General features: G+C 50.1%; 1 protein-coding gene and 1 long non-coding RNA gene across 4 annotated transcripts; one reads left to right on the forward strand and one right to left on the reverse strand.

The window, feature by feature from the left end:
• Positions 1 to 35,778: 35,778 nt before the first annotated feature.
• LGR5 (leucine rich repeat containing G protein-coupled receptor 5) lies at positions 35,779 to 103,012 on the forward strand. 3 transcript variants are annotated; one of them, XM_064165929.1, is made up of 18 exons: positions 35,779 to 36,115; positions 62,019 to 62,090; positions 64,686 to 64,757; positions 66,461 to 66,532; positions 75,520 to 75,735; positions 77,871 to 77,942; positions 81,714 to 81,782; positions 85,976 to 86,047; positions 87,064 to 87,135; positions 87,243 to 87,311; positions 87,470 to 87,541; positions 91,480 to 91,545; positions 92,124 to 92,195; positions 93,073 to 93,144; positions 94,397 to 94,522; positions 96,391 to 96,536; positions 97,225 to 97,308; positions 98,732 to 103,012. In XM_064165929.1, exons 1-18 carry the CDS (start codon positions 35,898 to 35,900, stop codon positions 99,820 to 99,822), a joined length of 2,733 nt encoding a protein of 910 aa, XP_064021999.1. In that variant the 5' UTR covers positions 35,779 to 35,897; the 3' UTR covers positions 99,823 to 103,012. The 3 variants fall into 3 exon arrangements, with proteins under 3 accessions (XP_064021999.1, XP_064022000.1, XP_064022001.1); XM_064165931.1 differs by lacking the exon at positions 35,779 to 36,115 and adding an exon at positions 58,244 to 58,269; XM_064165930.1 differs by lacking the exon at positions 77,871 to 77,942.
• LOC135187368 (uncharacterized) lies at positions 50,051 to 55,435 on the reverse strand. Its single transcript, XR_010307324.1, has 5 exons — positions 55,398 to 55,435; positions 55,137 to 55,283; positions 54,447 to 54,597; positions 52,932 to 53,227; positions 50,051 to 50,485 (listed from the first exon to the last, which is right to left on the reverse strand). It is a non-coding gene; the product is annotated as an uncharacterized LOC135187368 (long non-coding RNA).
• Positions 103,013 to 110,046: the final 7,034 nt, after the last annotated feature.

Consider the following 110,046-nt stretch of genomic DNA (forward strand, 5'->3'; position numbering starts at 1 on the left):
ACTGCTCCTTGTTAACCTCACTGGGGTTAGTTAAACTCCACAGTCCTTCAGCAGAGGGTTTAATATGGGGTTCCATCCCTACATGCAACCACATTCCCACTTTATTCCCACTCCCTGTGGTTTTGGAGTGCTTTTCTGAACAGCTCTTACAACAAGTAAAGGAAACACTGATCCACAAAGCTGCTGTAGCTGTGCTCAAGCCTAGAGGTGACACAAGTTGTACTGGCCAAGGTGGCACTAAATGTGGGGCCAAGGGCCATGAAGATGAGCAGAGGGCTGGAGCTGCTCTGCTGTGAGGAGAGCCTGAGGCAGTTGGGGCTGTGCAGTCTGGAAAGGAGAAAGCTCCCAGGGGACCTTCTTGTGGCCTTGCAGGATCTGCAGGGGGCTACAAGAAAGCTGGGGAGGGACTTGTGAGGCTGTCAGGGAGTGATAGGAGTGGGGGGAATGGAACAGAGCTGGAAATGGGGAGATTAAGATTGGATGTTAGGAAGAAGTTCTCCAGCATGAGGGTGGTGAGAGCCTGGCAGGGGTTGCCCAGGGAGGTGGTGGAAGCCTCCTGCCTGGAGGTGTTTAAGGCCAGGCTGGCTGAGGCTGTGGACAGCCTGCTCTAGTGTGAGGTGTCCCTGCCCATGGCAGGGGGTTGGAACTGGCTGATCCCTGTGGTTCACTGCTTGTGTCTCAAGAAGGCTTTGAACAGTTGCTGGCTGTCACAGGACAGTGGGGGACCACGTGGAAAGGTTCCAGGTGGCAATTCCTCTTTCTTCTCCACTCCCCTTTATGCTGGTAAAGCAAATGGCAAGGAAATCACTCCAAAATGAAGTTCTGCAACCAAAACAGAAGAAACACTTTGCAAGGAAGGAAATTTAGAGCCACAAAATTGCTCAGATTGTCCTACTGGGTTGTTTGGGTTTGCTCTGTAAAGTTGTTCATGATACAATAGCTGAAAGGTCTGAAATAATTAAGGGGTGGGGAGGGGGAACCCAACATAATAGAGCTGCAAGTCCAGATCTGCATCTTCTGTTTGCTCCAGCAGATGTGAGGATGCCAACTCCTTCTCTCTGCAGATGCCCACACTGCAATATGTAAAACATACCTCCTTTTCCTTTGAGATGCTTTTATGCCCTCTCTGTTTATTTTCCCACTTGGGCTGGAAAGGCATCCTAAAGGGCTGTGTGTTTGCCAGTTGCCTTGCTTTCTTCTCAGCACAGCTGTTAATTTTGTCCAGAATTGGATGATTCAGTTCTTTAGAGGCCTCATATACATCTCACAGGCAGACATAGAGACTCTGGAACAAAGAAAGAAGCAAAAAGGACCTATCCCAACCAGCAGCCTTCACTCTGCCAAGAGGTTAGTGAAACAGAAGGCACTTTGGACACTCATAAAGCAATCAGGATAATTCATTTTACTGAAGACATTGGCTGGCCTGAGCCAAGCAGCTTACTGGGATTAGCCTCAGTTGCATTTTGTTTCAGCTCCCAGATTTCAGCTGCACTGAATTACTCCTGGTTAGATGAGGGAATAAAGTTGGGGGAGGTGAGGGGGGGTGGTGGAAGGGGCAATGTTATTTCAGCAGTCTGCAGAGACATCCATCATTGAGGTTAGAAGTTATAGAGATACATCTCATTGATGTTGTCAAAGGCTTGAGTGTGTTTCCTAGTGCTGTGCTCCCCAGTTTGCAGCATCTCCTCTCTGTTGCTGACTGACCACTGAAGGGCAACGTGCAAGGAGACCTCTGCTGAGACCAGAAAGGCCAATGAGAAATCCTAACACACCTCAATCTGCCTCTTACTTTCCTCTGTTGACATGAAACTGTTCAAACTCTCCCAGGTAATTCCAAATTATGACACAGGGCTTGGCACAGAGCAGTCACTTTTCCCAGGAGGAGCATGGACAAGGTGGTCCTGGTCTGAAAAGGAAACATGTTTAGGAGCCCCAGGCTCTGCCACAGCACAGAATCACAGAATGGGTTAGGTTGGAAAGGACCTCAAAGCTCAGCCAGTTCCAACCCCCTGCCATAGGCAGGGATACCTCCCACTAGAACAGATCACTCAAGGCCTCATCCTACCTGGCCTTGAACACCTCCAGGGAGGTTGTGGAGCACAGCCTCCCTGGGCAACCTGTGCCAGTGTCTCACCACCCTCACTGCAAACAACTTCTTCCTAACAGCCACTTTCAAGCTCTCCTCTGCCACTTCAAACCCATTCCTCCTCCTCCTGTCATTACCAGACCTTGTCAGTAGTCCCTCCCCAGCCCTCCTGCAGCCCCCTTCAGATACTGCAAGGCCACTCCAAGCTCTCCTCCAAGCCTTCTCCTCTCCAGGCTGCACAGCCCCAACTCTCTCAGCCTGTGCTCAGAGCAGAGCTGCTGCAGCCCTCTCAGCATCTTGGTGGCCTCCTCTGCACTGGCTCCAACACTTCCATGTCCTGCTTGTGCTGGGAGCTCCACAACTGCCCCCAGGACTGCAGGTGGGGTGTGAGGAGAGCAGAGCCAAGGGGCAGAATCCCCTCCCTTGCTGTGCTAGCAAGTCATCCTCACAGGAAGAGAATCCATGGGAGCCCAGCACTTGTTCCCAGGTCAGATGCAAGCAGCCTTTCTGCCAGCAGGAAGGGTCCTGTCTTCTCTTGCCTGGAATCTCCTTTCCTTACTCCTCCTAGGAACCTGCACCACAAAGGTGAGAGAGAGCTCCCTGATCTAGTTGATTGGAGAGGGCTGGGGGATATGTTGGACTGGATGAGCTTGGAAGGTCTCTTCCAACCTGGTTGATTCTATGATCCTATGATCCTTGACAATCTATCCATCTGTTTAAACAGCAGTGAGATGGATCAGCTACCAATAACTCAGCTATCTTCAAACCATGTGCACAGGACAGGCACATGGGGTCATAGAAGAGAGGGTTGGAGCTGGAGAGGAAGGACAAGACAGCAGAGAGGACATCCTTGTCCCTGCACCTGCAGTACAAGCACGCATGGCAGCCTGGCTCTGACCCTGGGAACCATGCTGAATTGCATCAGACACACTGAAATCTCTGTGCAGGGAACAAAATGTAGGAGCTGGGCTAAGAAGCAGTTGCATATTTGGCTGGGCTGTGTCAGTGGTTAAGTTACCCAATGTGGTTAAGTAGATTTTACAGAGGTATGAACCTTGTGTGCCTCCAGGAGAGAAGACTCAAGTGAAATGGGATACAGTGTGGTAGGAAAGAATTCCAACTGGCTGCCTCCAGTGAAAACACACTTTGGCTCTGCTGCCCCAGCAGAAATGTAGAGTTTTCCAGTGTGTAAATAAGAGCTGCTGAAGTTCTGTGTCAACAACAGAGGGGGGGAAATGGTTTAAGGTAGGTTAATAGAGAGGCCACACTTCAGTGCTGATCACTTCAAATCAGCCTCTTCTAACTGCATATTGAATGTCCACAGACCACTCTGGCTGCAGGCTTCTTGCCTTGGGAATTTCTTGGCTCTGTGCTGCCATCTGAGACTGTGGAAGTGTCAAAGGACAGCAGTGGCAGCATCCCAGCAGCAAGGCTTTCCCCTTTGTGCAGGGTCCATTTGACTGAGCAGTTGTATCAGTGGCAGATTCATTGCAGAATAAAACCCCCACTCTTTGCACTTTGATGCCCTCCTCATGAAAGCTGTCAAGTTGCATGGCTGAGTAAAACTGCTGGGAAGGGATAACATTGACTTCTCCTGTGCTGGGGGCAGAGTGAGTGGTTCCCATGATGAATATTCTTGGGGGGGTTTGATTAGTATTGTCATTTGCAAGCACTTACTGAGCACAAGATCACAACTTCCCTGGGCAACCTGTGCCAGTCTCACCACCCTCACTGCAAACAACTTCTTCCTAACATCCACTTTCAAGCTCCCCTCTGCCACTTCAAACCCATTCCTCCTCCTCCTCTCATTACCAGAACTTGTCAATTGTCCCTCCCCAGCCCTCCTGGAGCCCCCTTCAGATCCTGCAAGGCCACTCCAAGCTCTCCTCCAAGCCTTCTCTTCTCCAGGCTGCACAGCCCCAACTCTCTCAGCCTGTGCTCAGAGCAGAGCTGCTGCAGCCCTCTCAGCATCTTGGTGGCCTCCTCTGCACTGGCTCCAACCCTTCCGTGTCCTGCTTGTGCTGGGGGCTGCAGAACTGCACCCAGGACTCCAGCCCACCTTTCCCCCTGCCCTAGGCATGGCTACCTCTCACCTTTCCCTCACTCAGGAGAAAACCCACATTTGTTACACAACCTTTTTCTGTATTCAGAGGGAAGCAGAATGTCCTCAAAGCAGCTCCCAAGAGAGTTCCTCTGCCTTCTTCACCTGCACCCTCACTTCAGAGCTGGGGCTGAGCTTTTTGTCTTCCAAAAGCCTACCTCTGCAAACATGTCTCTGGATGGACTCCAAGTACTCTTGTGCAAGAATACACACTGAGGATTCATAACAAGATGAAAGAGAAGTAGAAAAGCTTAGGGAAAGGCTGCAGAATGACTGTGCAGCAATTTTCCATTGGTCATTTCCCAGCCTTTTGGAATGGTGTGGGAACAAAACTGACCAAAGCCAATCGTGATAAAAAGGTAGCTGAATTTCACCGAGAGAGCTGCAGTGATAACATCCAAAGTCTGAGCAATATTTAGTGTAATTGTCCAAAATTAATAAATTCTTTATCCCCCCCCCAAAAAACCAAAATCCAATCCTCTCTTGGAGTCATCAGGAAATTGCATTGCAGGATTTGGGACTGGCTCCACCATGGAATATCATTTTACAGCATCAGTTAAAATGGACTTCTCTTAGTGATGTCAGCAATGTCCAGATTCTGACCTCCTCATTGAGCATCCACTTCAGCTGAATGCACCTGGGGGTTGGAATGGGCAAGCAGCTGAATGAGCCAGCAGTGTGCCCAGGTGGCCAAGAAAGCCACTGGCATCCTGGCTGGGATCAGAAATGCTGTGTCCAGCAGGAGCAGGGAGGGGATTGTCCCCTTGGACTCAGCTCTGGAGAGGTCACACCTTGAGTACTGTGCTCAATTTGGGCACCCCAATACAAGAGAGCTGTGGAGGTGCTGGAGGCAGTGCAGAGGAGGGCAACAGATCTGGGGGAGGGCCTGGAGAATAAATCTGATGAGGAGAGACTGAGGGAGCTGGGGATGGGTAGTGTGAAACAGAGGAGGCTGAGGGCAGAGCTCATGGCTGGCTGCAGCTACCTGAAGGGACACTGTGGAGAGGCTGCTGCTGGGCTCTGCTCACAGGTCATTAGGGATAGAAGAAGAGGGAATGGCCTCAAGCTACCACTGGGTAGGTTTAGACTGAGTGCTAGGAAAAAATTTCCTGGCAAGAGTGGTCAGGCACTGGAATGAGCTGCCCAGGGAGGTGGTGGAGTCCCCCAGCCTGGCTGTGTTTCAAGGTGGTTTGTCTGTGGTGCTTGGGGCTATGGTTTAGGGTGCAGCTTGCAAACAGGGATCCTGAGGGACTTTGCCAGCCTGAACCTCTCTGTGAGTCTGTAGTTCTGTAGTGTACCAACACAGCCTTTCTTCTGTGAGCATCTGAGTGCCTTTTAAAACACCAGATCTCCTCTGGTGATGAAACAAACAGGGGGAAAGACTCACACAAAATAAGGCTTCGGCTCTGTTTCTCCCAGGCTCTTCCCCTATTTATATCCCTGGATGCTCTATTGTCAGTCTTTGTGTTAGTCTTCTTCATGGTGAACTTCTGCTGCTGGAGAGAGCCCAATGGAGAGCTACCAGGATGAGTGGGGGAGTTGAGCATTTCCCCTATGGAGAGAGACTGAGAGCCCTGGGGCTGTTCAGTCTGCAGAAGAGAAGGCTGAGAGGGGATCTGAGCAATGTCTGTCAAAACCTGAGGGGTGGGGGTCAAGTGGAGGGGGCCAAGCTCTTTTGGGTGGTGCACAGCAATAAGCCAAGGAGCAATGGATGCAAACTGGAACAGAGAAGGTTTCAGCTCCACAGGAGGAGAAACCTCTTTAGAGTGAGGGTGCCAGAGCCCTGGAGCAGGCTGCCCAGAGAGGTTGTGGAGTCTCCTTCTCTGGAGCCTTTGCAACCCCAGCTGGATGCATTCCTGGGTGCTGCTGCTTTGGCAGGGGGGTTGGACTGGATGACCTCTGGAGGTGCCTTCCAACCTCTACCATTCTGTGCACATTCAAATGTCTACAGACACCTTCCTTACACTATTTCTGCTCTTCTCAACAGTGAGAACCATCAGTGAGAACTTCATTTGGATTGCAAAAGCATTGCTACCTTCTCTAAATCAAAGAGTAAGGTTATAAGTTGGACTTGGTGGTCATAGAATCATAGAATCAAGCAGGTTGGAAGAGAGCTCCAAGCTCAGCCAGCCCAACCTAGCACCCAGCCCTGGCCAATCAACCAGACCATGGCACTGAGTGTCCCAGCCAGGCTCCTCATGAACGCCTCCAGGGACGGTGACTCCACCACGTCCCTGGGCAGCCCATTCCAATGCCAATCACTCTGTGATCCTGAGGGTCTTTTCCAGCCTGGCTGTTCCTGTGGTTCTGTGTGACAGTATTCAATGCTTTATGCTCTTTTGGGGCCATTCTTTTACTAATGGCAACTTGTCCTGTGTCTGATTTTAAGGGGGGAGATCACGTCTGGAGGTTCAGGTGTGTTTTGCACGCTCCAAACACATCCTGAATCATGGAATATTCCTCCTCCCCCCCGCCCCCACTTGCCTGCAGCCTCCTCTTCTCATTCTCTTGCCTTCACACATTTTTTGTTAGTGCTGTAATTTAAATACAAAATGAGTTTACCATTCACCTGAGCTAATCAGATCTGACTCCATCCGAATGATATTTGGGACAATCACTGCCTCCCCCAGGACATGAATTTTACTGTTGAGGTTTACAGATCAGGCAGACAAATCAGTGTCTTGTGATGCACCCTTCAGGATTTCATTACTGTTTAGATTAATTTTCTTCCTTTCTTGTCTCTCTGAGTGTTGAAATGAAGTAGAAGTGCAGCTCACTGCTTCAGAGCCACGGGATGGATCACTGCAGTCCTTCTTCACTTCACTTTGGGGAGCAGCACTGTGCTCTGAGCTCAAAAAAAGGAAACAAATTAAAGAAAGATGAAAGAAATAAAGCACTGAAAGTTTTTCTGGAGTGTCTGAAGGGCTGCAGCTTTTGGAATTGCTTGTGTGGTGAATATGAGGCAAGAGCATAAGGGCCACAAAGTTTTGCAGGGGTAGCTTAGAAAGAGCTGCCAGAGGACATCAGGTGTGCCCAGCCTCTTGCCTGCCTGTGCTGCCAGCTGCCCTGCACTGCCAAACACATGAGAAACCAAATCCTTTTTAAGAGCAGGGCAGAGTCCTGCAGCTGGCAAGGAACAATAAACTGCCCCAGGAGAGGCTGGGAGGTGATCTGCTGGAGAGCAGCCCTGTGGATGGGTTCTGCACCAGATAGCAGTGTGCCCTGTGGGCAGGAGGGCCAAAGGGGTCCGGGGGGGCATTCAGAAGAGTGTGTCAGGGAGGTTCTCCTCCTCTGCTCTGTCCCAGAGAGGCCACACCTGGAATCCTGGGCTCCCCAGGGCAAGTGGGACAGGGATCTAGTGCAGAGAGTCCAAGGGAGGGCTACAAGGGTGATTAAAGAGATGGAGCATACCTGGTGAGGAGAGGCTGAGAGCCCTGGGGCTGCTTAGGCTGCAGAGGAGAAGGCTGAGAGGGGATCTGAGCAATGTCTGGCAAGAGCTGAGGGCTGGGGGTCAGGAAGGAAGGGACAGGGACAGCCTCTGCTCACCTGTGCCCTGCCACAGGACAAGGGGCAAGGGATGGAAACTGCAGCACAGGAAGCTCCAGCTCAGCAGGAGGAAGAAGTTCTTGAGTGTAAGGGTGAGAGAGCCCTGGCACAGGCTGCCCAGAGAGGCTGTGGAGTCTCCTCTGGAGCCTTTCCAGCCCTGTCTGGATGTGTTCCTATGTGACCTGTGCTGGATTTTCTGGCCTTGCTCTGGCAGTTGATTGGACTGGAAGCTCTGCAGAGGTCCCTTCAAACCTCTAACATCCTCTGATCCTGTGGTCCCTGATGTTGGGAGATTCCATGTGGGAAGAGGAAGCAGATTGTGTTTTTCCCATGCTCTTTAAGCTCTGGAAGCAGATGTGGCAGCTAGGTGGTGGTTGGTCTTATTTTATTTCCCTTACAAATGTATTTTCCTCTCTTATGGTGGCCACAAACATCAGTGTCCTCTTCCTCCTTCCTGCCCAGCAAAAATATACCCATTGCTTAGGGTTCTGTGGGTAAAGGGCCTGAACTGACAGCCTCTTGATGTGCCTTGAATCCCAGAATTACTGAGGCTGGAATAGAGCTCTGAGATCATCCAGCCCAGCCTAGGACCTAACACCCCCACAGCCACCAGACCATGGCACTGAGTGCCACAGCCAAGCTTGCCTGAAACACCTCCAGGCACAGTGACTCCACCACCTCCCTGGGCAGCCCATTCCAGTCTCTAATTCCCCTTCCCATCAGGAAGTGCTTCCTAACATCCAACCTAACCCTCCCTTGGCACAGCTTCAGGCCATGCCCCCTTGTTCTGTCACAAAGTGCCTGGCAGCAGAGCCTGACCCCCACCTGACTACCCCTTCCCTCAGGTAGCTGCAGAGTGTGCTGAGGTCCCCCCTGAGTCTCCTCCAGGCTAACCCAGCCCAGCTCCCTCAGCCTCTCCTCAGCAGCCTTCCCCTTCAGTCCCTTCCCCACTCTCCTCTGGACTCTCTTAACCTTCACACCCAAGGATTTTAGTGTCTGTTAAGTACAGAAAGACACCAAAGTGGTGAAGGTGCTGATGAACTGGAAGCAGTATCTGTTCTGGCTGCTTAGCACAGGGCATAGCTATGCACTGAGCTCTGCCACTGGACTGATTCCCAGCACTTACAGCCTGCATGCTCAACCCTGCTGATACACTTTGCTCAGGCTCATTTACTTATCTTTGGGGCAAGCAAAATTCTATTTCAGGACACCACCTCAAGCATCACTGGCAAAGAAAACCAAGCAGCAACTACACAAGGAATAGAATGTACAGACAAGCTGAAAGGTTCACTCACTTGCTTAGCAAGCAGCAGCCCTATCCATGGAATGAATGGGTTTAAAGGAATTGAATGTGCAAATATCTCTCACTTTAAAAATGATGTTGTATGAGATGAGGTGATTGAGGCACTTAGTGCCATGGTCTACTTGATTGGCTAGGGCTGGGTGCTAGGTTGCACTGGATGAGCTTGGAGGTCTCTTCCAACCTGATTGATTCTATGATTCTATGACAGGTCTCCTGTTGTGAAAGTTCAGGAAGGACCTCAGGGAACTGCTTGAGAGAGTCCAGCACAGAGCCACAGCAGTGCTGAAGGGAGTGGAAGATCTTCCTTAGGAGGAGAGCCTGAGGCAGCTGGGGCTGTGCTGCTGGGAGAGGAGAGCCTGAGGGGGAGCTCAGGAAAGGTTCTGAAGATGTGCAGGTGAGTGGCAGGAGGCTGGAGCCAGGCTCTGCTGGGTGGTGCCCAGTGCCAGCACAAGGGGCAATGGTGGCAGCTGAGGCATAGGAAGTGCCATGGAAACAGGAGGAGGATTTTTTTCCCTGTGAGGGTGGCAGAAGCCTGGCACAGGCTGCCCAGGGGGGCTGTGGAGTCTCCCTCTGTGGAGCTCTTCCAGAGCTGCCTGGATGTGCTCCTGTGTGATCTGCTGTAGGCGATGCTGCTGTGGCAGGGGGGTTGGAGTGGATGAGCTGTGGAGGTCCCTTCCAGCCTCTGACACTCTGTGATTCTGTGACTCTGTGAAGCAAAGCTGGTACATGGGGATACAAACAGATGCAAAGCTGTGGGGATGCAAACAGGTACAAAGCTGTGGGGATGCAAACAGGTACAAAGCTGTGGGGATACAAACAGGTACAAAGCTGTGGGGATGCAAACAGGTACAAAGCTGTGGGGATGCAAACAGGTACAAAGCTGTGGTGATCCAAACAGGTACAAAGCTGTGGGGATACAAACAGATGCAGAGCTGGTACATGGGGATACAAACAGATGCCTTCCATCGGTAGGCTGCTGCTGCTTCCCCGCTCAGCACAGTGACCCTGTGCACAGTCCTGCTGAACAGTACCCGGTGTAAAGTGCCAGGGGACTGTCACACAGCACACTTGCTCCCACTGGGTGCAGAACCTGTGCCAGCATTCCTTGGCCAAGCACCGTGCAGCAGCCACACAATGCTCGGTGAAAGAGAAAAGAGAACCTTTCGCTATCGACACTCACACTTAGTGCAAACATTAACCTCTTACTCACCTGATCTGCTTCCTCTCTGATTATTTGGTTGCTATCTACTGACTTTATTGACATAACAACCTCTCTGCTTAGCTTTGTTTCTGCAAGCCACATGGAAATGTTACTAGAAAATGTTGAGGACTAAATTCACTCCTATCCCTGCAAGACTCCAGAGCTGTTTGATAATCCTAATCAGACTTAACTTTTCCCAGCCCTGCTGAAGAAAACAGAAGTACATGGAAATCACCAAGGGACTAACTCAGCCATCCCCACCCTCTTATAACTGCTGCAAAAATGCAGGCAGGAAGGACCTGGAGTCCTCTGTACAGTTCTGGAGCCCCCAGCACAAGCAGGACATGGAAGGGTTGGAGCCAGTGCAGAGGAGGCCACCAAGATGCTGAGAGGGCTGCAGCAGCTCTGCTGTGAGCACAGGCTGAGAGAGTTGGGGCTGTGCAGCCTGGAGAAGAGAAGGCTTGGAGGAGAGCTTGGAGTGGCCTTGCAGGATGTGAAGGGGGCTGCAGGAGGGCTGAGAAGGGACTATTGACAAGGTCTGGTAATGACAGAAGGAGGAGGAATGGGTTGAAACTGGCAGAGGGGAGATTGAAAGTGGATGTTAGGAAGAAGTTGTTTGCAGTGAGGGTGGTGAGACACTGGCACAGGTTGAGGATGGTGAGACACTGGCACAGGTTGAGGGTGGTGAGACACTGGCACAGGTTGCCCAAGGAGGTGTTCAAGGCCAGCCTGGATGAGTCCTTGAGCAACCTGTTCTAGTGGGAGGTGTCCCTGCCTATGGCAGGGGGTTGGAACTGGCTGAGCTTTGAGCTCCCTTCCAACCTAACCCATTCCATCATTCTATGACTCTGGCTTTATTGTTTCCTCTCACAGGGCATTGGCAGCCCTGGCAGCCCTACACAACAATATTCCTGGGGTTGTTGGGTGGTTTGTTTGGTTTTTGCTCTAAACTGACTTCTTTGAGTCCTTTCTGCTGGCTTGCTGGGGCTCAGCAATCCCTGAGCACGCTGACAGCAGCTTTGTCCACTTCTCAGATGAAAAGCAAAGCCCTAACTGTGGTTGCAGCTCCATGGTTCATGAATCACAACCTGCCCCACCGTGTGAGCTGCACCTTGGTGTACACCTGACCTACTCCAGTTTCCTGGCCCTACCTTCACAGCTCAAAGGGAATTGCAGAAGATAAGTCCTGGCAGGGTCGAGTGGCTACAGGGCACTGAAAGCTACGTTTCAACAAATGACCTATTGTTGGCTATCAGTTGGGCTCTCTGCCAGCCAGCTGAATGAATCACTGCGAGGAGTGAAACAGGAGAGAGGTTTCATTTGACATGGCTGCTGTTTGACTTTCCCATTTTCTTCTTTTAGTAAGGTCCCAAGGCTGATGCTGTGCCAGGCCAGGCACAGAACAAGCACCATGAATCTGGCCACTGCCAGCCCATAACGAATGCATCAAAGCCTTTTCTGTTGCCTTTCTATCCTTTGCTGGTGCAGTGTGGAGCCATCATTCTAAAACAAAGCCCCTGGATATTTCACAATTAAGACTTCCCCACCCTCTGAATGTGTTTGGCTGTTCTCCTTTGATGGTTCCATAGCAAATCAGCCTGGAGGGAGGCTGGATACAGATAGCTAAACAATTTCAGTTCTTTTAGCAGTTTATTTGTACTCTTCCAGCTCTTGGAGAAGGCAAAAGGCAAGAGAGGCAGGGCTGTGGGAATAAAATACTGTAGATGGTGAATTTGGCTTGGTTGCATAGATTTGTGATGCTGGAGGAAATCATCAGTTTGGCAAGTGAAGGCAGCAAAAGGTCTCCTGCCTGCCCATTTGCAGCTCTGTGTTTCTTCTCTTCAATAGGCTTCTTTTCCTTAGCACAGAATCACAGAGCCTTAGAGGCTGAAAAGGACCTCCAGAGATCATCCAGTCCAACCCCCTGCCAAGGCAGCAGCACCCAGGGCAGTCCACACAGGAATGCATCCTGCTGGGGTTGCAAAGGCTCCAGAGAAGGAGACTCCACAGCCTCTCTGGGCAGCCTGCTCCAGGGCTCTGGCACCCTCACTCCAAAGAACTTTCTCCTCCTGAGGAGCTGAAACCTTCTCTGTTCCAGTTTGCATCCATTGCTCCTTGGCTTATTGCTGTGCACCACCCAAAAGAGCTTGGCCCCCTCCACTTGACCCTCACCCCTCAGCTATTGATAGACATTGCTCAGATCCCCTCTCAGCCTTCTCTCCTGCAGACTGAACAGCCCCAGGGCTCTCAGTCTCTCTCCATAGGGGAGATGCTCAACTCCCCCACTCATCCTCGTGACTCTCTGCTGGACTCTCTCCAGCAGGTCCCTGTCTCTCCTGAACTGGGGATCCCAGAACTGGACACAGTATTGCAGCTGTGATCTCAGCTAGGCAGAGCAGAGGAGGAGAAGAACCTCCCTAGGTCTGCTGGCCACACTTTTCCTGATGCACCCCAGGGTACTTTTGCTACTTACAATAACCACTCTGGACCAAAGCTTCCAGCCCATTGCTGGAAGCAATGTGAGCACACTGGCATTGGTGCAGTAGCACTGCTGTAACCAAGGAAGAAGAATTTGATCTTCCCATCCCTAGGCTTACTTTTCACAGGAGGACATCAAAAACAAGCCTGACCAAACCCAGATTTGAATGGAAGTATTAGAATCATAGAGTCAAGCAGGTTGGAAGAGACCTCCAAGCTCAGCCAGTCCAACCTAGCACCCAGCCCTGTTCAGTCAACCAGACCATGGCACTAAGTGCCCCAGCCAGGCTTTTCCTGAACACCTCCAGGTGCAGGTTCCAAGATCTGAACACTTCCAAACTCGGAGAGGAGAGGAGAGGAGAGGAGAGGAGAGGAGAGGAGAGGAGAGGAGAGGAGAGGAGAGGAGAGGAGAGGAGAGGAGAGGAGAGGAGAGGAGAGGAGAGGAGAGGAGAGGAGAGGAGAGGAGAGGAGAGGAGAGGAGAGGAGAGGGTCTGAGGAACCGAGCACTTTGTTCAAGTTAGCTACAGAAAGCAAGCAAAAGAAGTTGTTAGTGTGACACACACTACTGCACCTGTTCTAATCACAACAGCAGGAAACTCAATCAATTCAGTCAATCAGTTCAGTCAATGCAATGCACTTCCTTGTGGGATTCAGAAACTGGAAACTATTTCTGTCTATAGGAAGTCAATCAATTCAGCCCCTGCAATGTGTTTCCATGTGGCATTCAGAAACTGAAAGCTGACAACTATTTCTGTCTGCATAAAGCAAACCAGTGCATTTCCTTGTGGTATTCAGAAACTGAAAACTATTTCTAGCTCTAGAAAGCAAATCAATTCAGTCCATGCACTGTGCTTCCTTCTGGCACTCAGAAACTGAAAAGTACAAACCAAAGTAATTCATCACTTCAAAAGTGCCTGCAGCAGGGTTGTTTGTGTCCAAGAGAAGTGGCTTCCACTGCAAGAGTTTCGTTAAAGCTTGCTCTTGCCTGCTTATGGGCAGGTGGATAACTCACCTGGACAGATGCTTGAGCTGCTACAAAGGCACCACAGCCTTGTGGTGATAAAAATTATAAGCACAGCTCTTAGAATCACAACATTAACCAGGCTGGAAAAGAGCTTTGGGATCATTCAGCCCAATCTATTGCCTAACACCTTCTAGCCAACTAAAGCATGGCACTGAGTGCCTCATCCAGTAGAGAATCACAGCATTAACCAGGCTGGAAAAGAGCTTTGGGATCATCCAGCCCAACCTATTGCCTAACACCTTCTAACCAAGTAAAGCATGGCACTGAATGCCTCGTCCCTGCAGAGGAAGCGGAGGTCAGTGGAGCTTCCTATGACTTTTATGCCTCATGAAGAGGCATTAAAACCACAAATTTTCAAGCTCCTGGGAAGTATTACTAGGTGGGGGGTAGTTTGGGTTGGGGGTTGGAAGAAGTAGGAGGAGAAGAAGAAGAAGGAGAAGGAGGAGAAGAGTGAGGAGAAGGAGAAGAAGAAAGAGAAGGAGAAAGAGAAGGAGGAGGAGAAATAGGAGAAGGAGGAGAAGGAGAAGGAGGAGAAGGAGAAGGAGGAGAAGGAGGAGAAGGAGAAGGAGAAGGAGAAGGAGAAGGAGAAGAAGAAGAAGAAGAAGAAGAAGAAGAAGAAGAAGAAGAAGAAGAAGAAGAAGAAGAAGAAGAAGAAGAAGAAGAAGAAGAAGAAGAAGAAGAAGAAGAAGAAGAAGAAGAAGAAGAAGAAGAAGAAGAAGAAGAAGAAGAAGAAGAAGAAGAAGAGGAGGAGGAGGAGGAGGAGGAGGAGGAGGAGGAGGAGGAGGAGGAGGAGGAAGAGCAAGAGGAGGAGGAGGAGAAGGAAGAGGAAGAGGAGGAGAAGGAGGAGGAGAAGGAAGAGGAAGAGGAGGAGAAGGAGAAGGAGAAGGAGAAGGAGAAGGAGAAGGAGAAAGAAGAGAAGGAGGAGGAGGAGAAGAAGGAGGAGGAGGAGGAGGAGAAGAAGAACAAGAAGAATTTATGATTAATAATGATAATGTTAGTATATGATATTAATATCAATTACTACATTAACATGTTGCTCTGTTGATAGGTTTCTTGTTGCTGGTTTTGTTGTCACTGTTGCTATTGCTATTAGTTTTATAATTACATTTCTATTCAATTGTTATTATTTGTATATCTTTTATTACCTTTATAACTACCATTCTCATTCTGTTTCTTTCTTTCTCATTTAATTAACATTGTGAAGATGCTCACAGGCTTAAATAATGACTGGGCAGAAGGAAACCCTGAGCTGCATTAATTGCCTTTAATTTCTTCCCTCCATGGTTTCTAAAATCTGTTAGGTTGGGGAAGGGATGGGGAGAAAGAACAACCAAATAGAAGACAGACAGCTGGGAAATGGGAACAGCCCAGACTTGGCATGGGACAAGGCTCCCTTTCTACATGGAACTCAGCTGTGGGGCAGACTCAGATGAGAACAAAACATTTCTGATGGCTCTAAGTCTGTTTATGTTGCCTTAAAATATAAGCAGAATGCTAATGTGGTAGAGGCAGGCTCTGCTCCGTGGACCTCCCACCACGTTGACGCTTCGTGTGCTACACAATGAGAGGAGTTTTGCACGTTAGCCTAAAATTAACTCTTCCTTTCTGCCCTCGGAACGAAGCAGAGAAGCAGCACGGAGCTCGCAGCTCCTGGCAGCACCACTGAGCAGCCGGTGAAGGGCAGTGTGGCTGTCACAGAGTCACAGAACGGTAGAGGTTGGAAGAGACCTCCAGAGATCATCCACTCCAAGCCCCCTGCCAAAGCAGCATCACCCAGGGCACTCCACACAGCAATGCATCCAGGTGGGGTTGGGAAGGCTGCAGAGAAGGAGACTCCACAACCTCTCTGGGCAGCCTGCTCCAGGGCTCTGGCACCCTCACTCTAAAGAAGTTTCTCCTCCTGTGGAGCTGAAACCTTCTCTGTTCCAGTTTGCATCCATTGCTGCTTGGCTTATTGCTGTGCACCACCCAAAAGAGCTTGGCGATGCTCACAGTGTTGTACTTGCAGCAGAAAACAAGAGCTAAATCCTTCCCTGACACAGCTGTGTGGAGCAGAGCAGGAGAACACTTCAGCATGTTGGAGGAGGCATGAGGGGAAGGGGAGGCAGCAGACTTTGACTGCATTGTTCCGGACACGCAGGAAGCGAGACAAGATGCAAGGGATGTGGTTTAGTTAGGCTGCAGCTTTATTAACTCGACTCCTCTGGGAGCTGCCATCAATAATTCGTGCAGTGCAGGTCCTCATTCTTCCCATAATCATTCCCACCTGCTGGAGAGCTGCAGTTGGCCTCCTTTCTCCCATCGCTCCTCCCTCCCCCCAACACCTTCACAGCTGGTCACCAGCTCGCTACTGACCACCACATCCCCTGGAACAACGAGTTAAAGGGATGCAAGAGGCAACTGGCTCCTCCCTGGGAAACAGGCTGCAGCAATTCCTACTCCCCCTCAGCTTCTTCCCTTCCTCTAAGTCCTCCTCCAGCTCCAGTTTGCCAAGCACTGAGATCTTCCTGGAACAGATACCTGTATTGCACATCTGCCTTATGGAGGAGACAGCAATTAGCTTAGCCTGAGCTTTTCCACCCCTCTGCCCTGTGCCCCACAGGCTTAACAGCTCACGTTTGCTGCTAAGCACAAAGCTGTTACCAAACTCTGTGTACACAGAGTCAGCAAAGTGCCCCAAACAGCAATGAAAGTCTTCTCTCCATCACACAGCTCCTGGCACCTGAGACTGCTGCAGCAATGCCAACTTTAACAGCAAAGGAAGTGGATGTTTGCACTGGTCAGTCCCAGGCACAGATCCAGGCTGGGGGCAGAGTGGCTTCAGAGCAACTCTGAAGATATGTTGAAGCCAAGCCTGGCTGGGGCACTCAGTGCCATGGTCTGGTTGCTTGGCCAGGGCTGGGTGCTAGGTTGGGCTGGCTGAGCTTGGAGATCTCTCCCAATCTTGCTGATTCTGTGATTGTATGAAATGAGCCTGTTCCTGTTGTCTGCAGAGAAGATGGGTCACAGGGAGGTGTGATCCTGGCTCCAGGAATACAAAAGTTCCATGGAAACATGAGGGGGATTTTTTTCACTGTGAGAGTGACAGATGTTTGTCACCATGAGGGTGGTGAGACCCTGGAACAGTTTGCCCAGGGAGGTGTTGGAAGCCTCATGCCTGGAGGTGTTTCAGGCCAGGCTGGCTGAGGCTCTGAACAGCCTGATCTAGTATGAGGTGTCCCTGGGCATGGCAGGGGGGTTGGAACTGGCTGATCCTTGTGGTCCCTTCCAACCCTGACTGATTCTGTGATTCTAAACCTGGCACAGGCTGCCCAGGGGATTTGTGGAGTCTCCCTCTCTGGAGATATTCAGGAGCTGCCTGGCTGTGTTGCTGTGTGATCTGCTGTAGGTGATGCTGCTGTGGCAGGGGCCTTGGACTGGCTGAGCTTTGGAGGTCCCTTCCAGCACCTGACACTCTGTGATTGTGTGATTTGGAAGACTTCTGCATTTCAGGTTTTGGGTGGGTTTATTATGCTCTTTTTCCCCACACCCAATTAATAAGTAAATTCAACTGCACAAAGCAAAACTGCCTCTCTAAAAATGGGGCAGGTTTTCATCTGGCTTTCACATCTCCTAAAGGAATTCCTCTGCAAAACAAAGTACATAATTGAAGCAGAAATGATACATTTATTGCTCATAAAAAAAAAAAAAACCTCTTGTGCACAAGATGTTGACTGTTGAACTGCTCAGGGAAATTTACTTCTTTGCATCTTGCACAAGTCTCAAGCTGTGCCAGGGCAGGTCTAGGCTGGATGTTAGGAGGAAGTTGTTGTCAGAGAGAGTGATTGGCATTGGAATGGGCTGCCCAGGGAGGTGGTGGAGTGGCCATCCCTGGAGGTGTTGAAGCCAAGCCTGGCTGGGGCACTTAGTGCCATGGTCTGGTTGATTGGCCAGGGCTTTCCATCATGGAACCTGATGGAGCAGGGTATCAGGGACATTTGTCTCCACTCCCAAATGCAGGAGCATGGAATTATTGCTTATTCTTTCATTTTGCTGCTTTTTGTTCAGGTCCATTCCACTCATTTTCTTTCCCCCTGATGTTTTGGAACCATGCAAAGCAGCCTCTGCCTGGCCCAGCAGGAGGTAGTAAAACACTTCCCAAACACCAGATGGGACTTTAGCAGTGTTTGTAAAATATAAAAGCCTCAAAGAGTTCTCTGTAAACTTAAATCTGAAGAGTTTTCATCTCATTACAAGACTTCTTTTTGTTTCACCTAGTGAGTTCCTTGACATTTTGGTTTAGAAGGCTAACACTAACACCAGCAGAGCAAGGGAGGTTCTCCTCCCCCTCTGCTCTGCCCTGCTGAGACCTCACTTAGAATCACAGAATTAAGCAGGTTGGAAGAGAGCTCCAAGCTCAGACAGCCCAACCTAGCACCCAGCCCTGGCCAACCAACCAGACCATGGCACTAAGTGCCCCAGCCAGGCTTGGCTGCAACACCTCCAGGGATGGCAGCTCCTGAAGATCCCCATAGGTCCCTTGCAAGCCCTAACCTCCTGTGATCCAGTGATGAGCTCTGGCATTTAAAAGTAAGCCTAAAACTCAGGCTCTGTGGGTCCTGATTTTGATCCCCAAGACAAAACCCTTGTGGGATGTCAGCAGTGTAAACCCACCAGTGGAATCATGGCACTATGGGATGCCAGCAGTGTAAACCCACCAGTGGAATCATGGCACTATGAGATGTCAGCAGTGTAAACCCACCAGTGGAATCATGGCACTATGGGATGCCAGCAGTGTAAACCCACCAGTGGAATCATGGCACTATGGGATGCCAGCAGTGTAAACCCACCAGTGGAATCATGGCACTATGGGATGGCAGCAGTGTAAACCCACCAGTGGAATCATGGCACTATGGGATGTCAGCAGTGTAAACCCACCAGTGGAATCATGGCACTATGGGATGCCAGCAGTGTAAACCCACCAGTGGAATCATGGCACTATGGGATGTCAGCAGTGTAAACCCACCAGTGGAATCATGGCACTATGGGATGTCAGCAGTGTAAACCCACCAGTGGAATCATGGCACTATGGGATGGCAGCAGTGTAAACCCACCAGTGGAATCATGGCACTATGGGATGGCAGCAGTGTAAACCCACCAGTGGAATCATGGCACTATGGGATGTCAGCAGTGTAAACCCATCAGTGGAATCATGGCACTATGGCTGCATGGTCCCAGTGCAGGGGAGAAGAAAGAACCAACACACTGATCTTTTTGTGTTTCGTTCTCCTATTAAATAAAGCATCTGTGGCTTTGAAACTATTATATTGTGTTTGTGTTTCTAACCATCAGATAAGATTTGGAAGGTTAAAAAGCAGGCTGCCAATCCATCATCACACTGAAAAAAACATAATGAGTCCCTACTCCTCCAGGATTAGGAATGCTGCTGAATGGAAAATGCTAAGAAATCTCCTTCTGCCACAAGATCCAGAATGATTTGAGCTGCAACTGTTTGGGGCAGACAAGCCAGCAGCACTGGATTTCTTTTGTTCCTAACAAAGGGAAAGAGCACTGCTCAGGCCACAGCTGGAGTGCTGGGTCCAGTTCTGAGCCACTCAATTCAAGAGAGCTGTTGAGGTGCTGGAAGGTGTTTGGAGAAGGGCAGCAAGGCTGGAGAGGGGCCTGGAGCACAGCCCTGTGAGGAGAGGCTGAGGGAGCTGGGGGTGTGCAGCCTGCAGCAGAGGAGGCTCAGGGCAGAGCTCATTGCTGCCTGCAGCTACCTCATCCCTGGAGGTGTTTAAGGCCAGGCTGGATGAGGCTCTGGCCAGCCTGACCTAGTGTGAGGTGTGCCTGGCCACAGCAGGGGGGTTGGAACTGGCTGATCCTTGAGGTCCCTTCCAGCCCTGCCAGAGAAAACAGAAGGATATTTGGTGAGTGAGGGATGAGTGAGATCTTAGTGGGTTCAGTGTGAACCTTTCCACCAACTTCAGTGTGATTGCTTTTAGCAGTGGAATCCAATTTTTAATTAAGAAGTTAAAGTTTTCTGGAGGCACTGCATAAAATGAGCAGCCAAGGGATGGCTTCAGATCCATCATGACCTCTGAAGGTCAGCCAAGACAGAGGCTGCAGAGAGCCAAGTGCTGAGACTATGGCTTTGCTCTACTCTCTGTGCATTTGCTTGCTCTGTCCACTTAGCAGCAGCTCCTGAGCTGCCATCGATTAGGAATTGATGGCTTTTACTCTCTTCTCCTGCGGTGTATTGCTGCATTCCCTGAGGGGCTGATGTGAAGGGCAGCTTGTGCTTTTGGGTAAAAGGTTTTTAGGACAGCCAGCCTGTCAGGGGAAAGAAAAGCCAAAACAAATCCCACTCATGAAAGTTTTACTTTGGTTAAGTAATGTATATGGCATCGCCTACACCCTGGGCTGCAGCCACTCGCTGGCAAACTCTGCCTTGACAGCAACCTACGTGCAGGAACAAGGGAACCACTTTAAAAGCTGGAACACTCCAGCAGAGATCTTTTCACAAGGGTCCCACAGTCTGAGTTACTCAGTTCCACATGTGGCACCCTCTTGAAACCCACAGCAACTGGGAGTGGACCGGCACAGAAGGCTGAGGGTGTTGGGGCTGTATGGTCTGGACAGGAGAAGGCTCCCAGGAGACCACATTGTGGACTTTCAGTAGCTTAAGGGGAGGAGACCCCATTGCAGCCTTTCAGGATCTTATGAGGGCTGCAAGAAAGCTTAGGGAAGGGCTTCTTAGGATGCCAGGTAGTGACAGGGCTGGGGGAAATGGAGCAAAGCTAGAAATGGGTAGATTCAGCCTGGATGTTAGGAAGAAGTTCTTCAGCATGAGCATGGTGAGACCCTGGAAGGAGTTGCCCAGAGAGGTGCTGGAAGCCTCATCCCTGGAGCTGTTTAAGGCCAGTCTGGATCACAGGCTCACAGGATGTCAGGGGTTGGAAGGGACCCACAGAGATCATCCAGTCCAACTCCTCTGCCACAGCAGGGCCACACAATCTAGCTCAGGTCACAGGAACACATCCAGACAGAGCTGGAAAGGCTCCACAGAAGCAGACTCCACAGCCTCTCTGGGCAGCCTGTGCCAGGGCTCTGGGACCCTCCCAGTCAAGAAGTTCTCCCTTGTGTTGAGCTGAAACCTGCTGTGCTGCAGCTTCCATCCATTGCTGCTTGTCCTCTCACAGGGAGCAGTGAGCAGAGCCTGTCCCCACCTCTTGTCCCCCAGCCCTCAGATAGTTATAAACATTTATTAGATCCCCTCTCAGTCTTCTCTTCTCCAGCCCTGTCTGGATGTGTTCCTGTGTGACCTGCACTGGATTCTCTGCTCCTGCTGTGGCAGGGAGGTGGAACTGGAAGCTCTCCAGAGGTCTCTTCCAACCCCTGACATCCTGTGAGCCTGTGTGACCTCCCTTCACCTCCTCTGACAATAGCTACCTGTGCCTTTAGTTTCGATGCTGCAAGGAGAAAAAAACAAAAGAATGAAAGGGGCAAACTAAAGGAATTTTTTCCTGATTTCTTTTTTTGCCAGAGAACAAAAGTGCCAATTATTTCTGCTAGCCTGTGCGTGCCCAGATGCTGCTTTTCAACTAACACATAGGACCCAAGCTCCACATTTTGGCTCCTAGTGCCTTCAGCAGCACTGTGTCCTCATTCCTCTCTTCCTTTTCTCATCCAAGAGAGTCCACGAGGCCGAACGAGTCCTGCATTACACTGCTTTGGATCGAGGCAAATGCTAACTCCCCTTCCTGCAGGTCAGATTGTACAGCTGGAAGCAATAATAAAGCCACTTTGCCTGTTAGTAACTTCAGCCAGGCTACTTAGAGGCTGTTTTCTTTGTACTTCCAGTGGAGTGATTTGACAAAGGAATCTCTTAACCTGGCTGATTCTCCTCGCCTTGGCTGAAGGGTGCAGTGCAGCCTTGCAGCCTCCAAGTGTGACCCTTCTGTCCTTTCTGAAAACAAAACAAGTTCCCCTTGAAGGTACTGAGGCAAGGCAGTGGTGGTGGCAGTGGTGGTGGTGGTGGTTCAGCTGCCTGCCTCCTTAAAATGCATTACTGATGATGTTTAACAAGGCCAAGGGCAGGGTCCTACACAGGCATGGAAGGGCACACTGCTGGCCAGCAAGTGCATCTCTGCTGTGCAGGACTATCTAAGGCAGCCACTTTGCTATTTCACACAACTTGAGCTAGCTCAGCTTTGCATTTGTCCTTAAAGATACATCAGAGAATCCTAGAATTCTATGCCTAAAAGTCCCAGCAGAGCATGCAAAGTGGTTAACCTCCCAGGTGTCTGGAGAGGGGAGCAAGGCTGGGAAGGGGCCTGGAGCACAGCCCTGGGAGGAGAGGCTGAGGGAGCTGGGGGTGTGCAGCCTGCAGCAGAGGAGGCTCAGTGGTGACCTCATTGCTGTCTACTACTACCTGCAGGGAGGTTGTAGCCAGGTGGGGTTGAGCTCTTCTCTCAGGCAACCACCAACACAACAAGGGGACACAGCCTCAAGTTGTGCCAGGGCAGGTTCAGGCTGGATGTTGTTAGGAAGTTGTTGTCAGAGAGAGTGATTGGCATTGGAATGGGCTGCCCAGGGAGGTGGTGGAGTCACCATCCCTGGGGGTGTTCAAGAAAAGACTGCATGAGGCACTTAGTGCCATGGTCTGGTTGGTTGGGCAGGGCTGGGTGCTAGATTGGGCTGGATGAGCTTGGAGCTCTCTTCCAACCTGCCTGATTCTATGATTCTATGATTCCATAGGCATGCAGCAGTTTGGTGTAGGGACTGCATTTGCTCTAAGAGTTTGATTGTCACAGAATAGTGAAGTCACAGATGGGTTAGGGTGGAAGGGATCTCAAAGCTCAGCCAGTTCCAGTCCTCTACCATGGGCAGGGACACCTCCCACTAGAACAGGTTGCTCAATCTGCAGCCTTACACTCTTGCACCTGTAGCACTTCTCTTCTCTGGCAGAGACCTGCTGCTATGGGAATGGCTAAAGTGCAGAAGTGGACTCTTGCCATTGGCTGGAATATAAAGGGTCTTTCAGATTCAGGTGCAGCTGGATTACACCAACTCTTTCTCACAAGCTTAACACTTTCATACAACAGAAACACAGAACAATGCACACTGGAATTTACAGAGGTTATCTGGTTCAACCTCCAGCTCCAGGGCCAACCTCAGGTCAGGTTGTTCAAGGCCTCATCCATTTGAGATCTGAAAACAAATCAAAGGATCATGAAATAAATTATGCCCCAAACTCTGAAGAGAGCTAAAAAGCAGTGGGAACTTAAATATTCATTTTCTGTTGAGTATTACACAGGAGCTAGGGTTGTTTAGATTGGTTCCTCACTTCTCCACTGCCCACATCTCTTTTGCTACCTCAAATCACAGAAACTAAAAACTTATTCCTGCCTAGGATTTTCTTTTCTGAGTCTGATGCCCTTTCACCATAAATCTACTCTTATTTCAAAGTGTCTGGGCACAAAATAGAATCAGAGACTCATAGAATGGGTTAGGTTGGAAGGGACCTCAAAGCTCAGCCAGTTCCAAACCCCTGCCACAGGCAGGGACACCTCCCACTAGAACAGGTTGCTCAAGACCTCATCCAACCTGGCCTTGAACACCTCCAGGGAGGGAGCAGAGGCATTTCAGATGCAAGTTTGATATTGATGTCATGTTTTAAAGGCTAGAATAAATCCACATTGATAGCCACTTGGTTGCATTTTTACCTCAATGTGTAATTGTTTAAAATAAGTTACAACTCTCAGTGCCAGAGTCTGGAGTGCAGGTTGACTGCCCTGGAGAGGAGCAGCCTGAGGGGGGCCCTCAGGAATGGTTAGAAAGATGGAAAGGTGAGTACCAAGAGGCTGGAGCCAGGCTCTGCTGGGGGATGCCCAATGCCAGGCCAAGGGGCAATGGTTGGCAGCTGAGGCATAGGAAGTTCCATACAAATGAGAGGAAAATGTTTTCCTTGTGAGGGTGACAAAGCACTGAAACAGGCTGCCCAGGGAGGCTGTGGAGTCTCCCTCTCTGGACACATTCAACCCCCCCCTGGATGTGCCACTGTGTGATCTGCTGTAGGTGCTCCTGCTCTGGCAGGGGGTTGGAGTGGATGAGCTTTGGAGATCCCTTCCAGCCTCTGACAGTCTGTGGTTCTGTGATTTGGATGGGATGCTTTGCTCATGCTACAGAAGCACAGTTCACAGTGCACTGGGAGCATCTCTAAGCTGAGGAACACACTTATGATATGAGGTGCAATGGGAAGCCCACGGATGAGGCAGGACACACAGGAGCCTGGGTCTGTGCTCTCAGTGCCCCTGGCTTGCTCCACCACACAAAGATCTGTCTCTAATTACACTCTTAAGAATCACAGCATGTTTCGTGGCCTTATTTAGGGTAACTGACTCCTAAAATTACATCCACAATTTATGAAGCAAGTGAGGGTGACAGAAGCCTGGCAGAGGCTGCCCAGGGGGGCTGTGGAGCCTCCCTCTCTGGAGCTCTTCCAGAGCTGCCTGGATGTGTTGCTCTGTGATCTGCTGTAGGTGATGCTGCTGTGGCAGGGGGGGTGGAGTTGATGAGCTATGGAGGTCCCTTCCAACCCCTGACACTCTGTGGTTCTGTGACTCTGTGAAGCAAAGCTGGTACATGGGGATACATACAGGTACAAAGCTGTGGGGGTACAAACAGATGCAGAGCTGGTACATGGGGATACAAACAGGTACAAAGCTGTGGGGATACAAACAGGTACAAAGCTGTGGGGATACAAACAGATGCAGAGCTGGTACATGGGGATACAAACAGATGCCTTCCATCGGTAGGCTGCTGCTGCTTCCCCGCTCAGCACAGTGACCCTGTGCACAGTCCTGCTGAACAGTACCCGGTGTAAAGTGCCAGGGGACTGTCACACAGCACACTTGCTCCCACTGGGTGCAGAACCTGTGCCAGCATTCCTTGGATGAGCGCTGGGGGTCCCTTGCGGCCCCCAAGGCGCTGCGATGCTGCGAGGAGCCAGCGCACCGCCAGCCGCCAGCAGAGGGCGCCCTCGCGTTGGGCGTCCGCTCGGCTGAGCGCAGGGAGCGGTGCGGCAGGGCAGGGCAGGACAGGGCAGGGCAGGGCAGGGCAGGGCAGGGCAGCGCCGGGCAGGGCAGCGCCGGGCAGGGCAGGGCAGCGCCGGGCGCGCAGCTTCCGCGCACGGAAATTCCAGCGCCGGGAAGAGGATGGTAGCCAAGTCCGCACGCTTGAAGTCAGGTCTCTGTCCCACGGTTGAGCTTGGCAGCACTGTAACTAAACCCCACGGCTCCCGGTAATGAGCAGTAAAAAGAGTTCCTTGGTTCGAATGCTCATTGGCATGCATGGGAACCCGTTCAACTTCTGCACAGATGGGCTCCTAGATATGGCTGGAATCTGTTAATTAACCCTTGGCCTCATATGCCCTTTTAGCTGTCAATATTTTCTTTTGTGCAACATGGAAAAAGTATCTTGAATGTTTCTGTATCTGTAAATACTTCAAAGAAGCATTGAACCTGACCAAATTCTGCTTTCTGTGCCACTGATGCTTCTGCCTCACCTGTCACAGGGGCTTCTGTGTTGAGCCAAATGCAGACCCAAAAGATATACACCAGCAAATATCCTAAGCCTGAGCCTTTTGTATTAGTTCCTGTCTGCTAACATTGCCTCTTCCCTGCACACAGCTTCTCAGGGGTCTGCTCTGCTGTATCAGCAACTCATAATCAATGCAAGGACACTTTTGCACAGCAACAGATGAAAAAAAAATGATTAATATAGATGCTTTAAACCACCTTCTGGAGGAGTCTGTTCATCTGAATCAGCTTCAGAGAGATGTTTGCAAGATTAAACTTGGGTGGTAGAAACTCTCATTCCTCATCTCCTACTGCCTCCACTAATCCCTAAGGAAGAGTAGCCAAACCCTCAGAGGCCTGAGTAATTAACAGAAGTAAATATATTGGCTTCCATGCTACAGGACTACAAAGCATCATTCTGAACTTCTTACAGATGCCACTTTAAAAAGAAAGTCCTGAAGCAAGAATGGGTTTAGAAATGTCAGTGCTGATGACAGAAAGTTAGGGGCATATTTAAACCTACAGAGGCTCTACAGAGGGGCCTGGGCAGGCTGGATGGGTGGGCAGAGGCCAATGGGATGAGATTGAACAAGGCCAAGTGCAGGGTTCTACACTTTGGCCACAACAACCCCAAGCAGCATTACAGGCTGGGGACAGAGTGGCTGAGAGCAGCCAGGCAGAGAGGGAGCTGGGGGTGCTGGGAGAGAGGAGCTGAAGAGGAGGCAGCAGTGCCCAGGTGGGCAGCAGAGCCAATGGCATCCTGGGCTGGCTCAGGAGCAGTGTGGGCAGCAGGACCAGGGAGGTTCTTCTGCCCCTGTACTCAGCACTGCTCAGGCCACACCTTGAGTCCAGCTGTGTCCAGTTCTGGGCCCCTCAATTCAAGAGAGCTGCTGAGGTGCTGGAGGGTGTTCAGAGAAGGGCAACGAAGTTGGTAAGAGGCCTGGAGCACAGCCCTGTGAGGAGAGGCTGAGGGAGCTGGGGGTGTGCAGCCTGCAGCAGAGGAGGCTCAGGGCAGAGCTCATTGCTGCCTGCAGCTCACTGAAGGGAGGCTGTAGCCAGGTGGGGTTGGGCTCTGCTGCCAGGCAGCCAGGGACAGAAGAAGGGGACACATCCTCAAGCTGTGCCAGGGCAGGTTCAGGCTGGATGTTGTTAGGAATTTGTTGTCAGAGAGAGTGATTGGCATTGGAATGGGCTGCCCAGGGAGGTGGTGGAGTCTGTGTGGCTGGAGGTGTTGAAGCCAAGCCTGGCTGGGGCACTTAGTGCCATGGTCTGGTTGATTGGTCAGGGCTGGGTGCTAGGTTGGGCTGGATGAGCTTGGAGCTCTCTTCCAACCTGTCTGATTCTATGATAACCACCCAGCATGGGCAACTGTATTAGGCTAGTCAGAGGCTGTAAGCTTCCCTGTGTGATCTCAATGGACAGAGATAAGAGCTCTCTCAGCTTGAAGCCAAGGTGCCAGTAAGTGCCTCCCTCACATATCTCTTTGTCTTAGGTGATGACAGATGAAGCTAAACGATGCAACACCCTGGCTTTTGTAAAGATGTTCTGGATCTGTGCTGACACTCTGTTGAGGTGGGATTTATGAATATAAACCTCCTTCCAATAATTTGCTTGCCTCAAAGGCATCCCAAAATAAACCAATCTGCCCTAAAGTCAGCTAACTAACCTTGCCAAGGAACACAAGAGCAACCCAATGCATGTTAGGAACATGTTGATGTTATATAAGATCCTGATTCTGACATTCAGTCCAGAAATACATCTCTTTATCTTTCAAAAGCATTGAATGCAAACACAGAGCAATTGGCACAGTATTAACACTATCCTGGGGGGTCTTGGACTGGATGATCTTGGAGGTCTCTTCCAGGCTGGTTGATTCTGTGATTCTTTGCAGCAGAAAGGGCACAGAAATGTGGGGGTTGTGTGTTTCAGGGGGCTGTGTTGATTGCATGTAGCAAGACTTCTTTTCTCTTTGTCTCTTGCAAGATTTTTGTGGGCCAGCTCCCCTCCTCTGCTCTGGAAAGGCTTCCCTGTTGTTCCCAGGCTCTAAGCCTCCTATGAGTCCTGAGTGTCCCCAGTTTCTTAGTTCAAAGACAAGGGCTCCTCCAACTCACCCACTCAGCTTCCTATAAACATTTGCACTGCAATCATTTTGCCTCCCTTTGCTCCACACTCCCCTCCAAAGCTTCCTTCTATCTCCATCTATCTGAAGGGGGCTACAAGAAAGCTGGGGAGGGACTTTTGAGGCTGTCAGTCAGTGATAGGACTGGGGGGGAATGGAACAAAGCTGGAAATGGGGAGATTCAGCCTGCATGTTAGGAAGAAGTTGTTCAGCATGAGGGTCATGAGAGCCTGGAAGGGGTTGCCCAGGGAGGTGGTGGAAGCCTCACCCCTGGAGGTGTTTAAGGGCAGGCTGGATGAGGCTCTGGACAGCCTACTCTAGTGTGAGGTGTCCCTGCCCATAGCAGGGGAGTTGGGACTGGCTGATCCTTGAGGTCCCTTCCAACCCTGACTGATTCTATGATTGTGTGAGCTCAGGTAGTCAGGCATTGTGCTCATGGCATCTCCTGTTACATTAAACTCTTGTCTCTTTATCTCAACCCGGAGTTTTGTGTGTTGCTCTTCCCCTCACTTCTGTGTTGGGGCAGTAGGGTGCTTAGCCCTTGCACTGAACCATCACACACTGTGCTAGTTTGAAGCTAGCTGGAATATTTTGGTGAGAATTAGATGCTAGGCTGTGAAAATGAAGCAATGGTGATGTCTGCTGCACTCATAGGCTTGCTGAGATGGAGAAAAACAAGAACACAAACACAGATAACAGAGTTGCTCTCTGGCTCTGGCTGCCTCCCTTCTCTCCCTAACCTGCTGTCTGTGTAACTAATCCTTCTGCTTCCTAACCCCCCTGGCCAATCCTCCAAACTCACCTTGGATGTAAGGCAAAGTCTGGGCTAAGATAGAGGGGTGGGAAGGAGGTGGAAGGGTGTTTGGGAGCCCCTCCTGGGGGCTCTGGTTTCTGGCAGGGCTGTTGTGTTTCTGTATCACTTTGAACTTGCCTATTGCTGTCTGTAGCTGTATAGATTGTAAATACCTGCTTGGATCTTGTGCTAAGCTGTGAATATGAAGCTTCATTCCTAAACTTTCAGCTTGGGTGAGCCTAGTCTGGGTGATTTCATAAGACTGGGGGGGGGGGGGTGGGCAGGGAACACCCAAACCATCACACACATCAGGCCAGAAATCAAAACACAGACCTCTTCCCCCTTCTAGAGATGACTTTGCAGGGAAGCAAGCTACTACAGCACATCTAAAGCCCTCTAGCAATTTGTCTTCATTAGATACTTCTTTCTGAGATGCCTTTCTTCCCTTTGCATTGCAGCTGCCCCAAAGTGCCTAAAACTATCACCACCACCACAAGGGGAAAAAAAGAGAGAGAGAGAGAGAAAGAAAAAAGAAAATATTACTGTGACCTGCTTCAAACAAGTACAAAACATTGCAATCACTCCTTACACAGCATCATGCATATGCAATTAAAAACACCACAGGAACCCCAGGGTGTTTGCCACACAGGCACAGTAAGAAGAGGGATGAAAGAATTGGACAGGACTTCTGTTGTGAGCTGCTAACTTAAGAAGTTACTCCCAGCATGCACATGCTGTGTATCAGCTCTTGTCTTTCACCCGGGGAAGAATGCAGATCACCACAGCACGCAGAGGACTCAAGAAATGCATCATGCCTCTGCACACACACACACACATAGGCACAGCCACAGGATGTCAGGGCTTGGAAGGGACCCAAAGAGAGCATCCAATCCAACCCCCCTGCCACAGCAGGACCACACAATCTAGCTTAGGGCACACAGAAACACATCACAGAATCACAGAATTTCTTAGATAAGAGAAGCCCTTCAAGCTCCTCATTGCTGTCTACAACTACCTGAAGGGAGGATGTAGCCAGGTGGGGTTGGGCTCTTCTCTCAGGCAACCACCAACACAAGAAGGGGACACAGCCTCAAGTTGTGCCAGGGGAGGTGTAGGCTGGATATTAGGAGGATGTTGTTGGCAGAGAGAGTGATTGGCATTGGAATGGGCTGCCCAGGGAGGTGGTGGAGTCACCATCCCTGGAGGTGTTCAAGAGGAGACTGTATGGGGCACTTAGTGCCATGGTCTAGTTGATTGGTTAGGGCTGGGGATAGGTTGGCCTGGATGATCTTGGAGGTCTCTTCCAACCTGGGTGATTCTATGATTCTATGATTTTCTAGGGCTGTGAGACAAGCTCAGAATGGGCTGCTGGAGATGGAGGAAAAAGACTGGAAGCTCTTGTCCATTTTCACACTGTTGTGTTGATAGGAGAAATAATTTCTCACCTAATGCCTCACCATTCTTCATGTGACTTTACACACAGCCTACACAGTCTCCCCTTCCTTCTTGAGGCAGTAACAGATTGGTAAACGTTAACAGCAGGGTTTAAAGTACCCCTTAAAGCAGGTAATTCCTCTTGTGAAAGGTGAAATGCCCACTTAATGCTTTGGCAGCCTGGCTGTAATCCCCTCAGTGATACCACGCTCACCTCAAGTCAAAGCAATAGAAGCCTCTCAGAATCATGGAATTAGAGACTGGTAGGGCTTGGAAGGGACCTCTGGAGAGCATCTAGTCCAAGTCTTCTACTAATGCAGGTGCACCAAGATCAAGTTGCACAGGAACACATCCAGGTGAGTTTTGAAAGCCTCCAGAGACAGAGACTCCACAACCTCCCTGGGCAGCCTGTTCCAGTGCTCCATCACCCTCAAAATAAAGGGTTTCTCCTCCAGTTCAAGTGAAATCTCCTGTGTTCCACTTTGTATCCCTTGCTCCTTGTCCTATCCCTGGGCACCACTGAGAAGGGCCCAACCCCCTCCTCATGACCTCCACCTGTAGATATTTATATGCATTCATAAGATGCACCCTTGGTCTTCTCTTTTTCAGGCTAATGAGCCCCAGGTCTCTCAGCCTCCCCTTGTAAGAGCAATGCCCCAGTCCCCCTAATCATCCTCATGATCCTCTGTTGGACTCTCTCCAGTAGTTCCCTGTCTCTCTTGAACTGGGGAGCCCAGAACTGGATGTAATACTCCAGGTGTAGCCTCACCAGGACAGAGTAGAGGGAGAAGAGAACCTCCCTCAACCTGCTGGACACATTCTTCTTAATCCACCCAGAACACCATTGGCCTCTTGGCCACGAGGGCACATTGCCAGCTTATGGTGAACTTGTTCACTAGCATTCCCAAGTCCTTCTCCACAGAGCTGCTTTCCAGCAGGCAAAGCCCTAACCTGTCCCTCCCCAGCTGTTGAACTTGCTGAGGCTCAGCTCTGCCCAGATCTCCAGCCTGCCCAGCAGCACAGCCTTCTGCTGTCTCAGCCGCTCCTCCCATCAGCAGACCTCCTCAGGGTGCCCTCTGCTTCCTCAGCCAGGGCCTTGAGGAACATGTGAGGAGGAAGTTCTTCACCATGAGAGTGGTGAGAGCCTGGGATGGGTTGTCCAGGGAGGTGGTTGAGGCCAGGCTGGATGAGGCTCTGGCCAACCTGCTCTAAGGTAGGGTGTCCCTGCCCATGGCAGGGGGATTGGAACTGGCTGATCCTTGTGATCCCTTCCAACCCTGGCTGATTCTGTGACTCTGTGTTGAACAAGACTGGACCCAGTAGTGACCCCTGGAGAACACCATTAGCTACAGGCTCCAACAGACCCTGCACCCCTGCTCACAACCTCTGCACTCTGTTGTTCAGCCAGTTCTCAACCCACCTCACTCTCCACTCATCCAACCCACACTTCCTAAGTTTACCTGCAAGGATGTTAGTGGAGACAGTGTCAAAAGCCTTGCTGAAGGCAAGGTAGACAACATCCACTGCTCTCCCCTCATCTACTCAACTGCTCACCCCATCAGAGAAGGCTACCAGATTGCTCACACATGATTTCCCCTCTGTGAATTCATGCTGGCTACTCCTGATAATCCTTTTCCTCCACATGCTTAGAGCTCTAGAACGAGCTGTCCCCTCACCTCTGCAGGGATGGGGATGAGGCTGACAGGCCTGTAGTTTCCTGGGTCCTTCTTGCTCTCTTTGCAGACTGAACCAACACTGCCTTTGCTCCAGGCCTCAGGCACTTCCCTTGTTCAAAAACGATGGAGTGGCTTAGCAACAACCTTAGCTGCATCTAGCTTATTTCCACACCTTCACTCTAACACATGGGTATCACTTCCTAAACCTAGACTTAATGATCAGCTTTCATTCCCTCTGAACAAACATTTCCCCCCCTCGTTTCTTTTCCCAGGAGCCTAGCTATTAAAATCTGCCTGGCTAATCCTGTCTTTTCCTCTGTTGCACTGTTCCACTGTTGTTGTTATCAGATATTTTCAGACAAAAGATACCTGTCAGCATTTGTTTCAGAATTATATGGCTAAGTGAAGTGTCACTGAGTGAGTTACAACAGCAATAACACCGCTGCTTTTCTGCCTTTGTCCCTTCCTTTCATCAGCAACGTGACTACTGAAGCACATTTTGAGTGAACCCAAGTAAATCCTCCCTGCCAAATGTTTCATCTTGGTCCTGCCACTGTGCCAGCTGCAGAACTGTTGAGTGCAGCTAGGTGGAAGTGTGCCAGTCAAAAGAATGGGTGTAAGAAGATGATCTGTCAAGATGCATGGCACATCAATAGCATGAAAACCTGAACAAAAGCAGGCTGGTGTCACAGGACCCATAACACTACTGTGACTGATGAGCTGTAGCAGTCTGCTAAACTGAGCCAGGGTAATTGAAGCTCTTGTATTTGGCTTTGCTACCAGGAGTGACTCCATCCTAAGCATCCTGCACTGCAGGCACCAGCGTTTATCGCTCTGCAGAGGAGAAATGGTGGTGTTAGCCTTGGTCTGAAGAACATGGCATGCGTTAATGAAGTGATGGAAATCACAGAATCAGAGAGTCAGCCAGGTTGGAAGAGAGCTCCAAGCTCATCCAGCCCAACCTAACACCCAGCCCTGGCCAATCAACCAGACCATGGCACTAAGTGCCCCAGCCAGGCTTGGCTTCAACACCTCCAGGCACAGCCACTCCACTACCTCCCTGGGCAGTCCATTCCAATGCCAATCACTCTCTCTGACAACAACTTTCTCCTAACATCCAACCTAGACCTCCCCTGGCACAACTTGAGGCCGTGCTCCCTTCTTCTGTTGCTGGCTGCCTGGCAGAAGAGCCCAACCTCAGATGGCTACAGCCTCCCTGCAGGCAGCTGCAGACAGCAATGAGCTCTGCCCTGAGCCTCCTCTGCTGCAGGCTGCACCCCCCCAGCTCCCTCAGCCTCTCCTCACAGGGCTGTGCTCCAGGCCCCTCCCCAGCCTTGCTGCCCTTCTCCAAACACCTTCCAGCACCTCAAGGTCTCTCCTGAATGGAGGAGCCCAGAACTGGACACAGCACTCCAGGTGTGGCCTGAGCAGTGCTGAGCACAGGGGCAGAAGAACCTCCCTTGTCCTGCTGCCCACACTGCTCCTGAGCCAGCCCAGGATGGCATTGGCTCTGCTGCCCACCTGGGCACTGCTGCCTCCTCTTCAGCTCCTCTCTCCCAGCACCCCCAGCTCCCTCTCTGCCTGGCTGCTCTCAGCCACTCTGTCTCCAGCCTGTAGTGCTGCTTAGGGTTGTTGTGGCCAAAGTGTAGAACCCTGCACTTGGCTTTGTTTGACCTCATCCTACTGGCCTGGCAGATTCCAGACAAAGCTCTGCCATGCTGTAAGCAATGCTCCAAAGGATGCCTGTCAAACACGTGTCTGCTGGGCCTTTTTGACAGGTGAATTGGTGTGCTCTTTGTGTGCTAACAATATTCAACACAGCACAGCCTTTTGTTTGTTTGCATGCAGCATTCCATGAAGATGTCTTTCACACTGATAAACCTCAAGCTGGAGGCTTGCCACATTATCCATCTCGTTGGGGAGACAGGGCTGGGCTTTTTTTAGCCTGAGCATCAGGAAGACAGGAAGAGCTTGGAGAGAGCATTCTGCTGAGGCCCCGGAGGGCTTTGCTTCCTACCCTGATGAAAGTGGAAGACCAAAGAGCACTGATGGCTGCACCATCGATGTCACCAGGAGGACATTGTGCTGAGATGTCAGGATTTGCAGGAAGTCTTGCAGTCCCAATGGCCCTTAGAGCACTGACGGCACCGCTTGGAGCAGTAACTGCACCTCCCAGACACATTACCAAGCTGACAGATGTTTTTCCTTTTCTCTTTATGGAAAACCAGAGACCTATGAGAGACATGAAAAGGAAGGAACTGTACAGTTTTATTTAACTGTACAAAGGTAGGGATTATCCATATCCATTCCTATCAAATCCTTTTATTCTTCAAGCTGTTTCTGGTTCAAAACCAAAACAACTCTGAGTAAAATGGAATACATTACAGCACATGAAATGTTTCAAAGCAAGTCCCCTAGCTGAACAAATGCATTCCTGCAAAATCAACAAGGCTTTTACAGCACAAGCTGATAAATCCTCAACAGAAAGTGAACAAAGAGTATACACTTTGCTTTCTAGAGCAAACAAAGTATGTGTGCAATAGCCTCAGGTTATATAAATACTATTTCACTACAGTTATTTCTTACTTGTTAACCTCAACAATCAGAGAGATTCTGATTCCTTTTGGCAGCCCAGGTTAAGGACTCTAATATTACACTGTGCAGATGTCACCCTAGAGCAAAGTGTTCACAGCTTCTCAAACCATTAGCATGCACCTAGACAGCACAGCACGAAACTTCTGACCAAACATCAAAGTCAATTGCAAAAGTATTGCTGCTGTGTGGTGATGAGGGTGACAGGGCACTGGAACAGGCTGTCCAGCTTCTCTAGAGATGCTCACATCTGCTTCCTAGAGATACTGAACCTGCTGCTCTAGAGGTACATCTGCTTCTCTGGAGATGCTCAGATATGCTTCTCTAGAGATGCTCACATCTGCTTCCTAGAGATACTGAACCTGCTGCTCTAGAGGTACATCTACTTCTCTGGAGATGCTCAGATCTGCTTCTCTAGAGATGCTCGGATCTGCTTCTCTAGAGATGCTCACATCTGCTTCTCTAGAGATACATCTGCTTCCTAGAGATACTGAGTCTGCTTCTCTAGAGATACTCACATCTGCTTCTCTAGAGATGCTCAGATCTGCTTCTCTAGAGATGCTCACATCTGCTTCCTAGACATGCTCAGATTTGCTTCTCTAGAGATGCTCACATCTGCTTCACTAGAGATACTCACAACCCACCTGGACATGGTCCTGGGCAACCAGCCCTAGATGGACCTGCTTTAGTAGAGAGGTTGGACTAGATGATTTCCAGAGGCCCTTCCAACCCCTACCATTCTGTGATTCTGTGATACAAGACATAGGTAGAATCATAGAGTCATAGAAACATAGAATCAACCAGGTTGGAAGAGACCTCCAAGATCACTCAGTCCAACCTATCACCCAGGTAAGAGTGTCAGAGGTGTTAGGACAAGAAGTCTCCTGGACAGATATCATAGAATGGTTTGGGTTGGAAGGGACCTCCAAAGGTCATCTAGTCCAAGCCCCACTGCAGTCAGCAGGGACATCCTCCACTAGATCAGGTTGCTCGTAGCCCTGGTGAGCCTTACCTTGAATATCTCCAGGGATGGGGCCTCAACTACCTGCCTGGGCAACCTGTTGCACTGTTCCAGCACCTTCGTGCTCAGGTCTAGAGCTTGTGGTCACTTTTGTCTGCACTGAAAACTTCACTGGGGTAGGGGGGAAATAAATATTAAACCAGGCTGACATCCTGACCCTTCCCTCACCAACGGCTTGAGCGTACTCAGTGACAGAAGAGCAGCATGCAGGCCACTTTCTGCACAGCCTGAGGAAGGGAAATCTCTGACAAGAAGCTGGGTGAGGGACAGCTCCACAGCTTTCATCGGCACCGTTCGCATCCCTTGGCAGCCGCAGGCCCCCTTCAGAAAACCTGCTGCCTGCTGTCGAGGCTGGGGTTTAACCGGACGGTTACAGGGCATGAGAGCGCGTCCCTGCCTCCGGGCATTGCTCCACCCGCAGTTGAGGCCGTTCGGCGACAAGAGGGCTCCATGAGTGCGACAAAGGGGCCTGGGCGAGACCTCCCTTCCAGCCCAAAGCAGCAACCAAGCCTTGGCCCCACCACCCAAGAGCCCCCCTCCCTAGCCCACAGCGCGCCCCTGCCCTGGTGCAGATCCGCGTCCTGGAGAGCAGACCCCCGCCGTGCGGCGAGCCCCGGGGCGCGGCGGGCGCGGCGAAGCGGAGCAGAAGGAGGGGGGAAGAAAGGGGTTCCCCCCGCCTCCCGCCGGGCCCGCGGCCGCCCCCGCCCGCTGGTACGGCGGCGCGGGCAGGGCTGAGCCCTGCGCCACGGCGGGCAAGGCTGGGGCGGCGTCAGCGGGCGCGCAGTGCCGGCTCCAGGGCTTTAAAGCAGCCTGTAAGCTGAGATGCTACCGCAGACAGCGGCGCGGCGGCGGCGGCCGGAGCAGCAGCTCCCCGAGTCCGCACGGGCGCCTGTCTTTCGAACCCGCCGCGCCGCAGGGCATGAGAGAGGCTGCCACACAGCTCTAAGTCCCCCCCGGTCCCCATGGCGACGTTTCGCGCTGCCCGCGCTTTCCTCTTCCTCGTCCTCCTCTTCCTCTGCCTGCCGGGGCTGCGGCGAGGGGCGCGGGGCGGCGGGCAGCGCCCGCGGGGCTGCCCAGCGCCGTGCCGCTGCGAGCAGGAGGGCATGCTCGTCCGCGCTGACTGCTCCGACCTGGGGCTCACGGCCGTGCCCGCCAACCTCAGCGTCTTCACCTCCTACCTGTAAGTGTGGGCAGCCCGCGCCGGCGGGCCGGGGAGCGGGGGGATATCGGCGGGCGCCTCGGTGCCGGCATCGGCGGGGCGGCCCCCGGCCGTGTGACAGGAGCCCATGAGTTGCCCTTTTGAAAACAGCCGCCTTCAAATAAGTTTCTAATCGCTTTTTAATCAGCGGGCGAGTCGCAAAGCGTTTGTAGGTATCTGGCTATCTGCGTGCCAGGTCCGGCGCCTGGAGGATGGCTGTGTGATGTGCCCCGTAGAGGGTAATTAAAAGCGATTGCAACGGCAGAAACTCGATTCCATCTGCAGGGACGTTATCTTCCACCTTTGCTTCCCGGGATAGAGCTTTGAACTGCGGTTGCTGCTGATTTAATCTTTTAACAGCTCCCGCCTCGGCTTGAGGAGAGGCGAATAATAAAGCAGCCTCCCAGGAGGCAGGCAGCGCTCGGGGACCAGCGGCGTGCCCGGCGCTGCCGCCGCGGCGGGCAGGTGCTTGTGCCCGGGACCGGGTTGGCGCACTCGATCCTGCTGGAGCCCTGCCTCTGCCGCAAGGAACCCTCCTTATCGAGCATCCCCGCCGGCCCGGGCCGTGGTGCTGGCGATCTCCTGCATCTCTGGCTCGCTGAATTACAGCCTATAGGGACCGGGACGGGGAGAACGGATAAATTACTAACACACACACAGAAAAAAAACCCTAACGCTCAAAACTGCGGGGAAGCTTTTTCTTTGTTGCCTTCTTCTTGACGGGATCGTTGCCCTTCAGTCTTTCTTGGCTTTGTGCGTTGAAAGCGTTGATGCACAGAAAGTGCTCATCGAGTGCCCTCCTGAATGATTTCATCTTGTGCTTGCATGTCCGGTAGCATTTTTAATTGAGTGCTTATCCAGTGTGTTCATGTCTTGAATGTGTTTGTCCATCAGTGTATTTTTGACGTGCTGTTGACATGCTTGCTGCCATGGTTACTGTAAAGATGCTTGTGTAGTACTGTGTGTTTGGGGCTGCGAGGTGATCATTCTGAACTCACTTTTGTTATACTGGACTTCAAAGGACATAAAACACACATTGCATCCCAGAAAGTAGATGGAACCGGACCAGGAATGGCCTTTCAAAGAGAATTATGAGCACGATAACATCAGCAAGGTAGAAATTAATTGCAAGCAATAAAATCTAATTAATGTGTTAGGAGAAAGCTTAGTTTAGTGAAAATAGCATCGGTTTAGAAAGAGGAGGTACAGCTGAAAGTCTTCTCTAAAATACTGTGCGTGTAAATGCTGTTCTGAATGTCATCTCAATAAAATCAGTTTTATTTTACCATAAACATTTCAAAGTCAAAGCTAGAAGTGATGCTGAGAGGTAGGACACAGTGGCAAACTGCGCCGGGGCAGGTTCAGGCTGGATGTTAAGAAGTTCTTCATGGGAAGAGTGATTGGCATTGGAATGGGCTGCCCGGGAAGGTGGTGGAGTCCTCATCAGTCGAGGTGTTTAAGAAGAGGCTGAATGAGGCTCTTAGTGCCACGGGTTAGTTATTTAGAAAGGTTAGGTGACAACTTGGACTCGATGATCTCAGAGGTCTTTTCCAACCTGCTTAATTCTGCGATTCTGTGAATGACCACTAAAAGTAGAGTAAGATTTTGGCTATGTGAAAAAAGATACAGTCTTTAAGGCACATGCAAAGTGCTGCTGGTTCAAAAGGTCCAGACTTGGGGCATACACAAGACAATGTTTTCTGTTTTCTGCTGCTTAAATAGTCTTAAGCAGGAGAGATAATGAAGGTATAAAGGCATACTTCAGCTTTCCAGAGCCAGTGTCAAGAAGGAAATGCCCTAAACTCTCGGTTACTTGGAGGAACGCTAAAGCCAGAAAACCAAAAGAACATAAATAAGCTTGATGCTGTAGAAATACACCACTGTGGTCTCCTGCTGTTGAAGAGATGTACACCTCCAGTACCCTGACTGCTCAGGGCGACTGTGGTCCGGCACAAACTTTCGCTTTTAGATCCTCTTGTCCTTCAGCAGGGGAATGTCTTTATCCGACCGAGAGTTCCGTGCTGCTCAGTAGCGCACACTCTGCAGTGAAAAATCACCACTGTGGGATAGGCAGACTTCTAAAATGTCCAAGGCTGCCTACAGGCAGTAAAACAGCATGAAAGATGGGCTCAGACACATAGGCAGCTACACTTAACCCTTTTCCAACTTTACCAGGCTGTTCTCCTTGCCTTGATGAATTGTTGCCTAATTATGCAGAGTTGAAGCTCCTGCCTGCCTTCCCTAAAGAAATGTCAAGCCGCATTGTCCGTAGATGGCTAAGCAATGGCAAATTGCTTGTTACAGAGATGCTTGCCTGCCTGAGCTTAGTGGTGGCAACCACATGCTTCTTGATCTCTTTTGCTGTTTCTTTGTGTCTTCTTTTTTTTTTTTCCTTTCCAGCAGAAAACCAGAGATGTCCTTTTGCACTGTGACAATTTATACTTCGCATCAAAGCGGGAGATAAAGCTCTATACTGACATCAACTCTCTTTAAAGCAGAAGAATACTCCCCCACATCTTCTCTAGTCAGTTCTGTTCTGGCAGACATACCTGACCAAAAATGGTCTGTTGGTACTACTTTATATTAAGTTTGGGCTTTAGAAAATTTGGGTTTGGTTTCCCCCTCCCCCCTCCCCCTTTTTTTCTGTCATTTTTATCTTACTTCTTTATTTCACATAGGCAGAGGGGAAAAATCCCCACCCAACCCCCTAAATGTTTTCTGATTTGCACTGGAAATTGTGAAAAGTTGAAATGCTGAGGGCATTAAAGTTTGCTTTATGTTGGGACAAATGCGTTCAGAGCATGATATATTATGTTGACTGAACTGCTCATGGCTTTTATGGCAGTGCTCTCACAGCAGAGCTAAATGTAATCTGCAGATGGACCTGCTACACATTTCCCCCTTCATATTTATCTTCCCAGGCAGCAATTCTTGCTTCCCATCAAAAAATAGAATATCTCTTTTTGTCTCTGATGAAGTGTCAGCTGCCTTGAACTGGTAGGCGTTTTAAGAGCAGATGAGGAGATTCCAGGAGTTTCTTTCCATTCCTTTATCTGCATTTGCTTTTTAGGCTAAGCGATGTACTTGGTGTATTTAATAGTAGATGTGGATTCCGTGTGCAGCACTCAGTCTCTGTTTCAAATTAAGAACGTGGCTCTTCCCTATCAGTGCACAGTGAAAAGAAGAAGCCAGGTTCTGCAGGTCTGCTGCGCTTGGGACCCCAATTAATTATCAAACCAAGCCTGTGCTTTAGTGAAATATTGCTACCACTTACTGTGGTGTGAAAACTGAGGCAAGGAAGAGCTTGCTCAGAGCTAAAGTTTATGACAAACACAGTCATTAGAATCATAGAATCAGTCAGGGTTGGAAGGGACCACAAGGATCAGCCACTTTGCTATGGCCAGGGACACCCTACCCTAGAGCAGGCTGCCCACAGCCTCATCCAGCCTGGCCTTAAACACCTCCAGCCATGGGGCCTCAGCCACCTCCGTGGGCAACCCATTCCAGCCTCTCACCACTCTCATGCTCAACAACTTCCTCCTCATGTCCAGTCTAAATCTCCCCACCTCCAGCTTTGCTCCATTCCCCCCAGTCCTGTCACTCCCTGATAGCCTAAAAACTCCCTCCCCAGCTTTTTTTTGTAGCCCCCCTTCAGATGCTGGAAGGCCACAATAAGGTCCCGTCGGAGCCTCTTTACCCTCGCTCCGTTGTTCAACCCCAGGCTTACCTTGCTTCTAAATATAATTACTCATTAAAAATCAGTGTGAAATCAAGGTGATTTAGAACAATGAGTATACTATAAAAAATAAATTAAAATCTCTGGTTTATGTCATAGAATCAACCAGGTTGGAAGAGACCCCCCAAGATTATCCAGTCCAACCTATCCCCCAGCCTTATCCAGTCAACCAGACCATGGCACCAAGTGCCTTATCCAGGCTTTGCTTCAACACCTCCAGGCACGGTGACTCCACCACCTCCCTGGGCAGCCCATTCCAATGGCAAATCACTCTCTCTGTGAAGACAATGTCCAAGAGAGCTCTTAAAAGACTTTGAGGGTCTCTGTTACGTGCCTGGATAGCACAGAAAAGTAAATCTGTAATAAATGCCAGGGCTGTCAGACATTTCACATGCTATATTCTTTATGATCAAAACCTCTCACTGATAGACTTAGTGGAATATGTGAAGTGAAATATGAAGCAGAATGTTTTCCTAATGTATACCATCCTAGATTGACACAGGCTTGTATAAATACCATAGCATCTGGTGTGTTGCCTTTTACATTATAGTTTACTTAATGAATTATGTGTCAGTGCTTAGGGAGATGCATGTTACTTGCATTAAGAAAAGAAAAAGAAAGCTTCATTTGGAGTACATGGCAGATATGAATAGAAACACTTGGGACAAATCTGATTCATAGCATTTTTTTTTTGCTCAAACTCTGTAGGGCATCTGAAAGTGTTTAATATTGCTGAGAAAAACAGCAGCAACAACAAAAAAAGAACATAGGAGAATAAAATTCTTTACTTTGTGGATATTAAAAAAGGGTTTTCCCAGAAATTCACTACACTTTTGAAATTAAAAGGGTAGTTGGGTTAGAATCACAGAATCAAGCAGGTTGGAAGAGACCTCCAAGCTCACCCAGCCCAACCTAGCACCCAGCTCTAGCCAATGAACCAGACCATGGCACTAAGTACCTCACCCAGGCTTGGCTTCAACACCTCCAGGGACAGAGACTCCACCACCTCCCTGGGCAGCCCATTCCAATGCCAATCACTCTCTCTGACAACAACTTCCTCCTAACATCCAGCCTAGACCTGCCCTGGCACAACTTCAGACTGTGTCCCCTTGTTCTGTTGCTGGCTGCCTGGCAGCAGAGCCCAACCCCACCTGGCTACAGCCTCCCTGCAGGCAGCTGCAGGCAGCAATGAGCTCTGCCCTGAGCCTCCTCTGCTGCAGGCTGCACACCCCCAGCTCCCTCAGCCTCTCCTCACAGGGCTGTGCTCCAGGCCCCTCAGCAGCTTCATCACCCTTCTCTGGACACCTTTGAATGTCTCAGCATCTCTCTTGAATGGAGGAGCCCAGAACTGGACACAGCACTCAACCTGAGTCCCCAGGAGGGGCTTCCAACCGCCCCTTCACCTTCCCCCTACCCCTCTCAACCGTACCCCAGTCCCAGGGAAGAGTGGAGGTTCGGCCAAGGGGGTTAAGAAACAAAGTGGATTAATTAAAGAAACGGAGGGTGGGGTTAGAAGGGAGATGCAGCTCCAAGCTCACCAGCAGCAGAAGCACCTTATCTATGTTTTGATTCTTGTTTTTATACCTCTCAGCAAGCCTATGAGCGAAGTAGACGTCAGCCTTGTTTTCCTTTCCCAGCCTATGATCTAGTTGTTGTCACAAAGCGTTCTAGCTGGGCTCAAAGCAGCGCAGGAGGCGCCTTGGGCTCGGTTTGGTATCTGAAGCGCGCAGGACAATCGGCTGGGCAGAGGCAGGCTGACTCCAGCTGCGAACGCGTGCACTGGGCTGACCCTCCCAGCCAGCATGCCAGCAGAGATTAGACTTTTCCTCAAGCAGCCCCTTGTTAAGGCAGGCTTTTCTCCTGTGCCCTTGGTCTTTCGAGCATTCCCAACTGCTGCCGGTTTTGCAGCGGTCCAGGTCGTTTGCTTTTGCTCTGCCTGTTGGCCGAGCCGATGCTTCGTCTGCCGCTGGCTTTGTCCTCTCCGGGTGATTTAAACGGCCCTGGTCGATGCAGTTTACGGTGGCTTCCCCTGCCTTACTTCCTCGAACCCGGCAGCAGACCTGATTCTTTTCCCTGCAAAAACCGTGGTCAATAAGGTGCGAGGAGACTGTCTGGGGGCAGAGCACGGTGTGGTGCTTTTGAGCACCGAAACAGCTTCAGGCTTGGGTCTGGAGCAAGCAGCCCCAGCGTCTTCAAACAGAACGAGGTGTGATCAAAGCGTGCTGGCTCCCCTGAGATTCAGCAGCTCGTGTGGCAAACCCTCCTGCTCTGTGCATGCCCTTTGCTGAGCAGACCTGAGAAACTTCTCTCCTATATTACTGACCAAATGTGGGAATTGTAATGCCTGCAAAAAAGAGAGAAGTGCAGCTAGGGAGGAGCAGAGCCTGGACTGATGTTAGTGTCGCTTGTCGAAGGAGTGCTACCCTCTTCTCTCTTTTGGAAGCAAGGCTGAAAGGAAAACTGAGCAAAATTATGACCCCAAGCATCTTTGGCTGTATATAGAATCATAGAATCAGTAAGGGCTGGAAGGGACCACAGGGATCAGCCAGTTCCAACCCCCCTGCCATGGCCAGGGACATCTCACTCTAGATCAAACTGCCTACAGCCTCATCCAGCCTGGCCTTAAACATCTCCTGGGATGAGGCTTCCACCATCTCCCTGGACAACCCATCCCAGGCTCTCAGCACCCTCATGCTGAGCCTTGAGGTTCACATGGAACCTGCTATGCCTCAACTTCCACCCATTGCCCCTCGTCCCATCACTGGGTGTCACCAAGAAGAGGCTGGCTCCATCCTCCTGGCACTCACCCCTCGCATATTTATAAACACAGATGAGGTCAGTGCATGGAGGTGGGTTTGGAAAGTCTCCAGGGGAGGAGACTCCACAACCTCTTTGGGCAGCCTGTTCTAGGGCTCCCTCACCCTCACTGTAAAGAAGTTTCTCCTCAGGCTGATGTTACCAAACAGAAGCATTAAGTATGCAACTAATGCAGAAGTGTTTGCTGGATTTGGACTTAAGTTGTATAGGGTTAATGTATAGCTTAAGTTGTATAGGGTTAATGTATAAACATAACCCCTTCAGTGTTAGATTTATGTGTGCTTGTGTCCCATAATTTCCCGTGAAAGGATCACAACAATTTGATGCTGGTATTTTTGAAAGGGAGGTGGGAGATGTAAAAGTAAAGCTGATGATCAGTACTGACTGCATCTCTGTTTTTCTCAGTTAGCTCCTTGGGTTTGGGGGTGTTTGTTTGGTTTTCTCTTAGCTCCTTTATCAAACACTCCAGACTGCCCTGCTTGAGGATGGAATAGTTGCAGCACTGGCATTACACAGGAATAAAGCTCTCCTATCCCTTGTTTCTGCAGCAGTAGGCACCTGACAGTGCCACTTACACCATGCCTTCTTCCTCCTGTGATAATGCAAATGCTAGTGCAAGTGAGGGAGAGAACAGATGTGAGGTGATGTCAGCATGAAGGGAAGTGCAACTACACTGATTTGGCATTCCCTGAGTTTGTGAATGAGTCTTGGCTTGCCCTGAGGGGAGAAGTAGGTCACAGCTGGCAAAAGAAGCAAGTGAGATAAGGCAAAGCTCTCTCTCACCCACCACTGGGAGTTCTGAACCACCTTAATGAGTAATTTGCCTTTGGGTTTTTTATCCCTGGATCAGTTTGGCATGGATGCTGCCTCAGAAATGGGATCTTTCTCCTGCTGATCTCACACACGAGATTGCAGTTGTGTTTGTGCAGACCAAGTTGTTTAGTGTCCAAAAGTGAGATTCATCCTTATGAAGCATAAAAGCCAACATTTCTTAACCTCTCTGGTTCACAGAGATTGCCATTTTGTAAGCATGAGGAAAGGGGCAGGAACTGCTTCTAGGCAGTACAGTCCCGATCCTGGGATTGGGATATATCTGTACCTGGCCTTCAGCTAAGAAGACCTTTGAGTTCTGCTGCTGGGTATAGCAATGAAGTAGTTCACAAGTTTAAGGAACCCATGCAGCTGTTTTGTGGCCTTGCTGTGTGTGTTGTGGCTGAAGCATCTGCCTACATCACAGTCTCCCTGATTTGGTAGTGCCTGGTAAATGCTGGAGTAAAAGTACTTAATGAGGTGCAAATTAGGAGCATGACGTGGCAAAACAAGGTGCAATCCCAAAGGATTCATGCGTGGCCTGTCTTGCAGTTTTGCCCTGGGCTGTCTACGTGGGCTGAATTCTATGACATAAAAGACTGTTTCTGGAACAAGTAAAGTCTCTGCAGGCATCTGAAAGCAATATTGGACCTGCTGACAAGAAAGCAGAGGATCCATGCACTTGGTGCAGCATGAAAGTATTGCCTGTGCTGATGCTGAAGTTGTACAAAGTTGGAAGAAGGCCAAAAGAAGTGCAGTTCCAACCCTGTGACCCAGCAAGGGTCTCAGGGAGTTAAATTCCAGTCCCATGTAAAGCCCTACTGCATACTGACGTCAGCCTGCAGCAGGCACATGCAGCTGCAGGAGGCTGAACAGAAAAGCAAAGTGCATTGTGAAGAAAGAGCTGGCAGGTACCTTGGGGACCCCTCTGTACCCATGCCATGGAGCAGTGAGATCACAGAGGCACAGAATGGAAGTGACCTCTGAAAGCTCATCCAGTCCAACTCCCTCTGCACTCAGCAGGGACATCCTCAGCTAGATCAGGTTGCTCACAGCCCTCTCCAGCCTCACCTTCAATATCTCCAGGAATGGGGCCTCAACCACCTCCCTGGACAACCTGTTGCAGTGTTCCTCCACCCTCATGCTGCAGAACCTGTTCCTAACATCCAATCTCAGTCTGCTCTGCTCTACTTTGAAGCCATTGCCCTCATCCTGTCCCTGCAGCCCTTTGCAAACAGTCTCTCTGCAGCCTTCTTGTAGCCCCTTCAGGTACTGACAGGCTGCTATGAGGTCTGCTTGGAGTCTCCTCTTCTCCAGGCTGAACACCCCCAGCTCCCTCAGCCTGACTTCGTAGCAGAGCTGCTCCAACCTCCTGATCATTTTCGTGGCCTCCTCTGGACCTGCTCCATCAGCTCCATGTCCTTCCTGTATTGAGGGCTCCAGAGCTGGATGCAGCACTGCAGGTGAGGTCTCAGGCTCAGTGTGGCTCTCTGAGAATCACAGAATCAAACAGGTTGGAAGAGAGCTCCAAGCTCATCCAGACCAACCTAGCACCCAGCCCTGGCCAACCAACCAGACCATGGCACTAAGTGCCCCAGCCAGGCTTGGCTTCCACACCTCCAGGGACTGTGACTCCACCACCTCCCTGGGCAGCCCATTCCAATGCCAATCACTCTCTCTGACAACAACTTCCTCCTAACATCCAGCATAGACCTGCCCTGGCACAACTTGAGGCTGTGCTCTCTTCTTCTGTTGCTGCTTGCCTGGAGAAGAGCCCAACCCCACCTGGCTACAGCCTCCCTGCAGGGAGCTGCAGACAGCAATGAGCTCTGCCCTGAGCCTCCTCTTCTGCAGACTGCACACGCCAGCTCCCTCAGCCTCTCCTCATAGGGTTTGTGTTCCAGACCCCTCAGCAGCTTTGTCACCCTTCTCTGCACACATTCCCCAGCCCTCAGATATTTAGATCCATATGAAGATGTGCAGGTGAGTGGCAGGAGGCTGGAGCCAGGCTCTGCTGGGTGGTGCCCAGTGCCAGCACAAGGGGCAATGGGTGGCAGCTGAGGCATAGAAAGTTTCATTTAAACATGAGCAGGATTTTTTTCCCTGTGAGGGTGACAGGAGCCTGGCACAGGCTGCCCAGGGGGGTTATGGAGACTCCTTCTCTGGAGCTATTGCAGAACTGCCTGGATGTGTTGCTGTGTGATCTGCTGTAGGTGATGCTGCTGTGGCAGGGGTTGGAGTGGATGAGCTGTGGAGGTCCCTTCCAGCCCCTGACGCTCTGTGATTCTGTGATTGCTCAGATCCCCTCTCAGCCTTCTCCTCTGCAGACTAAGCAGCCCCAGGGCTCTGTCTCTCCTCCCCAGGCAGTGCTCCAGTCAATTCAGCATCCTTGTAGCCCTGTGTTGGACTCTCAGTCCTTCCTGAACTGGGGATCCCAGAACTGGATGCAATATTCCAGGTGGGGCCTGACTAGGACAAAGTAGAGGGGGAGGAGAACCTCCCTTACTCTGCCTGGCTCGTGTCAGGATGTAGACCCTGGCAGGACAGGGAGCTGTGCTGAGCTGCAGAGGCTCCCCAGCAGTTTTCTTTCCTATTTCAGCCTTTTTGTTGTCATGCTCGATAGCAGTCAGTGAAAAGAGCAAGAGATTACTCTTTTTTTGGAGGATGCTCACAGAGCACTGTGAGCCCTTCACTCCATTTGTCTTGGAAAGAGCTGTCACAGCAAATAGAGCTATCAAAATCACATTTCTGGGCAGATTGGAGCCTCAGCTGTGCTGCCCTGCTCAGTCTGTGAAGAATCCTGTAAACCTGAAGCCAGATGTGGTCTGTTTTCTGCATTCATCATCAATCACGACTGCAGCATCTCACAGCTGTGCTCCTGCCTCTGTGACCATAGGGCAGGCAGTGCTGTAAGAGCATCAGATTTCACAGGCAGTTTGCAGTCGCCAGAGTCACTGCGAGGTGGTGTTCGCAGAGGCTCTCAGTGAGGAGTGCATCAGAGAATCACTCTGTGCCTGCTAGAGAATAAATGTGTGCATTAGAGAATAAATCTGATGAGGAGAGACTGAGGGAGCTGGGGATGGGCAGTGTGAAACAGAGGAGGCTGAGGGCAGAGCTCATGGCTGGCTGCAGCTACCTGAAGGGACACTGTGGAGAGGCTGCTGCTGGGCTCTGCTCACAGGGGATTGCAGACAGAACAAGGGGGAATGGCCTCAAGCTGAGGCTGGGCAGGTTCACATTGGACATTAGGACAAAGTTTTTTACAGAGAGAGTGGTGAGGGAGTGGAATGAGCTGCCCAGGGAGGTGGTGGAGTCCCCCAGCCTGGCTGTGTTTCAGGGGGGTTTGGCTGTGGTGCTTGGGGCTCTGGTTTAAGGTGAATCTTGCAGAGTAGGGTTCTAGGTTGGGCTTGGTGCTCCTGAGGGGCTTTGCCAGCCTGCATGGTGCTGTGACTCTCTCAACATGTTGCTAGTTTAAACTCTTCTGATAAGGGATTGTGAAAACCAATTATGACTCAATTTGGTTCTTAGTGAAGCTAGAACTGAATCACAGAATTAACCAGGCTGGAAAAGACCTTTGAGATCATTGAGTCCAACCTATCACCTAACCCTTCTAATTAACTAAACCATAGCCCTCTGAAACGCCTTTTAATGACATGGATTGAGCTCCTGCTGTGTTACAGTTAGGTTTATTGTAAAGAGCTCTGTCGGGTCAGGGAGAGTCTAATCTATGGGGAATTACTTTTTATCCAAACCTCACTGTATGTTGAGTACACAAACAGATTGGGTGTTCATATTTGGCAAATGAATAATTACCTGAGTACACAATAACAGTAATTAGTTGTAAATGACGTTCATTAGTGGTTTGGATTATCTCGGGCTGGAGAGCTTCTGTGGAGTGTTCACAGCCTTTACAAGGCAGCATTAAGGCAATGCTTCAATAAATGCCTGCTCGTCAAGATTAGACCCATGGAAATCAGTGCTCTGTGTAGCACCGTGTGGCAATATGAGCCGGGCTAGTGGGTGGATGTCTTCTTATCCACAGCAGAATTATGTCAGAAAGACATCAGCCCTGCCTGGTGAGGAAAGGCTGAGAGCCCTGGGGCTGCTTAGGCTGCAGAGGAGAAGGCTGAGAGGGGATCTGAGCTATGTCCATCAAGAGCTGAGGGCTGGAGGTCAAGTGGAGGGGGCCAAGCTCTTTTGGGTGGTGCACAGCAATAAGCCAAGGAGCAATGGATACAAAGTGGGACAGAGAAGGTTTCAGCTCTACAAGAGGAGAAAATTCTTTAAAGTAATAATTACTTTAAAGAGCAGAGCAGGCTGTCCAGAGAGGTTGTGGAGTCTCCTCTGGAGCCTTTCCAACCCCACCTGAATGCATTCCTGTGTGGACTGCCCTGGGTGATTCTGCTTTGGCAGGGGGGTTGGACTGGATGATCTCTGGAGGTGCCTTCCAACCCTTAAGGTTCTGTGATTCCTTTTACCTCAGCATCCATCCCAGTAGGTATTGTAGCTCCTGTAAAAGCCTTTTATTCCCTACAAATAGTTTTTGTTTATTTATGATCACCTTGTTGACAGGGCTGTGTCTGGCTGCCAGACCTAGTGAAAACAATGAAGTGTTCTGATAGGCAAGATAAGAGTGAGGTTTACTGCTGGCATAAGACCATAAACTAGCTTTAGTTTGTGTTAAGCACTGGGAGAACAAATGTAGCATTGAGTAATAATATAAGACACAACACTGATGGGTAAAAAATTCAAGCTAAAGAAGTGAAAGTACATACTGAACCCTGCAATGATGTCTTCAAATGCCAGGAGTTTGAACAAGGCCAAGTGCAGGGTTCTGCACTTTGGTCACAACAACCCCAAGCAGCACTACAGGCTGGGGACAGAGTGGCTGAGAGCAGCCAGGCAGAGAGGGACCCAGGGGTGCTGGGAGAGAGGAGCTGAAGAGGAGGCAGCAGTGCCCAGGTGGGCAGCAGAGCCAATGGCATCCTGGGCTGGCTCAGGAGCAGTGTGGGCAGCAGGACAAGGGAGGTTCTTCTGCCCCTGTCCTCAGCACTGCTCAGGCCACCCCTTGAGTGCTGTGCCCAGTTCTGGGCTCCTCCATTCCAGAGAGATGTTGAGGTGCCGAAAAGTGTCCAGAGCAGGGCAGCAAGGCTGGTGAGGGGCCTGGAGTACAGCCCTGTGAGGAGAGGCTGAGGGAACTGGGGGTGTGCAGCCTGAGGAAGAGGAGGCTCAGGGCAGAGCTCATTGCTGCCTGCAGCTCCCTGCAGGGAGGCTGTAGCCAGGTGGGGTTGGGCTCTGCTGCCAGGCAGCCAGGGACAGAACAAGGGGACACAGCCTCAAGCTGTGCCAGGGCAGGTTCAGGCTGGATGTTGTTAGGAAGTTGTTGTCAGAGAGAGTGATTGGCATTGGAATGGACTGCCCAGGGAGGTGGTGGAATCTCTGTGGCTGGAGGTGTTGAAGCCAAGCCTGGCTGGGGCACTTAGTGCCATGGTCTGGTTGGTTGGTCAGGGTTGGGTGCTAGGTTGGCCTGGCTGAGCTTGGAGCTCTCTTCCAGCCTGCTTGACTCCATGAATCTAACATTATGAGGATTCACATCAAACACAGAGTGAGATGATAACTGTATTTTAAAACCTTCCTTCTGCTAACATCCCACTGCAGGCAAACACAACTGTTACAGACACCTCTGTTAGAAGGTGGGGGTTTAATTGATTTTATTTGTTTGACAGTTCAGAAAGCTCTGCAGGTAGCCTTAAGAGCTTGTTCAGTGGGTTATTATTAAATCAACAGGCAGAGCTTCTTTCTGCCCTTCCCTGGCAGGATTAATGGGGGTTTGGCATGATTTGTGCATTTACCAGTGAAAGCTCTTGCTGGGTAAGCTTGACTAATTCTCACATGTGCTAACTCCATAAACCCATTTTAAGGTTTTAACTTTGGCTAGAGATTAAAGGCAATGACTTCACACTGCTACCTTTGAATATATGATACCCTGATACGATTAGGCTTAGGAAGTGTAAATAAAATGCTGAATACAAAATTGGAAGGTGCACACAATGAGTGCTCCATAAACATTCTGCAAGCTGCCATCTGTGTGGTTTGAAATGTTTTCCTGCAGGATCCTGCTCTTGGCGATCCTGCTCTGGCAGGGGGCATGATCTGTAGAGGTCACTCCTGTGATGGTTTGTGAGTTACCTGCTCCCCTACTCCTAGGAAATCAGCCAGACTACAGAACAGGGGACACAGCCTCAAGCTGTGCCAGGGCAGGTCTAGGCTGGATGTTAAGAGGAAGTTGTTGGCAGAGAGAGTGATTGGCATTGGAATGGGCTGCCCAGGGAGGTGGTGGAGTGGCCATGCCTGGAGGTGTTGAAGCCAAGCCTGGCTGGGGCACTTAGTGCCATGGTCTGGTTGATTGGCCAGGGCTGGGTGCTAGGTTGGTCTGGATGAGCTTGGAGGTCTCTTCCAGCCTGGTTGATATCCTTCCAGAAAAGGATAGCCAGAGTTAGTAAGCTCCCTGACAAGGACAGGTAGTTTGCATTTCAACACAACTTAAACTTGAATTAGAGATGTGAGCAGTTATAATTTTTATTTGATGTGGTTTCAAGCCATTCTAACCTGCAAAGCATTCCAGTGGCTATCAGGTTAGCAGGCAACCCTAGGATCAGTATACAGAAAAGCCCAAAGAAAGGGGGGGGAAAAACCTATATTCAGCCTGTCTGAGGAGGCTACATAAAAAGCTCCTGATCAAAGGGCCTTAAGTACACGTTACTGGTGTGACAAACAACATTTTTGTCCCTTTATTAGATTTATTTTCCTTCTGAAAAGTGCAGTGGCCGGTGTATAGCTTCTGAAAGCAAGCTGGCGGGGTTGTATTCTTTGATTCCTAATTAACACCTTCAGCCTTAAAAGAGGGCTAACAGAAATGCCATCCAATGTTGCAGCTGCATTGTTATTCCGCTCGGTTGGCTTGTTAAAAGTCGGCTGGGCATTGGCAGCTGCAAGAAAGGGGGGAGAAAGCTCAATGGATGTTTTGTATTGTGCCCACTGAAGTGAAAGAAGGCAACCATTGGATTTTTTTTTCCAACGGGCAGCTGCAGAGTGGTGCTTAAATGGAGCTAAATGTGAGATTTACTCTTAATTTGGAGTAATTGCTTCTAAATAAAATCGTGGCAGAGGCTTGGCTTTCATCCCTCGGAGCCACGGAACAAATTGAAGGGAAATGAGTTATGAAGGGTAAAAAAAAAAGTGAGGTGTAAGATGCTGGAGTGATAGAAAGTGCAGCTTGGAGCAGTCAGGAGGAGCGAGAGAGAGCGTTCGGTTCTGCAGCGCAATGCAGCAGCCGCCTTGGAGCTTTGCAAAGGGCAGAGCTGCTCTTCAGGTCGTGCTTTGAGAAGCAAAGCTGGCATTGCCTGGTCCCCACAGCAGCCCAAACCTCCACTTGTGTGCTGGCATCAGAACCAAAGGCAAGTCTGCCCTGCCCAGCCCAGCCCAGGTCTGTGGGTTTGGGTAGCAGAAGAAAGGAGGCATTTAACTCCCGGGCAGATAAATCTCGCTCGCCTCCAAGTAACGCAATTAAGGAGATATGTAAATGGAGATGTTCCATCAAATGCTAGCTGAGGGGTTCCCACTTCTTCCCCTGCACAATGACTGAACTAAAGAACTTCAGTGTCTGTGTTAAGAACCATTGTTGCAGCCCCAGAGCCTGTTGGAAACAGAGTCCAGGCTGGCCGTGGGAAATACCTACATGTTTGACACAGGCTCCGTTTCTGAGAGAAAAGGGGGGTGGGATAGAAAGTATGGAGGTTTTACTGTTGCATTCTAAGCAGCCATCATCTGCCTAATTTGCTTTGATCAGGGAGATAAACTAATTTTCCTATAGGCTGGGTAAAAAGTAATTAGCAACTCCAAGGCTTTCATGTTTTTGAAAAGGGTTAGAGAAAAGAAGAGCAGAAATTGTAATGGTGGGAGCAAAGTAACCCCTTTTGGGCTCAGCTGAGAGCATTGTGAGCTGGAAATAGGATGGTGCCCTGGAAGGGAGGCCCTGGCTAAGGTGGTTTTATTATGGGGTGGCCATCATCAGTAAGGCTGTGCAGCTAAATGCTTGTGAAGATTAATGACACACAGGTTCTAACTATATACAGGTTTTGCTCTCTTCTATAGGGGAAAAAAACTTATCCCAGTGTAAGCAGCAGCTCTGCTCTTCGGCTTTGCTATCTTTCTCCACAACCACACTAGAATAATTCAGTGGTTAATTAAAGCCTGAACCTGCTGCTAGCAGAAGGCCTTGGATAAGTGTTGCAAAGGCAACACAGTGAAATCAAACCCACTGCAAGCATGGCCAAAGCCAAATTATCTCTGCCTCCTGATTCTGGTGGGGAACAACTATGCAGTGCCATGGGCCTGAGCTGGGGCTCTTCGCCTCACACCTATGGTGGGAGGGTTGGAACTGGATCATCTTTGAGGTCCCTTCCAACCTAGACCATCCTGTGGTGGGGTGGTCAGAACTAGATGATCTTTGAGGTCTCTTCCAACCTAAACCATTCTATCATGGGGGGGCTGGAACTAGATGATCTTCAAGGTACCTTTCAACCTAGACCATTATGTGGTGGGGTGGTTGGAACTAGATGATCTTTGAGGTCTCTTCCAACCTAAACCATTCTATCATGGGGGGGCTGGAACTAGATGATCTTCAAGGTACCTTTCAACCTAGACCATTATGTGGTGGGGTGGTTGGAACTAGATGATCTTTGAGGTCTCTTCCAACCTAAACCATTCTATCATGGGGGGGCTGGAACTAGATGATCTTCAAGGTACCTTTCAACCTAAACCATTCTATGATGGGGGGGTTGGAACTAGATGATCTTTGAGGTCTCTTCCAACCTAAACTATTCTATGGTGGGGGGTTGGAACTAGATAATCTTTGAGGTCCTTTCCAACCTAGACCATTCTATGACTCTATGGTGAGGGGTTTGGAACTAAATGATCTTCAAGGCACCTTTCAACCTAGACCATTCTGTGGTGGGGAGGTTGGAACTAGATGATCTTTGACATGCCTTCCAACCTAGAGCATTCTATGATTCTGTTTTATGAGATAACATAAAGCAAAAACATAGAGTTGTGATTTTAGTGAAGTTCTTTTCCATGGGAATGGGCTGCCCAGGGAGGTGGTGGAGTCACCATCCCTGGGGGTGTTCAAGAAAAGCCTGGCTGAGGCACTTAGTGCCATGGTCTAGTTGATTGGACAGGGCTGGGTGCTAGGTTGGACTGGATGAGTTTGGAGCTCTCTTCCAACCTGCCTGATTCTATGATTGTTCTCTTTCAGTGTGCAACAACCAAACAAAGTCTTCTGACCTCTGCAGAGAGGACATCGTAGACTTCCATTAGATAAAGCAATCAGGTTGGGCTTTAATCAGTTTGGTTGTTGAATTAGAAGGAACTTACCTCCCCCCCTTAAAACAGTAATGCAATTGTGAAGTTGTCAGCCAGGGGGTTCCTGTTTGAGCTGATTCCACCTGATAACACTAACAAGCCAGGATAAAGAGCAGGGCCAGGTTTCAGCAGTGCACTGCAGAATGTCTCTCCCAAGTCTTTGTGGCGAAAGGTCTTGTTCGCAGCAGCGGAACGCCGAGCTGAAATAACAGCCCCGAATGCCGCTGCGGAGATGGCTGTGTACACAAGGTGAATGCTAAAAGTTTCCCCTCCTGAATGGACCTTTTAATCCAGGCATTGTCTAGGCTCTGAAAAAAAAGAAGTCTTCAGTGGCCTTAGGTAGAGATTAATGGGAAAAGCTGAGCCTGGGAGTTGGGCTGTTTGCAGAAACAGTTTTCCAGCTTCACCGATGGTTGCTGAATGCCATTTCAGCTTTCAAAGCCATCAGTATGCCATTGAAAGGGATTTAGAGGGAAATCCTCCCCCTATAGAAGAGGAGGAGGAGGAGGACTCTGAAGGATCTCGGGGGGAAGCCCTTGGTCTCCCCACCCCTCCAACCCTTTCAGTGCCTTCCTTCGGCATGTGGAGCCCTGAAACGCGTGGCTATGGGAAAGGGGAGGGAGGTCCCTTTCAGCGCCGTTTGTGTGCGGCTGAATGTGCCAGTCTGCTTTTGTCCAGCCATGAGAACCGAAGGGAAGTGTTTCCAGAGAAAGTCTCTTGTGCTCACTGCTCAGCTTTTCAAAGGGCTTTCTCCTAATAGGATTTTAATATGGCAGCTGGAAATGGCAAAATGCAACTTGGAGAATTCCCTTGAGCTGAAAAAAGAACTCGCCCAGGAAAGGCTCTCTGCCCTAGAGCAGTCCTTAGCAACGCTGCCAGTTCCTCCTGCCACAGAGGCTTCAAGCAAACACTATCCTCATACATCTCCTAACAGATGACACCAAGCCTGGAGCAGGGGTGGAACTGTTGGAGGGTAGGAGAGCCCTGCAGAGGGACCTGGACAGGCTGGATGGGTGGACAGAGGCCAATGGGATGAGATTGAGCCCTCCTAGAATACTGCATCCAGTTCTGGAGCCACTGTTACAAGAGGGATGTGGAGATGCTGGAGGATGCACAGAGAAGGGCAAGGAGGATGCTTAGAGGCTGCAGCAGCTCTGCTGTGAGCACAGACTGAAAGAGTTGGGGCTGTGCAGGCTGGAGCAGAGGAGGCTCCCAGGTGACCTTCTTGTGGCCTTTCAGGATCTGAAGGGGGCTACAAAAAGGCTGGGGGGGGGACTTTTGAGGCTGTCAGGGAGGAACAGGACTGGGGGGAATGGAGCAAAGCTGGAGGTGGGGAGAGTCAGCCCGGACATGTGGAGGAAGTTCTTCAGTGGTGAGAGCCTGGAATGGGTTACCCAGGGAGGTGTTTGAGGCCAGACTGATCTAGGGTAGGGTGTCCCTGCCCATGACAGGGGGGTTGGAACTGGCTGATCCTTGTGGTCCCTTCCAACCCTGACTGATTCTGTGGTTATCTCTAGGAAGACTCGCACCCAATATTTGGAATCTGAAACAGAGACAGCAGTGGATGAGAGTGAACAGCACTGGTCAACTGCTTGCCCTGAGGAGGTTCTTCTGCCAGTCATTTTAACAGCCACAAGAAGCAGTGGGTCACAGGACTCAAAATGAGGTAGCACAAATGCTGTGAATAAAAGGAAGCAAACAGAGATCATTTAGTCCAGATGAGAGTCCACTGCCTCTGCTTGTACTGACTACTAGCTTATCCTCTGAGCAGCCCAGCTGGTCTTAGCAGAAAGAGGCCTGAAGTATTTTACCTCTGCCTATTAATTGTACAGTTTTTAACCCATTAAGTCAGTGTCTGCCACCCTCCTAATGAATTTTCTTCCCCCTGTTTCCACAGAGCTTCCTATGCCCTAAGTCCCACCTCTTTATTCCATGTTCCTTGTTAGGGACTCTCAGACATCCCCTCCAGGCTAAGCCAAGCCTTCTCAAAACACCTCACAGCTCCATTCCTGCCACTTCTACAGCTCTACAAGTGAGCAGAGAGCAGCAGCTAAGCACAGAGCAGCTCAGCCTCAGGGAGCAGGTTCAGCCAGCACCCATGGGTGATGATGTGACAGCAATTAGCAGCAACCTAGCCTGTCTAACCGGGGGGCCAGCAGGCCCCCCGGCCTTTGTGGACCCACTCCCACTCACCCAGTGCACCCCAGGGGTACTCACCTGTGCTGGCAGGAGGAGGATCCTCTGCCCAGATGGGCAAGCTTGGAGCTGCTGCCTTCCTGGAGCCATGACAAAGGGAAGGGCTAAGCACCTGCTCAGGAACAGGGCTAAGCTCTGTCTCTTGCACAGCAGAAACAAACCAAACCCCTGTGAAATGTCAGGGAAGTATCAACTACCTACCCTAGCAAACCGGGGGGCCAGCAGGCCCCCCGGCCTTTGATCCCCTCCACCACTCACCCAGTGCACCCCAGGGGCACTCACCGGTGATGATCCGAGGAGGATCCTCTGCCCAAGTGGGCAAGCTTGGGGCTTGCCTCTCCTGGGGCCCTTATAAAGGGGAGTGGGCAGGGAGGGCAAAGTGGTGACACCTGGGCTGGGAGGAGACTCCAGCAGCACCCAGGTGCAACTTGTGCAGGATGAGAGGGCATGGCCTGAAGCTGCACCAGGAAAGGGTTAGGTTGGATGTTAGGAAGCACTTCCTGATGGAAAAGGGAATTAGAGCCTGGAATGGGCTGCCCAGGGAGGTGGTGGAGTCGCTGTGCCTGGGGTGTTTCAGGCCAGCTTGGCTGTGGCACTTAGTGCCATGATCTGGTCGCTGTGGTGGTGCTAGACCCTAGGCTGGACTTGGTGATCTCAGCTCTCTGCTGCAGCCAGTACATGGACAGTGCTCCCACCTGCCCCCTTGCACTGTCTTCCCCTTCTGAGGTACAGCAGTGGTGCTAGTTCCAGCAGTGCATTTTGCTCTGGGAAGATATGACCACTGCAGCTGTCAATAGATTATCCATAGGGAGGTTCAGGCACCTCCAGCTCAGGGAAGCCTCAGAGTTGATCCAGCCAGCCCAGAGGGCTCTCATCCACACCTTGCTGCTGCTGCTGTGCGTTGGCTCATAGCCCTTTGGGTAAATATTGAACAGCAGCTCCTGGCAAAGCAGGCTGATAGACCATGTCTGGATTCAACTCAAGCCAACAAAAACGCTTTGGCCAAAGTTGTGCACTGCCAGTACCTGTCACAGGCAGCAGATTTGGTTTGTTATTGCAGCAGCTCTCTCACAGGGACTTTAAACAGCATGCACCAGTCCTGCACATAGCAGGCAGCTCTGCCACGTAAGGAGCCATCAAAGGCTTGCTTAAGTCTGGGCTGCACCACACTTGCAAAGCAAACACCATGGGCATGATTAATCTTTTTAGGAAACACTGTGGCCGTTCCGTTTAGCCCAGACTCCAGCAGAGGGAGCAGGGCAGAGCAAACAATTAGGGTCAAAAAGAAAGCAGAGATCAGGAGATCAGAGGCAACACGCACAGAGAGCACTGAATTAATCTGACAAGTACCTGACATTTCATTTTAAGGCACAGAGGTTCTGGCTCCTCTGCTGCTTTTGTCTATCAGATTCACTGTGCTCTCCAGATGAAATTCAGTGCTGAGGACTCAGTTTGCAAAGTAGTTATCATAGAATCAGAGAATCAGTTCAGGGTTGAAAGAGACCAAGAGGATCATCTAGTTGCAACCCCCCTGCCATGGACCGGGACACCTCACACTGCATCAGGCCCTCTGGAGCCTCATCCAGTCTGGCCTTCAACACCTCCAGGCATGGGGCTTCCACCGCTTCCTTGGCCTCACCACCCTCATGGTGAAGAGTCTCTTCCTCATACCCAGTCTGAATCCCCCCATCTCCAGCTTTGCTCCATTCCCCCCAGTCCTATCACTACCTGACATCCTAAAAAGTCCCTCCTCAGCTTTCTTGTAGGCCTCCTTAAGATACCAAAAGGTCACAATGAGATCATCTTGAAGCCTTCTCCTCTCCAAACATAACAGCCTCTACTCCCTCAGTCTCTCCTCCAATCTAAACCTACCCAGGGCAAGCTACAAAAGTATTCCAACATTTACTGTACTTAACTCACTCATTTGAAAACTTAAATACCTAAAGGAATGTTTCCTAACACAGAACTCTGCAGGAGGAATTGCACGAGGACTCAATGGAATTTATCTTCCTTTCATGCCCATAGGTTGTGCAATATCTTTATTGATGATCTGGACCAGGGCATTGAGTCCAGCATCAGTAGGTTTGCAGATGACACCAAGCTAGGAGCCGCTGTGGAGCTGGTGGAGGGTAGGAGAGCCCTGCAGAGAGACCTGGCCAGGCTGGATGGGTGGGCAGAGGCCAAGGGGATGAGACTGAACAAGGCCAAGTGCAGGGTTCTGCACTTTGGTCACAACAACCCCAAGCAGCACTACAGGCTGGGGACAGAGTGGCTGAGAGCAGCCAGGCAGAGAGGGAGCTGGGGGTGCTGGGAGAGAGGAGCTGAAGAGGAGGCAGCAGTGCCCAGGTGGGCAGCAGAGCCAATGGCATCCTGGGCTGGCTCAGGAGCAGTGTGGGCAGCAGGACAAGGGAGGTTCTTATGTCCCTGTGCTCAGCACTGCTCAGGCCACCCCTTGAGTGCTGTGTCCAGTTCTGGGCTCCTCCATTGCAGAGAGATGCTGAGGTGCTGGAAGGTGTCCACAGGAGGGCGCCAAAGCTGGGGAGGGTCCTGGAGCAGAGCCCTGTGAGGAGAGGCTGAGGGAGCTGGGGGTGTGCAGCCTGCAGCAGAGGAGGCTCAGGGCAGAGCTCATTGCTGCCTGCAGCTGCCTGCAGGGAGGCTGTAGCCAGGTGGGGTTGGGCTCTTCTGCCAGACAGCCAGGGACAGAATAAGGGGACTCAGTCTCAAGCTGTGCCAGGGCAGATTCAGGCTGGATGTTGTTAGGAAGTTGTTGCCAGGGAGAGTGATTGGCATTGGAATGGGCTGCCCAGGGAGGTGGTGGAGTGGCTGTGCCTGGAGGTGTTGAAGCCAAGCCTGGGTTAGATAATTAGAAGGGTTAGGTGACAGGTTAGTGATTGGTTGGGTTTGTTTCATTCTCCTGACTGAATGGGCACATCAATCCATTTTTAAAACTCAGGCACCAATTTCCTTTTTTCTGCTCCTTTCCCAGCCCACATTTACCCCAAACCCACAGCACCTGGGTGCTGCTGGAGTCTCCTCCCACCCCAGGTGTCACCACTTTGCCTTCCCTGCCCACTCCCCTTTATAATGGGCCCCAGGAAGGCAGCAGCCCCAAGCTTGCCCATCTGGGCAGAGGATCCTCCTCCTGTCACCACTGGTGAGTACCCCTGGTGTGCACTGGGTGAGTGGGAGTGGGTCCACAAAGGCCGGGGGGCCTGCTGGCCCCCCGGTTAGACAGGCTAGGTTGCTGCTGATTGCTGTCACATCATCACCCACGGGTGCTGGCTGAACCTGCTCCCTGAGGCTGAGCTGCTCTGTGCTTAGCTGCTGCTCTCTGCTCACTTGTAGAGCTGTAGAAGTGGCAGGAATGGAGCTGTGAGGTGTTTTGAGAAGGCTTGGGTTAGCCTGGAGGGGATGTCTGGGAGTCCTGTGTGCCCCTGCAGTGTAAGTGGGCCAGGTTCCACACGGGCTGTGTGAGGTCTGTATTCCTTAACTGAAGTCAATGCCATCCAGCCTCCTCTCTCAGCAAACCAGGCTGTGGTTGTGTGTGGATCACAGGTGTCCTCCAAACCAAGAGAGAATCTTAGAATGGGCTGGGAGGGAAGAGATCTCTGAAGCTCATCCAGTCCAAACCCCTCTGCAGGCAGCAGGGACCTCCTCAACTAGATCAGGTTGTTCACAGCCCTGCCCAGTCTCCCTTTGAGTACCTCCAGTGATGGGGATCCAACCACCTTCCTGGGCAACCTGTTGCTGTGTTCCATCACCCTCACGGAGCAGAACCTGTTCCTAGAATCCAATCTCGCTCTGCTCTAGTTTGAAGCCATTGCCCTCGTCCTGTCCCTGCAGCCCTTTGCAAACAGTCTCTCTGCAGCCTTCTTGTAGCCTACTCAGGTACTGGCAGGCTGCTCTGAGGTCTCCCCAGAGCCTCCTCTGCTGCAGGCTGCACCCCCCCAGCTCCCTCAGCCTCTCCTCACAGGGCTGTGCTCCAGGCCCCTCCCCAGCCTTGCTGCCCTTCTCCAAACACCTTCCAGCACCTCAGCATCTCTCTGCAATTCAGTAGCCCAGAACTGGACACAGCACTGCAGGGGTGGCCTGAGCAGTGCTGAGTAGCTATTTAGGGCATTCTCTCTGCAGATGCTATGACACTCCCTTTCCCCCTGGGCTGTTTCTTTCAGTCTAAAGAATGTATCAAAACCCCACTAAGAGCTGTTGAACATCTCACAGTTAAAATTGTATTGTTCAAACATTGGCTTTAATTCAATGTCCAGCAGTAAATGGTTCACTAACTGCATGAGTAGTGAACTAAATAAATCTTTTGCCAAAGAAATCCATAGGGTTTGTTCCTCTACCAGAGGGGAAAAAAAACCTTGGAGCCTTTATCAGAGTGAAAGGATAATAACCTGCTAAATGGGATGAAGGAATTAGGTGACAAAGCATTACAGGAAAAGAATGAATGTCTTAAGTACACAGCTGAAAACCAAGGTATAATTTGAGAGGTGAAGGCAGAGACCTGCACTCTGCCACTGTCAAAGCCGTTTGCTAACTGTTCGAAGTGTGAACACACTTCCTCCATTTCAAAATCTCTGGGTGCAGTATGTGTTTGAGTTGCACTTTTGGAGATTCAGCAGCAGATCAAACATGGGAATTAACTCTGCTGACTTCAAGCACACACTCTGTGAGGTGAAACAGGCTGGGAGCAAGGAGAGCTAGCTGGAGCAGGGCTGCCCACCGAAACACAGATTGCTGCTTTGCCTTGCCTGGTGCCTTACAGCTGGAGATGTAAAGGTCATAGAACAATTTAGAACCATAGAATAGTTTTGAATCATAGAATCAGCCAGGTTGGAAGAGAGGTCCAAGCTCAGCCAGCCCAACCTAGCACCCAGCCCTATCTAATCAACCAGACCATGGCACTAAGTGCCCCAGCCAGGATTGGCTTTAACACTTCCAGCCACACAGACTCCACCACCTCCCTGGGCAGCCCATTCCAATGCCAATCACTCTCTCTGACAACAGTTTCCTCCTAACGTCCAACCTAGACCTCCCCTGGCACAGCTTGAGGCTGTGTCCCCTTGTTCTGTTGCTGGCTGCCTGGCAGCAGAGCCCAACCCCACCTGGCTACAACCTCCCTTCAGGTAGCTACAGACAGCAATGAGCTCTGCCCTGAGCCTCCTGTTTCACACTACCCATCCCCAGCTCCCTCAGTCTCTCCTCATCAGACTTATTCCCCAGGCCCTTCCCCAGCTTCCTTGCCCTCCTCTGCTTTGGCTCTAGCACCTCCACATCTCTCTAGTATTGAGGTGGCCAAAACTGAACACAACACTCGAGGTTTGGCCTCCCCAGAGCTGGGTCCAAGGACACAATCCCCTCCCTGCTCCTGCTGGCCACAGCATTTCTGATACTTAACTGTCCTGGGGAGGTGTGGGGAAGGCAAAGGAAAACAATGCAGAAGCTTGTTAAGAATCACAAAACATGAGATGAAATGTAGTGTAAAGCTAGCTAGCATGAGCTGTGTCAGAGCTGCTGTGGCTGCCTGTTTCCTGTGCCAGGAACCAGGCTGGAACCCCAGCAGGAAGCGTGCTGCAGAGCAGGATCACATTGCACCCTTGTGGTTCATTTAATTTGCTTAATGCAATTGGAGAACCTGCTCAAAAGAGGATGTTTATGGGATGAGAAGATGTCGTTCCTTTGACTCGGGTAAGTTGGGGATTCAGGGACATCCGAGGTGGCTGATGGAAAGCAATTCAGAGCACTGTGGCCATGCAGCAAAGTGCTGCCACCGTTCCTGAAATGTAGAGGATGATGCAGAGAGCTCGTATGTGGACTCTGATTCCTGGCTGCTTTGTACTCCAAGTGTGCTCCAGTGCTGCAACACAGCACAAGTCACAGTAGTTTTCAGTACAGTAGAGTGGTTTATTACAGTTCTCTCATGGGATCCCACCTGGAGTACTGTGTCCAGTTCTGGAGCCACTATTGCAGGAAAGATCTGGAGGTGCTGGAAGCTATCCAGGGAAGAGCCATGAGGATAATCAGAGGGCTGGAGCATGTCTCCTGAGAGGAAAGACTGAGAGAGTTGGGGCTGTTCAGTCTGGAGAAGAGAAGGATCCCAGGTGACCTTGCCATTGGAATGGGCTGCCCAGGGAGGTGGTGGAGTCTCTGTGCCTGGAGGTGTTGAAGCCAAGCCTGGCTGGGGCACTTAGTGCCATGGTCTGGTTGATTGGCCAGGGCTGGGTGCTAGGTTGGGCTGGATGAGCTTGGAGCTCTCTGCCAACCTGCTTGATTCTATGATTCTACTACTCAGTGTCTGAAGGGGGCTACAAGAAAACTGGGGAGAGACTTTCTACGATGTCAGGGAGTGACAGGACTGGGAGGAATGGAACAAAGCTGGAAAAGGGTAGGTTCAGCCTGGATGTGAGGAAGAAGTTGTTCAGCATGAGGGTGGTGAGAGCCTGGAAGGGATTGCCCAGGGAGGTGGCGGAAGCCTCATCCCTGGAGGTGTTTAGGGCTAGGCTGGATGAAGCTGTGGACAGTGTGTGATGTCTCTGCCCATGGCAGGGGGGGTTAGCTGATCCTTGAGGTCCCTTCCAACTCTGGGTGATTCCATGATTCAGTTAAAAGGACATCAGCTAAAAAAAGGGTTCTTTAGTGCTCCATCTGATTTATGGAGCGTGGTAAAGCATTCCAGAATCTTTGGAAACAAGGAGCAGGCTGCAGCCTGCATCAGGTTTGACAGAGCTTTGTTCATACAAAGGAAGGAGCTTTAATGTGCTCAGCAGATAACGATTCACCAGCTCTGGCCCAGGGACTGACTTCTGCTAAAGCAGCACTTAGAAACGTGTGGAAGGAGCAGCTTGGCTGGCAGAGCTGTGGGCATGCCATACTAACCCCCTGTCTGCTTCCCCCCTACAGTGATCTCAGTATGAACAACATCACCAAGCTGCCCTCAAACCCCGTGCACAATCTGCGCTTCCTGGAAGAGCTGTGAGTGTCACTGTGGCCTTGGTGGGCACATTCCTGTGTTTGTCTCTCATGCTTGCTGTGGGAACCAGAGAAAACAGTGCAGGAAAGCTGTCAGCCTGACACTTGTGGCACATGAGGAACCACTTAGCTGAGGGGGGGGGAAAACCACCAACCCAATTGCTTGTGATTCTGGAAATGAACTTATAAAGGAGTTACCATGAGGCTACAACCTCTCTGAGCAGAGGCAGAGCCAAAGGAATTACAGTTTTTAAGCAAGGGCTGGTTGAAAGAGCTGGATTGCTTATTTTGGAAGTGGTTAAGCAGCAGGATATTAAAGGTTTGACTGCTGGCTCATGTTTATTAAAATGGCAAGTCAGGCTGTAATCAAAACCAAAACCTGCTGCCTGGTTCTGCCTGTGTCAAGGACAACTGAGTCCACGTTTTGTTGTATCAAGACTTCTGGCCTAATCACTTCTGCTTACTGTTTCCTTACTCTCACATTTAGCATCCCTGAAGGCTGACTGTGAAGTGCAGCATCCTGCGAAAAGCTTGGTTAGGCTCCCTGAGGGCTGAAAAAGTACACTGCAAGAAGTAGCTAAGCACAACATGACAAGAAGAATGTCACATAGAAATGGTGGTGATTAACCACAAGTGTCTTGCTGAGCTTGGGCTCCCCAGTACAGGAGAGACAGGGACCTGCTGGAGAGAGTTCAGCAGAGAGCCACCAGGATGAGTGGGGGACTTGAGCATTTCCTCTGTGGAGAGAGCCTGAGAGCCCTGGGGCTGTTTAGTCTGCAGAAGAGAAGGCTGAGAGGGGATCTGAGCAATGTCCATCGAGGGCTGGGGGTCAAGTGGAGGGGGGAAAACTTTTTGGGTGGTGCACAGCAATAAGCCAAGGAGCAATGGGTGAAAACTGGAACAGAGAAGGTTTCAGCTCCACAGGAGGAGAAACTTCTTTGGAGTGAGGGTGCCAGAGCCCTGGAGCAGGCTGCCCAGAGAGGCTGTGGAGTCTCCTTCTCTGGAGCCTTTCCAACCCCACCTGGATGCATTCCTGTGTGGACTGCCCTGGGTGATGCTGCTTTGGCAGGGGGATTGGACTGGATGATCTCTGGAGGTCCCTTCCAACCTCTATGGTTCTGTGATTCTGGCTCATAAAAGGTTTTGTTTTCAGCAAGTCCTTTTGTTTGTGAAAATATTGAAGAGCTTCCTCCTAACATCCAGCCTGAACCTGCCCTGGCACAGCTTGAGGCTGTGTCCCCTTGTTCTGTCCCTGGCTGCCTGGCAGCAGAGCCCAACCCCACCTGGCTACAGCCTCCCTGCAGGGAGCTGCAGACAGCAATGAGCTCTGCCCTGAGCCTCCTCTGCTGCAGGCTGCACACCCCCAGCTCCCTCAGCCTCTCCTCACAGGGCTGTGCTCCAGGCCCCTCCCCAGCCTTGCTGCCCTGCTCCAAACACCTTCCAGCACCTCAACATCTCTCTTGAATAGAGCAGCCCAGAACTGGACACAGCACTCAAGGTGTGGCCTGAGCAGTGCTGAGCACAGGGGCACAAGAACCTCCCTTGTCCTGCTGCCCACACTGCTCCTGAGCCAGCCCAGGATGCCATTGGCTCTGCTGCCCACCTGGGCACACTGCTGCCTCCTCTTCAGCTCCTCTCTCCCAGCACCCCCAGTTCCCTCTCTGCCTGGCTGCTCTCAGTTGCTTGGGGCTGTTGTGGCCAAAGTCTAGAATCCTGCACTTGGCCTTGTTTGATCTCATCCTATTGGCCTGAAAGTTTTCTTTTCTAAATTGATGTCTCTATAAAAGAAGGAAGAAAGCTAATAATAATAATTTAAATCTATTTGAGTCAGGTCTGCCTAAAAATATCTCCAACGACAGCAGCCAAGCAGAGAGGGACCTAAAATACCTCCAACTAGAGCAGCCAAGCAGAGAGGGACCTGCATGCATGTGTAGTTGTGTGCTTATCTTTGATTCAAGTTTGGCAGGAAAGAAAGACAACTGAAGCAAAAGGTTCAAGATCAGTAATTCTTCCTTGAACAGAGGCAGTTTTTGCTATCCAGAAGCAGCTGGTCTAGAATCATAGAATGGTTTAGGCTGGAAGGGAGCTCAAGGATCATCCAGTTCTAATGCCTCGCTATAGGCAGGGACACTTCTCACTAGAACAGGTTGTTCAGGACCTCATGCAACCTGGCACTGAATGCTTCTAGGGAGGCTGTGGAGCACAGAAGCACAGAATGTGATTAAAGATCCCATTCTGTGCTCCCCAACCTCCCTGGGCAACCTGTGCCAGTGTCTCACCACCCTCACTGCAAAGAATTTCTCCCTCACATTCAGTTCCAGTCTCCCCTCTGCCAGTTTAAACCCATTCCTCCTCCTCCTGTCATTGCAAGACCTTGTCAATAGTCTTCCTGTAGGTTCCCTTCAGATCCTGGAAGGCCACTATAAGGTCTCCTATTCATAGACACAGGTTTAAATCTGTCCTTAAGGCTCTTAAACTGCTGCCTTGGCACGGCTGGCTCAGCCTGCAGCCGTGTTGCACTTTGTTAAGGGCCAAATGAGTTCCACATGAAGAGAGAAAGCAAAGTGTTCACTCCTTTCCCTTCTCCCCACTTTGCAGGCGTCTTGCAGGAAACGGCTTGACATACATTCCCAAGGGAGCCTTTGCTGGCCTTTTCAGCCTTAAAGTGCTGTAAGTAAACCCTGTGCTGTTTGATACTTCTCTGATGTCCTGAATGCTCCAGGGAGCTCATTAGCCCCTGAAGTTTTGATCGAGTCAACCACATCTTTTGTTCAGCTGCTTCTGAACTATCCGGTTTAAGCCAAGATCCAGCTGAACATCATTAAACCTTTGGGTTTGGGGTTTTTTCCATGTAGAAAATATCCTAAACACAAAGATTGGAAAACATTAATGGCACTCTAACAAAATCAGCTTGCTCATCAAGTAGCTGTGCAACAGCAGAGGTAAAGGATTGTTTTGGTTGAGAGTTTCTTTGATTGTCTCAGGAGTCCTGATTTCAAGCCTGAAAATCTTAGTGAACTTCTGCAGCTCCCACCAGGCTGGGGGCAAATCTGCATCTTCCTTTTGGTGGGGAGGAAGGGGAGTGTGGAAACGATCCCTGTACAACACCATGGAATTTTAAATGCAGTTTGCTTCTCATACCTCCTCCTTTGTAATGTAGTTGATGTGTGATAAATGGTTATAACTACCTCCAAACTCTCTGTCATTTGAAACAGCAAGACAGTGCACCTGGCCTGCTAATGATTTTAGTGGCTACACCTCGCAGGGTTTGTACCAGAGAGGGTATTTGCCGCTGTGAAGTCAACAGAAGCTGCTGCCTAGGTACCAGGTAGTACATAGGATCCCTCAAACTGCCACACTGTGCTATTGGCCAGGATGCCAACCTCCTAGGCAGCATCCAGCCAGATGCTACTGTAAGAGTAGACAAAGCTCTGCTGGGAAACACAGGGAAGTGAGAAAGAATTCCAAAGAGTTTCCCCCTCCACCTACCCTTAGCTGTAGCTCCTTTTGGCCTAAGGAGATTGAGGTATGCCAAAAATGATTTAATTTACCATGTCCCATCGAGTATGGCTCACTTTGAAGGCAGCCTGTACTGCTTCACGGAGAATTCTGTCATATATGCAGAGAGATGCACAGGATTTGATCCAAACAAGGCTGTGTGAATGTAGCTGCGTTCAAAAAGGGAGGAAAAAGATTCCTTTGGGGAGGAAAAGTGATTTTTTTTTTCTTTTCAATCTTTGCAAGCTGAAGGTTGTGATCTTTCAGGAAATAGATGTGCCAGATCCTTGTTAGCTACCTTCTGTTTGAGGGAGTTGATTTCCCTGGGAAACACTCAGCAGGTTTTTGCTGAAATAAAACGTTATTCAGATCATAAACCCCTCCTAGAGTTGAGCATTCTGCTTGCCATAGCATCCTTTTCCTGAGCAAGGATCTCCAGACCTTCACAGCTTTTGTCAGCCCAAGAAATTCAAAACACTTCAGAAGGAAAACAAAATCAAATCAAACACTTCAGAGGGAAAACAAAATCGAGGCAGCAGGATGACAGTTTTGGAATCCCTGGAGGCAATGAGGAGCTCAGTGAGGAGCTTAAGGGCTACTGAATGCAAAGTGGATTTGCTCTTTTGACTTCCCTCGGGAGAAAATCCTGCTCAAAGCTGCTGTATAGCTGTTAGCAAAGCTAATATTCTCGCAGGTATTTGCTTGGCTTGTAGAGAGCTAGCAATTGGCAGGGGCCAGGGCACAAAGTATTTGTTTGGTTTTCTTTATAGTCTTGGTAGAAGCAGGACAAAGGAGGTAAGCCTGGAAGAAAATGCACAACAGAAAAAATTTGCTTTGCTGTGTTGATTCTGGTTTCTGTGCTGCTCCAAATGCAGGATGCTTCAGAATAACCAACTGAGACAAGTTCCTACTGAAGCCCTCCAGAACCTGCGCAGCCTGCAGTCTCTGTGAGTACACTTGGTGAACCAACTTACCACTTTGCATGAGCAGGGGTATCTGATTGCCTGTTGATTGCCTGTTAATATCACTTCCTAATGTGATGAATCAACTTTTAACTCTCTTTGAGCTCCTCTGCAAGAGAATTGCTCTCGATTAAACATCAGCAGTGACTGGTTTAGCATCTGAGAAGGCACTCCCTAAGCCAGCAATGCTTTCTGGCTGTCCCTTGAGCACTGCTCTCTCCCATGCTTTCTCGTTAAGATTCTTCACTGGGGGTGCGGGTGGGTGGAACCACTGCCCGTGGAACCACTGCCTTGTTTGGTTTTTTCATTTGGTGTAGCTTTTGTATTTTTTAAGCTGTATAGAAGTCACTAATGACTCATGAAGCAAAGTGCTAGAGGATGCTTCGTTAGACACTCTGCTTCCAGTAGGGCTCTCTATTGACAGTTCTTGCCTGTGCTAGACAGATTCAGTCCACAAGCTTCAGTTTTAACAGAACTCCAGTAATTTGTTTGCTAGTGTGAAAGTAGATCACAGGGTCAGACCTCTGGAGAGATTCCAGTCCCCAACCTCACTGCCACAGCAGGAGCAGAGAATCCAGCACAGGTCACACAGGAGCACATCCAGACAGGGTGGGAAAACACCCAGAGAAGGAGACTCCACAGCCTCTCTAGGCAGCCTGTGCCAGGGCTCTCTCACCCTTACACTCAAGAAATTCTTCCTCATGCTGAGCTGGAGCTTCCTGTGCTGCAGTTTCCATCCCTTGCCCCTTGTCCTGTGGCAGGGCACAAGTGAGCAGAGGCTGTCCCTGTCCCTGCCATCCTGACCCCCTTGGACTCTCTCCAGCAGATCCCTGTCCCTCCTGAACTGGGGAGCCCAGCACTGGATGCATTGATTCCCAGGTTGATCGTTATTGATGCTCATAGTGACTTTTCCAGTGCAGTGAAAAGGTTCATTTGTTCAAGCAGTTCTCTATATATTTGGATAGGAGGAAATTTTGCAGCCTAAGCAGCCCCGGGGCTCTCAGCCCTTCCTCACCAGGCAGTGCTCCAGTCCCTTCAGCATCCTTGTAGCCTTCCATTCACACCTTCAATTCAAAGTCTGAAGAACAGAATTAATGAAACCAAACGATTTTCAGCACAACCAAGTCAGCTGTGTGTGACCTAGCACCACACAGGCACACATTATTCTGCACTGGCTCCCAGGCTCCTCTGTCAGCCTTTCAACATTTCCCTTCCTGACATACAAAGCATTGGCTAAAGTTTCTAGAAGAGAAGCAGCCTTAAGAATTAATTCTCCTACAATTGCTCTTTGGCCAGTGCCTTTTTTGCTTTATTGACCAGACACAGACCGAAATATCTCAGCCACGGGCTTTTGAGGCTGCAGCTTTTGCCTTTGATCTTTGACGAAGCCCTGAGAAAACGCCGCTGCTGGAGCGGCCGCATTAGGTTTTCTTTCTGCTGAGCAAACAGCCGAATCTCGCTCGGCTCACAGCGCTCCCTGCACACGCTGGACCCAGAGACGATAAGCCAAGCAAACAAGAGTCCCTTTGTCGCCCCGAGAGAGGCTGCTGCCTTTTCAGCGCGGTTTCTAAACAAAACGACAGCATCACTCCGGCTTCGCCGCAAGCATTTTCCTTCCTCCGCTGAAGAAGTGAACCAAACAGAGTTCCTGCGGTCTGCGACGGAGTTAAGGCAGGGAGAGGAGCTGGAGTGGTCAGAGGAAACCTTCCGACAGCTGCTGTGGCAGCCCCAGGATGGGGTGATAGGGGTTGGTGCAGAAAAGCCATCACCTGAAACACGATCGCCAGCCAGAGAGATCCCTTTGAGGCACGGAAAACTGTTCTCCTTTTGTTTGCTTAAGCGAGGTGGTGCCTGTCAGATAAAGGTCTGCACAGATTCGGTTTCTCCTTTCATATAGCCTAGGAATTCTCCCTTCACAAGGTGCTTCTTGGCAGCGGTTTCTGCTTTACAATACGAATTATTCCTTGAAGCTTTTGAAACAGCAGGAGGCTTTTCAGGAGTGCAATTAAGAGGTTAAAAAGCCTTCAGAAAGGCAATTCCTCTAAGATAGCAACTTCTTGTATTGATTATCTTTTCCCCGCGCAGGTGGCACGGTTGCTGAAAGCCTCCTTTTAACCCTTTGCTTCAGGTTAGGAGAGATGGGGGAACTGCACACTGCTCGGATGTCTGCCTTCTGAGGCTTTGCTCAGAGCACTCCTGCAGGGGGGCAAGCCATGAACGCTGCCTTTTGCCTCCGGAGAAAGAGGATTAGCTCAAAACGCAGGGTCCTGCGGAGACAGGCTGAGGCACTTGGGGCTGTTCAGTCTGGAGAGGGAAAGGCTCCCAGGAGACCTTATTGTGGCCTTTCCAGTGTCTGAAGGGGGGGGTACAAGAAAGCTGGGGAGGGACTTTTGAGGGTGTCAGGTAGTGATAGGCTGGGGGAGAATGGATCCAAGCTGTATTCTCATTCCTCAGCATCTCAGGTTGTCTTCAGTCCCTGAAGCTTTGTTTTAGAGCTCTGCTCACTCTGGTGAGACTCCACCTGCAGCACTGTGTCCAGTTCTGGAACTCCTGTTACAGGAATGATATAGACATGCTGGAGGGTGTCCACAGAAGGGCCACAAGGATGAGCAGGGAGCTGGAGCTGCTCTGCTGTGAGGAGAGACTGAGGGAGTGGGGGTTGTTCAGTCTGGGGAAGAGAAGGCACCAAAGTGACTTTATTGTGGCCTTTCAGTGTCTGAAGTGGGCTACAAGAAAGCTGGGGAGGGACTTTTGAGGCTGTCAGGTAGTGAGAGGACTGGGGGTGTGGAACAAAGCTGGAGGAGGGAAGATTGAGATTAGAGGTTAAGAAGAAGCTATTTGGCATGAGGGTGGTGAGACCCTGGAGCAGGTTGCTCAGGGAGGTGGTGGAAGCCTCATCCCCGGAGGTGTTGAAGGCCAGGCTGGATCACAGGCTCACAGGATGTTAGGGATTGGAAGAGATCAAGGAGATCATCGAGTCCAACCCCCCTGTAAGGGCAGGACCACACAATCTAGGGCAGATCACAGAGCAATGCTTCCAGACAGGCCTTGAAAGGCTCCACAGAAGGAGACTCCACAGCCTCTCTGGGCAGCCTGTGCCAGGGCTCTGGCACCCTTACAGTACCAAAGTTTCCCCTTGTGTTGAGCTGGAACCTCCTGTGCTGCAACTTAGACCCATTGCTGCTTGTCCTATCCCAGGGAGCAATTGAGAAGAGCCTGGATGAGACTCTCAGGCTGAGAAGTGGTAGGCAAAACTCATACTGCATGGCAGAATCCTACCAGGACACAGCTCCCGTGGGAAGAGGGCAGAAAAACACAGCTGGAGTGGTTAGCAGTACAGGGGCTGACACTAGATTTCTGAGAAGACCCTCCTGGGTGCCAGACACCCTGTCTGCAGCCAGCCCTGCAAAGTACAAAGTGCTGTGGAGTGCTCCCAGGCACTGGCCATGACTCTGTCCTGCTGCACTACTGGCAGGGTCCTTGGCACACTTTGGCTCAGTGCCAAGTAACGCTTGCCTGAGCTGTTCCTGGGGGCCATCTGGCTGTTCACACAGCCCTGGGACCATCCCCAGGAGGTGCTCTGCGTACAGCCACCTCATCTGGGAGGCTAGGAGAGGTCACAAGCCTAACGTGGGCCACTCTGAGCCAGCTGGCTGCAGGACCTGGGAGTGTTTCCAACACCACATGTGCCAGTCTAGCTGTGGGCTCCTGATCTGAGTCTGCAGCCAGATTCCTAAGGGAACCAAACAAATGCCAGGCCCCACTTTTTCCCCCCTGTGGGGATTGAGTACCAGGGCCAATCTTTGCATGAGCATAGCATTACAGCTGGCTCTGTGCCTTCTGTAGTGTGCTGGCATCCAGGCCCACTGCCTTAAAGGGAAGTTTGCCAGAACACCTGAGCAGTGTGTTTGGAAATCACAAAAGTGTCAGGGTTGGAAGGGACCTCGAGGATCATCCACATCCAAACCCCCTGCCATGGGCAGGGACACCTCACACTAGAGCAGGTTGCTCAGAGCCACATCCAGCCTGGCCTTAAACACCTCCACCTCCCTGAGCAACTCCTTCCAGGCTCTCACCACCCTCATGCTGAACAGCTTCTTCCTAACATCCAGGCTGAATCTCCCTATTTCCAGCTTTGCTCCATTCCCCCCAGTCCTGTCACTCCCTGACAGCCTAAAAAGTCCCTCTCCAGCTTTCTTGTAGCCCCCTGAAGATACTGAAAGGCCACAGTGAAGTCACCTGGGAGCCTTCTCCTCTCCAGACTGAACAGGACTCCACTATTGGTATTCCAAAACAAGTGTAGGTAGATGTTTGAAAAAAATTGGAGTTCCCTCTTTACAATCAATTCAGTTTGACTGGATACAGAGTTTTAGTCCACTGGTAGCTTGAGGGGTTGGAACTGGATGATCCTTGTGGTCCCAGTCTGGACATGAGGAGGAAGTTCATCACCATGAGCATGATGAGAGCCTAGAATGTGTTGCCTAGGAGGGTGGTTGAGACCCCATGCCTGGAGGTGTTTAAGGCCAGGCTGGATGATGCTTTGGACAACCTGATCTAGGGTAGGGTGTCTCTGCCCATGCAGGGGCATTGGAACTGGATGATTCTTGTGGTCCCTTCCAACCCTGACTGATTCTCTGCTTCTATATACAGCCAAAGATGTTCATTGTCTTATTTTTGCTCACTTGTCCTTTCAACCTTGCTTCCAAAAGAGAGGAGAGGGTCTCAGGCATCCTCTGACTCCTGCAGAGTGAGGAGGGACATCAGAACTGCACAGGCTCCCTTCTGAACAAGATGTTAACTCCTTGACCATGTAACACGAACATCAGCTCAAGCTCTGTGATTCCACCTTTGCAGTCCTGTGTGAATAACATCTGTCCATAGTTTCTGTGCTTGGTGGTAGCATTCACAGCAGGTCCCAGGAAACACCACTGGGGTACAGCCCACATAGCCCAGGTGTTTGCTTTGAAGGGTTTGGACCTTCCAAGTGAGCTCATGGTGAATTTCTGCACTGGCTGCTCTATTTCCATGCTGCCTATCAGAAGAGATCAAGCATTTCTGGCTTTTTTTCCCCCCTAAATTGGCTCTCTCTGGAATATAAAAGCAGCTTTCAAACTCTCCCACCTGTTATCTATATAGATTTCAAATTCTAAGGAGGGTCATGTTTGTCAGTTAATGGCTTTAGTCCTGGAAGTGCCAAAACTTTGATCAGCAGGTGTAAAACAACTGGCTGAAAACAGGGATTTTGACCAATGCTTTATACATCAGTCTGCATTACCTACAGGAAGCACAACCACAGCTGAAACCTTTTAATATCTCCAAGAGGGAAAAATGGGGCTTGGAAATGTAGCATAAAGATTAGATAACAAAAGAGTACTCGAGGCAGTACTTCTGACAAGCACTTGCAGGGTACTTAATCCAGTTCTAGGACCTGCAGCACAAATCATTGTAGCTGCTTGATCTCTTGCAAGCTTTATTTGAACAATGATCACAGAGTTGTCAGGGCTGGAAGGGGACCTCAAGGGTTAGCCAGTTCCGACTCCCCTGCTATGGGCAGGGACACCTCACACTAGAGCAGGCTGCTCAGAGCCACATCCAGCCTGGCCTTAAATACCTCGAGGGATGAGGCTTCCACCACCTCCCTGGGCAACCTGTTCCAGGCTCTCACCACCCTCATGCTGAACAACTTCTTCCTAACATCCAGTCTGAATCTCTCCTCCTCTAGCTTGGATCCATTCCCCCCAGTCCTAGCACTACCTGACAGCCTAAAAAGTCCCTCTCCAACCTTTTTGTAGCCCCTTTCAGATTCCAGAAGGCCACAACAAGGTCTCCTCAGAGACCTTCTGTTCTGCAGCTCAGCTACCTAGGATTGAATTTCTATTACAGCAGTCTTGGTTTTCTTTCTGTCTTATTTTTATTTACCTTGCCAGTGCTGGGTTTATATTTTGAAACTTCAACTGAAAAAAACCAAAGTCACTTCCCTGAGTGGCTACCAAATATTGGTGAGCTGAACCCTTTGGTCTCACTGCCAAGAGGTGCATGGGGGAGGTACAGGCTGGATGTTAGGAGGATGTTGTTGCTGGAGAGATTGGCTTTGGAATGGGCTGCCCAGGGAGGTGGTGGAGTCTGTGTGGCTGGAGGTGTTGAAGCCAAGCCTGGCTGGGGCACTTAGTGCCATGGTCTGGTTGATTGGGCAGGGCTGGGTGCTAGGTTGGGCTGGTTGAGCTTGGAGCTCTCTTCCAAGCTGGTTGATTCCATGAAGAGCAGAAACACCACCATTCCAGCCACAGGATGGCCACTGTTGGCTTCAGCACTCAGCCAGGCATCCTCTGACTCTGGCAGAGTCAGGAGGGATGTCAGAGCTGCACAGGCTCCCTTCTGTAGGAGACGTTAACTGTAATACAGCCACACAGCCAGTTTGAATAAAGCCTCCATTCTTTAATCAGGGTAACTGTCAAACTAAGGCAACTGTGACTCCTTAGTTTACATACCACCATCACCCAGGGAAGAGGTTTCCTTCTGGTTGAGCACAAAGGAGCCTCATCTGCTCCTTCAAATTATACCTCAGTGCAAAGCCCAGGCACAGCCTGTTTGTTGCCTGGGGAATGGGGGAGGCAGAGCCATGAGCAGTTCTAAACATTTCCAGCCTCACCCATTTGCTGACAGACAAGGGCTTGTGGAAGCTCTGTCTTTGCTGCTTGCCATGTCAGTTATTATTTCCAATTTAATTGTACAAGGGCTTTGACACTGAACCTTATAAATTTGTTCCAACTGACCTTGTCTCAGTTATTTGCCAGCCTGGCAAGGAGCCCTGGCGGTCATTATTTGTTCTCGTGCAGTAGGTAGGAGCAGCTTTTGCAGAGGGAGACAGAATGGAACCTGACATTTTACATGACTGAAAAGGAGGAAGCAGCTTTAAATAAAGAGATTAGTGTGCCTGCCACCAAGAGGATTGCATTTCTCTCCCAGCAGACCCAGTTTGGGTTGTACAGAATTACTTCTGCGTGCAGAGGGTGTGGCTGTTTGTTCTGGAGTGGTTCCATACATCCCCAATGGCACAGGGGAGATTTAAACTGGATGTTAGGAAGAAGTCCTTTATGGTGGGGGATGGTGAGACACTGGGCACAGGTTGCCCAGGAAGGCTGTGGAGCACAGAATGTGATTGAAGATGGAAGTGTTGGAGCCAGTGCAGAGGAGGCCATGAAGATGCTGAGAGGGCTGCAGCAGCTCTGCTATGAGAACAGGCTGAGAGTTGGGGCTCTGCAGCCTGGAGAAGAGAAGGCTTGGAGGAGAGCTTGGAGTGGCCTTGCAGGATCTGAAGGGGGCTGCAGGAGGGCTGGGAGGGACTATTGACAAGGTCTGGGAATGTCAGGAGGAGGAGGAATGGGTTTGAAGTGTGAGAGGGGAGATTGAAAGTGTGAGGAAGAAGTTGTTTGCAGTGAGGGTGGTGAGACACTGGCACAGGTTGCTCAGGGAGCTTGGGCAACCTCCCTGGAGGTGTTCAAGGCCTGGATGGAGGAGACCTTGAGCAATCTGTTCTAGTGGGAGGTGTCCCTGCCTATGGCAGGGAGTTGGAACTGGCTGAGCTTTGAGGTCCCTTCCAACCTAAACCCTTCTATCATTCCATGCTTTAATCCTTACTTGTAAGAGCAAGATCCTACCTGCAGACTCCAAGCAGATCCCGTGGGCAGCTGAGCTCCCTCTGTTGGTCCTGCAGCAGCTCAAGTGTGTTTATTCACTTCTTTTTCAAGCCAAGCTGCATTGGCAAGGATAAGCTCTGGAAAAATATTTGGATCCACTGCTAACCAATATTTACTGCAGGGTGCATTAGAATCACTGAAAGAAACAATGTTTAAGAGAAAGGAAAACAGGGACAGAGGCTCAGGAGTGAGTTTTGGGTTTGGCTCTTAGAATGGGTGTCTAAGTGTATGGAAATTCAAACCATCTTGCAGCACAGTGATTCAGGGGCTCCAAGAGAGAGCCCCTGGCTGAGTCAGGTCAGAGCACTGGAATGGGCTCCCCAGGGAGTTTGTGGAGTCTCTTTCTCTGGAGGCTTTCAAGCCCTGTCTGTGCCACCTGTCCTAGATGCCCTGGTTCTGCTCTGGCAGGGAGGCTGGACTCAAAGATCCTCAGAAGTCACTTCCAATCCCTAACATCCTGTCAGTCTCTTGCACCTTTTTAGTTCCATACTTTAGTAAGTATGTGATGGATTGAATTATAGAATCAAACAGGTTGGAAGAGAGCTCCAAGCTCAGCCAGTCCAACCTAGCACCCAGCCCTGCCCAATCAACCAGACCATGGCACTAAGTGCCCCAGCCAGGCTTGGCTGCAACACCTCCAGGCACGGAGACTCCACCACCTCCCTGGGCAGCTCATTCCAATGCCAATCACTCTCTCTGACAACAACTTCCTTCTAATATCAGCCTAGACCTCCCCTGGCACAACTTGAGGCTGTGTCCCCTTGTTCTGTTGTTGCTCACATTCTGTGCTTCTGTGCTCCACAACCTCCCTGGGCAACCTGTGCCAGTGTCTCACCACCCTCACTGCAAACAACTTCTTCCTAACATCCACTTTCAGTCTCCTCCTCATCCTATCACTACAAGACCTTGTCAATAGTCCCTCCACAGCCCTCCTGTAGCCCACTTCAGATACTGCAAGGCTGCTCCAAGCCTTCTCTTCTCCAGGCTGCACAGCCCCAACTCTCTCAGCTTATGCTCAGAGCAGAGCTGCTGCAGCCCTCTCAGCATCTTAGTGGCCTCCTCTGAACTGGCTCAAACAGTTCCATGTCCTTGTGCTCGAGGCTGCAGAACTGCACACAGGACTCCAGGTGGGGCCTCAGGAGAGCAGAGCAAAGGGTCAGAATCCCCTCCTTTGCCCAGTCCACCCTTTGGGGCTGTGTTCTTGGTGGTGGCATCCAACAGCCCCCGTGCAAGTCCACTCTTCTTTTAATTCTTCCCTGTTTCTTTTTCTCCTAGGCGCCTGGATGCCAACCACATCAACTACGTGCCCCCCAACTGCTTCAATGGCCTGGTCTCCCTCAGACACCTGTGGCTGGATGATAACTCTTTGACAGAAATTCCTGTCCAGGCCTTTAGAAGTTTGCCAGCACTGCAGGCAATGACACTGGCACTGAATAAGATTCACTTCATACCAGACTATGCCTTTGGAAACCTCTCCAGCTTGGTAGTGCTGTAAGTGTTATTGATTGTTTCCAGACACAGCCTCAGCTCCTTTGCAGGGCTTTGGCCTCTTGTGGGAAATTGATTGAAGGTGAAATGCTTGCTTTAGATGTTTCCTGAGACAAACAACCTTTAATAACTAAGTATTCTTCTGGTCCCTCTTCAGTTGGCACATAACAGGCTAATAGGTCTATAGAATCAGTCAGGGTTGGAAGGGACCACAAGGAGCAGCCATGGGCAGGGACACCTCACACTAGATCAGGCTGTCCAGAGCCTCATCCAGCCTAGCCCTAAACACCTCCAGGGATGAGGCTTCCACCACCTCCCTGGGCAACCCCTGCCAGGCTCTCACCACCCTCATGCTGAACAACTTCCTCACATCCAGGCTGAATGTCCCCATTTCCAGCTTTGTTCCACTCCCCCCAGTGCTATTGCTACCTGACAGCCTCAAAAGTCCCTTCCCAGATTTCCTGTAGCCCTCTTCAGATACTGAAAGGCCACAATAAGCTCAACTGGATGATCCTTGAAGTCCCCTCCAACCTAAAACAGTCTATGATTCTCTGCACTCTTCAGGCTAACTAAAGCATCAAAGGTCAACGTAGTCATTAACAAACCAAAGACAAGAGCATAATTAGGGTGGGTTTTTTTGTTCCTAGGAAAGGGAAAACCCACAGAACCTTTTCCTCTTTCTGTGGACAGGTAGACTCAACTTCTGTAGTTTCTGAAGAGCATTGAGCATCTCTGCTCTTCATTTTCAGAGCAGAGTGAAGAATTATAGGCTGGACTGGAAGATCTGTAGGTTGGACTTGATGATCTCAGAGGTCTTTTCCAACTTGTGATTCTGTGCCTGGCAGCCTCTCATTCTCAGCCCTTTTTTCCCTTTTAAAGTGCTGCTCCTGTAGCTTCCCCTTCACTATAGGAGTAGAGAGAACAAAGTAAAATACAAATCTGCTGGGGAGGGGGGAGAAAAAAAGGCCAGCCAAAAATAACCCAACCTGATGTGGCTCCAACTTGTAGCTACTCACAGTAATGACCTTCACACACAGTTTTAACATGGTCTAGTTGACTGGATAGGGCTGGGTGCTAGGTTGGACTGGATGAGCTTGGAGGTCTCTTCCAGCCTGCTTGATTCTATGTCAGTCTAGAAGCCTTGGAATAAGGCAGCAGTCTGAGCCTTCACATGTAAGAAAATGGCTTTCAATTTCTAACCATTAGAGAAAGTGTTGGTTGGGTTTGATGGTTTGAAAGGAACACAACTTAGAGCATTTTTGAGATTGGTTAGACTGTGCAGCCTGCAGCAGAGGAGGCTCAGGGCAGAGCTCATTGCTCTCTACAACTACCTGAAGGGAGGCTGTAGCCAGGTGGGGTTGGGCTCTGCTGCCAGGCAGCCAGCAACAGACAAGGGGACACAGCCTCAAGCTGTGCCAGGGCAGGTCTAGGCTGGATGTTAGGAGGAAGTTGTTGGCAGAGAGAGTGATTGGCATTGGAATGGGCTGCCCAGGCAGGTGGTGGAGTTGCTGTCCCTGGAGGTGTTGAAGCCAAGCCTGGCTGGGACACTTAGTGCCATGGTCTGGTTGATTGGGCAGGGCTGGGTGCTAGGTTGGGCTGGATGAGCTTGGAGCTCTCTTCCACCCTGGTTGATGCTACAATTCCATGGTTCTCAGTGAAGCTCTGTTTTTGTCCTATTGCTTTCTTTTCCTTCATGCTGCAAGTCTAATGCTCCTTCCCTATCTGCTGTATTATCTATCCCCTCTCCTGCTCTGTGCCATCCCCTCCAGCATCCTTTGACTGTACAGTGTTAAAAATGTGTTCATTTGCTACCACTCTCTGCAGTTTCCCAATATTCAGTGTGCAGTCCCCAACCTGGGGCTCCAGCCTACACTCTCTTTAAGCAATCTAGGTGGTTTGAAAACAAATCCCTTCTGTGAAACCAAACGGAGGCCTGTGTGAGTGGGGAGATGGCAGGAGAAAGTGGGGAGGGCAGGGCAGTCAAGGTACCTTCTATAGATGCTGCTTCAAAACCATGACTTGCATAGACTCAGTGCACATCTGAAAATGTTCCCTTTGATTGAACCATCAAAATGTTTGCCTTAAGTCCACTGTGTGCAGTGTGTTTTCCTGACTGTGTGCTTAATGTTCCCCTGCAGACATCTCCATAACAATAGAATCTACTCCCTGGGAAAGAAATGCTTTGATGGGCTCCACAGCCTAGAGACTTTGTGAGTTGACCTCTTATTTGTTTCCTTTTTTTTTTTCTCCCCTCCCCTTCTTTTTAGAGTGTTTTCATGAATATTCTGAAGGAATGAAAATAGCCTAAAAGCTAAATGTGGCTTTTGACTTGCCTAACTGCTACAGGATCTAAGTGATGGCTTAGTGAAGATGTAGCAAACCCTATTTTTGGCTATAAAATTAGTTTGCCTTTTTAATAAGCACTTTCAGCTGATAAATGGTTTGAAGGATGGTTGGAGATTGCATTGAGCATTGAAAAAGCAGTGGTTATTAATGAGCAGTTGTGTTGGCCTAAGGTTGAAAACTGCATTGAGCACTGAAAAAGAAGTGGTTATTAGTGATTGTTGACCTGTTCTAGTGGGAGGTGTCCCTGCCTGTGGTGGGGGGATGGAACTAGATGGCCTTTGAGGTCCCTTCCAACCTAAACCATTCTATGGTCAGTGAGCAGTTGTGTTGGCCTGGTTTAGTACTATTCAATTGTCCTTTTTCATCACTGATGCTGGCAGGTAGGGTGAGAAATGTCACAGTGAAAAGCTTTGACGTTAAGAAGCTGTTTCAGCATAGAGGAAGGTTATAAAATTAGATGGTTCGGGGTTGGTTTTTTTTATGCCTGGAAACCCCCAAAATGGCAGGTAGCCAAACTCTGTGCCATGTGTGTTACAAGGAGGGGAGAGGAATTTCTCTGTTGCATCTCAAGTTTTTGCCTTTGACCTGCTCTGCATTGATCCAGGTGGGGTTGGTCTCTTCTCCCAGGCACCCAGTGACAGAACAAGAGGACACAGCCTCAAGCTGTTCCAGGACAGGTTCAGGCTGGATGTTAGGAAGAAGTTCTTCCCAGTGAGAGTGATTGGCATTGGAATGGGCTGCCCGAGGAGGTGGTGGAGTCCCCATCCCTGGAAGTGTTAAAAAGGAGGCTGGATGGGGCACTTAGTGCCTTGGGATAATTAATTAGAAGGGTTAGGAGATATGTTGGACTCGATGATCCTAGAGATCTCTTTCAACCTGGTTAATTCTGTCTATGTCCCACATTTGTGTTTCACTAAGGTGATTAACTAAGGGATTTTTTTCTATATCACCAGTTTTGATTGCATTGATCACTTGCCACTGAATTGCAGTTTCACTATTTTGACTTTGAAGCCGACTGTGAGTTGAGAGAAAATCCCTTAGTGCAGCACCAGAGAAGAGGATGGGAAAGGGAGAAGGAAAAGGCAAAGGTTTGGGTTGTTTTTTCAAGTGAGATTCACATGCCATGGGGTCAAAAGCAGGGATAAAGAGAACAATGGAATAGGTAATTGCAAACCCAGTCCCAGCCACCTGGCATGAGAGGGATGAAAACGTAGAGGACAGCCACGAAACCTGGGAGTAAGAGTAGCTGCTGCCACTTCAGTGCGACAGGAGAGTGCAGCCCTTGCCCTGAGCACAGTAACTGCATCCTGCACGGACCAGATTCCAGATCACTGCAGGATCATCAGAAGGGATCTATGGAAATGATGGAGACCAACTTTAAGAGCATTTGTTTACATTGATACATGGCTCTGGAAATCATCTCTCACTGGAGGGCAAAACCAAGCTGTAGGTTGCTGTAATCTGTTTTTGTCAATAAGCAGGAGAGAGATTTATAAGCAGGAAGGAAAAGCCTTGCTGAGTTCAGACAGCAGTTTCCTGCCTGCATTACTTCAGCCTGATACTATTTTGAATTCAGTCTACTGTAAACTGCCAGTTGTGGGACTTTTTCTGTTCCAAAAGGGTTTTTTGGGCACTGATTTTTCAGAGTGCACTCTTCACAAAGCAGTGCCAGGGAGCATCACAGTAAAGCAGCATATCTCCATTTCAGTTTCAGGTGTTTCCTGCATGCTAAAGAATGTACACACCATGCTAAGGGCAGAAGTAGCCTTTTAGTCTGTTCTTGCTACCAGAATAAAATCTAACTACAGATGCAGCATAGGCAGGTCTTAAAGCAGAGCTCAGCACCCAGGTTGAACTACCATTGTTAGGATTCACATGGTTAGAAACATTCTCTATGTGAATATTGGCAAATCCTGCAGTTAACAGTAGCTGATGGTAATTTATCTGAGAGCTGGGGGTCAGGAAGGAAGGGACAGGGACAGCCTCTGCTCACCTGTGCCCTGCCACAGGGCAAGGGGCAAGGGATGGAAAGTGCAGCACAGGAGGTTCCAGCTCAGGATGAGGAAGAAGGTCTTGAGTGCAAGGGTGAGAGAGCCCTGGCACAGGCTGCCCAGAGAGGCTGTGGAGTCTCCTTCTGTGGAGCCTTTCCAGCCCTGTCTGGATGTGTTTCTGTGCAATCTGCACAGGGTTGGGCTGGAAGATCTCCAGAGGTCCCTTCCAACCCCTAACACCTTGTGTTCCTGTAATTGAGAGCTTACCATGTGTTTCCACAACTCTTTTGGTCAGAGGAAGATTTCCCCCAAGCATTTTACCCTCCAAACTCCAGTGTCTCTTCTCTTTCCCACTAGTACATCCAGACAGTGAAGCAGGCAAATGAAACCTTTACAGTGAGCTAATGAGCTGTGTAAAATGCAGCTCCCCATGCTCACCATGAAAAGTTCCTGAATATTCTGTCTGAAAGATATTTTTCCTCTATCAATACTTTCAAGTAGTGAAAAGGAAAGGCCATTTACAAAACAGCAAGTCCCTTGGTGAAGAGCAACTGAGGGAGCTGGGGATGGGTAGTGTGAAACAGAGGAGGCTGAGGGCAGAGCTCATGGCTGGCTGCAGCTACCCTTGTGGAGAGGCTGCTGCTGGGCTCTGCTCACAGGTCATTAGTGATAGAAGAAGAGGGAATGGCCTCAAGCTGCCACTGGGTAGGTTTAGACTGGACATTAGGAGCAATTTTTTCCTGGCAAGAGTGGTCAGGCACTGGAATGAGCTGCCCAGGGAGGTGATGGAGTCCCCCAGCCTGGCTGTGTTTCAGAGTGGTTTGGCTGTGGTGCTTGGGGCTATGGTTTAGGGTGCAGCTTGCAGAGCAGGGATCTGGGTTGGGCTTGGGGATCCTGAGGGCCTTCTCCAACCTGAATGTTTCTGTGATTAGTAGTATCTGGAGCCACTTATTTTTTCTTTCTTGCAGAATATCCAAGATAGAACTAAAAATAGGATGCTGCTAAAAAGTAGGAGTGATAATATGCCCTAAATAGAGTTTGTTGGAAAATGCCTCACAGAATCAATGAACCAGGTTGGAAGAGACCTTTAGGATCATCGAGTCCAACCTATCATCTAACCCTTCTAATTAACTAACCTATGGCACTAAGTGCCTCATGCAGCCTCCTCTTAAACACCTCCAGGGATGGGGAATCCACCACCTCCCCAGGCAGCCCATTCCAATGCCATTCACTCTCACTGGGAAGAACTTCTTCCTAATGTACAGCCTGAGCCTGCCCTGGCACAGTTTGAGGCTGTGTCCTCTACACACTTTTGAGGATTTCTTGGCTTTCCTGTGTGTAATTACTCAGTGCTTGGAAGATCACAGAATCAGTCAGAGTTGGAAGGGACCACAAGGATCAGCCAGTTCCACCCCCCCTGCCATGCCCAGGGACACCCTAGCCTAGATCAGGCTGCACACAGCCTCATCCAGCCTGGCTTTAAACACCTCCAGCCATGGGGCCTCAACCACCTCCCTGGGTAAGCCATTCCAGGCTCTCACCACTCTCCTGGTGAAGATGGATATTTCCTTACAAGTGCCAACCATTCTGTGTTATCTGGTGTGGCTGTGCAGACTGTAAATAATGGAATGTATTTTCACACAGAGATTTAAATTACAACAGTCTGGACGAGTTCCCCACCGCTATCAGGACGCTGACAAACCTAAAGGAGCTGTAAGTACAGAACTCCTGTTAGGAAGGAGGATGTTGTGTCTAGCATGTGCTTGGGGTTGGTTTTTTTGATGCTGGAGATTTTATCAGTAATCATTAAAACTGACATCCTAGGGAGAACTAATAAACATGCCAGGATGCATAAAAGATAATTTTCAGCATCCAGTTCAGGGCACTCAAGTTCTGACAACTTCTACTTTGAGACTGCATCGTGCAGTGGGGTTGTTTTCCCCCCCCCCCCCAGGAACTTCCTCCTTGGAGTGCAGCAAATCATAATCACAATTAATTTACTCTGAGACCCAAACACAACAGCTGCATTTTGCAAACAATTCCATATATCATCATCAATAGAGTCCATCAGATTTCCATGCCTTTACCTTCTTCCCTTTCTTCTGCCCTCCCTCGTTACATTTTTAAAGCAGTTTCTTTTCAATAGCAAACTAAAGCAGTTTCTTTTCAATGTAAATCAAAGTAGCTTCTTTTCAATATAGATAAATTAAGGCAGTTTCTTTCCAATATAAAATTATCAAAGCAGTTGCTTTTCAGTATAAATTAAAGCAGTTTCTTTTCAGTTTCAATTATTTAAACTGTTTCTTTTCAGTATAAATTATAAAGCAGGTTCTTTTCAGTATAAATTAAAGCAGCTTCTTCTCACTATAAGTTAAAGCAGCTTCTTTTCAGTGTAAATTAAAGCAACTTCTTCTCACTATAAGTTAAAGCAGCTTCTTTTCAGTGTAAATTAAAGCAACTTCTTCTCACTATAAGTTAAAGCAGCTTCTTTTCAGTGTAAATTAAAGCAGCTTCTCTTCAGTATAAATTAAAGTAGGTTCTTCTCAGTATAAATTAAAGCAGCTTCTCTTCAGTATAAATTAAAGCAGCTTCTTCTCAGTATAAGTTAAAGCAGTTTCTTCTCAATATAAATTAAAGCACCTTCCCTTCAGTATAAGTTAAAGCAGCTTCTTCTCACTATAAGTTGAAGCAGTTTCTCTTCAGTATAAATCAAAGCAGCTTCCTCTCAGGATAAATTAAAGCAGCTTCTTCTCAGGATAAATCAAAGCAGCTTCTCTTCAGGATAAATTAAAGCAGCTTCTTTTCTATATACACAGTCCTTTGCAATGCTCTAAACAGAACACTTCTGGATGCCCTGACATAATTTGCATGAAAGTAAATGAGCAGTGAAAAGAAACCAAGCCATTTGACTGTAAGAAGCAGGTGAGCTATAAAAAGTGGACTGAGATTAGAGTCACATATTATATGCACAATCTACAGGCCAGTGTGTGTGGTCAGAATGCTTTCCACCTGAACTCCTTCCCATGGGCCTGGTTCTATCAGCACCAATTTCTGGCCAAAATAAATAGGTATTCCTTTACTAGGTGGGTGCAGTTTTACCCTTGCTACATCACAAACTGATCTTAAAGCCTCTCTAAACAGCTACCTGGGATTTTTTCCAGCGCAGGGATTCCCCAGGCACTGTTGACTCCAGCTTAGCAGCTCTAAGTGTTGGCAGAGTGCAGCTTTGGAGAAGGGAGTGGGGCTCTGAGTTTCTCAGCCCAGCTGTTCTCAGCTGCTCTGTCAGCTGTCAGCTGCAGTCGTTTGTATGAAATTCAGTGGTCTCGAAGGACTGCTTTTAGCTGACCTCTGGAGGCAAACAGGGATAAGCCAGGGCTACAGTAAATGCACCTTGCTCAGTCCAGCAAAGTGCTTGATGATCAGGCTCCTGTAGGGCTTCACCTCTGAGTATCAGGTTTACTGTCTCAAATAAAATCCTAGGTGCAAGAAATCTCTGAGTGTGACATTGCAACCACCACAGACCATGAGCTCATCTGCCTCTGTGCTGTTTCGAGGCCCTGGAAGCTGATCTGACAAGCAGGAGGTGTCCCCCATGAGGTTCTGCACACCCTGCTGACTTGCCTAAGGGAGAGCTCAGGCCCACATAGGCTCAGTTCACTGCAGGACCACCTCAGTAAAGGTGTTTCTGGTTGGGACCTCATTTCTCTCTGAAAATGTGTGCCTGGGCTGAGAACACAGACTGTGGCTTTTTGTCTGCAGCTCAGAGGTATCCAAAGCAGCCAGCCAAAGCTGGACAACTGGTGGCAAGTGGCCAGCAAGTCAGGGTCGTGTCTGTTTGATGATGCAGGGACACTATTGTCCCAGGTGCTCTGTACTCAAGATCTCAGCCATAGGAGTAGTTCTCTCTCCAAAAGAAGTGGGCACAGCTCTTCCCCAGCATTACTGTGTATGTGCTGTTCTCCAGAGCAGATTTTGAAGCAGTGGGAGCACTGTTTCCCCATATGGCCTGAATATAGTCTTTTGAGCAGGGCATGTAGATGGATTTCACTGCTCGTGCTGGTTTGAGGCTAACTGGAATATTTTAATGAGATAAATTAGATCACTGGCTGTGAAAAGAAAATAATAGTGATGTCTGTCCCACTCATTGGTTTTGCTTAGGGATATAAAAACAGGAACACAAACAAAGATAGGTCGGTCTATGGCTGCTGCTGCCTGCGTCACTGTCTCTGCCTGGACCTGCATAACTCAAACTAATAATTTCTTTCTTCTAACCTCTTGCTGACCTTTTGCAACTGTCCCTGCACACAAAGGGGATTCTGAGATAAGGGAGGGGGTGGAAAGAAGGTGGGAGGTTGGTCAGGAGCTCTCCTTGGACAGTCTGGCTGCTCAGGAGGCATTTTGTGCTTCTGTATTACTTTTAACTTGTATATTATTGTGTATGGGTGTAAATATCTGTATAGATTGTATAGCTATGCTTGTAAGTTGTGCCATGCTGTAAATGCAAAGCTTCATTCCTTAACTTCCAGCTGCCTGAGTTAGCCTGGTGAACTCCTAGCCAGAGCAGGGAGGGAGGGGGTAACTCCCAAACCTGCACACTGCTCTTTTGCTCAGCATATGAACTAACAGGCTGTAAAGTTCCTTTAGTTCAGACACGGTGCACTCCTTGGCTACAGTGCCCCAGGACACAGGCTGTAGCCATGAGCCAGCTCAGACATGCTGCAGGTTCTTCTGTGCACGAATGCACCAGAGTCTGCTCTTGGCTTATGATGGAGCCACTCCCTCGCTCTTAACTCAAGCCAGAATGGTGCTGAAGGGACAGACACTGCCCTGGGAAGTGCCACTTCCATAGCTCTTCTGCCATGCCAGGAATGCCATTTGTTCCAGCCAGAAAACTGCCCTTGTTTGCTGGTTCTAGATTAAATGGGATCATCACCATTAGAGTCTGCACCTGCACGGCTGCAGTTTTTATTGCACGCAGAGGAGTGAGGGATTTAGAGCCTTGCTCTGTAGCTCAGCAGCAGTAGCACAATGCCTAGACAAGCAAAAGGGACAACGTGGGACCTGTCCAAGTGACAGCCAAGTGTACTTGCACCAGTGAACAATTGGAGGCTTTGTAGATGCATAAATTTAAGCTAGGAAGCCTTTTTCATACCCGACTGAACTAATGGGTGCTTCCCACACAAATCATCATTGTTCCGTTGAAATCTCAGTTGTTCCTTTTGTTTTTCACAATGGAGACTTACTCATATGAATAAAATCCAGTAATTAATGATGAGACAAAGGTTCAGCTGCCTGTCCAGCAGGCACAGCTCCACTGAATGCTTCGTTGGTGCCCTCATTTAAAATAGTTCAGCAACAACAACAAAGAAAGGTGGTTGTGAGAAGCTGAATGCGTTACAATGTGGTGTGTGTGGACTTGAGAAGCTCCTGCAGTCCGTAATTATCCCAGCAGAGCAAACAGTTGCAGTTTAATAGGTACAGGAGGACACAGATATACTCCTTTACTGCTGTTTAATGAGCGCTCTTTAACTGCTCACAGTGAGTTCCTGTTTGCTCTGTGTATATTCCCATTTTATCGCTCCCCATGGACTCACAGATGTGCTACCTACAGCTGCAAGGCAATTTTCTGCCCTGAGCATCTGATTTTTTCCAATGCCATTTTGTGCAGTTTACTTCATCCTGATGGTTTGGTTTGTTTGGAAATCAATTCCAACTGTTTTGGTGCTTTCCTTTTCTTTTGCTTTCTTCAGTGCTGCCTTTGCCCGGCAAACAGGGATGTACCTCCACGTGTGAATGCCTCTCTTGCTATGAACACACAAACCCCTGTTGTGCATTGTGAATACAGATTGTGTCTTCGCTCTTGGGTTTTCTTCTTCTTCCTCTGTAAACCATTTTTGCTTTTGCAGGGGATTTCATAGCAACAATATCAAGTCCATACCCGAGCGTGCCTTTGTGGGTAACCCATCACTCATTACAATGTAAGTGACAAGAGCCTTATCAGTGACTCTTCTTGTTAGAAGATGAATAAGTAAGCATATTTGTGGCCACATGTCAGAGCTTTAGTGGCTAAATGTCAGAGCTTGAGAAGGGGGTGTGCAGCCTGCAGCAGAGGAGGCTCAGGGCAGAGCTCATTGCTGTCTGCAGCTCCCTGAAGGGAGGTTGTAGCCAGGTGGGGTTGGGCTCTGCTGCCAGGCAGCCAGCAGCAGAACAAGGGGACAGCCTCAAGTTCTGCACCAGGGCAGGTCTAGGCTGGATGTTAGGAGGGAGTTGTTGTCAGAGAGAGTGATTGGCATTGGAATGGGCTGCCCAGGGAGGTGGTGGAGTCGCTGTCCCTGGAGAGGTGTTTAAGCCAAGCCTGGCTGGGGCACTTAGTGCCATGGTCTGGTTGATTGGGCAGGGCTGGGTGCTAGGTTGGGCTGGCTGAGCTTGGAGCTCTCTTCCAACCTGGCTGATTCTGTGATTCTGTGATTTTGAAATGACTCCATTCCTGCTCTTTCTGTGTATCACTTCCTGTGTATCACTTAGCCCAACCTAAGTTCTTCAGCGTGAAGGTGGTGAGAGCCTGGAAGGGGTTGTCCTGGGAAATGGTGGAAGTTCATCCCTGAATGTGTTTAAGGCCAGGCTGGGTGAGGCCGTGGACAGCCTGCTTTAGTGTGAGGTGGCCCTGGGCATGGCAGGGGGGTTGGAACTGGATGAGCCTTGTGATCCCTTCCAACCCTGACTGATTCCATGATTCTATATATGGATTTTTATCTTTGCAAATCTAGGAGGCAGAGGAGGGAATACTTTGTTGACTGGCTTCTGTCTTTAAATCCAAGTAAAGAATGACTATGTAACTGTTGAACAATGAAATGTAGTTGGTGGATAGAGACCTCTGCTACAAGCAATGCACCACAGAGACTTTATTCATTCAGCTCTAGTATAATCCTGTCACGTATTGAGAACCTGTTAAAATATTTTTTCTCCAGATGAGTTTTTTCTCCTCTTTTTACAGACACTTTTATGATAACCCCATCCAGCTCGTGGGAAAATCTGCTTTTCAGCACTTGCCAGAACTCAGAACTCTGTATGTGTTCACATCTTTATTTTCCTTGTCATTATCTATTGCAGTATTAGAGCTGTCCCACGCTTCCCTCACCAGAATTGTATTGAAATGATGCTTTTGCATTCTAGGACTTTAAATGGTGCTTCACAGATAACAGAGTTTCCTGACCTGACTGGGACTACAAGTCTGGAAAGTTTGTAAGTGCTAGAGGAGTCTTTTTGCCCTTTTTTTTTTTTATACTGACTTATTCTAAAGAATGTCCTAAAAATAACACTTGCTTTGCAATCTTTAAGTAGCAAACCTTTTTAATTTCTTTTTTTTTGTTGTTGTTTTGTTTAACAAATGCTGACAACAGGACACTGACAGGAGCACAGATCACCTCTCTCCCCGAATCTGCTTGTGACCAGTTACCTAATCTCCAAGTGCTGTACGTTGCAGTAAGATCATTCACATGACCTTGATGCAAGAGGTTAATGGACAAAGGAAAGTGTTAGCTTTTCATTTCTTGTTACCACATCAACCCCAAGCAGTGCTACAGGCTGGGGACAGAGTGGCTGAGAGCAGCCAGGCAGAGAGGGACCTGAGGGTGCTGAGAGAGAGGAGCTGAAGCTGAGGCAGCAGTGCCCAGGTGGGCAGCAGAGCCAATGGCATCCTGGGCTGGCTCAGGAGCAGTGTGGGCAGCAGGACAAGGGAGGTTCTTCTGCCCCTGTGCTCAGCACTGCTCAGGCCACACCTTGAGTGCTGTGTCCAGTTCTGGGCTCCTCTATTCAAGAGAGATGTTGAGGTGCTGGAAGGTGTCCAGAGAAGGGCAACAAAGCTGGTGAAGGGCCTGGACACAAACCCTATGAGGAGAGGCTGAGGGAGCTGGGGGTGTGCAGCCTGAGGAAGGGGAGGCTCAGGGCCTTCAAGAGAGACAGGGACCTGCTGGAAAGAGTCTAACAGAGAGACACAAGGATGATTGGGCTACTCGAGCATCTGCCCTGTGGAGAGAGACTGAGAGCCCTGGGGATGTGTAGTCTGCAGAAGAGAAGGCTGAGAGGGGATCTGAGCAATGTCTGTCAATAGCTGAGGGGTGGGGGTCCAGTGGAGGGGGCCAAGCTCTTTTGGGTGCTGCACAGCAATAAGCCAAGGAGCAGTGGATGCAAACTGGAACAGAGAAGGTTTCAGTTCACAGGAGGAGAAACTTCTTTGGAGTGAGGGTGCCAGAGCCCTGGAGCAGGCTGCCCAGAGAGGCTGTGGAGTCTTTTCTGGAGCCTTTCCAACCCCAGCTGGATGCATCCCTGTGTGGACTGCCCTGGGGGATGCTGCTTTGGCAGGGGGGTTGGACTGTATGCTCTCTGGAGATCCCTCCCAACCTCTAAGGTTCTGTGATTCTATGAAAATAGTGACTGAATAAAGAGTGCACTTTTGAGTCCTTATTATGCTCCTCATTTTAGTTCCTTTTGCAACCAGCCACAAGCAGCTGCCTGAAATTTTAATAGACCATTGCTTGGCATGGTTGGGGCACAGTTTTTAGACTCAATAGCTAATATTATTTTACCTTGGAAATTTCATTGCAGTTTGCTTAATCACTAATGAAAGTAATCACTGTGTCTGCATCTTTGGGAAGGAGCCAACAGCACTTTCCTCTCCCTCTGACATCACTAGGAATGTATTTGGTATTAGTTCTCCAGCCAGCACTGAAACAGCACTCATTAGAACACAGTTTTTGAATACCAGCACGGCTGTCAGGAACATTTCCAGAGGAAAAAAAAGATTCACTTTTAGTTGATGGACTAAATATAATCATTTCCAGAATGATAAAAGAAAGAAATGGAGTCTCTGGCCAGAAGAAAGCCTATTAGAGAATCACAGAATGGGTTAGGTTGGAAGGGAGCTCAAAGCTCAGCCAGTTCCAACCCTCTGCCATAGGCAGGGACACCTCCCACTAGAACAGGTTGTTCAAGGCCTCATCCAACCTGAAACTGAACATTTCCATTAGGGTGATAAGATACTCTGAAGACCTAAGTCACAAATCTGTGCATGGCAAATGAGCCACAGTCCACCATACACACCAAACACCTGTTACCTTGGCTTAAAATACTCCAGCTCCCTTCAATTCTCTGTCCTGCCTGATTTGGACCACAGAGTACCTGTGAAAAATACTTAAAGAGGGTCATGATCTTCCCTGCTGCCACAAAAAGAAGAGCACAGACACTGGTGGCAACCTTTGTGCATAGTAAAAGCAGAGTAGAAAACCTTAAACCCACACACAGCCTTTACTTGCACCACTTCCACAAGTCAAATGTAGAGGAGTAGTCTACAGTGCCTCTCTTGGAGTAGTAACAGTGAAAATAAAATGATACCAAGGAAGTAAATAAGTGGAGATGGACAAAATGTGAAGAATTTGAACTGGGAGCAAAAAGAAATTCCTGTTTTACATGGTAAAATGGAGAACTGTGGAAAAAAGGACATTTCTCCTAATCATAGGCATAAGCTTTTGCCAGACACAGTCACAGAACATTAGGGACTGGAAGAGACCTTGGAAGATCATCCAGTCCAACCCTGCTGGCAGAGCAGGATCACCTAGAGCAGATCACACAGGCAGGTTTGGAATGTGTCCAGACTCCACAACCCCCCCGGGCAGCCTGTCCCAGTGCTCTGTCACCCTCACGGTGAAAAGGACTTTCCTTATGTTCATGTGGAACCTCCTATGCTCCAGCTTGCACCCATTGCCCCTCGGGCTGGCACTGCACATCACCCAGCAGAGCCTGGCTCCAGCCTCCTGCCACTCACCCCTCACATGCTTATAACTATTCCTGAGGTCACCCCTCAGGCTCCTCCTGCCCAAGCAGCACAGCCCCAGCTCCCTCAGCCTAAGGGAGGTGTTCCACTCTCTGCACCAGCTTTGTGGCTCTGCATTGGACTCTTCCAAGCAGTTCCATGTCCTTCTTGAACCCTTTTTTCTCTATTCTTTTCATCTGAAAAGATTTCCCTGAGCAGCACATAGGATGTGACTGTTGGGTGCTGGGGGCTGGTATTTGGTCCCTATTTTTTTCTTTCTCTCCAGTTTCTGCAAATTGCCCAAGCTTGGTTTTGATTAGTTATATTATACAATAAACCAGTCCAGATGTTTCAGTTATTCTGTAATTTGTTGGGTTTTGGCTCAAGTCTTTTAAAAGGTTGTTGGGTTTTTTTTCCACCACGTAGTGATTGATGTCAGAGCTGGTTCCTATATGTTTTTTTAACTATTTCCCTCAGTTACAAGATGTAACAGCCCAAGGATCAGAGGCAATGGTGTTTAATTCAAGGTATAGGATGGAAAGTAAATCACAGGGTCAGAGGCTCACAGGATGTTAGGGGTTGGAAGGGACCTCTGGAGAGCTTCCAGTCCAACCCCTGCCAGAGCAAGAGCAGAGAATCCAGCGCAGGTCACACAGGAACACATCCAGACAGGACTGGAAAGGCTCCAGAGAAGGAGACTCCACAGCCTCTCTGGGCAGCCTGTGCCAGGGCTCTCTCACCCTTATGCTCAAGACCTTCTTCCTCATGCTGAGCTGGAGCTTCCTGTGCTGCAGTTTCCATCCCTTGCTCCTTGTCCTATGGCAGGGCACAGGTGAGCAGAGGCTGTCCCTGTCCCTGCCTTCCTGACCCTCAGCCCTCAGCTCTTGATAGACATTGCTCAGACATTGCCTTCTCGTCTCCAAACTAACCAGCCCCAGAGCTCTCAGCATCTCCTCAACAGGCAGTGCTCCCTATTGGACTCTCTCCAGTAGATCCCTATCCCTCTTCAGCTGGGGATCCCAGAACTGGATGCAGTATTCCAGGTGGGGCCTGACTAGGGCAGAGTAGAGAGGGAGAAGAACCTCCCTGGATGTGCTGGACACACTGTGCCTAATGCCCCCTGTCCAGAATGGTTATTATCCATTACAGTCCATTGTGATTGAAGCCAGAAAATGCAGAACCTTCTCTGGAAAGAGAATGAGTACATATTTTGTAGGTGATGCTGAATATCTTGGATATTTGTCACAGTTTAATCCTGATGACTCTGAAATCTGTGATGGAAATCCTGTATTCCCTTTCAGCAGATGGCCAATACCATTACTGCCCAACCCTCAGCAGAAGGCTGAGCTGGGACAGGAAAATTTCAGACAACACATGGACTTTGCAAATGTAGGACATGGAGTTGATAATGCATCTTGCCTGTTGCTGTGCTCTGTAGTCAGAACTCAGAATCTGGCAGACGAGGGATGATAACCAAGGTTGCACATTCCTCCTCTTCGGGGGGTGTGGATACAAACAGGTTGCTTTAGATTGGGCACGAGGGTAGACACTGAAAACCCTTTTTCTTTTCATGTTAATTTAACCTGTTCTTGTGTGTTGCAGAGATCTGTCTTACAACCTGCTGGAAGATCTGCCCTGTTTTACTGCTTGTAAAAGACTCCAAAAAATGTGAGCATCAAACTCTCCTAAAAAGCCTGAGCTGAAGCATCTCTGTGAAAATGTGTTTGAGCATCATTACCCTGATTACTGCTGGCCACCAGGACATAGGCCAAATACCTACCCTGACACTACACTGAAATGGGGCAGAAACAGTCTAAAACACCTCAGAGTGTCACAGCATTGTCAGGGCTGGAAAGGACCTCCAGAGTCATCCAGTTCCAGCCACCCTGCCACGGGCAGGGACACTTTCCACTACATCAGCTTGCCCAGAGCCACATCCAGCCTGACCTTAAAAACCTCCAGGGATGAGGCTTCCACCACCTCCCTGGGCAGCCTCTTCCAGTGTCTCACCACCCTCATGCTGAAGAATTTCTTCCTAACATCCAATCTCAATCTCCCCTTCTCTCGCTTGGATCCATTCCCCCCAGTCCTCTCACTACCTAACACCTTGAAAAGTCCTTCCCCAGCTTACCTGTAAGCCTCTTTCAGATACTGGAAGGCCACAATAAGGTCTCCTTGGAGCCTTCTCTTCTCCAAGTGCCCTCCAAGCGCCTTTGAGAGTGAGGATTTCTCTCTTGCTGTTTCAGTGACCTGCATCACAACGCGATCGGTGAGATCAAAGCAGACACCTTCCGGCAGCTGGCTGCTCTTCGCTCCCTGTGAGTACAGCCCCCACAGCCATCCCCCGGGCTCTCAGAGCAGTGGCTGCACACTGCCTGCTCCCCCTGTGTCCCAAAACAGCCTTCTTTGGGGAGTCATTCTGCATTTTTCCCCTCGATCAGGAGGGGATCACCCGTCAGGTCGCAGCTGTGAAAGGAGAACAAACGTGGGAAAGCTCAGCAGCTGCAGCAGGGAGCTCAAGGCTGCTAAGTCAGAGCTGTGAAAGCTGTTCTTGCTAGAGGTTGTTGAGGGAGCTGAAGAGAGATACTAAGGCAGAGCTGGTACCTGGCGGCAGGTTCATGTAGTAATGGGTTCCAGGGCACATGAACCCTTGTACAGAGAGCAGCACCTTGAGAAGTAGAATGCAGCCATGTGCAGGTTCTTCACTTTCACAGAGAGTCATTTGGTCAAGAAGTTAGTTGTGGTTGTAAGCTTCAAGACCTTTTCTTTTTGTAAGAGTTGCTTTGAGTCATTTTGATTATTTCAGGGGTAGAGACGAGATTAAGAAGCTAAGCCTATTGGGAATGGATTTGCTGGTCCTAGGCACATCGTGAGGACCTCTTAGATGCAGTCCATCCACCCTGCCCTTCCTCCTGCTGCCAAGGAAGCTGTGAGGCTGGCTGAAAAGAACCTGCCTGAAGTTGGAGCAGGCATGAAGCTGTTTTAAGAAAGCTCTCAGTTTAACCTGGCACCATTCACTGGCTAACAGGGTTTAAAACTGGGGAAAGGGTTTTAGGCTAGGAGGCACACAGAGGTCTCTTGGAAGTACTCCCATGTAATTCATGCCTTTTTTATATTTAGGCCTCCTAATCAAGTGTATGAAAGCTTCCATATTCACTCAGTGGGTATGTAATTTTCCACTCACTTTTCTTGTAGGGATTTAGCTTGGAACAAAATTAAATTTATTCACCCCAATGCCTTCTCCTCTTTACCATCTCTGATCAAACTGTAAGTATTTGCATACCTTCTACTTGCAAGTGTTCACTTTTTTCTCTCCTGGCAAGAATTCAGTAAGTTGGCACTCCAGCAGAAACTGAGCCTCTCCCTGCTCTGATCCTCTGCTCTGTCAAACCAACAGCCAAAGGCCTGTGTCCTCGTACTGCACCAGTTCCCCTCAGTGCCATGGCAAAGCTGCATCTAACACTGTGTCAGCAGCGTGAGCTGGAGTCCAGGAGCAGAACAAGTAGTTCTTCTGTGATCTGGAGTCCACAGAACAGGGAAGGCAGGTCATAGAATCAACCAGGCTGGCAGAGAGCTCCAAGCTCAGCCAGTCCAGCCTAGCACCCAGCCCTGCCCAACCAACCAGACCATGGCACTAAGTGCCCCAGCCAGGCTTGGCTTCAACACCTCCAGGCACAGCCACTCCACCACCTCCCTGGGCAGCCTATTCCAATGCAAATCAATCTCTCTGCCAACAACTTCCTCCTAACATCCAGCCTGAACCTGCCCTGGCACAACTTGCAGCTTCTCTGTACACCTGACCTGCTCCTTGTGAAGCTTTCAGGGCAGCTCTGCCCTCTAGCATCCCACCGAGTCTTTTAAACTGTGGGAAGCTGTGCTGGTGCTGACTGCCTTCCATTCAGACATCTGATGAAGGGATATTTTCATTCATTTGCTGGTCTCCACCCTGGCACTGCGATAGCTTGGAGTCAAAATGCCACCTCTTACTGTTCATCTGCTGATGGACAACATAGCTGAGCTGATGCAGTGAGGAGTGGGGCCTCTCTTTAAAGCAGTCAGGCATGCTTGAGTTAGGACAGCCTAACCTGGGTTTTCATTTGTGATTGACTTAGGACAGCCTAACCTGGATTTTCATTTGTGATTGACTTAGGACAGCCTAACCTGGATTTTCATTTGTGATTGAGTTAGGACAGCCTAACCTGGATTTTCATTTGTGATTGACTTAGGACAGCCTAACCTGGATTTTCATTTGTGATTGACTTAGGACAGCCTAACCTGGATTTTCATTTGTGATTGACTTAGGACAGCCTAACCTGGATTTTCGTTTGTGATTCACTTAGGAAAGCCTAACCTGGATTTTCGTTTGTGATTCACTTAGGAAAGCCTAACCTGGATTTTCATTTGTGACTGAGTTAGGACAGCCTAACCTGGATTTTCCACTGTGACACTTGTATTGCTGAAGCAAAAAAAAAGCCCAGAATGAACCTCCATAAGCTGACTTTTGTTTGCTGTTGTGCAGGGATGTGTCATCCAACCTTTTGTCCTCTTTCCCTGTGACGGGGCTACACGGTTTAACTCATTTAAAATTAACAGGAAATCATGCCCTGCAGAGTTTGCTATCATCTGAAAGCTTTCCAGAACTCAAGTGAGTATATCCTTCAACCAAATAAGGCCCATTTGTGCTCATGTGTGGTGGAAGGTGTGTCGGTGTGCCACGGATGTGTGTACCTCACGTTGTCAGTCTTTGATCTCTGCTATTGCAGCTAAAGCAAATATGATAAAGCATGGCAGACTTCTTTTATTGTGCTCACTTTCAACTGAAGAAACTGTGAAGACTTTAGAAATATTAACTTGCTTGGTGTGAGCCACATCTGCTTCCTGCTGATACGTTTCAAAACCTGTTAGAACAGTATTGCCAGCACCTTAGTTAGATGTCACAGCACCACAGAACGGGCTGGGCTGGAAGGGACCTCCAAAGCTCAGCCAGTCCAACCCCCTCTGCACTCAGCAGGGACATCTTCAGCTAGATCAGGCTGCCCGCAGCCCTGTCCAGCCTCACCTTGAACATCCCCAGGGATGGGACCACAGCCACCTCCCTTTTCCAGTGTTCCAGCACCCTCCTGCTGCAGAACCTGTTCCTCACATCCAGTCTCAATCTGCCCTCCTCTACTTTGAAGCCATTGCCCTCATCCTGTCCCTGCAGCCCTTTGCAAACAGTCTCTCTGCAGCCTTCTTGTAGCTCCCTTCAGGTACTGGCAGGCTGCTGTTAGGTCTCCCCAGAGCCTCCTCTTCTCCAAGATGAACCCTCTCAGCTGGTTCAGCCTGGCTTTGTAACAGAGCTGCTCCAACCCTCTGATCATTTTTCTGGCCTCCTCTGAACAGGCTCCATCAGGTCCATGTCCTTCCTGTGTTGAGGGCTCCAGAGCTGGGCACAGTACTCCAGGGTCAAGGGTGTGAAGAAATATCAGATATATATATATTAAAACCTCACTGTTTAATGATGTGTTCAGCTACAGTACCTTCAGGTACCAGCAGGCTGCTGTTTGGTCTCCCCAGAGCCTCCTCTTTTGTCCTCCTCCTTCTGGCTGGTGCTTACAGAACTTAACATTCTATTTAATGGGAACACAACAAATCTCAAGGGAAGAAAATACTCCTGGAGTTCCAAAAGATTTGACCTCTCTGTTTCGAGTGTGGTTTCCCTGTACTCTTTTGATGAAGATCCAGATAATACTTTGTGGTTATTACTAAAATATTTTGATCTTGGAATCACAGAATGGTAGGGCCTGGAAGAGACTTCTTGAGGTCACCTAGACCAACCCCCCCGCTAGCACAGGTGTGCACAGAGAGGTTGCTCAGGGACACATCCAGGCAAATTCTGAAAGTGTCCAGAGACACACAAGTGCTGTGTCCAGTTTTGGGCACCTCAGTGCAAGAGAGAGGTGCTGGAGCCAGTGCAGAGAAGGGCAACAAAGCTGGGGGAGGGCCTGGAGAATAAATCTGATGAGGAGGGACTGAGGGAGCTGGGGATGGGTAGTGTGAAACAGAGGAGGCTGAGGGCAGAGCTCATGGCTGGCTGCAGCTACCTGCAAGGACCTTGTGAAGAGGTTGGTGCTGGGCTCTGCTCACAGGTCATTAATGACAGAACAAGAGGGAATGGCCTCAAGCTGCCACTGGGTAGGTTTAGACTGGACATTAGGAAACATTTTTTCACATCAAGAACAGTCAGGCACTGGAATGAGCTGTCCAGGGAGGTGGTGGAGTCCCCCAGCCTGGCTGTGTTTCAAGGTGGTTTGGCTGTGGTGCTTGGGGCTATGGTTTAGGGTGCAGCTTGTAGAGCAGGGACATGGATTGGGCTTGGTGCTCCTGAGGGGCTTTGCCAGCCTGCATGGTGCTGTGATTCTGTGACACTTCAGTCATGGTTATTTAAACAAGTTTCTTTGTGCTAGCAGTGGTTGGGCAGGACAGTCCAGTCGCTGCTGCTATCCCACACCATGTTTCCGTATTCGTCTCTAGGGTCATGGAAATGCCTTATGCTTATCAGTGCTGTGCCTTTGGAGCCTGTGAGAGCCACTACAGAATCTCCAGCCAGTGGCACAGAGATGAGAACAGCAGTGTTGATGATTTGCACAGGAAGGACTCTGGCTTGTTACACATTCAAGGTAATTGTCGGCTTTGGGTTTTAAATCCACCTGGTGGCTATGAGCAGCCTGTGATAGTAAACACACTCAATACCCTTACAGTCACAGAGGCAGCCTCTCCCTCTCTCTTGCCTGGCAATGTGTTTTTCAAGCATTTCTATGCCTAGAAAATTCATCTTTTTGAGTCTGCCTTTCAAAAACGTCCCTGGCTCATCTTTCTGTCCAAACAACAGCTCTAATAACCTGGGAAAGACAGGGAAGTGGTGCTTGCACGTAACCCCAGAGGAGAGCAGGCCAGCCAAGAGCAGGTTTCTTGCCAGCCTTGGAAGGAGCAATGCATCCTTGGCTCTCCTGAAGGCCACATGCTCCAGGATGAGTCAAGAGCTTGTGTACCTACTTTGGCACAGCTCTTGGCATTTTTGTCAGCACTTCCTGGGTACCAGAGAGTGTATCTGCTCTCCAGGACACATCTGTGTATCTGTACTCCAGCACAAGTTCTCTTACTTGAGCTGTGACACACAATCATAGAATCAAGCAGGTTGGAAGAGACCTCCAAGCTCATCCAGTCCAGCCTAGCACCCAGCCCTGGCCAATCCTCAGGCACTTCCCCTCTTCTCCATAACTTTCTCACAGACACTTTGGCAATTTATACTGGAAGAAGCTTTGCTAAAAATTCCAACATGAAATCTGGGTGTCTCTTCCCACACAGATGAGCGTGACTTTGAAGACTTTTTTCTTGACTTTGAAGAAGATTTGAAGGCTCATCATTCGGTGCAATGCTCTCCTTCTCCAGGTATGAGACTGCCAGACACAGCAGCAGCAGTTGCAGGACAAACTCTCAAGTCCAGGAGAACAAAGTGATGGTTTGGCACAAGATTAGTGCAAATACATGTAACACTATAAAAGTCTGCATTGAAGCCCAGAAAAACATTCAGCTACTAAATGCATCTGTGAGTGTAAATTTGTTTTACCCAATCCTCCAGCAGATCCTCACTCCAGGCCCCTTTTCACAGGAACTGATCCCCTTATGAAAGGAATGAGAGGGCAAATCATAGAATCAACCGGGCTGGAAGAGACTTCCAAGCTCAGCCAGCCCAACCTAGCACCCAGCCCTGGCCAATCAACCAGACCATGGCACTAAGTGCCTCATCCAGTCTTTCCTTGAACACCTCCAGGCACGATGACTCCACCACCTCCCTGGGCAGCCCATTCCAATGCCAATCACTCTCTTTGGCAAGAACTTCCTCCTGACATCCAGCCTAGACCTGCCCTGGCACAGCTTGAGGCTGTGTCCTCTTGTGCTGTCCCTGGGTGCCTGGCAGCAGAGCCCAACCCCACCTGGCTACAGCCTCCCTGCAGGCAGCTGCAGACAGCAATGAGCTCTGCCCTGAGCCTCCTCTGCTGCAGGCTGCACACCCCCAGCTCCCTCAGCCTCTCCTCACAGGGCTGTGCTCCAGGCCCCTCCCCAGCCTTGCTGCCCTTCTCCAAACACCTTCCAGCACCTCAACATCTCTCTGCAATTGAGAATTCTGTTCTACCAAGACACAGATGAAGAAAGGGAGCAGTGTCTTTGCTTGCTCAGACTTTTGCAACGCTAAAGTAATTCTTCTGAATTATTCTACATTTGACCTTCTTGGACAGCACAAAGCTTGGTTCCCTGTCTAGGAAATGCAAACATCAATGATGCCCTGTTATGGAGCAGTGCATCCCTGACTTTGCAGTGTGATAGGGAGCTAAAAAGAAAGATCACTGATTGAATTGCAAAGCTACAGGCCACCAGTTGCACTGCAAGGTTTCTTTAAGGCAAGCACAGGGACCTGTCTTTGACAGGTCACTTGTAGCAGTGACAGCTGTGGTCAGAAGTTCTGCTTGCTGGGTTCAGCAAACGTTTTACCTGTAGCCATTCTTTCACTGTGAAACATGAGTAAGAACCCAAAGTGTACTGCAGCATCCATTCCAAGCCAAGATTCTTGCTTGTAGCAGCACATAATAGCAGGTCCCTATCTCTTTTGAACTGGGGAGCCCCAAACTGAACACAGTATTCCAGCTGTGCCCTCACTAGGGCGAGCAGAGGGGGAGAAAAACCTCCCTAGACCTGCTGGCCACACTTTGCCTGGTGCCCCCCAGGGTGCCACTGGCTCTTGTGGCCGTATGAAGCACAGCATTGCTGCGCAGCTTACCTGGGTGCCCATGCCCCTTTGACTCTGTCCCTGCAGGCCCCTTCAAGCCGTGCGAGCACCTGTTCGGCAGCTGGCTGATCCGGGTCGGCGTCTGGGCCATCGTGGCGCTGACCGTTGTCTGCAACGCGCTGGTGTCTGCCACGGTGTTCGGGGCCCCGCTCTACCTCTCCTCGGCGAAGCTGCTGGTCGGCCTGCTGGCCGTGGTGAACGCCTCGATGGGGCTGGCCAGCGGCGTCCTGGCCAGTGTGGACGCCTCCACCTTCGGCCGCTTCGCGCGGTACGGCGCGCAGTGGGAGAGCGGCGCGGGCTGCCGGGTCACCGGCCTGCTCGCCATCTTCGCTTCCGAGGCCTCCGTCTTCCTCCTCACCCTCGCAGCCCTGGAACGGGCCTTCTCGGCGAGGCAGGCCACCAAGTTCGAAACCAGGTCCTCCGTGGCCGCCGTGAAGGCTGCCATCGCCTTCTGCCTGGTGCTGGCGCTGAGCGTGGCGGCCGTGCCGCTGCTCGCCGGCAGCCGGGATGGGCTCTCTCCGCTCTGCTTGCCGCTGCCCTTCGGAGAGCCCTCTGCCATGGGCTACATGGTGGCGCTGGTCCTGCTGAACTCCCTCTGCTTCCTGGTGATGACTCTTGCTTACACGAAGCTCTACTGCAGCCTGGAGAAGGGCGACCTGGACAGCGTCTGGGATTGCTCCATGGTCAAGCACATAGCCCTGCTGCTTTTTACCAACTGCATTCTTTACTGCCCCGTAGCCTTCTTATCTTTCTCCTCCTTACTGAATCTCACTTTCATCAGCCCAGAAGTGGTTAAGTCAATACTGTTAGTGATTGTCCCACTGCCTGCATGTCTAAACCCTCTCCTTTATATATGTTTCAATCCACACTTCAAGGAGGACTTGGGAAGCCTGCAGAAGCAAACTCTGTGGTGGAGGAGATCAAAGCACGCGAGTCTGATCTCTGTGAATTCAGAAGACATAGAGAAGCAATCCTGTGACTCAACACAAGCCCTGGTAACCTTCACCAGTGCCGGTATCTCGTACGATGTGCCTGCCAGCAGTTCCCTAGTGCCATCAGCTTGCCAAATGACAGAAAGCTGCAAGCTGTCAGCAGTTGCATTTGTTCCCTGCCGCTAGCCTCGGTGGCCATGCAGAAAGTAGCCACCTTCTAAGCTCAGCAGTGAGCGTGGACGTGGGCATAGGTGCTGCAGAGCGCCCCTGAGTTATTGTTACACATATCAGGAAACAGGCAGGGACAAAAAAACTGCAGCAGGCTGAAAAATCCAATGCTTGAGCCTCCTCAGCCTGCTTCTGAAATGCTGGGATGGAGACAGAACCTGGAAGGCTGCTCCGGTTCGCACCGCTGCGTCAGCTGCTCTCTTTCAAAGCAGCGCTGCTCCGACAGGGCATCGGTTGGTGAAGAGCCAACCTGACCTGTTAACGTGGCAAGCTTTGTCCTTTTTCCCCAGGCATCAGCTGCTGCAGGTTGTGTTCAGGGCTCGAGAAGCTTTCCTGGTCACTGCCATTTGGTTTGAGCAATAGTTTGCCAGTGCCATGATTGTTTTTACAAGTGCCTGTGTACAGCCCTCCTCCAGCAAGGTGATCTCAGTGGAAAAGTAGACCTGGGCAAGGCCTGAAGGTTTCTGCAGAACAGCTTGAGGAAGCTGATTTAATGACCTACCTGGCATCAGATTCCATTTTCAGAAGTCATCTGGCATGACCAAACATTTTGTAATGGTCAACCAAACCTACCAAATGGTGTGCAGAAAGGTTATCAGGACTGACTTCAAAGAGCACTTGAATTGCAAGTGGCAAGTCGTTGTCATGTGGATATTTTGCTAGGGGGGGGTCTGCAGAGTTTGGTCCTGAATTGCTGCTGTGCCAGAGGACTTACTCCCAGAGTTGCTGCTGATAAATCTGGCAGATGGCTCACAGGGTTTGAAGGTGGAAAATGCCAGGTAGAAAGTCATCAGTGCAGTAGGACTGGCATGAAAGGGCACCAAAGATGCTTGTGGAGAAACGTGCACTTAAGGTCATTTGTTCAGGAGCAAAAACTGTAGTCCTGCTGTGGCATGACCTCTGTCCTGTGAAACACTGATTGTAGAAAGCTTCTAGTCCAAGGTCACTATTTGAAGTGTCCTTTTGGCTCAGGATAGCCAGGGGGGCTAGAAAGCCAATGGCATCCCGGCAGGGATTAGAAATGCTGTGTCCAGCAGGAGCAGAGAGGGGATTGTGTTCTTGGACTCAGCTCTGGTGAGGCCACACCTTGAGTACCCTGTGCAGTTGTGGGCATCTCGATACTAGAGAGCTGTGGAGGTGCTGGAGGCAGGGCAGAGGAGAGCAACAAAGCTGGAGGAGGGCATGGAGAATAACTCTGCTGAGGAGAGACTGAGGGAGCTGGGGATGGGCAGTGTGAAACAGAGGAGGCTGAGGGCAGAGCTCATGGCTGGCTGCAGCTACCTGAAAGGACTTTGTGGAGAGGCTGCTGCTGGGCTCTGCTCACAGGTCGTTAGGGATAGAACAAGGGGGAATGGCCTCAAGCTGTCACTGGGCAGGTTTAGACTGGGCATTAGGAAACATTTTTTCACATCAAGAACAGTCAGAGATTGGAATGAGCTGCCCAGGGAGGTGGTGGAGTCCCCCAGCCTGGCTGTGTTTCAAGGTGGTGCTTGGGGCTATGGTTTAGGGTGCAGCTTGTAGAGTAGGGATCTGGGTTGGGCTTGGGGATCCAGAGGGGCTTTGCCAACCTGAACCTTTCTGTGCTTCTGTAAAATCCTAATCCAAGGCAGTATCAAGGAGGAGGGAAGAGTTTGTACGAGCTGTGGGGATGTTCACACAGTTGTTGCATTCATTGGCTGTGAAGAACATTGTGAACTCGAGAAGGATACACTTTATAAGTAGCTGCTTCTGGGCAGCAGAAGTTTGAGAGAAGACTGCACACTCCAGAGGAGAAAAATCTGCTGGGATCAGCTGGAAGTAATGGAAATTAAGGTACCATTTGTTGACAGTGCTGATCTGTCACCAAAACCCTCTAGTTCCAAACTGGGTATTGCCAAAAAGCAGTAGTGGATCATCTGTTGGAATTCAGGGGCTTCTGGTGGCTCGTGTTTAGGTAAAGGTTGGACTGAATTAACAAAGCTCCCCTCTGGCTTTGGATCTGTTGGTCCTTTGCTGAATCAAAGCATGTGTGTTTACATGTCAGAAGCAGCCCACTTACAAGAGACCTCAGCTCTCTGCCAAACCTACTGTCAAAACACCTCTGACAGCAGAGCTACCTTGGAATATCGGTCCTTGACCTTGGCCAAGCCACCAGGGCATACTGCAGTACTCTCCCCTCAAAGCCTCCACCTTGTGCTGATCATTTTAAACACAAAAGCTTCACCGATTTGCTTTGTGGCTGTTAAAAACAGCTCCCTGAGGAGCAGCATTGCCTAGCCCAGTACTCGCTGCTGGCTTCAAGGCCACTCAGCCTCCAGGTGAAGGGGACTGGTTTTTTCACATCACCAAGGTTAGGCCAGCCCAATAATGAAGCTAATCACTTCCAGATGATCTCTGCTGTTCAGCTGATACCGTATAGAAAACCTCTGGCCCTCCAAGGGTCGATGCTCAGGATGAAGACGATTTGTGCCAGCAGTGGGTACCCCTCGATTTCCTTGCCCATCCACGCTGCCCTGGCGCTAGTTGTGCGGCTCCAGACGGCATCAGCTGACTTTGGCTGTCATGTTCATCCTCCAGAGAAGCAAAAAAACCTGAACCAGTGCTGACCAAAGTCAGCCGAGTGCTTATCTTGATCCTCTGTCCCTTGTGGCCTTTGAAGCAGTGCAGCGTGCAGCTGGAGAGCGATGCCTGAGACCACTTTGGCTTAACCAGACCGGTGAACCGTTGCACAATACCCACTGCATGTTTACTTAGCTTCCATTTAACTGGCATCCATCTGTGCTGCTGCGCTGCTTAATGTCACTGAGATTCCTTTTCAGCTTGCTGCATTTGAAAGGTCTGTAAAGTGCTTTGAGAAGCAAAATGTTGCTATCATCCTACAGCCTGGGGTAAAGAGAAACTTCTTTTATCCAACCTCTTTTTAGCTTGCAGGAAGCCCTCAAAGCTCTTTCTCTGTGTGTGTGTGTGTGTGTGTGTTCATTTTGTAAGCACATCTGAAACACTCTGATCAGACATTTTAAACTTGAAATTGTTCAAATGAATTTGATGATAGTTGGGTTTGGTTTTTATTTTGGAGGGGGTTTTATTTTTTCAAGTACAATGTGTAAATATAGAACTGTATTTATTACTGCAGTGAGAGGCGACCCCAGTAAAGGACTGAGAGATTTAAGCCCCTGTACAGTTTCAGACTGGTATTTTTTTGCTCTGTTTTCTGCTCATGTGCATTGCTAAATTCACTGTCTGTAAATAATACACTGTAAATGTGCAGTGATTGTACACAGGTGATGTGCTTTCTGTTCTAGCAGTGTTCCAAATGGAGGGAAGCTGTAATAAAATGTGACTACCCAGTACAGAGCATTTAATGGGAACCTAACACCCTCATAAACTGCCACGCTCCCCCCCTCAATCCTCACTTACACTGACTGTGATGGTTTGGGTGTCCCCTGCCCCCCCTACTCTTATGAAATCACCCAGACTAGACTCAGCCGAGCTGGAAATGGAAGAATGAAGGTTTGTGTTCACAGCTTAGCACAAGATCCAGGCAGGTATTCACAGTATCCACAGCTACAGACAGCAATAGGCAAGTTCAAAGTGATACAGAAACACAGCAGCTCGCCCAGAAACCAAAGTCCCCAGGAGGGGCTCCCAACCACCCTTCCACCTCCTTCCCACCCCTCTGCCTTAGCCCAGACTTTGCCTTACATCCAAGGTGAGTTTGGAGAACTGGCCAGGGGGGTTAGGCAGCAGAAGGATTAGTTATACAGACAGCAGGTTAGGGAGAGAGAAGTGCAGCCCAAAGCCAGGCAGCAGCTCTGTTATCTGTGTTTGTGTTCTTGTTTTTCTCCATCTCAGCAAGCCTGTGAGTGCAGCAGACATCACCACTGTCTCCTTTTCACAGCCTAGCATCTAATTCTCACCAAAACATTCCAGCTAGCTTCAAAGTAGCACAGTGACCTATGCTTGGCAAAGTATAAATTCCAGGTTGCATGCTCTCATTGGAATCATTCAATGCAATGCTTAATTTAGATGTTTCCTGAGACAAGCTTTAATAACTAAGTATTCTTCTGGTCCCTCTTCAGTGGGCAAATGGCAGGCAAATAGGTCTGTGGAATCACAGAATCAGTCAGGGTTGGAAGGGACCACAAGGGTGGTGAGAGACCGGAACAGGTTGCCCGGGGAGGTGGAGGAAGCCTCATCCTAGGAGGTTTTTAAAGCCAGGCTGGATGTGGATCTGGGCAACCTGATCTAGTGTGAGGTGTCCCTGCCCATGGCAGGGGGGGTTGGAACTGGCTGAACTTTGAGGTCCCATCCAGCCCTCCCAATTCTGTGATCCTGTGAATTCCAGGTGTGATACCTAACACTTGCAAGCACACTGGAAAGCAAAAGCAGCAGCACTGAGAGCATAATGAGAATCACAGACCTCTGCTCTGCTGCCTCCAGAGAGATGGGAAACATGAGCCTGTGCCCTCCATAAAACAATTTGTTGTGGCATGGTTAAAATTATCTCAGGGTCCCATCTCAGTCACAGGAAAAATCCAAACATTAAGAGTATTCCTCTGGAGAGCTGGCCCAGAGCCAGGACTGCTGAAACAAAGAGTCCACTCAAAGGCTCTATTCACTCTTTTCACAGGTGGCAACATTTTCCACTCCTCAAGGCAAAGTAATCCGCTCCCTGAACAGGGGCAGAAGCTGTGAAGCTAAAGGCTTCCACTAAGTAGCATGCACACACATGCCAAGAGTCTTCTCCAAGGCCCTGGGAGTGCTGGTGGGAAGCTATCCAGGCCAATGGGATCTTGGGGGGCATTCAGAAGAGTGTGTCCAGCAGATCAAGGGAGGTTCTTCTCCCCCTCCACTCTGCCATGGTGAGACCTCACCTGGAATATAGAATCCAGTTCTGGGCAACCCTGGTCAAGAGGGACAGGGATCTGCTGGAGAGAGTCCAAGGGAGGGCTACAAGGATGCTGAAGGGGCTGCAGCACTGCCTGAGGAGGAGAGGCTGAGAGCCCTGGGGCTGCTTAGGCTGCAGAGGAGAAGGCTGAGAGGGGATCTGAGCAATGTCTGTCAAGAGCTGAGGGCTGGGGGTCAGGAAGGGAGGGACAGGGACAGCCTCTGCTCACCTGTGCCCTGCCATAGGACAAGGGGCAAGGAATGGAAACTGCAGCACAGGAGGTTCCAGCTCAGCAGGAGAAAGAAGTTCTTGAGTGTAAGGGTGAGAGAGCCCTGGCACAGGCTGCCCAGAGAGGCTGTGGAGTCTCCTTCTGTGGAGCCTTTCCAGCCCTGTCTGGATGTGTTCCTGTGTGACCTCTGCTGGATCCTCTGCTCCTGCTCTGGCAGGGTTGGACTGGAAGCTCTGCAGAGGTCTCTCCCAACCCCTAACATCCTGTGAGCCTGCGATCACAGCCTCCAAGCACCTCGTGGGGTTCAGCTCATGGTTACACTTGATGGCACAGGCAAAACCAGTGTGTAGACCTGGATGTGGGCTTGGCAAACTTATTTTGGTCTGGTGGGAATGAGGAAAGAGCAACGCTTGAGCAGATGAGATTGCTGCTAAATTGGTTCCCTCTCCTTGTTAAGTATTAGCTTGGCTAACACAGGGAGATACTCAGAACATGTGAGCTGCCCAGGGCCAGTCCTACTCTGCTGCCACCTGCCCAAGTTATTAGTTGCTACAGCATTCATTTTCCTCCTGCCTGAAGACTGTTTCTGTAAAGCAAAGCACGGTGCCCGTTTTCCAGCCAGCCCTGTCACTGTCAGTGCCAAAGATCACTGCAGTACCTGCCTAGCTGTAGCTGAGTGACACAAAGCAAGACATGAGACAAGCCTCTTGTTTTCTCCTCTGTGAAGTGGTGGGGTTTAGCAGAGCCAGCTCCAGCAGTTTGGTAGTCTAACACTTGTCAGCAGATGCAGACACGAATCTGAGTGTTCCTCTGTGCTACCAAGTCTGTTCAGGCCAGTAGTGGCCAATGTGCCTCTTTAGAAGAGAGATTTAAAGAGCTGGCACAGAAGTGAGTGTGTTTGTGTGCTGCCTGACTCATGGAGCAGCTCCTGGCTGGAAGCTCTCCAGAGGTCCCCTCCAACCCCTGACCCACATGGCCTTGAAAGTCTCAGGGTTCCAAACCCAACAGTCGAAGGAAGTTTCAAACCTCTTTTCCACCTGGTGTCATTCTCAACACACAAGCACTGTTTTAACAGCTGCCTGCAGTTAGTAATTGATTTGGTCCCACAAATAACAACAGCTTCTCAGGGCTGCCAGGGATGTCACTGCAGCCAGCAGCATTCCCAGTTCATGAGCCTACCTTTTCCTGCAGGAAGGAGCTCTCCTGGGCTCCTAAGAAAGAACTCACAGGGGAGGCCACCAAGATGCTGAGAGGGCTGCAGCAGCTCTGCCATGAGGCCAGGCTGAGAGAGTTGGAGCTCTGCAGCCTGGAGAAGAGAAGGCTTGGAGGAGACCTTGGAGTGGCCTTGCAGGATCTGAAGGGGGCTGCAGGAGGGCTGGGGAGGGACTATTGACAAGGTCTGGTAATGACAGGAGGAGGAGGAGGAATGGGTTTGAACTGGCAGAGGCGAGAGTGATGTTAGGAAGTTTGCAGTGAGGGTGGTGAGACACTGGCACAGGCTGCCCAGGGAGGTTGTGATCAAAGATCCCATTCTGTGCTTCTGTGCTCCACAACCTCCCTGGACATGTTCAAGGCCAGCTTGGATGAGACCTTGAGTGACCTGTTCTAGTGGGAGGTGTCCCTGCCTATGGCAGGGGGTTGGAACTGGCTGAGCTTTGAGCTCCCTTCCAACCTAACCCATTCTGTGATGTCTCCAAGAACTGCACAGGGAATTTCCTCCAGTTGTCCTTCTGGGACTTCAGGAAGAGAGATGATTCCCTGACCCAGCAACTGGGTAGGGCTCTGAGGCAGGCTTGGGCACAGGGTGGCACTAGGTGCATGGCAAGCCCAGGCTTCGTCCCTGCCTGCCTGTGCCCTCACATCTGCAGCTCTGATGGAGGAGGCAAAAGCCTGGCAAGACCCAGCAAGAAATCTGTGTTCTCAAGAGGCTGTCTGGGAATGCTCTTCTAGCAAGTGTCTTCCTCCTCCTGTCATCTGCCATAAGGATCCTGCTTCTGGTCACATTACACCCACAAAGCCCTCGGGACAAGCTTTTCCTGCCCTGCTTGCTCATGCCTCCCTTGCAAACAACCCAGGGCACATGCGGGCAAAGCTCTGTGACACAGCTACTGAAAATCAGGCGCACAGGAAAAGGAGGGGAGGGGGAACGGAGGGAAAGGGGCGGGGGGAGAGAGGGAGGAGAGGGAGGAGAGGGAGGAGAGGGAGGAGAGGGAGGGAGGGAGGGAGGGAGGGAGGAAGGGAGGAAGGAAGGGAGGAAGGAAGGGAGGAAGGAAGGGAGGAAGGAAGGGAGGAAGGAAGGGAGGAAGGAAGGGAGGAAGGAAGGGAGGAAGGAAGGGAGGAAGGAAGGGAGGAAGGAAGGAAGGAAGGAAGGAAGGAAGGAAGGAAGGAAGGAAGGAAGGAAGGAAGGAAGGAAGGAAGGAAGGAAGGAAGGAAGGAAGGAAGGAAGGAAGGAAGGAAGGAAGGAAGGAAGGAAGGAAGGAAGGAAGGAAGGAAGGAAGGAAGGAAGGAAGGAAGGAAGGAAGGAAGGGAGGGAGGGAGGGAGGGAGGGAGGGAGGGAGGAAGGAAGGGAGGGAGGAAGGGAGGGAGGGAGGAAGGGAGGGAGGAAGGAAGGGAGGAAGGGAGGAAGGAAGGGAGGAAGGGAGGAAGGAAGGGAGGAAGGAAGGAAGGAAGGAAGGAAGGAAGGAAGGAAGGAAGGAAGGAAGGAAGGAAGGAAGGAAGGAAGGGAGGAAGGGAGGAAGGGAGGGAGGGAGGGAGGGAGGGAGGGAGGGAGGGAGGGAGGGAGGGAGGGAGGGAGGGAGGGAGGGAGGAAGGAAGGAAGGGAGGAAGGAAGGGAGGAAGGAAGGGAGGGAGGAAGGAAGGGAGGAAGGAAGGAAGGGAGGAAGGAAGGAAGGAAGGAAGGAAGGAAGGAAGGAAGGAAGGAAGGAAGGAAGGAAGGAAGGAAGGAAGGAAGGAAGGAAGGAAGGAAGGAAGGAAGGAAGGAAGGAAGGAAGGAAGGAAGGAAGGAAGGAAGGAAGGAAGGAAGGAAGGAAGGAAGGAAGGAAGGAAGGAAGGGAGGGAGGGAGGGAGGGAGGGAGGGAGGGAGGGAGGGAGGGAGGAAGGAAGGAAGGGAGGGAGGAAGGGAGGAAGGAAGGGAGGGAGGGAGGAAGGGAGGAAGGAAGGAAGGAAGGGAGGAAGGAAGGAAGGAAGGAAGGAAGGAAGGAAGGAAGGAAGGAAGGAAGGAAGGAAGGAAGGAAGGAAGGAAGGAAGGAAGGAAGGAAGGAAGGAAGGAAGGGAGGGAGGGAGGGAGGGAGGGAGGGAGGGAGGGAGGGAGGGAGGGAGGGAGGGAGGGAGGGAGGGAGGGAGGGAGGGAGGGAGGGAGGGAGGGAGGGAGGGAGGGAGGGAGGGAGGGAGGGAGGGAGGGAGGGAGGGAGGGAGGGAGGGAGGGAGGGAGGGAAAAGAGCAGGTTTTGAAAAGGTGATGGCTTCATTTTCCGCCTGGCTCCTCCCTCAGAACCCCTTTAATGGCTGCTTAGCATCTCACAGGCAGCCAGAAAATGTGAAGCCTTTAAATGCTTTCCTTATGACAGAGGTATTTGGGGGTAGAAAATCTGAGTGCCACGGAGGGAGCTCCACACGAAGGGAGGAACTAGAGCCGAACAATCTTTTTCTAATTACCCTAATAGAGAGCCATTATCAGAGCTGCTCTGTGCCCCACTGGGGAAGAAAGTTATGTTAATAGGAAACAAAGATACCGATCCTCTGGAGATCAAAGCCCTTTTTACGATGCTGCTGTCATTATAAAAGGCTTTCTGGTGTAAGAATGGTGCTTAGTGGACAATGGCTCCATTGTTTGGCATTTATTTACCTTCTTTAACCCCCCCCCACACACATCCAACAAAGCAGACCTAATGCAGCCGTTATGAGGGCTCAGATGTCATGAGAAATGTTTCACTGTACCATAAAGCAGCAGTTTTCAAGGCTGTGCTGCAGTTTGCTGCCTGCAGATGTGAAAAGTTCCACCGTGCAAAAAAAGAGAACTATGTGGGACGTGCCAGCAATGTGCCCTTGTGGGCAAGAGAGCCACTGGCAGCCTGGGGGGCAGCAGGGAAAGTGTGGCCAGCAGGTATGGGGAGCTTCTGCTGTCTGCTCTGCTGAAACCTCACCTGCAATACTGTGTAGTTTGGGCTGCCCAGTTCAAGAGAGGCAGGGACCTGCTGGACAGAGTCCAGCAGAGAGCCACCAGGATGAGTGGGGGACTTGAGCATCTCCCCTCTGGAGAGAGACTGAGAGCCCTGGGGCTGTGTAGTCTGCAGAAGAGAAGGCTGAGAGGGGATCTGAGCAATGTCTGTCAATAGCTGAGGGGTGGGGGTCAAGCGGAGGAGGCCAAGCTCTTGTGGGTGGTGCACAGCAGTAAGCCTTTAGAGCACCTCTGCTGTGCAAAGGGCTTTCCACCCAAAATCGTGGTGAGACTCACACAATGTGTCTGGTTTGTATTGTGGCTGCAATGCTGCACTTCAGTATTGCAGCAAAATGCACTTTTCAAGGCCCTTCAGCCTGCCTAACTGCTGTGGGAATACTTTACAGATAGATTTAATTCTCAACAAGGAGCAATGAATCCAAACTGGGACAGAGAAGGTTTCAGCTCCACAGGAGGAGAAACTTCTTTGGAGTGAGGGTGCCAGAGCCCTGGAGCAGGCTGCCCAGAGAGGCTGTGGAGTCTCCTCTGGAGCCTTTGCAACTCCACCTGGATGCACTCCTGTGTGGACTGCCCTGGGTGCTGCTGCTTTGGCAGGGGGGTAAGACTGGATGGTCTCTGGAGGAGCCTTCCAACCTCTACCATTCTGAGGAACCAAAATCTGCTGAAATTCACTTCAGTGCAGGAGGTTCTTGGCAAAACCTGTGACTCCCACCCTGGAACAGCCTGTGGGCTCTCTCACCTGTTTTTTTCCCCTTTCTCTTTATGCTTACTTGCATCCAAAATTTCAACTCTAAAGAGCTTCCAAGCAGCCTTTTTCCTTTTGTGTTGATGCAGCACTTAGAGCAGTGGCTGCTGGTCTGTGATCAAAGCTCTGAAGTGCTCTCCTAGTCCAGGTAATAACAAAAGCAGG

Source organism: Pogoniulus pusillus, chromosome 27 (genome assembly GCF_015220805.1).
Source record: "Pogoniulus pusillus isolate bPogPus1 chromosome 27, bPogPus1.pri, whole genome shotgun sequence".
NCBI classification, from domain to species: domain Eukaryota; kingdom Metazoa; phylum Chordata; class Aves; order Piciformes; family Lybiidae; genus Pogoniulus; species Pogoniulus pusillus.

What these genes read in the sequence shown, in the direction of transcription:
- LGR5 (XM_064165929.1), top strand. Translation starts at nt 35,898, where the DNA reads ATGGCGACGTTTCGCGCTGCCCGCGCTTTCCTCTTCCTCGTCCTCCTC. An exon ending in CTCCACAGCCTAGAGACTTT is followed by an intron (nt 77,943 to 81,713) that starts GTGAGTTGACCT and finishes ATTTTCACACAG; the next exon opens with AGATTTAAATTACAACAGTC. An exon ending in TTACCATCTCTGATCAAACT is followed by an intron (nt 93,145 to 94,396) that starts GTAAGTATTTGC and finishes GCTGTTGTGCAG; the next exon opens with GGATGTGTCATCCAACCTTT.